General features: G+C 38.8%; 2 protein-coding genes and 1 long non-coding RNA gene across 4 annotated transcripts in view; 2 read left to right on the top strand and 1 right to left on the bottom strand.

Annotated features, from left to right (window-relative positions):
- The window catches only part of LOC118471245 (uncharacterized), a 3,919-nt gene extending 3,918 nt beyond the window's left edge, over position 1 (top strand). Inside the window, exon 3 of the long non-coding RNA XR_004848497.2 lies at position 1. This exon is cut by the window's left edge and continues 3,384 nt beyond it. This is a non-coding gene — a long non-coding RNA (uncharacterized LOC118471245).
- A 39,711-nt stretch (positions 2-39,712) lies between these two features.
- On the bottom strand, positions 39,713-123,166 carry tusc3 (tumor suppressor candidate 3). The gene is made up of 10 exons (XM_023284283.3): positions 123,041-123,166; positions 92,560-92,729; positions 87,287-87,404; positions 77,515-77,655; positions 74,300-74,440; positions 73,871-73,960; positions 58,500-58,563; positions 52,890-52,964; positions 42,293-42,383; positions 39,713-39,973 (listed from the first exon to the last, which is right to left on the bottom strand). The coding sequence occupies exons 1-10, from the start codon at positions 123,143-123,145 to the stop codon at positions 39,958-39,960; spliced, it is 1,011 nt and encodes a 336-aa protein (XP_023140051.1). The 5' UTR covers positions 123,146-123,166; the 3' UTR covers positions 39,713-39,957.
- Positions 123,167-128,856: 5,690 nt separating this feature from the next.
- The window catches only part of LOC111574999 (zeta-sarcoglycan), a 356,768-nt gene continuing 341,445 nt past the window's right edge, over positions 128,857-144,179 (top strand). For both annotated transcript variants that reach the window (XM_055010305.1, XM_055010306.1), the window contains exon 1: positions 128,857-129,599. In XM_055010305.1, the coding sequence (XP_054866280.1) occupies positions 129,561-129,599 (39 nt within the window). In that variant the 5' untranslated portion in view covers positions 128,857-129,560. The remainder of the gene's footprint in view (positions 129,600-144,179) is intronic.

Below are 144,179 nucleotides of genomic sequence, written 5' to 3'. Positions count from 1 at the left end.
GGTTCCCTCAAGGTTACAGGAGGAGCCCTACGAGGACGAGCTGGTCCACCTGATGGAGGCCAGTCGCTGCGGTTCAAAGCCAACACCGACTACGTGGACTTCTACTGGACCACATGGAGGCCTTCAAACCAGACCAACAAGTTCACTGACTCCCCGACTCGTGGGTCTGAGGACGCCGCCGAGCCTCGGTCCAGCCGGCCTCCTGTCTGTGGATGTTTGAGTGCTGAGAGGTTTGTGGATGCATGTGAACGTTCTGTGTGGAAACAGCAGCTTTGGACTCAGTAACGCCGGGAAAAACCAAGAGCTCCTTTATTTGTGACTTCCACTAAAAAAAAACTGATGAAAATAAGTTTGCCAGGGTTCTGACTGATACCAGATTAGTAAATAATGAAAATAACAGTTTAAATATTCCTTTAAACAATCCTTTCAGATCTACATTTCCTTTACACTGACTTTTTGGTATTTTGGGTGGAGTATACCATTAAGCCCGATGTTCAAGGGTTCTTCTGGGAATATACTATTAAACCAACCTTTTAGGTAAATGTTCCAGGATGTTGGGTAGAATATACCATCAGATAAACCTTTTAGGTCTACATTGGAAGATTTTAGAGTAGAATATTACTCCAAACCATCCTTTAGGTCTACATTTAAGGTGGAATACTCCTTCACACCAAGATTTTTTGGTCTACATTGAAAGATTTTAGGTGGAATATTTCTTTTAACGAACTTTTTAAGTTTATGTTCAAGGATGTTGGGTAGAATATACCATCAGACCAACCTCCGAGGTCTACAGCAGTGAATTTTAGGTGGAATATATCATTAAACTCACCTTTTAGGTCTACATTGGAGGATTGTCATTTTGTGTTTTTGTTTTTATTATTACAAAGCTTTTATATATATATTGTATTTTGCACTGTATGGCCTGCACCTTACCTTTCGTTGCACTTGTTGCAATGACAATAAAGTGAATCTGAATGTGAATTTTAGGTGGAATTTTCTTCCAAACCGTCTCTTAGTCTACATTTAAGGATGTTTAGGATGGTATATTCTTCCAAACCAACTTCTCAGGTCTACATTTCAGGTGGAATATTCCTCCATACTAACTTTTTTGGTCTACATTGAAGGATTTTTTCTAAGCCACCCTTTCGGGTCTATATTTGAGGTTTTAGGTGGAATATTCCTTTTAACCAGCCCCTCAGGTCTCTTTGAGGATTTTGGATGGAATACTCGGTTAAACCAACATTTTAGGTGCATGTCCAAGTATTTGTGGTGGGATGTTCCTTTAAGGTGGATGTTTGAGGTCCTTGTAGGAGGAATACTCCCTGAAACCAACCTTTTAGGTCAACATTCAAAGATTTAAGGTGGAATATTCTTTTAAATCAACCTAAATTTCATGTTTTGATCATTATCAAGTGCGAAACCTCAATCCAGACTCCTTATAATGACGTTTGAGATTTATGCTGCTGTCATTTGTTTAGTCCAGACTAAATGACAGAAATCCACAAATGCAATTTTATTTCCGGACTCGGTTATTAAATGTCAAAACAATCCATGTGACTCTAAAAACCCAACAGCTGTACAAACTCTAAGATTAAATTCTCCACAAGGATCCAAAATAAGTTGGACTTCTACATGAGAGCTTTAATTATTCTTCATCTACTTCCTGAAAAGTTTGGTCAATAAGTAGACAAAAACTAATATTTTCAGTTGAACTAAAGACAAACTTTGTGATTTTTCTGCTCACATGTGTTGTTGTAAACTTACTCTTTCAAATAAATAGCCGCCTAACCCCCTGGAAACCAGCGTTTGTCCTGTTTTTGTGTTGCTCCTCGGCGACCCCAGACAGTCGGGTCGTAATGTTTTTTGAGCAACACACCATACTATGACGTTTTTACAATGATGGTTCTACTATGGAACCAGTTTGACATGTTCAGGCGTTCTTTGTGTGAAAACTCAGAGATTTCAGGTATCAGAAGGTGGTTTTCAACTTTCTTTGTTAACTTTCTGCCTCAACTTTAAACTAAATTTCCTTCACTAACCCAGCCCTCTGGACTTCCAGTAAGCTGTGTTCCTATTGGCTGTCCAGGTGGCTGCTTGGTGTTATCAGGAACACCTGAGCAGCTCAGTGTCTTCCTGCTTTATTTGGCTGCAAACATTTCCTCTGCTTGTCTTCACCAATGAACCGGGTTTGACTCTTGCTTTAGTTTGTTCTTTAGGCGTTAGCTTGCAGCTTCCAGCAGTAAAATCGTCTTTAATGTGTTTCTTGGTGTGTTTTAGGGCTTTGTACTGCATAGTTGTCTTGGTAAATGTGGTTCTTTAGCCACAGTTAGCACATGGTGCTAATGTGTACATTGATTAGTGGGTTTGGTACAGCTGAGTTGTGTCTTTATCTTGGCTGTAGTGAGTCTTTAGAGGTTTTTGGTCAGACACATTCTGTATTCTTGTTTGTGAACCAACGTTGGTTGTCCAGAAGGTAAGAGTTCCTGTCCTGATTCTCTGTTCTCAGAGGTTCTCTGGTAGGCTGCAGGAGACTTTAGCGTTTGGGTTGTGCTAGTTTGGTTTTTGTATGGTTTCATTTGGACGACTATCTTGAAGCCCTTCCATGTGGTTTAGTGAGGTTTTCTGCAACAGTTCTACAAAGCAACCTGCAGCAGAAGAGACTTTGAGAGTTTTCAGGAAGTTCTGGAGACCAGACTTTAGAGCAGCAGAAACATTTGTCAGCAGTTTGAGCAGGAGAAGGTGAGCTTCAGAGTAGAAATGAGACAGAAACCTTCTTGACCCGTGTGGTGAGGTCCTGTACCAAGAGTTTGAGCAGGTTGTGAAAAGTCTGTAGTTCTTTGGTCTGAAAGCACAAGAAGAGTCGACTCATTAAAGGAGAAAACAGGAGATATTGTTGGTTCTTCTGTCACTCTGCAGTTTCCTTAGACTGAATATCAAGTTTATATTTTAAATGATTTACCATGTGAGCCCAAGAAGACTTCAATAAACTCCCTCCATCCCCTGGACACAACATATTTTATTACCATGTAAAATCTTTTTTTCTTTTTTTTTTTTAATGTTTTTGAGTTTTAATCATAGTTTTAGCATTTTTTTTTCTCTTTGCTTGTTTTGTCATCTATGTGAAAGGTGCTAAACAAATAAAGCTTGATAAAGTTAATAATTGACTAACTCATGATTGTGACAACAGAAGTATTTTCATTGTGATTTAAGGGTTTGTTTCATTTTTAAGGTTGGGGTTAAAATCTTGACAGAAAAAAAGATTAAAGAAATAAACTACAGTAAAAAAGCAATTAAATCAAAAGAAAAAAACATTTAATATAATAAAACTTTTAAAAAGAAAATTAAACATTAAATACAATTAAATTATATTAGACAAAATATTTAATTAGATAATTAAACAGAAGATACAAAACATGTAATTATGAAATTAAACAAAATTTTTTTTAACAAAAATATTAAACATTAAAGATGAAATATTTTAGATAATTAAACATTTAAAAAATACAATTAAACAAGAATATTACACATTTAGAAAAATATAAAACATTTAATTAAATTATTAAACCTTTAAAAGTCAAAACATTTAATTAAAAAATGTAATGTTTAATTAGAAAATTAAATCTTAAAGACAATAAAACTTTAAATAGGAATTAAACAGAAAATACAATGAAGCATTAAAAAAGAAAATTAAACATTAAATGGTGGTAAAACATTTAAAAAGAAAAACCTTAACAAAGATTTAATCAAAAAAATAAACATTGGGAAAGAAAAGGAAATTTTTCAAACAAGCCAATAAAACATTTGAAAAAACAACAATTAAACATTAAAAAGACAAATCATTTCGAAATCAGATCAGACATTGGAACAGAATAAAAGGTGAGAAAAGAGCAAAACTAAACATTTAAGAAGAATTCAACTAAAGATAAAACCTTTGAAAAGTTGTTTCTTCAAACATTTCCTCTTTCTATGTTCTTGGTTTGATTGTGGACAGATTTACTAATAACTCATTTCAGAAAACTGCTTTCCAGATAAAGTCTACTAGTAGTTGAAGGCATTGATCAAACTAATGTTACCTTCTGATCTCCACAAACTTTACTGTTCAGTGAAAAGAATCAAAGTTTGTTGAGGATTTCTAAAAAACCCACAGGTGAAGGTCTGAGAAGAACTCAGATGGATGGTCTAAATGTGAAATCAAGACTCATGGTCACAAGTTTTAAGGCTTCTGTTAACCATAAAGTTCAAACTAACAGAGAAGTACTGGGAAACTTTTACAATTTCAGTCCTCAGACTGTCTGAAGGTTCAAACTAACAGAGAAGTACTCAAGAACCTTTAGGTTTTCAGTCCTCAGACTGTCGAAAGGTTCAGACTAACAGAGAACTACTGAGGAACTTTTAAAATTTCAGCCCTCAGACTGTGGAAAGGTTCAAACTAACAGAGAAGTACTGAGAAACTTTTAAGATTTCAGTCCTCAGACTGTCTGAAGGTTCAAACTAACAGAGAACTACTCAAGAACTTTTCGGATTTCAGTCCTCAGACTGTCTGAAGGTTCAAACTAACAGAGAACTACTGAGGAACTTCGAAGATATCAGTCCTTGGACTGTGTGAAAGTTCAATCCAACAGAGAACTACTGTGGGACTTAGAAAATTTCAGCCCTCAGACTGTGTGAAAGCTCAGGTCCTGAGGACTCGGGAGGTGTGGAGGCTTTGGAAAGTCTTGGAACTGAAGGTTCAACCCTCCAGCAAGTCCAACCTCCTGAGAAAAACGGTCGAGTCGAGACTCGTTTAAAAAAAAAACTCGAAAACGACAAAAAATAGATGATAAATGCGCAAAAAAAAGAAGAATTAGTATCTGAGCAAGTAGCTCAGGGGGTTAGAAGAAGGACTACCAAGCAGAAGGTAGCCGGTTCAAGACCCACCACCGGCACTTTTCTTTCTTTGTCTTTGCCAGGATTTTGATAAAATTTAAGAAGTGTCTGGTCTTGAACCAGCGACCTGCAGCTCCATAGGCAAATCCTTAACTCACTGAGCTACAGATCAGATACAAAGACACAATTTCGTCGTCCCTTTGGCATCGTAGTTCCTCAAGTGACCACATGGGTGGAGCCAAGGCGGAGTCTGGGTGGAGTCAGGGCGGAGAATGGGTGGAGAGGTGGGTGGTGGCCTCCCCCCTCTACGCCCCCGCCTCCCCCCACCACCCACCACACCTTCCCCCGCCCCACGAGTTCTTCGAGTCGCCACGAGTTCTTCTAGTCGCCATGGGTTTTCCCCAGTTTCTGGAGTTTCCACCAGGTCCGAGGCACAACTTGTCATGAAGAGGTGTTGAAGTCGGCCAGGATGGACTGACTTTTTACAGCCACTGGAAGGAAGACCACTAGAAGAGCAGGTCTTTAACCACCATCCATAAAATCCATGGAGTCGCTTCAGAGAAATGAAGGGAGGTCAACTTTTATCAACCTCCATCCAGATGTTCAACTTGATATCTTTACTTTGACATTCTTAGCACCACAAACCTTTAGTATCACACTTTATTATCATTTATTAGGATTTTAATGGAATCCACCAGCAGATTTTGTTTTTGTTGAGAAACTTTATTCTTGTCGTCGTGGGAATGCAGTATTTAAAACTCTTCCTTCTATTTGACCTCATGTTTATTAGTTTTAGTGGAGAAAGTTTTGTCAATTAGTCTCTTAAAAACCAAATAATAAATTGGATTAGTCAAGAGGTTTAAATTTCTTACTTTGTCATATTTTAAATATAACAAAAAATATAAAAATAAAGCATCTTGAGACAATTTGACCTGTAATTGGTGTTATATAAATAAAATTGAATTAAAATTGTATGTATCTTGTAATGTTGGAGTAATTCAGGCATATATGTTGGAAAACACATTTTCTTTGACCATTAATCTGTTGATCGTTTTCTACAGTAATTCATTTCTTGTTTTGGTTTATAAAATGTCAAGCCCAAACATATTCAGTTTACTGTCATAAAAACCAAAAAGATTTCCATTCATGATGCAGGAATCAGGCAGTTTTTCACTTTTTATCTTAGTTTAGTCAGAAAGATAGTTGATAATGTGTGAATTGTTGCAGCTTGTGAGCAGTAAAAGGTTTTAATCTTTGGGGCCGAGTGTCAGAAAACATTTAGAAACCAACATCAACAAAACACTCAACAAAGATTTGAACATCATTAAAGGGAAATCCAACTTTTGCATGACAATGTCTAATTAAAGGACATTTATTTCCAATGTAAATGTGTGATATTCATCCTCTGGAGCTTTCTCTTCACATCGTCTTCCACCTGGACTGGTTTGGTCGGGAGCATGTGCAACAAACATTTGCAAAACTGCACTTTAACATCAATGAATGACACTGAAGTTTAATTTCTACATAAATGAGACTGAGTCTGGATGTGCTGCTCTGTCATTAACTCCTAAGTTTAGGGAAAGTTAAAACAAAAGAGGACAGTTCAGATAAGACTTGAGAACGAGCTTATTTTGAACAAACATCTCAGACTTTCTGAGCTTCAGCACCAACAGCAAGATATTTTAACAACAAGCAACTCAAGAGATCCAGAAGTTGGAGAGAGTTAGCTTTAGCTGAGCCAAAGAACATGTGGGACGCTAACCTAGCAAACATTTCAGACTTTCCTCTGTGAATTCTGAGAAATAATTTCCTATTTAATGACAGCTACACATCTTAACTCAGTCTCATGAAAACAGACTCTAATTCAGTGTCATCCATCCATATTAAAGTGCAGTTACCCAAAATGTTTGCTGCATGAGCTCCAACAAAACCTGTCCAGGTAGAAGGCCACTTTGACAAACAGGAAGTGGACGATTCCAAGCAGATTTATAGAAGGGGGAACCGGACTGTACTAAGTGTGGTTCAGTATAGAGGGGTGTTTTGTGGGTTTTTAAGGCTGATAATGATTATTACTGAGACATTTGGAGTCGATATTCATTTGCAGTAAATGAAAGTATTTAAAATCTTGGAGTTAAACTTTGAAGAACACAAATTCTAACAGGAAACTTTGTTGATACGTTCTTGTTTTGTTTACAGATGTTAAGTTAAACGAGTTTTATTTGTGACGTACAACCAATCAAATCACTCCGGAAGACAGAGCGACCACAGGTAGATAAAGGTTCAGAGCCAAAGTAGTGCCATTTTTAAATGTATTTATTACCGTAAATCAGTAAAAAATAAAATACTGACAATCAGTAAATCAGTCAGCCCACAATTACTACAATTCTACAATGTATGCCTCTTTCCTTCGACTTGTTTTTTGTACAATATACGATGTATATGATGGCATTTTTTCATACCAAAGGCTATACTATGATGTTTTCTAAGAGACATATGATGCTACTCTGCTTGTTCTGGCCCTGGGCTGCTGCACTCCTCCTCTGTTGTTTTCTGGATTGTACTCAGCTGCATGCCTTCGTCCACCCGGCCTCCGTTGACTCGTCCTGCCTGCCGTCTCTGGAGCTGAAGCTGGATTGGAACAGACCAAAGTACAGTCCAATCACGATGCCAGCTGCCTCTCAAAAGGCTCCTTCATGTGGTGGAACTTCTTCTGAGGGGAAGCTGAGCTGGACCGGCAGAACTTTGGAGATGTGTTCCAGTGGCTGGTGGATGTGTAGGGAGATAGAGAGGGACCTTTGACTTGTTCAGAAAGGAAAACAGGAAACCCATTGGTAGTTTTAGTTTAGGGTGCTACTGCGGTGTGTTTTTGGGCTTGAAGTGAGTTTTTTTTGTATTGATTATCTTTTACTTTGTTCCTGGTTGGAATGCCCATCAATGTCAACATGAAGTTCACTTCTAGTTCTGTTTATTTATTTTGATTTTACTAACACCCATTTGGTTTTAACTCCCTCACATGTCGTGTTGTTGTAAACGTACTCTTTCAAATAAATACTCGTCTAACCCTCTGGAAACCAGCGTTTGGACAGTTTTTGTGTTGGTCCTCACCTACTTCAGACAGCCGGGACATAACAACTTTTTGTGGACCAAAGGCTATACTATGACGTTTTTAGAGCGACATGCTATACTATGATGTTCTTTGGACGACATGCTAAATTATGACGTTTTTCAGAACAAAGGCTATACTATGACATTTTTAGAGCGACATGCTAAACTATAACGTTTTTTGAGCCGCATGCTATACTATGACGTTTTTTGCGCGACATGCTATACTATGATATTTTTTGAGCACAAGCTATACTATGACGTTTTTTGGGCGACATGCTATACTATGACGTTTTTTGGGCGACATGCTATACTATGACGTTATTTGAATGACATGTTATACTATGACGTTTTTAGAGCGACATGCTACACTATGACGTTTTAAGAGCGACAGGCTTTACTATGATGTTTTTAGAGCGACATGCTATACTATGACATTTTTAAAGCAACATGCTATACCATGACGATTTTAGAGCGACATGCTATGCTATGACGTGTTCAGAGCGACATACTATACTATGACGATTTTAGAGCGACATGCTATACTATGACGTGTTCAGAGCGACATACTATACTATGACGTTTTTAGAGCGACATGCTATACTATGACGTTTCAAGAGTGACATGCTATACTCTGACGGTTTTTGGACGACATGCTATAAAATGTCGTTTCAAGAGGGACACGCTATACTCTGACGTTTTAAGAGCGACATGCTATACAATGACATTTTTTGAGCAACATGCTATACTATGACGTTTTTTGGGCGACATGCTAAACTATGACGTTTTTTGGGCGACATGCTAAACTATGACGTTTTCTGGACGACATGACGTTTTTAGAGCTACATGCTATACTATGATGTTTTTAGAGCGACATGCTATACTATGACGTTTCAAGAGCGACATACTATACTATGACGCTTTTAGAGTGACATGCTATGCTATGATGTGTTTAGAGCGACATGCTATACTATGACGTTTTTAGAGTGACATGCCATACTATGACGTTTTAAGAGCGACATGCTATACTATGATGTTCTTTGGACGACATGCTAAATTATGATTTTCAGAACAAACGCTATACGATGACATTTTTAGAGCGACATGCTAAACTAAAACGTTTTTTGAGCCACATGCTATACGATGACGTTTTTTGGGCGACATGCTATACTATGATATTGTTGGAGCGACATGCTATACTATGACGTTTTTTGAGCGACATGCTACACTATGACGTTTTTAGAGCGACATGCTACACTATGACGTCTTAAGAGCGACATGCTATACTATTTTTAGAGCGACATGCTACACCATGACGTTGTGAGAGCGACATGCTATACTATGACGTTTTCAGAGCGACATGCTACACGATGACGTTTTTTGGATGACATGCTATACTATGAGGTTTGTTGAGCGACATTCTATACTATGACGTTTTTTGGGTGACATGCTATACTATGACATTTTTAGAGCGATATGCTACCCTAACACGTTTTTTGAGCCACAAGCTATACTATGATGTTTTTAGAGCGACATGCTATACTATGACGTTTCAAGAGCGACATGCTATACTATGACGTGTTCAGAGCGACATACTATACTATGACGTTTTTAGAGCAACATGCTATACTATGACGTTTTTAGAGCGACATGCTATCCTATGACGTTTTTTGGGTGACATGCTAAACTATGACGTTTGTTGAACCAAAGGCTATACTATGACATGTTTAGAGCGATATGCTATACTATGACGTTTTTAGAGCGACATGCTGTACTATCACGTTTTTAGAGCGACATGCTATACTATGCCGTTTCAAGAGCGACATGCTATACTATGATGTTTTAAGAGCGACATGCTATACTATGACGTTCTTTGGATGACATGCTAAATTATGACATTTTTCAGAACAAAGGCTATACTATGACATTTTTCAGAACAAAGGCTATACTATGACATTTTTAGAGTGACATGCTAAACAATGATGTTTTTTGAGCTACATGCTATACTATGACGTTTTTTGGGCGACATGCTATACTATGACGTTTTTTGGGCGACATGCTACACTATGACGTTTTAAGAGCGACAGGCTTTCTATGATGTTTTTAGAGCGACATGCTATACTATGACGTGTTCAGAGCGACATACTATACGATGACGATTTTAGAGCGACATGCTATACTATGACATTTCAAGAGTGACATGCTATACTCTGACGGTTTTTGGACGACATGCTATACAATGTCGATTCAAGAGGGACACTCTATACTCTTGACTTTTTAAGAGCGACATGCTATACGATGACATTTTTTGAGCAACATGCTATACTATGACGTTTTTTGGGCGACATGCTAAACTATGACGTTTTTTGGGCGATATGCTAAACTATGACGTTTTCTGGACGACATGCTATACGATGATGTTTTTAGAGCAACATGAAATACTATGACATTTTTGAGCGACATGCTATACTATTACGTTTTTAGAGCGCCATGCTATAATCTGACGTTGTTAGACCAAAGGCTATACTATGACGTTTTTAGAGTGAAATGCTATGGTATGACGTTTTTTGGGCGACATGCTATACTGTGTCGTTTTTAGAGCGACATGCTATACGATGACATTTTTTGAGCGACATACTATACTATGACATTTGTTGGACCAAAGACTATACTATGATGTTTTTAGAGCGATATGCTACACTATGACATCTTTTGAGCGACATGCTATGCTATTAAGTTCTTAGAGCGACATGCTATACTATGATGTTTGTTGAATGACATGCTATACTTTGGCATTTGTTGGGTGACATGCTATACTATGACATTTTGTTGAACAACATGCTATACTATGATGTTTTTAGAGCGACATGCTAAACTATGATGTTTTTAGAGCAACATGCTATACTATGACATTTTTTTAAGCGACATACTATACTATGATGTTTTTTGAGCGACATTCTTTACTATGACGTTTTTTTGGACCAAAAGCTATACTATGACATTTTTTGGGTGACATGCTACACTAACGACATGCTATAGTATGATGTTTGTTGGACCAAAGGCTATACTATGATGTTTTTTGAGCAACATGCTATACTATGACGTTTTTAAAGTGACATGCTATACTATGACGTTTGTTGGGCGACACTCTATACTATAGGCTTTTTAAATTGACATATTACTATGACGTTTTTTTTGTTGTTTTTTAGCAACATATTATAAGAATTTAAACTGTTTTAAAAATTACTATACTATTACATGTGCAATCAAATATTCTATGGCATTTTTTAGACAACATATTATACTCTGATGTTTTCTTGAATAACATACTATTTTGACAATATACTGCACTATGACATTTTTTGAACCACACATCATACATGACAATTTTAGGCAACATCCTATCATTTTGCACGTTTTGAACCACATAACAATCTATGTTTTTTTTTGGTTTTTTTTGCCAAGCTATACTATGAACTACAGGCTATACTATGTTATTCTTGAAAAGTATACTATACTTTGACATTTTCTGAACTACATCCTATAATATGGCATTATACACAGAGTGCTTTGGTTACATGTTGATTTATAATCGAGATTTTTTTCTGTTTTGTTTTTTGATGGGATTACCACAGACCTGACCGTGAACACCGTTGACACCCACCTGAGGGAGACGCTGCCTAAGATCTCAAGGCTGCTTTGTCGTGGTCTTTCTGGTCCTGCTCCAGAACGCCTTCATCAACTACGTCTTCTTTTGAAGAGACCCTCAGATGCTGCAATCTCTGACCTTAAGGAGGAACTGCTACTTTCACTCTGTAACGAGACGGCAGTTATTTTAAAGACCCAGCTCCTGGCAGCTTTGAGTGAAAGTTGAACACCCATCAAAACGGAACTACAGACAGTTAAATCTGAACTGTCGATCAGTATTTCAAACATCAAGTTCGACACGGCTGTCCTTAAGAACGCTGTAGATGAAACGGAAACTTCACTCTCCACATCACCGACGACATCATCACACTCCAAAGCAGAGCAACTGTCTGCTGAATTTTTAAAAGTGGACTATAAATGTGAAGAATGTGAGCAGCAGCAGACTGTGAGCAGCGGAACAGATATGATCAGAAAGAAGTCATTTTCTTTTTTCTTTTCTTTCTGGTTGACTTGATGCTGTCAGATGCAGATGTTGGAGCTGATTCTGATCTTTCAGGATAAAAAGCTGTTTTCCTTCACAGACTTTTCACGAAATTATTCTCTCAGGTTTTCTCTGCTATTTATATTTTTATTATCTGTGATTATTTCATTATTTCTTTATTGTAAAATAACGTTTGAGGCATAAAGACTCATTTAGTTATTTTATTCCTGAAATCTTTGACGTAGCAGAACTAAACTTCCATTTTCCTTCTTGTACTTCTGATACTAGAACTAAACGTATCTTCAACACGGATCATCTGCTTTTAATGAATCAGCAGCAACATCACAACAACAAATGAGACAATTTTCAACAAATTAATGAAACTGATGTCATTTAAAACTATCAGTTTGTTTTAGTGTCAAATTAAAGCTGACTACCGACAACTAGAACATTAATGTTACTGTTTTAATCACATTTAAGTTTCCTGAACGTTACATTAATGTCAACCAGCCACAGTTTTATGAACTTAATGAACCACATTACAGGAACACGACACACTTCAGCCGTTGACAGGAAACTCAACACATTAGCTTGATGCTACGTTAGCTTTAATCAGGCCACGACTGAGCAGTTAGCTTGGTTAGCATCGCTAACATTAAAGCTAATATTTACTATGCTAACTTTCTTCTCTGGTCAACACACACTGAAACAAACTCCACCAACATCTGGAGTGCATGACACACATTATATCTGACACTAAAGCTGCATATAAAGTGCATTAAAAGCGGCACCGATACGAAAATAAACATTTACTTACCGAACTATCAGTCCTTTCAGTGTCTGCTGGTAGAATCAGCCGAAGGCAGAAAACTGGTTAAAACAAGCCAACCACGTATAGCTCAACGCGTTAAGCGGGCGACCCATGTACAGGGGGCTGGCTCCCGACACGGCGGCCCGGTTCGATTCCTGCTCGCGGCCCTTTGCTGCATGTCTTCCCCCGACTCTTCTCCCCTGTTTCCTGTCTCTCTCTCACTGGCACCCTTCAAATAAAAGCCGAAAAAGGCTAAAAAACAAGCCAACAGGCAGGAAAACTGTTTGTGGAAAATGTTCTTCTGCTGCACCGATAAATAAACCAACAGTTATTATATCAGAATTAATCCAAACGAGGAGAGCAGAGTCTCTGCTGCCGCCTCCATAGGACCTGTCAATCATTCCAGACCGGACTGTCAATCAAGTAGTCCCGCCCCCTGGCTTTGCAAAACTTTAATGCTCTATAAAAAATTCAATATTGATTTATTTTAAGATCGGCCACCTGATCTCTCATTTTGACCATGAAAACTAACGAAAAAAATGTATATACAGTCTATGCACCGTACTGTGTTTGGCTCCACAATTGCTGATGACCACTTCCGGTCTCAGGAAATGAAAAAACGGACCTTTTTTCGTTTCTGTCTCTTATTGATTTTACTTTCTTGTTATTCTAAATATAAAACGAAAATAAAAGCATTTTTTAAAAAAATCGTATATCCCTTTTTGATCATGAAAAGGAAATACATCTTGTATTTCAATTTTAATTTTTGTATTTTAAAACAAAAATCAGATAACCACTCGTTTTTTGTTTTTCACTACCCGTTTCAGAACGGAAAATCAAATTACCAGATCCATACACGGACCAGTCGCCTAAGAGTTTTCATTTTGAAATTTTTCCACCTACACTTCCTTGAACCAAAACAAGATTTAGTTTTTCTTTCTTGTACAAACTTACTAAACTTAAAATATACCCACAGAAGTCGAGGGACATAGACAAGTATCTGAAGTCTGAATATAATTTGGATAATTGTCCTGTTTTAGAAGCTTCTTTTCAGCTTCATAGTCAAGATGGTGTGTCATTTCCATCTCCAGACATCTAGTGAAATTAAGTTTTGCTTCTGACTGTGTAATGTTTTCTCTGTCACTGGATTCCACACACCCCACAAGCAGAGTGTTGCCACCCCATCCAAAGCTCAGCTTAAACTTTCTTAAACAAATCGTGCTTCTCCAGATGTTGCATGACATACCTCAGGCAGGATTTTTTGTGATTAGGTCACAGGTAAGGTGACTCAGCCATGCAGACTCAGTTTGTGCATCGATGCTGTAAAGTGAAATGGGACACCACCACGTCTGTTAGCTAAACCTTACGACAGATCCTTTGCAGTCATGGACTTTCTGCCCAGCAGGCATGCAATCTCCTGTTCTTCCACAGTCCCTAATCCTAACCATTCCTTAAAATTGGAAACTTAAAGTTTGTTCTCTTTAGAGCTTTTCCCAGCTTTGCAATTAGCTACATTTTAGATCTTCAGTGAGTCCTGGGAGCTCATGATTGTTGAGAAGGTTACAAGAGTCAAAAGTACCCATGAAGCACTAGAACCGTCATTAGCTCTGTGTTTTTGATTGTTGACGCACACAAGCTGAGGACGTTTTAAATATGCATTTGAAAATTAGCATAATGATTTCATTGTCTGTCTTCTGCACCACTGGTTCAGAATGGGAAAACACTATTGTGCCTCAAAGCAATCAGTGGATTGACAAGTCAGTTTTATCGAGACAGTTTGTGTGGCGGCATGCAGTTATTTTGTCTGAGTCACTGCTGGTGGTGTAAGCTGACAACGCAAGGTAAATCCAGTTACAAGCTTATTTTCAGGTTGAGGTGCTGCGGCATACTGTAAGTGAATTAAGAATTAGAAAGCATTGGAAAGAAAACATCCACTTCTGCCTGCTTTCATTTTACCTCGAAAAAATAAAAATGAAAAATAAAAAAAAAGAAGCTGGATAACATTGAAAATGAAGAAAGTAAACTAAAACTTAAACAACGGTATTTCTAAAAGTTCTTGGAGTCACCCGGAAGCAAGGGGTGTAATTTTTTACTATAAAGTCTTATATCACTGACAACAAAAACTGAAATGTTTGACAACTGAAAGAAGCAATCCAAAAAAGAAGAGGAAAGCTTTGAGCTGGAGTGCTGTTGCTCCAGGATTATGCGTCCGTCCACACAGCGTCAGGTGGCAGAAGCAGCCGAATGTGGCTTTGAACTGTTGCCCCATGAACCTCACTCATCCGGCCTGCACCGTCTGACTTCTGCCTGTTTCTCAGACTGAAATCCCACTTATGTGGTCGTCGTTTTCAGAGTGATGATGACGTCATTCATGCTGTTGATTACTTGTGGGCACAAGATGTGGGGCTTGAACATCAGTCTTCCACAAAAGGGAAGTGGACCAAGTACAAAGACATTAAAGGAGACTGTTTAAATATAATACAAGAACAATCTTTCCCTTGTGATGTTTTCTGGTGAGGCTGAGAACATTTTGAAGTAACCTCATATGTATGTATAATTCAAGTGCACTTTAGCTGCACTTGAAAACAAAATGAACAGGAATCAGCAAATACACAGACTTCCACTGTAGCCTACATGTAATGGACAGAAAACACATTGTTCGTGGTGTTGATCTTTTTCACCGTAGGCATTTTAACTTGTCATAGCACAAGAGGAACATGTGCAACTGATAATTGTAATTGATTAGGTGAGCTTGTTCCAGAGTGTTTGTATTGTGCAGTTAGACTCACTGCCTGAGACACTTATTGTCACTGAGCTGTGGGGACAAAAGTTGTCTTACTGGTGCTTTTCCATTATAAAACAAGAAAGTCAAGGCTGGTGTGAAAATGGTCAACTGAAGATTAAGGACCACACCAGCATGTAGCTGAACTGAGGGGAATTTTTCAACTATATATATGTTCAAGTGCTACAGCTGAGTAGATATCCAGCTGATTTTTTGAAGCGCTCTTGATCTTCATGAGTTTTTTTTTGGCCAGTTATTCAGCAAAGGTGCAGGACAAAAAGCAAATGGGGTTTGTAGTTCAAAAGTCCTTTGTCTGCTGTATGAGACGGATGTGGCCATCAGCACGCCCGCAGATAAAAAGTCAATGTTAATGCTTTCTCCAAAAATTGTCTTTCTTGAAATCACGCCTTGATCAAGTAGATGGGGAACACTAACAGCGCTGTTCCATCAAATCAAAGGAAAAGTAGCCATATGCAAAATTTAAACACAGACAATTTTAATTTCCCTCCCTTTGATTTCTTTCATTTTTTTTCTTGAAGGACAACACAAGATGAGGGTAAGTAATTTCAGGAATACACAGACGCCTACACAGCTCGTTGTTTAATATTTGCCACACCTTTTTAATCTGATAGCAGTTTGACCACTGCTCTTTGTCCACATTTGTGCTGCTAATAATATGTACAGCTGCTGCCCTTCTATTAGAAGCATGGCTTTGATGTGCCATTTACTTTCACAACATCCAAGTGAGGATGCCAACCAGAAACCAATTCACAAAGAGCTATTACACGCAACATCATGAGTGCGTAATCTCAGTCAAAATGATATTAAGTTGCAATGACTCCTATCAACTAGCTGGTGGCAATTACACCTCGATGGAAGTGTTCACATGTGTGTGAGTTGTGTGTGATTACCCTCACCATGTCATATGTGACTGTGGTAATTAGCAAATTACACGGTAGTATCAAGATTGCTATTCGACACACACACACACACACACACACACACACACACACACACACACACACACACACACACACACACACACACACACACACACACGTGTAAACACAGACCAAGTGGAGGAGACGAGTTATTTATCAGAGCAAATGCCAATGTCCGTCTCTTAATCCTTCCATGAATATGAGGCAGTGGGATTTGAAGCATCCATACACGGTGTATAAATCAGTGCTTAACGATCCCTAACGAACCTTAATGAGTCTTAATGATGCTTTAAACCCTTGATAAGAGGTTGATTATCAGGATGGTAGGCCAATTCAAATGGCTGTTCACCACTGGCCTTTGGCTGTTTGTGTGAAATGGAGGTAGGAAGAAGCTGTGTTCCGGAGAGAGTACAGGGAATTTATTCCTTGTGTTTGTGTGTGTGTGTGTGTGTGTGTGTGTGTGTGTGTGTGTGTGTGTGTTTGTGTGTGTGTGTGTGTGTGCGTGGGTGTGTGGGTGTGTGGGTGTGTGGGTGTGTGTTTGCGTGTGAGCCATCAGGGATGAGGTGCAGACTTTGGGTGAAAATGTGTTTCCATTCCACCAGGCTTAGAGCAGGAAACAAAAGGAGAATGGCAGTCACCTGTGAAACACAACAGATACTTTCTTTCTCCATCTCTCTCAGTTTCTCCACCTTGCTGGCTATTTGTTAAATACAGCGATCCACTGCCTTGTCTGAGATTAGAGTGCTGGGGTTTGGTAAATGTTAATTCCCCTCCAGGAGAAACCAGTGGAAGCTGAATGTTTTTGTCACTGAAAGACAGTTTTGACTATTTTACTATCTACTGAGCAGACACTTCACAGAGGCATTCCATTTGTTTAATAAAAATAGAATAATATTCTGAAAATGGTAATTTACAGTTGTGCGCTTGAGCCTGAAAAAAAGAAAGACTCACATGAATAGCTGTCAAAAAAGACCTGCTAGTGGCTTTGTGAGACAGGCACAACACTCCTCTGAGCTACTTGTAAATATCAGCAGGCCAATGAAAATGCCAACATGCTGATGGTAGCTAACATAGTACTATATACAGTACCATGTTAACTATTGTTTCATTTGCTAATTAACCGCAAACACAAAGCACAGCTGATGAATTTCACTAGTAAAATCAGAAAATTGAAAAAATTAAAAGTTTGACTCAAAAATGAAAAGGTAATATATATTAACATGTGGTGTTTTCTATAAATGCTGAAATAAACATGACCTATGGTCAGTGTGACAGCTGAGTATTTCCACCTTTCAATGAAATAGATTCAAACTTCTGGAGTTTCATATGTAACAATCCTGTTGCAGTTTGGTGCTCTCTGTATCATCATTCTTCTTGAAAAATGGTTTCTGGTTTGAACATGTCTGGCTGAGTTTTTCCAATATCACAACGTATCACTGTGGAACACAGAGTAGTTTTACAGTGAGCAGAGTTGCAGTTGAGTTGGTGTGTGCTGGGGCTGCAGCAAGTCGGAAGGGCTGGGAGAGCTGGGACTTCATAGATCTCACACTATACAGGAAGTAACAGTGTAAAGATACATCTAGGCCATTTAAAGGCAGGAATGGATATTTTTTTTATGCAAAAAAACCCCCACTTAAAAACATGCAACCTCAATACGAAGGGATGAGTTTTTAGGGGTTTAATATATTACTGGAGGTGGACTTAAAGAAGAATGGATTCTCAAAGCCATCATACTTATTATTAAAGAGGTGGGATACAGGAAGGCTTGCAAAGATACACATGCACAGACACAATACAGACTTCCCTTCATCCTTTGGAATCATTTCAACCAGCAAAGGATTTTGTTTACTTGAAACTTGGATACTGCTGCCTTAAATTCATCTGAGCAGATTACCACGATAGAACTCTGAGGGGCTTCAGGCTGCTTTGTGCTGCTATCTTGCTCCTATTACTGGGTCACTGTGATGCCAATGCAACAACTTCAAATACCTACAGCTCATAAGGGGGCTGTGATGCTAACCAGCTGGCATTGCAGCCAGTGTTGGCAGAAATCTCTAAAACCCAAACGCTTAAAAGCTTATAGCTTTAGTGTAGTCATTAAGCTAGTTTTTCACAGTATTAAGTCTTGAAGCAACCCAATGTTTTCCCTGTTTGATTGTAATTGGCTAAATAAATTCATATCACAACCTTGTTTTCTTCAATTAGATACATGTTGTCCATGGACTTTCTGTAATTATCAACAGCTCTTGAACAACCCCAGTTAATTGACTGAGTCGACGTGGCATTTGTTATGGGAAGCAAGTGGAAATGTGTCTTAGCAAATAGAGGGTGTCTACCAAATAAAGTCCATCTGTAAGATTAATCCTGTAATCACAAATGTCCCACAGTAACAGTAATCAGAGCATAATTGCTCTACAGGGTGAGACTCCTCAGCTTATGGTACAATCTTTTAATTGAATTTGCAGTCCAATGTAGCAGCCTACGGGTAGTCGTATTTTACATTGTTCAAATGTCATAGTTTCATTCTATATGTGTATTTTTTTACTTATTTTTTGTAAAAGGCAGATGTGGTTATCGTTTTTGCGTTTGCACTCAAGGGCAAGTAGCCGAATAATTTCCCCCCCATATTTATGCCTCCAGCAATAAGAAATTAATGCGTAAACCAGTGATTTTTGCAGTACTGGGGAACTTTTACCTGGGGCATTTGGCAGAGGCATTTGGGACCCACACGTGTAACAAGGTGATACCCTGCCAAGCACAAACGTAAAAAAAACCAAAAAAAAAACCCACAAAAAACAAAAGCATGACGTGATTACATCCAGTGGATCTATCCGTCCACAAATTAAGCTACAGAAAATATACTGCATTCAAATCGAACCCGTCTTGCTATTGTATTAGTGCAGTGTGATAGAAGGTGGTCTGCAGGAAAACACACTTCTAATGATCCAATGAGAGAAGACAAACTGACAGCTAATTGTACTTCTAGCATGTACGCTACAAGTGCTTGCTTGTGTGGGTATACACAACACAGATACCTAGAAAGGGACACATAAAGAAACACACTTGGAATAGATGTGATTTAAAGAAACTGTGCACTAAATTAAAGCACTTTGAAAAATGTGATGAATAGCTTCTATTCATTAATTAAGTTTATACAAAGTGAAATGAGCAGGAAAAAAACTAAGTCAAATCAATACTTGGTTCAAGCACACTTTACCGACAAAGCAGCACCAGTTTTCCTCTCGGTACACGTGCATGCAGTTTTTTAGGTTACTTCACAGGTGGGTTATTCCAAACATTTGACAGAACCAGTCAAAGTTCTTGTGTGTCTTTAGGCTGTTTCAGTTGCCTTTGGTTCTTTATGTAATCTTAGACTGGCTTGATGATGTTCCCTATGACTGTATGTCCTTCTCATGCTCCAGAATGAATCTGGACTAATCAGATGCCTCCCTGATTGGACTGCAATGGTGTATAAAAGTCTAAACTTCCAAAGTGTATCAAACTTATTTTTACATTTGGTATGTGTGTTAAAGATAACATGCTGCTTCTTTTGTTTGTTGCGCAAACTGACAGACCTGACTTTCATACTGAGAGACAGTAGTTTTGGCCTCAAGGTTGAACAGTGTCCTGTAAAGCTTTCTCTAGAGGTCCTTGCCCATTGGCTATGGCTCATTTTTGGGTCACATCACAACCAGAATGGGGAATTTCATCCGACGTCTCAGTTTCACAATCCCCAGGACTGATCAAAAGGCATATGATTACACAATCTTAAAAGCAGCAAATCAAACACCCATGACACTCACAAGGTCCATATCTCAGAAAGTTCTTCAAATTATTTTTTCTTATCTACTGCCTCTAGTGTCAATACAATACTGTTTGTCAGACCCTTTCAAGTCACTGTATAAAAATAGATCAGTTTAATAATGAGAAAACACTATAGTTGTTGGTCAAAAGCAACAAGGTTTAGGGTAAGTCCATGGGCTCTTTATTAGATTGTGTGATATATTAGGTTATATGGGTTAAGTTACTCATAGATGATTTTGGTTAAAAAAATGGTAACAATGCTTCAAAGGTGACAACTCTTATTTTAGTGGATTGTACGGCCTTTGTACTGGTGCAACCCTAGACATACATTTTCAGGTCCACTATAGTAATAAAGGGTTGACAAATGTATGTGAAAACCAAATCATTTAGTAAGTTCTTTGACTTTTTCTAATGACCACTTACCAAGAGTATTGCCTGCTAATAGACCTTGTTGCATGACACACTACGGAAGAGTCTGAATCGTGGCCAGGAGATAATGCACCTGTTATGCACTTTTCACTGAGACCAGACTGATTTTGGTCTCAGGAAAATTTTTTTCTTACACCAGACAGGGTGGACTGCTATTTATTACCGACTCAGTTTAGCAAAAACGTCACTACACAAAAATAAACAACCAAATTTGTTTTCTTCAATCACCCAGTTGTGTGTCAATTTATTGATCTTAGCTCAAAAATACAGACTTTGCTATTGCTGTATCCCATTTCCTCAATGTCTGGTTTGGTTGTGCTAAATACTGTTGCATTAAGCTGTTGTTTGCACACTTGTTAACCACTTTTTCACTTACACATAACCTCTGCTACCAATGCATTTTTGGCCTCCATCCTGTTTCTGTGCAAAACTGTTTTCTTTTTAAACCCCAGACACTGATGTCCTATCTACGGTGCTAAAATGGTTCTGGCTGCCTCCACTGATCCGATAGTTTATAAACTGGATCAGTGTGTTTAAGGATGATGCACCTTTTTTTAAGAGGATACACAGGAGGTGAAAGCAGGTGGAGGAGAGGAAGTGACAGGTAGACAAGAGGAAGATAGACAGAGATGTAGACAGATTAATAGCCCAATAAAGGCTAGGGGCAGAATGCTGTCAGCATGAAGAACCCAAACAGGCTTCCCAACAGGGGAAATCATGACAGTCACAACGCAAATGAATGATCTGAAATTCCACAGAGATGCGAGACTAATTCATATGTGTGCACTCGCACACTGTACATACACACAAACACAAAGAAAGCCCTAATATTGCAGTGTTATAATTGGTAATGACACTTCAGTAATGTGACCATCATAAGAATAATGCTGCCTCACCTGAAATAAACACATACACAATGGAGAAGACATTAAAATGACATGACATTCTTGCTAACAGAGCTGACAGCAATGGCTCTGTAGTTAAGTTGTAAAAGCAGTTCTTGGAAGATATATGCTGTGTATGTGTGAATATGACTGCCTGCATGTCTATCTAAGTGTCTGTGACACTGTGTGTGTCTGTGACACTGTGTGTGTGTGTGCGTGCGTGCGTGCGTGCGTGCGTGCGTGCGTGCATGTGTGAACAATCAATGCCTCCCATAGTTTCAGAAACCAGAAGTGGAAAAGTTGGAGACAGAAAGAAAAACAAGCTGTATAAAAGTTATTATGCTTCACTTGGCCGTCCCCTCCTCCTTCATTCTTCCACCCCTCCTTCCATTTTATCTTTTGTTTTTAGCCGTTAGATTGTTCTCTCATCTCCTCCCCCTCCATCTTCCCACTTCAGAAAATAAATGAGAGAAAACAAGCACATTTAGTGGTTATTGTCTTTCTCCCTCCCCAGTTCTAGCAATTCAAAGGTCTAGTGGTGATACACACACACACACACACACACACACACACACACACACACACACACGCACACACGCACACACACGCACACACGCGCACTTCAGCACATACATTTTCACTTACACACATCAGTCTGTACGCATTCACACACACAGGCTCGCACACACACAATCTGCAACTTTGATGGTGCTATAAACACATTGATAAAACCATTTCTATAATAAGCAGTGTTTGTCAAAATGTCATCCCTCGGCCCCACAGCCATTATCACGGCTTCAACATTTATAGTGGCTCTTTAAATAAACGGCCCAGGCCTTCATGGCCTACAGTGATACCCATCTCGACGCCCACGTACACACACAGACACAGACACGGACACAGACGCACACACTGGCTTTTCCCACTACATTGCCGACCGTTACCCTGCAGACTTAATGAGAATATCCTCTTTGCTCTAACTGAAGCTCTGGCTGTTTTTCTTTTTGACTTATGGTTTTCTTTTTCAACTAAAAAACCATAATTGACTGCAGCAAGAAAACCTGTTAAAACAGAGATAGTGTATATATATATGTGTGTGTGTGTGTGTGTGTGCGTGTGTGTGTGTAATTCATATCTGTTCCCTTGCAGCTGTGCTATTTAAAATCTTTTGTATTAACAGTTCAAAATACTGTCATGTATCATGTCAATTTTGTGACTCATTCAATGTGCTGTCATCCAGGTCTGGTGTTTCTATCAGCCCTACAGTTGTAGCTTCTTTCAGCTCACTGTTACGGTTTTACAATACACAGCTTTACTGCTTTGGGTCTACAAGTATTAACCGTATGAATTATTGAACAACAACTTTGCAGTATTTTAGGGGTTTAGGGGATGATAATGGCCATAAAAAAGGAAACCAGTGGCTGTCTCCCATGTTGTAGTCAATTATTTTGTTGACCCATGTGGACAACTCTTCAATTTCTCGAGTGCACATTATAATTACTATGCCACTGTAGGTCATTTTAGGACAGACTTTTATTCAAGAGTCAGTGAAAACCAAAACTCAGCTAAAAAGCTGGTAATTATTTCATTCATCTCCTATTTTTTTGTATTTTTGTTATTTCCTGTTTCCAATTTATTATACTGACACACTCAGTTTAGTTGTCTTTTCTTCATGAGAAATATTAAATAGGTAAGTAAATAAATTACCAAAATACCCACAAACTATGTCTTTATGTAGCACTAGACAATCAGTACAGCAAACTGTGAGAGCTTTTGAGCCTGTTTCTGGCCAAAAAATTGCATTGTGTTGTTGGGAAAGTTCAGTTATTATAAAGACTGCAGAGATGATGGATTAAAAACATTCCCTCATGCTCAATTTGGAAATTATGAAGCATCCAGGCTAAAATGTTTGGCTTAGTAACTTGGCAACACCACAATTTAATAATGGAGACCTGTCAAAAATGATAATGATTACCCAGGCTGGTAATTTCTTGCAACACCTCGCAACACCAGCATCCACCCACATGCTCACATTACATCACAGACACATACTGAGAAGCACACACGCATCATAATTGATTGTAACAGCCCTTACGTTAATTTCCAGATTGTACAAATCCATTTGCAAAGGTCTTAAGTCAATAATCCATCCATTTTTTTCAACAGCAAATTACACAAATAGGATTTTTTTTAAAGGTATATACTGAATGTTATGTTTAGAGAGGAAATCAAATGCCCTAATGTTAAAATTTGTATGCAGAAATTGAGGCCATTTACGAAAGCAGTAACAAAAGGAAGTGGGAGGGAAACATTTATCTTGTTTGGAGTTATTATTTTTCATTCCCCATGAGGGCCAAACCAAGAGAGCATGAAACAGTCATGTGTGATGCTCGAACTTTCTTATAAATTACCCTTTGGGATATTGTTTGCATTTTTTGTATGATATTGATCGTGTCAAGTCCCAGCAGCCATTCACCAAATAAAACACTCACATTATTGTGTTTGATTTTACTGTGATTTACCATATTCATTCACACACTCAGGCTCAAGTGGTTGAAAGTGTGATGTATGAATATGTGTAATTGATATGCAAACATGTCTTGCTTGTATTGTATGTGCTGCATGTGTGTGGTGTTTGCTTGTGCTAGTGTTTCATTTCTGCCACTGGTTTACAACTTTATGAAGGCATTATTGGTAGCTTCCAGTCAAAATGAGATCTTTGCAGAGGGTTGCCCTGAGGTCAAACCTGATGGGATCCTCAGAATATTAACAAAGACAGACTACAGTGAGGGGCCACCGGAGCTGGGCGAGAGGAGAGGAAGACCAAACGAAAGAAAGAAAAAATTAATACTTGAGAATGTTTGAGAAAAAGGAATGGAAAGAGAAATAAGTTGAATGAAAAAACGTGACACTTAAAAAAATAGGAAGGCCTTTATTATTTGAGCCCAGAGGTGGTGGGTGAGCAGGGTTAGCTAAGTCAAACTGAGTTCAGTGGAAAGTAAATATCATAATAGTCAGTGATAAATAAATAAATAAATAAATAAATAAATAAAAATCTCAAATTCACGAATAGTAATCCAAAATCATAAAAAACCTAAATAGTAAATTACAACCATAAGGTTCAAGCACATATATTTTAATAACATTACTAAACAAAACAAATATTTAATTGATCAAATCAGTGTTTATTTATGAGTGAAGCTGATAACGCGGAGCTATACTGGGTCATCTGTTAGTTAATGTGAGCTTATATCTACCACTTCTATCTTACTTCAAAATAAAAAGCAGCTCAGGTCTGACAACAGATTTGTTCAGTATTATATTTTTAATAGAATAAGAAATCTGCACTTTTTTTTCATAAAATGTATTAATGGGTTCATCTTCATAACTTGGACATCACATTTACAGACATCATTTTCGTTGTCTTTCATGGTATGACTTTTCTGTATCCATTCCAGTCATGCGTTAGGTATACCTGGTTATATCCTGTAGAGGGTCAAAGGGTGGGCAAGAATAAGAATCTGAACCACTTTGAGGAGGCCAAATTGAGACGACTGGACAGATTATCTCCAAAGTGGCAGGTTAAAGGTGTTTTTCCTGTATGGAGTGGTTAGTTTGTACCAAACGCACCCCGAAGAAGGACAGAAGGGTGAACTATTGACAAAGTGGTGGGTGCCCAAGACTCACTGATTCATGTGAGCATCAGAAATGGGTGATGCATGGAGCAATGGATAAACATGGCTGGTCTGATGGGTTTCATTTTCTTTTACATCATGTGGATGTGGGTACGTGTGCTCATTCAGTTGGAGAAGAGACCCTGCCACACTACAGAAATTGCTCAGGGACAGCTTGAGGAACATGGCAAAGAGTTCAAGGTGCTGACTTGCTATCTAAATTTCCCAGCTCCAGAAAGGTTTCTGCTGGATGTGCTAGAAAATCTAGTTCAATTTATGGAACCCCCAATTTGCAACTTGGACTTAAAGGACTTGCTGCCGTCATCGTGGGACCTTATACCACCAGACACGTTCAGAGGTATTGTGGAGTTCATGTCCTAATTGATCAAAGCTGTTTTAAATATGCTTGCTGTATTTTTTTTTTTTTTTTGGAGATAGCTGGCTTATGTTTAGCAATGGAACAAACTTTTCTCCTATCTTGCCCAAGAGTAAAGCTGTCAACAGGTGCTAAATCACCAGCCGGGGCCATTTTCTCCCCCTCGTCTCCCCTCTCAAGGCCCCTTCACCCTTTACTTTCTTTCCTCATTCTCACTTGCCGCTCATCTGACATTCGCCTCCTTGCTCAATCCTCCATTACCATTCTGTTCACTGCGCTGATATTTGAACTAATGAGAACGATATAAAGTCAGAAGATGAGGCAGTATTCACTCTGTAATGAGTCTGCATGTATATATAACAGTGTGTATATGTGTGTGAGAAACTTGTGCAGTGTGGGTTTGCACATGTTGTCCTCCCGAGTGTACATGTGTGTCTCATTTGTGGGCCCTTGTCAAGATTATATTGATATTTGGTTCTATTTTTTTTATTCAATTTGCATCTCTTGTTTATTAGCTGACCTGTGTGTGTGTGTGTGTGTGTGTGTGCGTGTGTGTGTGTGTGTGTGTGTGGGTGGGTAGATGATCATGTTATTGAGGAAATGCATTAATGCAGAGCAGTGCTGAGATGCTATGCCTGTGGGTTCTAGTTACTTTTATGTTTTCATGTTTCATTTGTTTTTGGCTACCTTGGCAGCTTCTGTATGCAAAAGAAACACAGAGAGATATGCCTGACCAGTCCTATGTGACTTAAAATGTATGAATGTGTTGATCTTCACCTCAGTTATTCCCCTCAAGTATGCATTATGCACCATTAATGCTTAATACACTCCATAAAACTTGACTACAATTTACCAGGAGCTTTGAACAAAATGTCTGGTTTTCTCTACTGCACTCTGTTCCTTTCCGTGCACTTTCTTTTTTTAAAAGTGATGGTAATTTACTTGAGTGACAGTTGCCATGGTGAGACTGTTTGTCAAACACATTCACATAAACATAGATGCACATTCAGAGGCTAATGCATCATTAAGACATGTCTTAAGCTTGAATCCAGAAAATCAAACAGTCCAAGACCGTTTCTTGTACCTGAGTACCAAGCAGTTCATGGCCTTGCGTGAGCAGTATTTATCAAATTAAATCTCACAATCATCACCAAGACTTGTGCTACAGTCATTTTTGTGAGCAGCACATATTGCACATCTGCTATACAATGATGAATGCCACATTTGAGCAGAGTCAGTATAAAATACTGTGTCAATCTCAAGAAGACCCTTGAAACAGACCCTAATAGAAAGCCTAAGGAGATGAAGCATTGTGTTGGGTGAGATGTTTAAAGTAGTATGTCTGTCAGGATCCTCAGACCATCAGGAAAATAGCAGACATGATGAACATATCATTTAGAAAAAGTTGTGGGTATTCTCAGATCCACTCTGAATGTGCACTACGACTCCCAAATTAGACTTACAAACAGAAGTGGCACCACGCAGCGAAACTGAGGAGTTTGAATGGGTTTTTATTAGAGTGCTCCACTTTCCTCCCGCAGTCCACAGACATGTTGGTTAGGTTAATTAGTGACTCTTATTTGCCCATAGGTGGGAGTGTGAATGGTTGTCAGTAATGTGATTGACTGGCTAATGGCTGAATTGTGTGTCGTGCTGAAGAACTGACACACACTCAAATGACACACATTTAGGTGACGTGATACGCAGTTTTAACAATGTGGTCATGATCTCCAGGCTTCAGCATGTAGTCCACACAGGCCAAAATATCCTGCAATGCAACAGCAAAGGCAGGGAGGAAGAAGACAGAAAGCTGGTTTATTTAAAAAATAAAAATAAAAAACTCCCTATGAATGTTGTCGGATAAAGATTTTACTAAGTTTCCAGAGATATCTTCCTATATAAACATTAATGTATGCTTGTTGGAAGGTAACAATAAATCAAACACTTGGACTGAACATGCTGATACATTTAATGGAATTAATTCAAATAATGCAGCTTGTGGAAGAGATTATGTTTTTCATTGTAATGGTCTTTCTCTCACAAACACAGCAGTTTCATTCACAAATTAGCTACTTTCTCTGCATGTGTTTAGCACTGTTTGTTTACTTGTTTGTGTATTTGCACATATGGGTGGTTTCATTCTGTGTCTCTACATGAAATAGCCTGTTTTTTGTATGCTTGTGCATTTTTGTGTTTGCGCTTGTGTTAGTCATGTTGTGTGAATCGTGTACACAGTCACCCAATTCTGGAAAACATCAAATCCCAATAATATCTCATGTTGTTTATGTTTAGGATTAGTGGTTACAGTTAGGGTAAGAATATTTTGTAAGTCAGTGCAATGCCCGCTTAAATGAAGAGATTGTATATGACTGTGTATGCCAAGTAGCATAAAATGATAACGGTAGGTTGTGTATTACAATCAAGTAAATGAGGCCCAACATTTTACGCAGAATTTCCTGTAACTCTGGCAACGTAGGAGAAAACAGCTTTTTTTGAAGCTCTGATCACTCATTACCTCACTCCAGGTGTTTGTGTGGGTGCATGGCCCCAACCAGATTTGACTTTCTTGGCATAGTAGCTATTTTTACTCTCTCTTCACTGTATGCATGGCGACTGTCCCTGCAGTGTCTCGACAGCTGTCTTGGTTACCAGGGCCTCAGGGGGTTGTTAAGGAAGTGTCTCGAGGGGAAACTGAGGGTGGGACTGGAAAGAGGGGAAGGCAGGGTCTCTAAGAGTTCAGATGTGTTTTCTAAAAGTGGAATAGAAAAGAAGAAGAGCCAGGGACAACAAGCAGAAGGAAGACTTGTTGTTCTTTATGGTTACTGGAGAGTGAGAAAAATGTACGAAAGGTATGCTGAAAATGTGATCAAACATTACAGTATATGTGTCAATAAATGACAACCCAGCACTACAAGTAGAACTCCTTGTTCCTGCTTAATACCATAAATAAACTGCAATATGTGCTACATTTGTTTTGTCCCATTATATACCAATATTGTACTGGCCAGGACTAAAAGCAGTGACTACATGAACAGAATGTTTAATGTTAATAATCATGGTTGTGTATACACTACCGTTCAAAAGTTTGGGGTTGCTTAGAAATGCCCTTATTTTTCTGAAAGAAAAGCAGTTTTTTTCACTGAAGACAACATTAAATTAATCAGAAATACAGTCAGGCCATTGTGTATGTGGTAAATGACTATTTAAGTTGGAAATGGTTGATTTTAATGGAATATCTACATTGTGTTAGCTAATCGCGTTGAAAGGCTAGTTGATGATTAGAAAACCCTTGTGCAATTATCTTAGAACATGGATAAAGTGTGAGTTTTGTAGAAAACATGAAATTGCCTGGGTGACCCCAAACTTTTGAACGGTAGTGTATATAAGCGTGTTTGTTTTGCTATAATAATAATTTGGGGGGAAACCTAATATTTTCTTTGATGACAGATGTGTCTGAGCCAGTAAATATATACTATAACTATGTAAGCAAACCAACAATCACAAATATGGATGTCCTGATCAAGTTGTTTTTTGGGTTTTTTTTGCCCTTGATCCAGTCTGAGTCATTTAATATTCAATATCTGCACAAACTTGATACTTGTTTTCTAGATAATACACACTCCAAGTGTTACAGATAAACTGGAGTATCTGGCTGTGATACAAGGTGGAGATTCATAATGTTTAATAACATAGAGACCAGAGGAGGTGGGCACTTTCATGCTGGCAAGCAGAGAGAGTTGTAGGAATTTAGTTAGTAAAAGGTCACCATGACAAAGTCTTCTATGTTACTTAATGACCTCGGGCCAGCATGTGTTAAATAAAGTCAGGATCAACTACGATAATGTTCCTCTATCCTAGCGGCAAATGTAACAACCACCTTTATACATTAATCAATTACTGATTAATAATGTTGTATTTGTTCAGAACATTTTTGAAATTTGTGACACCTGCGTGACATCGGATGTGAACAAAGTATAGTGCCAATACTGTTCAGGAAAACGTTACCTTGATCGGCTCTGATCTAGATCTTATCATCGTGATATGACACATGACATGGTGAAAGGTTAAAGTAAGATGAAACAGCATATGCAAAAAAAATTAGTAAAAACATGTCTTCTCACAATACCCTTGTATATGTATGTGGTGACACATTCAAAAAGTTCCTATATTGTTTCTACCTTTTTTGTTGAATTTTACAAGTGTAGAAGAAGGAGGTGGCGGTGGCTGACAAGAGATACAGAGTATTGATATAATTAAAAACTAATTTCGAGGGTTATTACTCTTTCACCTGATTTTATCTAAATGTGGCAGGTTGTAGCTGAGGAGAGACTGGAAAATATATAAAGAGAAAAAGAGAGAGGGAGAGTAAAAACAGAGAGATGACAACAGAGACTGAGAGTCTCCATGTAATAATTAAAACTCCCTTTGAAGGCTGTCCTTTGAAGGGTTCTTTTTCTCAACTCCCAGCCACTGCGCAGCTAAAAAGGCACTTCTCTTTAAAGTCCTAATGCTGATGATCTCGGACCCCTCCGGTCGTCTTATGAAACGTGTGTTTTGACAGTTTGTTTGTGAAAGAAAATTAGCCGGCTGCTCCCTCGTAGGACGGCCACCAACTTATCTAATTCCTCCCTTTGATGTCATGGAGGGTGGCGTTTGTTTGTGTTGGGGTTGGGGTGGGAGGCGTCACTGCTGTAAGCCCTCTGGGAGATGAAGGGTGGGGCCTGTTTGGTTCCTGCCTTGGCACTTCAATCAATTTATTCATTATCCACAATTACACTGTTAATTAGGAGCTGATGGTGATTTGATGAGTTGTGACTGTTGTTGCATTTGGCATCCTCAGAGAGAGAGACAGACTGAGACAGTGATAATATAGTGCGAATGGGCAAGTCGGTGAGTCGGGAAGAGGAGTGACAATTACTGTGTATTACCTATTTTCTGTACGACAAGTGCACTTCGCAGAAAATGAATCGGGTCTGTCAAGAGTCAACCTTGAAACCCAACTTTCCTGCAACAGCAGGGTATCACTGTGGTTGTGTGTGCGTGACACTGCATTTCTGGGCAATACAGTAAAACTACTTGAGATGTTAGAACAAATGGCAACCTGACAGGTCCAAAGACCATCACTGTAATAGCATGTAATTACAGTCTGGAAGGTACAGTGTGTATGTGAATATAACTGTGTAGATGTCTGTACGTGTGCATGTCTTTTTTTATGTGTGTTAAAAAGTGCGATTATGACCTCACAGCTAGAGAAAAAAATGAGCTCAACAAATCCTCTCAAGTATGTAAGCGCAAAGAAAATTAGCCATTTTTAAAGAGGAAAGTAAAAAAAAACAAAACATGTTAAGAGATCCTGTTTAAGCATAGCATAATTAAAAGCAGTAAAAGTTACATTTAGTGGACATTTAGTGTCTCTTTCACATCACTTAAATGATACACTGGCACATTCCCTCTCATCCTTCCTCACAATGATGTAAGTAATCCCTCTAGGCTTTCGAGCATTAGTTACCATGGCGATGTATTGTGGTATACACTACCGTTCAAAAGTTTGGGGTCACTTAGAAATGTCCTTATTTTTGAAAGAAAAGCCATTTATTTCAGTGAAGATAACATTAAATTAATCAGAAATTCAGTCCAGACATTGTTAATGTGGTGAATGATTATTCTAGCTGGAAACAGCAGATTTTTAATGGAATATCTACATAGGGGTAGAGAGGAACATTTCCAGCAACCATCACTCCTGTATTCTAATGGTACATTGTATTAGCTAATGGTGTTGAAAGGCTAATTGATGCTTGGTAAACTTTTGTGCAATTATGTGAGTACATGAATGAAAGTGTGAGTTTTTGTGGAAAACATGAAATTGCCTGGGTGACCCTGAACTTTTGCACAGTCGTGTATATGATGGAAGGTTTGACAACAGCTCTTCGGGGGAGACTTTCAGAATTGTTGAGGAAGTTGATTGATGTTTCTTGAGAGCTTCAGGTTGATGCTGTAATGAAGATGTGAAGATAAAAGCTGGTTTAAATACAGGATTCATGCTGTGTGTTATCTTCTATCTCATGATGCACCAAACTCTGTCTGAAACATGCACATAGGAAAAAAAAACTAAACAAAAACCCCCCCCAAAAAAACAATGCTATTTTTTACTGTGAAGTCTTGCAGGTAGTAGTGTTACAGAAAAAAACACCATACACCATTGTAAGCAATCATGCTAGAAGAGCTATTACTTCCATTTACTTGATTCTGCCCAAAACTATTGCTCATGTAGCTAAAGCCTAATACACCATTCTTCCTTTCAATAGGCCTTGAGAGTTACTAGAAGTTTAACAGTTTGCATAGCATCCTTCTATTCACAACCAGCTCCAAGGGCTCCAGAGAAGTCCCCAGTACAGCCAGCCTTCTGATCTGTTTGTTAATGTCACTGGCTCTGATGCTGCAGCAGTTTACAAAAAGGAATACTGCACTGGCTGCAACAGACAGAACATTTACCGTCTTGCTGCATGTCTTGAATGACCTAAGCTTCTACAAGAAGTAGTCTGACAGTCTGAGTGTCCAGTGCAGTCTGCTGTCCAGAGGTATGTACTCTGAAGCAAGATTTATAGTTTAGCGAAGTACTTGAGCATAAAGCCATAGTTTTTCTGGTCACATTCAAGAGTTCTTCTCCTGATGAGATTCTCTTTGAGTGGTACAGATTCTCAGCTAAGGGATTAGCTGAGAATCTGTTGCATTACATCTGCAACCTTGCTGAGCCGCACATTAGTAACCTTACTGAACGAAGCTGTGCAGCACAAACTGTATGACTTACGTTGCAACAGAAACCTAAATGTATACAGTTGGTGATGTAGGAAAAGACATAACTGTGTTTATATTAGTGGGGGGACGTGATTTAAAAAAAAATAAATCTAATTAATTACAGGGTTTGTAATTAATTAATCACGATTAATCACATTTTTGTCAAATAGCAATATTTGACACAATAAGCAAAATTTTTCAATTCAAATGAATTTTGGTTGACGACTGAATCAATGAACATATACGTGAACTTAAACAACAAAAATGTTTGTTTCATTTATATTTATCTGTGCATTTTTCATCTGTCTACTACATTCACAGATTACTGAAAACTCAAACTCCAATTATAGCTATCATATTCAACATTTGAAGACTTTTTGTAAACTAGTTTTAATGTCTTGAAAAGTGGTCTATTGTGGGATGGCTACACCGTTTGCCTGTACCAGCACCGTTGTAGCTAACGTTAGCTCTGGTGCTCGCAGCAACATGTTTTGCATTGAGGTGATGCTGTCGGCATGAAGGGCTGCGGTGATAAGAAAAGTCTTTGTCGCACAATTTGCACACAACCACAGTTTTATCCAAGCTGCCACCGGGAGGTTTTTTAAAAGACAAATTTCCACCCAACAATGCGGTTGTCTTCCATCACCGTTCACCAAACTTTATTGTGCGCTGATTCATTCGGTGCGTCCTGTGCATCTTCTTCGTGGCTGGCATACATACTTTAGGTACATTACCGCCACCTACCAGACTGGAGTGTGTGCATCAGTGTTACTGGAAATTAGGGAACTGAGAAAGGTGCGATTAAATGCTTTTTTTTGGACGTGTTATTTTTTTTGATGCATTGTTTTTTCTATAATTAATGAATCAAAATTAACACGTTAAAGTCCCAGCCCTAGTTTATATGCATGGTTCTGATTTGCTGCCAAGTCTGTTATTCACTGCTGGTACTGCAGCTAATAGAACACAGATTAGACACTTAATTAGCCTTTTTTGGAATTTGTAATAAAGAAATTTCAAGCAATAACATGAGTTTCATTTGATTTGGCCCAAGACTATAGCAATTTGATGGTCTTTATTATGGGGCAGTGCCAGAACTAAATGCACTTCTTCATGTTTAAATGCATGAAATATAAGAGCTCCAATGTGCAGCTGTCATGTTAGAAATAAGTGGCGGCTTTGAGAGTGCACTGGGCCATAAAATAAATATATTAACTTATACGATTAGCAGTTTTCCACCAGCATTCCTCTATAATACATTTTAAAGTCCTTTACAGCTCTCCATTATAACCTGTTCTTCTTACTGAAGTAGGTGGCACATGATTGGTCTATTCTACTATCTCGTCTTGGGGTTTTGTTAAGCCAGCTCATACAAAGAAAACCTGGCTGTGTCACTAAGGATATGTTGTTCCTCTACCACCTCATGTCCCCTCAAAGAATAGAAATGATGTTAATTTTGGTCCTGGTCTGCACCCATCTTCTTGGTCTTGGCCACTTTCAAGAGAAAATATTCCTATACAGTGGCGCAAATTGGTCCACCAAGTCTGTACCTTCTCTCATTGCTGACAAACACCACAACTGCGTCTGAAAACTTCTACAGATGACAAGACAGAGCTGTAATCAAAGTATGAGTTATACAGGGTGAGGATGAAAGGTTAGAGAATGGCCCCCTGTGGTGCTTCCGTGCTGCTAACCTCCTGCACAGACAAACATCCCTGTAACAACACAAACTTTGATGTGTTGTGTCGTCGAGGAGGCTGTGGAAGTGTCTACCTGTATCTTGTACAGTATTTGAGCTTAATGCTGATGTCAGAATGTGATTAGTAAATAAAACAAATTACTGAGGAGGCTGTAGAGACTGTAGTTGCACAAGTGTCTGATCATAATCCAAAGAATTGGACAAATTTAATAAAAAAGAAAAACACATTTGCCTGATGAATGTAGAACACAAGTTGGAAGAACTTCTGTGAAAAAGAAAGTTTTAATGCAAGGTGGAGATGTTTTTCAAAAAAAGAGAATGAAAGTTGCACAAAATAGATGAAATTACATCTCCTCTTCTTGATTTCACATACACACCCACTCACTTTCTTTCTAAAGATTTTTTTCCCCCTTGCTGTTTGTGATCAGCCTGTTTTGTTTTTTTTTTTGTTTGTTTTTAATCAGAAAAATAGATGAAATCTCTTCTCAAAATGACTTTCCCTGCAAATAAAGTGGTAATATCATATGTGGAAGATGGTACTTCTGGATCTAACAACTCACAAGTTGTCACGCAGGGTCTGGTGTTATCTCCAAACACATCATGTGCTTTTTTTCCATTCCCTTAACAGACTCTGGAGTTCTTGGTGTATGGGGTTTGGAATTGAGTCTCAGCAACACTTTGCTAACTTACTATCATTCCTGCGATGAGTTTCCTGAAGTATCGTTTCTCATCAGTGGTGTGATTAATGTAAGAATTTGTAGAGGGTGTTCACAGGCTCTCTAGGATATTGCAGAGATTGAGAGAAAATAAAATGTGTTTTCATAAACATTAAGGAGTGCATGGAAGCATGTTGATGCTTGAGTTAATGCAAAGCAAAAAATGTGATTTGAAACAAGTCCATGGCTCTTGAGGGCTTTCCAGTGTGTACATTGTTTATGTAGCAAACCAAAAAGGGAGAGAGAAAATGGAATCTCTATATTTTAACTTCATTGAATTACACATGAATTTAATTTCCTACTTATAATTCACTCAAACAAGAAACGTCAGCTGAGATTTTAATATTTTCATTTCAGAAATCATGATTTATTTCTGAAAAGCTTTTGAAGAATGTTTTTATTTTTTCATTTTTTTGCAATGCAAATCCAAACTTTTTTTTTTATAGCAATGTTTTGAAAAACCATACAAACTCATTTCATGGAAAGTTCATCAAACTTTCTGAGATGAGACACAGAGAGAAGATGTAGCCATATGGTTCTGTTCTATTGAATCTAGTGCAACTGCTTCCTTTAAAATCACAACAAAAAAAAACCCCAAACATACACACACTCTCAGACACACTTGCATCCATACACACAAAAACACAGATACAACCTACAAATGCACACTCACACTCACACTCACTCACACTCACGGACACTGATGCAACAAAACAGCAACAACTGAAGCAGTGCTCTGATGATAATTATCGTAGCTGTGCTGGGGATGCCTGGAGAAAGTGTTTGTGGACGATGATAGGAGAGGTTGGTCCACAGTGAGGTGGCATCATGCCCCGAACAGACAGGCAGCAGAAGAGTTGCTTCAAAGTTCACCATGATACAGCGGTGGGCCGACATCGAGGTCAGATAAGACGGGAACATCAGACACCGGAGTGGAATCAGACCTGATAGCAGGTTGCAACGTCACATCTGAGGAAACCACGCACCAGTGGCTGTGAAGTTGTTTAAAATTACATCTAATGTATCAAGTTGGAGACACTGAATTGAAACTGGAAAGTTCAATAAAACTGATAAAGACTTTTTCAAACTTTTACAAAGCAGAAAATGCTTTAGAAAAAGTTACGCAAGGCTGTTCAGTGTTCCAGTGAATAGAACAACGTTGCTCAGCAGCAGATAAATGGAAGCGGTAAAGTAAAGCTTTGTAGCCCCGTACTTGTTAAAGTTGCAATCTGACATATTCCACATTCACATACCGATGTATAATGCAGATGCTACAATGAAGTGGCAATGACTAGATGCTGTGGCAGTGAAAAGCAGCCACAGCAGGAGCATCTGTTCAAAAATCCAAACTAGGATGAAGGAACACGAGTAAAGAAAATGACAGAGCAAAAACTCTAATAGACAGTAAGAGATGAAGAATGACAAGCAACCTGCAGTCACCTCTTGATCTTACCAGGGGATAGCAAGAAGAGTTTGTTGGTTTCATGTAATTCACACTGTAAACAAACTGTTTTTGAACATCACAAATGAAAAAGATTCTCCTGAAAACACTGTATACCCAAATTGCTCTCTGTGCAGCACAACCAACATGACTCAGAAACATCAAATCTTCTGTCACCAGTAAATGCCAGTTTTGTTTCTTTGATTTTGTCATCAAATGGATGCATGGGAATAAATATTAACTGCTACAAAAGAACAATAATGGCTAGCCCCACAGTCTTTCTTTTATTTATTTATTTTGTAAATGTGTTTTTCTGTTGTTCGGAGAAAGCCTATTTAATTTTAGTTAACCCAGCCGATTTAATTTTGAACCAGCTGGCTACTCATGCTGGGGAAAAGGTAATGCCTTTGATCTGTACGACGGATTTCCATTAAATTTATGAATGTTCTCTATTCACAGGGGCAGAAGCCTGTACCAGCATGCACTGGACTGAAAGCATCTGGAATACACTGTTGCAACATCACAGGGAAAGAGACCAACAATCACACACATTCAAACATGGTGACAAATCCTGCTCACGACATGTTGCTTTATGATCTATTTCCTGAAAAGTGCCACCAAAATGTCATTTCTTTGTCGATAATTACACTTATAGGCTGATTTAATTAATAAAATACCATCATATGTATGCAGTGACGCCAAACACCCTTTTGTTCTTGGACATTGTGGGCCCTTTTCAACCACAGCAAACATACATTTTACACATTCACTGTTCATGAAGATTGATATATAAAGATCTATAGGTCCAAAATGAGCAAAAAGCTGCAAGTGAAACTGAGGCTGGCTATAGACTGTGACGGCACCCACCTGCTACGCAAAGTGGCTACACCCTTAATTACACATAACTTTACATCTGAATACAAGCCAAATGGGTGAGTTTTTTATTTTATTTTATTTTTTTAAATTCATCCTGTGGAGTTAGGATGCCAGTTTTTTTATTCAGGCTGAAAATGTGTATTTCTGGTGTGAAGTTGGGCATTTTAACATGGCACTCTATGGGGACTGGCTCACTTCTGGATCCAGCCTCACGTGGCCATTTGAGGAACTACACTTTGGCACTTCTGCGTTGGTGACATTTTTCAGCCCCAGATGTTGCCACTTGAGTTTGCAATGTTTAATCAGCTTGGCATTCTTTTCCAAATTTCTTGACAATTGCATTTGAGTATGATTTTGAATCAGTGGTATGAGAATCAAATGTCCACTATAGAAAAAGAAAACCTTACTTCTGACTCCAGCTGTGAAACCAAATAAAATGCAATTGATTTTTTGTTTTCTGCTCTCTGATAAGTGTTAATGGTGGTTTTCACACAGCACGGCAGCTCCAAAATCCCTAGCAACTCTGTTTGAATCTTCATGGGAGATCATAAAAAGCTGTAAAGCCCTGGAAGCTGTTCTGAGTTTCAACTGACTTACGTGATGTGTTCTACAGCGGTCCTCCAATATCTACTGATTTCTATCCATTTGGAAATAGGTGACATTTGTTCTGCCTTCTTCCTCCACGCATAAAGGCCAGTGGTTGAGGGAAAACAGATGGGGAATTCTGCTTAGTGCTGACAATCAGAATTATTCTGCTGCTGCATTCAAATATAATACAGCACTGGAACTTTTAGCCTGAGACACCCCTCACACATCCCCGCAACAAAACAACCTTATTCTGGGACCATCAATAAGTTGAATGTGACATAGTTAAAGTTGGATATTACAGTGATTATTCTGCTTACTCTCAGTAAGAAAGTTATCATTTTCGTACGAACACAAAGAGGGCAGGTGCTACTAGAAGTATGCCACCACTCTTACAACACGGCTATGCTTGCAACATTCTTGCTAAATGCAGTGATTCTATTTATACAATCTCGCTGCAGTAAAGAGTAAGCAGCTCCCAGTAATCTTTGATTTAGCCGAGTTTCCAGCATATTTGTGTTTTTCTAAGATCAGCTTGCACAAATACAGACAATGGTTCACGCTTCCAATGATTCAAAACAAAAATAGACAAGAATGGGAATATTTTTATGACATTTTTCTATGTACAGTACCATTCCTCTGCCGGCCCACACACAGCAGGTTACATAAATGGTTTCAACGCTCAGCCCACTCAGTGTTTTAGTGGGCAGTCCACAAGTGAAAGAACTGTATGTATTCACCAAATGACCTGAATGCTTCTCACATTCTCCAAGAAATGATACACCACTCATATCCTGCCCCCTGTGAACTCAGGTCGTGTGCTGCTGTTGTGCATCAGCGGTTTGAGTTCACTGTCGATGCAAGGAGGAGTGACTGTTCATTAGCAAAAAATGCAGATGGAACAAAGTTAAAAGCATTTTCTTCAACACTTGCATCTTGAGCTTTTTGTCCTGTTGAATATTAATTAATTCTGATGCTTATTTCTGTTATTTCTATTATATTCAGTGCTGTGAGTTTGTTTGGCTGACAGCAAGACAACGCAAAAATGACCAGGCTGAATTTCATGGTACTTGGTGGAGAAGGGAAGCATGGGCAAAGGAATAAACCTTTTTAATTTTGGTTTGTATCAGGGCATTGGCTTGTGATCTCTGAATGCCCTTCTAGTTTTTTGCTATTAAACTATAATAACAATCTGACCACTAACCTCCTCCAAGAGGTTTGAATTGCCTTGGATTAATTTAGCTGTCAGGAAAATATATATTATATGCCCAACTAAAAGACTTTGCCAGTCAACATTGTGCAGATACATATACATATTACTAATATAAATGTTCCGTGAGACTGCAGTAAAAAAGGAAAGAAAAGAACATGTCATCCTGATCCAAGAAAATGTATAGCGACTATACAGTGGCACCAGTAAATGAAAACTTGGGCTGAGTAAGGCCTGTCTCAGCTCAACTCTTAGATGCTTGCTTTACCATCTCAGTTATAAATGGTTGGATTTATGCATTTAGCCCAACACTGTAAAGAGCAGGTTGACACTAAAGATGGTGCAGGAATTTACCAGCTACAAGCTCAAACATTTATCATCAAATTGACATTAGTTTTGCACAGTTATTGAGCTTCGCTGCAAACTCATGATTAAGCTTAACTTTTCAACTTTACCTATAACAGTTTTAATAAACAGGCTGCAATCCATGTATTAAAAAGAAGTCAAAAATGCCTTACCACAGTTACTGCTCAGTGCATCTACCTGCACAGAATATTCAACCACAAGAAAGAATCACAAAGAAATGACAAAGATAGAGACATGCCAAACACCTTTATTTTCCAGTGTGTGAAGGAGCAATTCATTTCTTAAATTTCAGCTCAAAGATTCAATGATAGCAATTAATAATAATAAAAAAAATAACAACACACAAAAAGAAACCCCACCATGCACTTTAGACTCAGTAGTGACACTGCCGCCTCTTCAAGTATGTTCTCGACTCCTCCTCACCAACTGCCTCCTCGCCATCCTCTGACCTTCTCTGTCCTCTTTTTCTGTCTTTTACTTAATAAGGAAGCTACGAGGCAAAGGAGGATACAAAGTGAGTACATAGGAGGAAAATAAGCAAAAGAGGAGCGCAGGAAAAGAAGGAAAGAACATGAATTAGGATTGCTGCCAATCGAAGACTCTCGGTGAACAAGTCATTTGTTAAAGCTATTAGTCATTAATAGTTGTTACATTTTTAATATATTAACTGAATTATTTAAATATAGATGCTTTAGAAGAATTACAAAGGGGTCTGAGTCCCTGGTTTGAGAGACAATATTGTCTGCAGACACATTTTGTTAATGTATTTCCTCAAACTTAGTGCATATTTATCTATTTATCATTCTTGACAAATGATAGATGAATGTGTTGTCCCCTTATTGGGGTTTTTAACCTTCTCAAAATGATCCTAAACTTTAAAAAACAAACACAGAGACCAACAAACCAATCAAAAGCCCTCATCAGCTAGCATTTGGCCGACTATTAGGGGACCTTAATATAAATAAATGCTCATTTTGTGTATAGTTGGTGTTGCAGAACAACACATTTCTGCAGAGGCCAAAAAACATGAAAAACCTGTGGCCGCTGGTGATCATTTGTTTAGAAAGTACTTATTGCAAGTTCACACAGTTTCCCCGAAGCATGTAATCAGGCAAAATTGCTCAACTGCTTGCTGGAGATGCGTTTGTGTTTACCAAACAGGAAGGGAACTGAGGAGTAGCAGACCTGCCCCTAAATACTTCTATATGCCGTTCTAAATTCAAAACATGCACTTTCTTAATACATAGAAGGTCACAGTTTAATATAAACGACGACGATTTTAAAATGCCGCTTCTTGGAGCTCATCATAGGCAGCAGTAAAGTGTACCATCTATTCATATGAAATACACATTTGCTTCACAGTTATTTTACCCCTTCAGAGATGATTCTTCATTTTACAGTTTATTATTATTGCTAAACAGTTCAAATGTTTCTGTGTTTATTATAAAATAATAAGTATACAGTATATATTAAAAATCAGTATGCTGACCTATTTTTTAGGAATTGAAAAATGCATCTTCAAGCAGTCCTTCTTAGGCTGTATATTAATCTCAAGACCCAGCCACAATTTTATTGCTCTGCAAATCATATTTCACATAAATATTGCTCTTATCTCGCTTTTGTATAGGTGAATTGGTTAATGAGTAGGAGGAATAGAGTTCACTTTGACAAAGGATCCACATGGAAAATACTGTAATCCTTATTTTACAGGTTTCCTGGACAGAAGTCTGTGATCTGATCAATATTACAGGGAATAGAGTCTTTAATAGATACACTGTAAGTCAGGGTGCAACAGGTTAGCTTCAACTTGTCAACAAATTAATAAATTTAACATGTATGACGGACAAAACAATAAATGAGTGATTAATTCACGATGGTGTCTTCTAAAAGATGCCTGTTTTCTAAACAATAATTAAAATTACAAATTACACAAAACTTCAGCAAATCAGCAAGTTACCAGTTGCAGACCACAAGTAATCGTTCCATCAATGCCTTTAACACTCTAAAAAACAATTATTGGATTTTAAACCCCTCCACTGAACTGGAACACTACAATTTGGTCCTATTTCATCTACAGGCCACAACAGGGCTCAAGCCCCCATGATGATAAATTATCTGAACTGGTGAAGTGCCCTCGACATCCGGAGTCTTTTTCAGCTCCACAGATGTGCTTCTGCAGCTGAGCTTTCGGGAGCTGTACACAAAATATCCTACTGCTGTTCAAGTGGCAATGAACTGGACCCAGACTCTCCAGACTTGTGGGATGTTTCCTGTCACACATTAAATCTTTTTTTATGTAGTGGTGACCTTTAGTTCAAAGTGGGACAAAATTGCTGCTGTTCAGGCTCACTGAGCTAAAGAGCTTCAGTGTCCAAGCACATTTACTGCATGAAACCCTTTAGAATAGATCCATGACGGCCTCCATGATTTCTAATGACGAGGGCTGCACTGGGAAAATAAGGGAGCGTACACTGAATATACTGCAAAACACTATGAGCCCACAAAGACAGGCTGCAAGTAGCTGCACGACTATTCTCTGGAGAAAGGACTTTGGCTCTGTGTCTTGTACATTTTGGAGGGAGTGTTTCCAATCGAGCAGCTGTCATTAAATCAAAGGAGGAATGGGAATGGATGGGTCCTGTTTTGGCCTGGATTTTTGCACTGTGTTTGCAATAACTCTGCAGTGATTTTACGTCAACTTCAGTGATTTTAAGATTCTCCGTGCGCCTGTATATTGTATTTGAATAGTTGTCGAGTATTCTGGGATGACAGAATCTGTACAGTGGTAATAGATGGTTGCTATAATTACCTGTAGGGGTATCCGTGGTACTTGGACCTGAAGATGGAGAGGAGGAAACTGAAGAAAAACACCACCAGGCCAAGGCCAACCAGGCAGATGACTGCAAAGAGACACACAGATACACACAAAGAATGCTATTATGCAACATTGCTGGTTAGAAGGACAACAAAACAACAAAAAACAGTACACAGAAACACTGTAAGACTATCTCTAAACCTCAAGTTAGTATAATTCCATTTGATGCTTTTGGGTTTACATATTTTTCCAACTCTCATGGGCCTGCAGACACGCTGATATACGCATAATAATTAGTAGACAACGGCCTGTAAGAATATTTGATTCCTGACGAAAGGCATCCATTTCAATCATTCCATGCACATCATAACCACTGACGCAACTCTGTGTTTCATCTCTGTTCAAATTGAATGTGCTTGCGAGGTTTAGACATTGAAAGCATCCACTTCACTTCCTCTACACACAAAAACACACATATGCAAGCACATACAAAGGCCTACATACACACACCTGAATGATGACAAAACAATACTGCATTGCAGCATTTGCTAAAACGCTCAAAGAACGGACACCTAAAACACTGCCTGGTGCTTGTCATGAAAAACGCCTTTAATATTCACCTTTATTTACACAATACCTCAATGTATGTGCTGCTGCCTCTTTCTCATTATCAGCCTTGCTGTGTTGCAGAAAAATATGTTTAAAGCTATTATCATCTTATTTCCTCAGTGGCTATTCTAAAGTAAAATATACATAAGTGTGATCTTTAATCTGCATGGGAATTGTGTGTGTGTGTGTGTGTGTGTGTGTGTGTGTGTGTGTGTGTGTGTGTGTGTGTGTGTGTGTGTGTGTGTGTGTGTGTGTGCGTGTATGCACACCCTCATGTAGTGGCTAATCCTTGAGAAGCACTGTGTTAAATTAAACTGTCACCACCGACTGATACTGTTAATCAGGGATTAGGATGAGTACCTCTCCTGGAGACTAAATAGTGAGATATCTTCTTGTTCTCACTCTGTGTGTGTGAAGAGAGAGAGAGAGGGATGATATCAGAACAGAAGATTTGGCTGGGAAAATGCAAGATGGATTCTTAGTGTCAATTTGTGTATATGCGCCGGGCTCCGGTGGTTCGTGTGTGGCTATGGATGTGTGGTCTGTAATGTATGCGTGCGTAAGACTACACTCACTGTCATTCCTCAGTGTCAGCTACTACACAACTGTTCCCCTTTCATTCTTTCACTTTCCATGCATATCAGACACTCACAATTCAGCAAAAGTATCTCAGTGTTTGTGCTGTGACAAAGCTGTGTTCGTGTGTGTAAATGTGTGCATAAAAGAGAGAAACAGCAATTGATATGACATTCAAGTCCTAATCCATTTACCACAGACGCTCTTACATACACAAACACACCCTCCCAATGTGCAGCGTGCATATGTGTGGCTTCTGAACACTGTCGCAAACACCAAAGGGCATTTAGATAGTTTAAAACACTTTGTCAGTCTTTACTATAAAGGCATTGCCCTCGAGAGGTGAGAGGCCAGAATTGGGGTTAAATAAAGGCTATGCTGATAACTAATTCCAGACAATGTCCTGACAAGTACTGTAACACAAACCTGTGTTACTCTGAGTGGTTTAATAGAGGATGATGCATATTTGAAAGCATGTCTCCACAGACGGCCCTTATGCCCCCTGTGTTTCTTGGTTTGCCACATCTACATATGTGCCTACTGAGTGTGTGAGCATTAGACAGCCATGTATCTTCATTAAATATAGAGGGGGAGGGGGAGGGGGGGGTATTTCCCTTAGCTCATCAATTATGACTGAGAAATCTTAGTATGCATCTGTGGATAATGACACTCCCATGCGCACACGCACTAAGCATGCTAATATGCTAAGTGATTTATGACCTTGGCAAAATGACAAGTTGTTTAAGCTGAATGATTTCCCTCAGTGACAAAGGTGGTAATCCCTCTTTTGACTGTAAGACTTGGCTCAATTCATATCACAATATATTGGCATGGTAAAAATACATTTACATTTCCAAAGCAGGCGAAAGCCAATAAACATATTAAGTTAAGCCTATCTCATTAGGAGGACAAATATGAACAGATTGTGATGCTAAATGGTTCTTTGCGGTTTATTCCTTAATTAGCAGTCGACTGCAGATGACATGAAGTGACTCAATCTGCGGGTAAAATCGCCCACAAGTCATTGTTTTCACAACAAACCGAGACAAAGAAGCATGCCTTTTTTTCTTTCAGCTTGACAAAGTTACCACAGTGAAAAAATGTGAACAGCCTTGAATATAATAACTTCTTGATTTTTTATGTATTGTATACATATGATTTGCATACATCGACATATGTAATCACATTAAAAGATCTTTAGGAGGATACGCATGCATAATGTACTGTATGTACAAATGAGAACATGGGTGCACTGCGTATTGTTGTGGAGTCAAAAAATCTGAGGCCACATTTTTATTTACTGATGTATCCAAGTTAGAGATTACTGACAGTAATAGAGGAGTAAATGCAAGGAGACGAGTAGATGAGAGAATGACACAAGTCTATCGAACCAACAGTGAAACATAGTGGTAGGAATATTCTAGTCTTGGGATCTTTTGCGACTCTGGAGCTGGACACCTGTACTGAATCGACACCACCCTGACCCAGGAGAACTGGCATTTATTTCCTCAGAGACACGTTAAATCTGCTGCATCTTGAGGAGAAGGATTCATTTTGTAGCAAGATAATGAGCCCAAACACACCTCAAACCTTTGCAAGAACACAGAAGATCAAGAAGTTCTGATTGTCATGGACTTCCCTCACCTGACCATGAACATTTATGGGGACACTGTCATTAAAAGAAGTTCCTCTAAACATTGTAAAATCGTGCTTGGATAACATGGATCTATGGGTTCTATGACAGTCTGCATAAATTTATTAAGTCTATGCAGCTCAAGAACGTCCGTCATTCAAGCAAAAGGGGGGCATAACATATAGATAAGACATTCAGAATTTCCCGTACTATTTCTTTCTGTATTCAATTTTTTGCTCAAGCTGCTGATTAGATATTTTCATTAGTAATGAAAAAAGTATGTCATCCCAAAGGAACAGAAAATACAAGTGTCTTCACTAGTGCTCTCAGGCTGAAGAACCCCTTGCATGCGTGTTTTTTAATATGATATCTGAACCTGTGTATGCGGTGAAAATTAATTTTCCCTTCATGACATTAATGCACGGCCTGTTAGCTAACAATGATTCAGCATAATGAACGACAGACCCTTAGAACTAGTTCAATGTCTAAATCACGTTCAGACATTGAGCTAATATATTACATTAAAAATAAAAGAAATAACACATCATCAGTAGCAAACTGCATTTTTTTTGTGAATTATTTTATGACCATTTCATTGTGACTTGGTTCAGTGTGATGGACACACTGTGCTTTTCATTAAAGTCCCTCTTTGGTCATTCACTAAACTTCCAAACCCTCCTTTCTGTGTACAAAAATGACAAATTTAGAAGTTTTTTTTTCCACATGAAAATGATCCCTTTATGCCTTCCTTTAGTGTGTGCGAATAATTGGAGTTCTTCCAGCTCACCTACACTATATTGCCAAAAGTATTCACTCATCCATCCAAATAATCAGAATCAGGTGTTCCAATCACTTCTATGGCTACAGGTGTATAAAATCAAGCACCTAGGCATGCAGACTGCTTTTACAAACATTTGTGAAAGAATGGGTCGCTCTCAGGAGCTCAGTGAATTCCAGCATGGAACTGTGATAGGATGCCACCTGTGCAACAAATCCAGTTGTGACATTTCCTTGCTCCTAAATATTCCACAGTCAACTGTCAGCTGTATTATAAGAAAGTGGAAGTGTGTGGGAACGACAGCAACTCAGCCACCAAGTGGTAGGTCATGTAAACTGATGGAGCGGGGTCAACGGATGCTGAGGCTCATAGTGCCAAGAGGTCACCAACTTTCTGCAGAGTCAATCGCTACAGACCTTCAAACTTCATGTGGCCTTCAGATTAGCTCAAGAACAGTGCTTCAGCAGAGAGCTTCATGGAATGGGTTTCCATGGCTGAGCAGCTGCATCCAAGCCATACATCACCAAGTGCAATGCAAAGTGTGGGATGCAGTGGTGTAAAGCAGCCACCACTGGACTCTAGAGCAGTGGAGACGCCTTCTCTGGAGTGACCAATCACGCTTCTCCATCTGGCAATCTGATGGACGAGTCTGGGTTTGGCGGTTGCCAGGAGAATGATACTTGTCGGACTGCATTGTGCCAAGTGTAAAGTTTGGTGGAGGGGGGATTATGGTGTGGGGTTGTTTTTCAGGAGCTGGGCTTGGCCCCTTAGTTCCAGTGAAAGGAACTCTGAATGCTTCAGCATACCAAGACATTTTGGACAATTCCATGCTCCCAACTTTGTGGGAACAGTTTGGAGCTGGCCCCTTCCTCTTCCAACATGACTGTGCACCAGTGCACAAAGCAAGGTCCATAAAGACATGGATGACAGAGTCTGGTGTGGATGAACTTGACTGGCCTGCACAGAGTCCTGACCTCAACCCGATAGAACACCTTTGGGATGAATTAGAGTGGAGACTGAGAGCCAGACCTTCTGGTCCAACATCAGTGTGTGACCTCACAAATGTGCTTCTGGAAGAATGGTCAAAAATTCCCATAAACACACTCCTAAACCTTGTGGACAGCCTTCCCAGAAGAGTTGAAGCTGTTATAGCTGCAAAGGGTGGACCAACGTCATATTGAACCCTATGGATTAGGAATGGGATGTCACTTACGTTCATATGCGAGTCAAGGCAGGTGAGCGAATACTTTTGGCAATATAACGTATGACTCTGCTCAAATGCTATAGAACTACTTACAGCTACACAATGGCAAAATGACAAACTGTATATATACCTTTAAAGGGCTTTGTGGAGATTTTTGTTTACATTTGTTGCAACAAAATGCCAAATGTCTCCTTGTGACCTCACAAAGACACCAAGCTTTACAGTGCTGAAAAGTAGAGACGAGTGCCTTATATTTAGACAAATTTGAACAAATGAACCAACGTACCGTCAAATGTGGCTAAGCATATTTTTTAGCTTTCCTTTTCAATCCTTTCCAAAGTTGAACAATCAGTGTTCACTGTCTTGACATTTGGTACCTTGTAGCACATCACCAGCAATGTGGAAATTTTGGGGTTGTGACCGTGATTTGAAGTTGTCTCTACTTTATTTTCTTCCACTGACCACTTTTGCACAAATCCCCGTACACTGATATTATATATGTAGTGAGTTTCTAACTCATTTACATAATTAGTAACTTCATTTTGAAATAAAGTGTGTGCTGCTGTGATTTCAGATGCCCATGGCAGCAGCAGATAACTTCCTGTAGTTGCACTCAGCAGTATGGAGGCTATATGCCAGGGATTTAACGCCCACATCCAGTGATTACACTACCATCCAGCCTAATCCTCTCTCTATTACTGACAGACGACCATTCTCTATGCTTCTTTATATTGCACTTATTTAATATGTGTGTACATATGCGTATGTGTCGTGCAGTATATAAAATGGTTTATGTTTTCTGGGCTAGAATGGGTTGACATTGTGCATGTGTTATATTGTAGGTGTGTGTAAGTATCAACATGTCCGTGCTGTGGTACAATGCAGTCTGCATGATGTTACCTTTAATTTGTTGAAATTAGCAAGAAGTAATTTTACAAAGAAGGCTGAACAGAAGTAGTAGCCGATATACTAAAAAGTAAAAGTTTCTGCATATAATTAGTTGAAGACAGGAAAGAGTAAGATGAAGAAAGACAGGATAAAAACAAGCAGAAATAGGATGAGAGAGACCCGCTTCAAATTACGAAACATGGAGAGTCTTTGGCGCTATGCATGATATGTCAGCATTAAACAGGTGATAATTATGTGTGCACATCTGCATATGTGATTTTGCACGTATGTAGGTGTGCGTGAGCTCGTTTGGTCTGATTCTGAGAAACAGGTCTTGTAGTTAGACAGTCATTATCATTTTAATTGCCAAGCTTCAACATCTCAAGGAGAACTCACGGGTGATAATCTTGCCTTAAGATTTTTCAGAGAGATGCTGTAAAGTGTGTGGCCTAATGAAAGCAAGCGAAACTCTTTTTGAGTTGCTTTTTCATCCCACAGAGTCTAATTAAATTCCACTTGTGGCTGTAACTGTGTTTGAGGTAATTACCAGTACAGGTCATCTAATATCCATCACCCTTCTGTGATAATCTAGAGACTGAGCTGAAACTCTGATATAACATTAAGGACTGTTTGGAGGCTTGCGCTGATCAGCCAGCAATTCAATATGCACAATTCACCAAATATCTGTCATTTTTGACAACCCAGATTAAAAGATAACCCCATTTCTCCAACATGTATTTTTGACAAAAAGATGTTTTGAGAAAAGGAAACAATTTTGGACCAGTCCTGTGTAAAATGTTTCCCTGAGGTATCATAAATTCAAGGAGAAACAAATCCTCAGCATGAAAGCTTTTCTTTTGTAAAACTGAAACATAAGATACAGTATATTTGTGCATTCATCACAAGGCACATTGACAAGACACACCATTACCATACACTATTTGGAAGGCAAGAGCCACCACTGCCTCTTCTAGGGAACAATTTATGTCCAAATGCTCTCTCCCATCTCCCAAGCACAATGGAATAGAGTGCTATAAATGTGAAGTTAAAGAAATCTGATTATACCGGAAGGACAACACACTCCAGTCATTTATAAATACACGTATCAGTATAGGTTTAAAGTACATCAATGGTTCTTGGTCTCAATATATTTGCAGGGACATCAGACATCCATAATTAGAATCCAGTTGCTAGAAATGGTAACAGGAAAAAGGGACTCTCTGACGGCTTCTCATCAGGGATTTGAATGTGAAAGCGTCCAGAACTAGCACACTCATTCCCATGGTGAAAAGATTTCCTCTTTGCCAAGGTGCTCAGTAAAATAAAGAAACCTCTCCCTGTGTAAAACCCTGAATGGATCTTGGACTTTGTTTGTTGACCACCACAAAGTTCTCCACTCTGTTCACCAGCTCCCCAGCGAACATCAGCAGGCCCAACCTCCAATTTCCTGTGGGAACAGGCCTGTGCGACTGTACAGTATATTTTCAGACTGACAACTCCAAGGACATGCTAGTTATAATCTTGCTTTAAACTGGCTTTATCTGCAAATTGCAGATGACTACTGCTATAACCAGCTGCCTTCAGGCAATGGTCAGTTTTTTGAAATTTGGAATAATATTCTATACATTTTTGTCACTAGTGACACAGTTCATTATCCATTATGTTCATTATTACTTGACTTTGTTTAGTGGGTTTTGGGTTATGATAGTAATTCTTCAAAATCTGGCAAGCATGTATGCATGTATGTATGCATGTATGTATGTATATATATATATATATATACACACATTACATAATTCTAGTTTCTTTCTGTTTGTTATTTTTTTTGGACTCACATCTTAGGTCCTAACTTTATACTGATACTTGGCTACCCAGCCTATTAACTCAATTTACCCCATTTATAGTAACTCCTCAGTGAGAAGCTCTTGAGGAACTTTTTTTAATGCCACCATGCTCACTCTTTGAAGATGTTTTGGTAGACAAATGGTTAAACTGGGTATGGGAAACAATTTGAATGAATATTTCCAAAATATATAAACACACTGTTTTCATCATATTTTATTGGCTTATAAAGACCGTCCATGTTTGGGTGGTCTTAGTTTCAATCTGAACTTACAGACATACTGTCCCAGAGGTTTGATTGTTATCAAACAAGGCTAACATTTAGATTTTACCGTTTGTGCAGTTGATTATGCTTTGTGCTAGGTTTTCAAGAGGGTCTGTTTTGTGTGGACAATTCTCCTCCTCTCCACAGCAGTAAATTTGTAGAGCTTCATTAGTAGGCACAAGAAATGTGATCAACCTCTGCTGGATTACAATGAAACAAAAGAGTGAGTATGTTTAATTTAGAATTTAAATAATAAATTGGATTAACTGCATATTCATATAGATGAATCGTACAAAGTTTGCTGTTCTTTTACAAACTGCATGTTGAATGAGTCAGTTCCCCATTTGACGAGAAGATATGGAGAATTCACAGCTGGAGATGTTGATAGCACTTGTTCCAAAGTTAGTAAAACAGCAACCAATTAGGCTGCTCTCAGTTACTTGTTAAATTACAACCATAGTAGTAGTATAATGTTTTCATTATTATGTAAGGACACAATTACAACTTAATATAGCATGTATTTAAGACAGCAAGTTTCATCATGAATGGATTCAATCTTCAAACTACAAAAAAGGTCTTTTTGTTGAGTGAAATTTTAGACGTAAATTTAGAACAACTCATATTTCTGAAGCGGTCTGAAAATAGAACAATAATAATAATAAAAAAAGATTGAATTTACTTGTGTTAACAATAAAAGTTTAGTTGATTCTACTAAATTTGTGTATAATAGTTTTTACATCATTTTGGACAAAGAAAATGTGCAGGGACTAAATTTATGTATACTTCTTTTAAAGAAAAGGAGCTAAAACAATGATGAGAGGACACACATGAATGAATATAAATATGCCAACAGAGCTGTAGCTGCGCCATTGGAACTTTACCTGTGTGACGGGAGTTTTAATAATATACATTCAGCAATAAGGACTTTGGGAATCGAGAGCGATATCCATCATATTTATTATTTCTTCCACCTGCTCTGGTATTGCTCATGCTCTCCATGGTTATGGTCCATTGCTGGTTGTAATGATTTATACTTTTGATTTCTTCTGAACACGATTTTACGTGATTTCAATTTATTTATTATAGTTAAATTAATTTTCCTGAATAATTAAATTTTAACATAAGATTTCAATATAATATTCCCCCACAGCATTCATTTTAAAAGTCCTTGAGTTCAGATTTTCTGAGCTTGCTGGTCATAACTGAACTGTGCCATGACATTCTCTTTCCCTTGCAAATTGTGTAGTTGGTGGCTGCATAATTATTTGCTGCTGTAGTAAATCAGATGTTAATTTCAAGCAGCTTGTGACTGCAAATTGAGTAATCATCATTATTCTTTGCCTTCGCATTTTTTGCTGTTTATTGGACAGAAAGTACACAGACCCAGCTGGATTCCATTTGCAGTTTCTGTGCATGTAGTGTTTATGGATAAGTACAATTTTGGTTCAATCAGGTTCATTCTGAAGAAGCCACATAATTCTACCTTTTAAAGTTTATTAGCAACAGCTCAAGTACAGTTAGGTAAAGGTGTATCATAGAGGAAATAAAGAAAAGAGGTAGCATGCTGAAGTTAATCAAGTTTTCCTCAGGCATATCTAAGTACTGTGGTTGTGCATTCAGTGGCAGTTATGGGGCAGGTGAGGGGTCATTTCAGTGATTATCTTGAGAGTAAAATAAGCACTTCCCACTTTCATAGCTGCTTCAGCTAATTGACAGTTATGCAAATATATGTCACACTAATGACAGTATAGAGATAATTGTTCATTTTTGAACTGTGTGCATGTGTATGTGTGGAACAACTTCCCAAGGTTTATTTTCCATTTCACTTCAAAAAACACAATGTGCATTTTTATTAGGGTAGTTTTGCTTTCTTGCTTGTGCACATTCAAGAGATCACAACTGAAAAAAAGTGTAATTTCTCAATAAGTTTGCATACCCACACAGAAACTGCATATTTTAAAGTGCGACTAAGTGTTCTTAAACTGAACCATACCCCAAAGTGCCTACTGTTGCAATGCCATGTTGTAAACTAGAGCATAGACAAGTAATAGCACATGTACTCCGACAAAACATAGCCGCAATTAAGCATAACAGATGTTTACAAAAGGCATTTGTCCTAAACAGTGTAGCCCGGAGTGTCTGGGAAGCCAAGCAATGAAATGCTGTTTTCCAGTGATAGAGGGGAAGAAGGACCCCTCACAAACAAATAAGAGCTTACACAGTTGATGAGTGTAAGTCCAATTTTAAGAAAAGGAGAATCATCACGCACTCTTTCAGTCTGACAGTCAAAATAATTTATTGTTAATGCCTGAATCTGTGGCATGCCTTTGACCACAAGACATTTTAATTAGTTGACATATTTCCAGCCAAACGATATCGGTCTACATTGTTTACCTCATTACAATGTTTAATTTTTTACCGCTGCTTTGTTTTTTCCTTTGTTACAATTACAACACATCTTATTATTCTGTGCATCTGTAAGAATTAATGGTTGAGAGGATATGTTGTTTCTGCGACAAGAATTATAAATTCTTTAGTACAAATGCTACCTTAAAACAGATTTGAATGCATGCAAGGTGTGGCAAGAATAAATCACTCACCTGCAACTTACATCGTGTTTCCAACAACTACACTATTGCACTCAAACACACATCTTGCTCACATTTCTGACAAATACTTCAATTAGAATGCTACAAAATGAGGTAATGGGGCTACAGAAATAAAAAATAAATAAATAAAGGTCAACATAAAGAAAAGAAGCTGCAAAAAAAAAAAAATAATAAAATCACCACTTACTTCTCCTTTTGCCAACATCTCCCTTAGAGGTGGCAGCTTCATTGAGCAGCACCATCCCCATGGTAATTGCAGCATCTGGGACAAGGTTGTCAAGGAAACTGCACACTTGCATACAAGAGATGAGTACACACTGACCCAGGAAAAACTAGACACGATTTTGCACTTACATATAAGCATGAACACATACATGTGCATAGCAACACTCAAAAAGATTAGCAACGGTAAAGGATGTGGATAAATCACAAGAATGCATGTAAATATAAAGCAATCTAGTACAATTACCATAAAATAAGTTTGATAAAAATGCATAGCCTTCAGATTTTCTTGAGATTGTGTCAGAAGTTAATAAAAATGGTAATTCTGTGGACCGTAGGTGATGGTGTATTGCAATGTTCCATTCCCCAAGGAGGTTATACTTTCAGTGTCATTTTTTTGTGACTGTGTTTGTCTGTCCTCATGCTTAGGGAAAAACTACCAGGTTGACTTCAATGAAGAGTTGGTGCATGTGCACAAGAAGAAACCAACATTTCCATGCAGATCTGAACTGTTTAGAAGAGTGGACTATTGGCCTCGGTGGTGGTCTCTGTTTTTTCATGCTCTTGTAGTGTTATATATTCTAGGGAAAAACTAAAAGATAAAAAGGGAGTTTACTCTTCCCTGAGATTTCTAAAAGGAGAAAGGTTGTTTTGAATGTGACAGAAAATAGGCTATTTTTTGTTCAAGGGCAAGAGATCATGTGGCTTTACATTGTAACTGAAAACTTCCAACATTTTTATTTAAACTACTGAATCAAATCTGCAGAGGTTTTGGACCCTCAGTAAAAAAATCTTCAGATGTCACATTCAATCATTCTTTTTTTCAAAAGCTTACACAGTGATGTGATTCCAGGTCCACTTTGCAAACATCACAAACTAACAGTAGCATACGCATCATAACCACACAAACACATGCCATGCAAAGCTGGCACATCCTTGCTTTTAAATGCAAAATAAACACACACATTCTCACATTTTCAGTAAGCTAAAAAAACTGAAATTTAGTTATTTATTTAATTTTTTTCCCCTGTTGCCAGCACCGATTAATATTCCAGGGACATCAGAAGGAACTGCTATTTCTTGGTCCATTATACACAGAAAACCTCGAGTAAATAAAAAAAAGTTTTTATTTTATTACTTTGCTTTGCATACAACAATGTGATATGGTTTGAATATTGATATGTAATCGTTAACATTAAAGGAAATTTTATATTTTTAGCTTTTTGGAGTTAATTTCGTTAAGTAAATGTGTTATGAATAGTCAATAGTTGGAACATATGTTATGTGGCTGTTCACCCTCCATTATGTTTGCCTAATGTCTCCCTGGTATACAAGTCCTGACTGTATTTTCTTTATGCCTGAAGCTATGTGGCCATGAAAACCCTGCCTGGGAAAAAGAAATATGCATAAGCAATTTCCAAAAAGCAAAAACAGAACTGTATTAACGATTCTTACAAAGAATCAAATAACCAAAAGTTAAAATCTGTTCAGAAAAGACACATAGTATTTGTTACTGAATGGTCAAAGGCTGGGCTTCGGTAGAAAATTATGCACAAACCATGATACACGACAATAGAAAACAGTTTCAGAAAGATAAAACAACTTAATCCTGAATGAGCTAATGCAGTATCTTGTTGACGAGATTAAAAAGTAATTGCCACAAAGATGAAAATGATACTAACAATCAGCCAAGATTTTGTTGTTCTGATTATCTGCTCATACTTATTCCATGTGCTTATTTGATTACCGTTTTTAGGTAAGACTTGTTGAGATACTAAATATTTAATTGTGAACAAGCATACAATAATGCAAACATCTATATCTTACAGAATATTCAACACCTGAGCTGTTCTGAAATCACTGCCTCACATAGCTTAGTGTCTAATTACCGATTCCTCTCTTCAGCATGCTCTGCATACAAATTCACATAACTGAACAAAACCTGATGGGGTGCACAAACAAAGCCTGCCACATGGGAGGATATGGAACATCCTCTTGATGATATGGTAAAACACATGATACGCTGGTGTGACACTAACACAAGAAATATATTCACATACAGCAATGGAAGTGAACCATGGAGGGTGGCAATTTGGGTGGTTGCTGCAGTGTGATACTCGTTATGATTACAATTTCACCTATTAGCGTAGGTGGGAGAACAGCTGCTATACTCACTGAAATTTAAAGGATAGACACATTGACCTTGGAGCATTTTTATAGTATAATGCTGTAACGTTCACCTGTCAGCAACAATCTATAGCAGGGCAAACCTCTGCCTACTATTTCAATGTTTGAGTTCTCTGAATTTCTGCCTTGTATTCGCACTGGATATGAAGGTTTAGTATGAATTGGTAATTTTCATATACATATTGGTAATGAAGACATATAACAAAGTCAAGGACTTTGTTATTAGAGTATATGGAATGTAAACAGCATGTTAATTAAACCAACTCTCAATCTAGGTCACACTTGGGACTTTGTCATTTCAAATGGGCTGAACATGAATGTTCTTACTTTGCTGATTTGCCATTTATGGCCACAACTGTGCATGTATTGATTGATTTTTCTTTTTTGCATTGCACACACCAATTTCTTTAGAAAAGAATAGTATAAAAGTAAAGTTATACCCCCGAGGTTACCTCAAATTTTCTTAGGCAGAAATCAGATTATTTCTACTCTGTACAATACAGTGCTGTATTTTTTGTCTAGCATTATTTTTATTTTGAAATGTACAGTCAGGCACTGCAATGGCCCCCTCTGAGTCATTGATAGGATGCATTTGTGTTTAAGTTGTCATTTTTGAGGACTGTATCTTTTTTTAATACTTCTTGTGAAAACACAGTGAAAGAAGAGTGTTTTGTATTTCGCAGTGCAGTGTCCTACTTTTGCTTGGTGTGTCTTAATTTTGAAAACAAAGCTCACATTTTGATAATAAAGTGAGCTTTTGACACAAGTGTGCAGTGCTTTGTGAATTGTGTTCAAATAAAGAAAATAGTGTGCAGTGTGTTGGGAAATGTGTGCTAATTTTCAGGAACTGTGTCTTATCAATAGAGAAAAACTGTAACAATACACTGATTTCAACCCTTAATGCTGTTGTACAGCTTAAAAAAGGTAAAAAATTACAAAGTCATGAAACACTAACATAAAGAGAAACTGTTGTATAGCAGAATGCAAATAGCACAAATTTTACATGTCGATTAAAACATTCTATCAATTAAAAAAATGAAAAACCTAAATATATATTAGTAAAAAGTGTTAATAATAAAGCAGTTTGGGCCAAGGAGAATTTTTAATTTTCTAACTTAAAAATGTACATAAGCAAACTCAGAGTGCCTTTAATCACTTCTGGTCATTTCATTAGCCCCATTACAGATTATAGCAACCATCTCAGTGCCTCTAAACGTGATTTGTGCACTACTTCAAAGAGAAGACAGCCAACATCAGGTCTAGTATCTATCAACCCCACAATGCCCTCAGAGCTGAAACACCCAGCACATACTGTGAGGCACTACTGGACAGTGTTAGACTGGCTCATGCCAAAATGCTCACAGAAGTGATAATAATACTGAAGTCCTCCACTTGCACCCTTGACCGAAACCTTACCTCTTTAAAAAAAAGAAGTTTTTAATTCTGTGAGCAACTATAAATTTTAATCCCTCGATGCAACAAGGAGTATTCTGCAGTTTGTAAATCGGCACTTGTGAAGCCTTTTGTTAAAAAAAGGTAGTCTTGATAACCACCCAACTACAGACTCTCTTCAATCTTCCATTTTTTTCAAAATAAAATTTTACAAAAACTAGTGTTCAATCAGTTAACTATTTGCAACTAACTTGCAAATGACAATAACTGCTTATAAACCTCCAAAATAGCCACTGGGGTTCCCTGTATACTGCTTTTAGCATCACTTCTTTTTAATCTATACATGTTACCCCACTGAGACATCATCAGGTGACACAGCATCGCTTTCTATAGTTATGCTGATGACACACAACTTTAAATTATTATGCTTTACAATTATAAAGGACCATCAGGTTCAATGTTTTAATGCATTTTAGATATAAATGTTTGGAATTTTGAAATCTGCCTTTTACTATCTGAAAAAATGTTACCAAACTGCAACCATTTCTTTCTCAGAGTGACACAGAGAAACTGATGCACACTTTTCTATCATGCAGGACTTGACTACTGAAATTCTCTGCTATCTGTTCAACCCAAAAGTGTTATGAATCACCCACGGCAGATTCAGACCTTTGCCACCAGAGTGCCAACCAAGAACAAAAAAGTTGAAAACATTACACTTTCTTTCAAGTTCTTACATTGGCAGCCCATCATTGTACTAATTGGAAATTCTTTTTTCTTGTTTTTACAGACCTTCATAGTCTTAGGATACAATGGAAGTCTCAAATGCTCACAATGTATGAACCATTACGGCCCCACACGTGCTGTATTGTTGTTCCTAAGTTCTGGGCTGAAACCTTCAGTGAGGCAGTTTTTTAGCTTTTCTGCTCCAAGCTGCTAGAACAGTCTGTTTGAGGACATGAGAGCAGTTTTAAGTGTTTAAATCTCAAATCTTAAACCTTTCAGTCTGGCTTTTGTTTGAGTGTGGTTTATAGACATCGCTTACATTCAATTTTTAACTGGTCTTTATTATTCTATGTACATGTTTCAATTGTTTTATCTAGTTTTTATTTTCATTAGGAACATGTGAAGCAGACTACCTCAAACACACCATAGTTCAATAAAAGCTCTGCATGTGTGTGTTTCTGTTAAATTCTATTTTAGTTTTTGCAAGTGCATGTAATACCTGTGATGTGCATGTCCACGCATTAGGAATTAAACAAGGTTGCATCTATGCAGAAACTGCCTGGATGATGCGCATAAAATGTGTTTACACCACCTGCAAAGACAACAGGGGTAGAACATTTCAGCAGGTGTGTGTGTTTCATTTAGATGTAATCAGATGGGCAATAAAAAAAACTAAACAGTGTGAGCATGGACAAACAAATATTGCTCTACAGCAGGTGCGACCTTGGACCCCCTATTTCCTATGGGGATGAATACAGCAGCTAGGAATGAACAGTATCATTACCCACACACATACAAAGGCACCAGTGCAAGTACACATGGGGTATACAAGCAGACACAGAAGTAGACAAATACAAACAGAAAAATCTAGCCTGCCAAAGAAGTCCACAAACAAACACACACATAGGCAGAACCCATCATGAGGGGTTGAATTTGGCACAAATCAGGCAAGGAGGAGAAGTTAAAAGAGGACAATCTCTTCTGTTTGTATTGTCTATTTGTTCAGTCCAGCAGGCAGCCTTCTTATCCAGAATGCACACGGATGACAACGCCTTCGTGCTGGGGAAATAATGTAGAATAAAAGCAAAACTGGATGCTGTTCTAGACATAATAAAGGTGGACTTCAATGTGCTGTGTGTCAGGCAAACGGTGAATTAAAGGAATTTGTTGCCAAGATGAGCAGGTTGGACACTTCATAGTGAGCTAAATTGCTCTGGATGATTAGTATTTTGCACCACATAAAAACACAAACAAGTTGATGGAAGGATACTCAGAAGGAGGATGATGTGAGACTCAGCCACAAACTGAGCCTGGCTGCTGCCATGAATATAACTCTGTGGGGAAGAGAAAGAAGAGAGAAAGAAACAGGCACATTAGTTTGGCATTGTTCTTTTCAACTGACAACTCAGTCAGTTATATACTCTGTGAAATTACTAAAACGGAGAAGCAAAGGGTCAGAGTGGGACTATTTTTGTGTTATGCAATACTTTTTGTATTTTCTCAGCATTTCATAGAGAAAGGCTGAACTGTATTATGATGCTGTATCAGATTATGTAATAGACCGTCACTGGTAGGGACTAAAGTCACAGTCAGTTCACCCTCAGCTGGAGTTGCTCGGGCAGAAGTCTGTACATTTAGATTTTTTGAAAGAAAATGGTTCACCGGGTCTCTCACCACTGCTGTCAAGACAGACTGGCTCCGATTATGACATGAGCCTTGGGATGATGCAGCTGTAACTGTGATTTCAGCTGCAGCCATGACTGTACTTTGGCTGTCACAACTACAGCTGTGACACATTTATTTTAAAAAGATGCACTGACTTCACGCAACGGTTGTGCATGTGCGGTCAGGGCTGTGCTGGCCGAGCGCTGTAGTGACGTCACTGTGCTGCAAAAACTCCTGTAGTGTGTTGGTCGTATTCACAGGAGCAGCTGCAGTCAGAACAAAATGAACACAGCTTCACCCATTCACCCACAGAACAGTTGCAGCTGTTTGCTGTCGCAGTCCTGCACCACAAAATGCATCACGTAAAAGGCCATTTCTTCTTTCTGTAGTATCTGCAGCATGTTCAACTCGGCTGACACTGACATTATAACTGGACTCGATGGACACCTACAGATAAACCAGAGGTTATTTCAAGATACCCCAAATCTCACTGTGAGGTAATGCAAAAGCAGTCAACAAAAAAAATATTCTCCACTGTGACCTTTTGGCGGCTTCGTAGTACAGACAGAGGGTTAACTTGAAAATGATGAAGAAGGGGAAAAGTTGGGAAAATGAATGAAGAACTGGGCTATGAAGATCTTACCCTTTTGTGACCAAGGTCTGTATTGTTCATAAAGTTACAGAGAAAGGAAATATAAGGAAAAGATAAAAATGAAACAAAACAAACTTTTTTGACCTCTTTAACTTTTACCTCCATTGGCTACCATGCGAAGAAAGAAGCTTTATATGGTTTATGAACCTAAATGATACCACAAAGCTCTTTATCTTGTGAGTACAATAACTGTTCCTATGACATAAGAAAATCTGGACTCAGTTAAAGATGAAATGACATCGATTTTCTGACTTATCATTCACTTCATCATAATGAACACAGAAGAATCAGAACAGAATGCGCAGTAAATGTCTCTCCAAGGTCTACGCGGCAATATGGATGCTGGAAGATGCTTTTGTCTGCATGTCTGACACGACCATGACATTTAAACACGTCTTCAGACCAGCTTAGGTCTGAATGAATGTTTGTGCATGTGTGTTGTAAGTCATGAAGAATTATCTCATGGAGGTAAGCTTCCAATTTTTCACTCAGTGGGCAGGAAGGTCAACCGACAGAATACTAACACACACGGAAGACGGTATTAACACTTTCACAGCTTAACCTCCAATGTAGACTGTCATCGGTAAACTTCCCAATTCTGCACGGCCTTCTGTAAAAACTAGATGAATGCTACTTACAAATCTTTCCAAATGCAAAAATAGTACACAAAGTCAGTAAAATAAAGAATCTCAGAATTTTATTTGTGCAGTCACATTTACTCAACATCAACTTGGTATTGTTGCAGTCACACTCTGTCGATTGTCATTTTTGGTTGGTAGCCAATTCCCAAAAGCTGGTCTGAGAGCAGACACCAGGGAAATGCCAGCGGTGAAAGAAGAAGGAAGAGGCTCCTGCTGAAGGTGCAACCTTTTTTTCTTTTTGTTATTCTGTGATGTGCAATGGGCCTGATTTAAAGAAAAAATCACTAAAATGAACAGATTTACTTATCAGTACCATGTACAAGTCAAATTCATGAGTGGTCAAGGGCTGTCATGACGTGTATATACAGTCTGGCTTTCTCTACACTGATAAAAGAAAACACTAATTAAATAATGACATTAAACAAATCAGCAGATCTCATCATAGTGTACCTTCTCATGAACAGATGGTATTCATCAGCTGTAACTAGCAATTCATCAACTCTGTGCACTCAAGTGTTCGGTAAATCGGACTTTGAACATTCATAGCTGACAGAAAGAGGCAAAAAAGATTTAGGGTAAGAATACAAAAAAATGTCTCTGCATGATGCCAGGAATGATAACTCATCCTGAGGTATTAGTTGTTATCAGTGTGTATTTGTTTGGCTAAATGAACAAAAAACTATGTCAAGCTCATTCTACAGTTGTTGACATGAGGCGAGGTTCGAAGGAATGAGTAGAGAGACGGCAGCGACTAGTCAGTCTTATCGGGGTTCCTGGTGAGGCTGCATTTAATTTTGTTCTCAACCAAAGTCATTTAGCATATTGCCTGTCTATAGCTGGCACAGCCATGAATGTTAGTACAGTAGTACAGTTAGTAAAACAAAACTCCCTTCTCCTAGAACAACTATCTTTAGGAGAACTACAAGACAGCAAGGTAAGAAAAGCATGATGAGAATCATTGACACAGAATAAATACATTCCTTGATAATACATTCCTTGAAGATTCTCAACCACTTGATGTTTTTTTTTTTTTTTTGGAGGGACTCATGATGCAACTAGAGAGCATACTCTGTTGATATTCTCTAAAGACAATCTTCCAAATACTAGAATGCTTAAGACTCAAACTCTGCACAAGCAAGTTCCTCTGGTAAGATGTCAGAGGCCAAACATGACTGACATCTGTCTGTAAGCGATGAGGAGAGGCAGAGAGCCGGACAAAGTGAAAGTCTTGTGGAAGTTAGACAAACAAAAGAAGAGTGGTAGGAAGAAGTCTTTCAATGTGCTTCACATTGTTGAATGCTTGCAGATTATTAGCATCTTGGTTTACGGCACATCTAGCGTCTGCCTTTCTACTTGACTGGCATAGTGTTCATTTCTTTCAGTATCATACAAGGATAAGCATGGAAAGATGAATAGAAGTTGACAAAGGAGGTGGAGTTAAGGGTGGACAGCTTTTCTTGCTTCAGTGGAGAGAAATGAAGAATTTTTGCACTTGAAAGCAGACTAAAAGACGACAAAGGCTCAAGGCTGAAACCAATCCTTTTGTTTTCAACAAAAAACTCTTATTCTGCATTAGCTGGGGTTTTTAAAATTGTTATCAAGATGCTTTCATTATTGATGAACACACCAAAGCTCCTTTTTGAGCACAATGGAAAAGGTTTGTTTTGGCTGTGCTTTATTTAGAAATCAATGAGAGCTTGTTGCTTGCATTCCTAATCACTACATGAGAAATGGCAAGAGCAACTCTGTAGTGTCAAGGAATTTCTCTTCAAATCATAAACAGGACCATTTACATGATAAAATGAGAATAGTGCTAATATAATAAAATGATAGTTTAATTCCAATTTAAGTAAAATATTTAAAAAATAAGGGTATTTGCTGGTACAACACCGATAAACAAATGCTTCAGTTTCTTGACACAAAATTCTTAATGGTATTAGGTTTCCAGCAGAGTTACCAAATTTGTAAAAGGACACTGACCATGCCCAACACACTCCAATACAACTGTTCTGTAATTAATCATATCACTATGTAGCTCTATGAAAGTGGACAAAATTTAGAAACAACACAATGTATGAGTCAGCAGCAGCAAAAACAACAGTCATTTATAACATGCATAGTGCAACATTGGTAACATGCAACCCAAAGATTATAGCTGAATAGATTCTGAACTGAATGTGGCAAGGTTTATAAATAGACTGAAATAAAGTAGATCTACAATATCAATGAGGGCCTAATATATACAATGGCATATATACTAGCAGCCTTGTGGTATTCTACCTATAATTTTTGGCAGAACACACCAATACCCCTATTGTAGAGGTTTAGTAGAAAACAAGTGTTAATATTCTAAAATGAACACGTAAGTGGGCTGCAGCTGAGCTGAGATGTTCAATGTCCTCACTGCACTTGATCCAAATTCAAAGACCAGATTCTTTATAACTATATAATTGTAAAGGAGAAAATAATATAAATACAGGGCAAAGAGAGAAAGGGACTCTGAGAAAATGGCTGCCCAGCTGTGTCATGTTATAAAAGGCTAAATAAGTAGCCCGTATGCAAGCTCTTAAATGAATGAGACAAGCACGTGTCTTTTTATGAGACTGTTTGAAATGACTGGTAAATCAAGTATACTAAGAGTAGATGAGGCAGGTTAAAGGAAACAAGATAGAGGGCAAAAAATAAATGACCAAGAAAACTCCTGAAAAGCTTGACAGGCTGCGCGTTAGTGAGCGGCAAATGCATAAATATTCATTTTTTTCTTTAATTACTAGGACCTAACAAACATTCCTTCATACTAGTTTTCAACATGCTGCTCTCTGCATGCTACCTTGGCAGCATAAAAAGAAATTGCAGATAGTGGCTATGAGCAAGAGCCGTGCTTGGGGGATGAAACATTCCTCAATCCATGGCCGAGCACTTCCAATTAATCTGATGGATTAGAATGCAGAAGTTTCATTCATTAGTGTGCAGAGCTTAGAGTGTGGGTGTTTCAGTGCATCTAGCTAAGCATATGTATACTGAAAACCTGCAAGTAAATGTGTGTTTGCGAATGAAACTGTTTAGGGAGAATTTGTCTGTGTGGGCGTGTGTTCATTAGAAAGATGTACATTGAGGTAGTCTAGTTGTAGAAGCAACTGCTGCTTGCTGAGCAAACATGGGTGATGAATGAAAGAGCTAACTTAAAAGTCACACTCTATAACTTGCTCTTACTTACCCCTTAGTTACCCACATAAATCAATGTATCCACTAGTGGATAAGCCTATATAGACTTTAAAATACATTTATGTGGCTAAAATAGCAAGATTTTACACAACAAAGGTCTACTTTCCATTTGTTTTAAATGACAATGGGTTGAGATAGATGAATCTGTATGCCAAAAATATAACATACAAAGACAGCTTTTAGGTTTAGCTGTGGAATAAGGAGAGGATTCACTTACAGCATATTAACAAAAAGCATATGCAGGATTGGACACTTCTAATCCATATTGCTATGTGTTTAAATCAATTCTGTAAGTACCTGACCCTTGCATGTCTTGCACGCATGGTTGCTTACTGTCACCTCCCAGCAAGACGGCCCAGGGTTTTTCAATGTGAAGTTAGCACGTTTTGAGTTTGGGAGAACATACATTTCTCCAGAATGCCACTGACCAAGTCGCTAGGTTAGAGCTGGAGTTGTGCCCCATATACACATACAGACACAAAAAAGATTTTTAGTTAAATAAAAAAGAAATAAATAAAAAAGTGCTGGGCATTGTAGTTTTCAGCAAACTTTACTAAAACGGGCATGAACATACTTTCGGCAGAAATGTATGTATATTTGGTGCAGAAGTGAGAATTTACAGCAATAGGATGGTGGATCGACCTATGTGCATGATAATGAAGAAACTTTTCAGTCTGAGCAACTGTCTGATTTAGTGGTGTATTCCATTGCTGGGTAAGGTCTTTATGTTTTTTTTTTTTTGCAAAAACAGAAACAGAAAACAATCAGTACACTTACTCTTTTGAGTCAGTCTTATAGACAATAAAAAGCCTTGTTTGCATTTTTTTTTGTAACCCAACTATTATACAATCACTGATATAATTTTACTGCTCAGCATGCTGACACACACATTTTCTCAATTTTAAATAGGCTCACCATAGCTCACCTCTGTAATTTTTGGGCAGGTTCATGCTGGGGAGCTGTCTGGTACAACTGCAGTCCACTACTGCTCCAATTATTCTGATGGATTAGTTTTTTTTAAGATTGCAATGTCTGCAAATGAGGTTGAAATATCAAGTTTGTTTCTCTTTTAATAACACATAAATAATGTATGTGTAAAAGAATTAAAGTGACTGGGGAATAAAGAAAACTGTCTTTTGTAGTTGGGGATGAGATGACGATTCAACCTTGTCAAAGACAGTCTGCCCAACACTATGTTCGCAACATAAATTTGACATTAATTATTGTGTTATGAATTTAGGAAAACACATCTTGTGCAAAAACAAAACAAACAAAAAAACCCCCACTGCATCCCAAAGGTTAAAAACAGAAGACTTTGCTGTGGGCTGTCTGAGGCAACTGTGAATATACGAAACATTCTAAAAGGTTAGATCAATCAAAAATATAAACATCAGTATAAGAACTCTAACAACAATCACCTCCCTTCAGGATAATATACTATAATGTGTTTTCATTAGGAGTAAGATCTTGGGGATTTATGTGCTTACATTCCTTCTACTACAGGAGCAAAGATGTTAACAGCACCATACGTGTCTGTGTTCATGCACTCATTTGAATATGTTGACATTAAAACCTTGTTTATATAAGAACACCGTAAAACAGCCCATTTGTCGGATTTTGACGCAAATTAGGTGTCTGCACCACTACAGGAAGATCCTATGTATCCACAGACTCGCATGGATAAAGCCTATAGGCATCTCACATCTCATAAATCTTGACAACAGGCTTTGATAAGTGGCTGTCAGTGATTTCCACATTGTGTCAGATTCAAGCTTGCCACATTTCACAGAATATATTCATGGACGGTAACATCAGTACCAATAAATGGAGGGTCATGTTGGCATCAATGGAAAGCTATTTAAGCACTGTCAACTCAAAGCACATGAGCAATGAGCATACTTTAACCCCTTCCCCCCTCAATTCTTGACTTAACCATCCCCTCCCTCAAACAAAACCATCGTAGTGTTAGCTATTAATAGCCGCGGGCAAGATAACCTTTACAAAAAACTATACTCATCCCTTTCCCATCCTGTGTCATGTATTTGTGCACATAGTGCGTGTGAATGTGTGTTGTTGTGTGTTTTGCTCAGTAAAGGTCAGGAGGCACTCAGACAGGAAGAGGGATAAATGAAAAGTCAACAAAGCAGAAAGAACAGTGAGGAGAAAGAGTAAGTAATGGAGAAGCAGAGAGGCGGAGTGGAAATATGTACTTCTGTTATACAAACAAAATGGTGGTTTGGAATGTGTGTGACGTTGCAAATGGGTATAATGATGGTAGGTGATCTAGAGAAGTGAACCTTGTAAGTCACTCTGGGTTAAGTGTGTTGGCTAAATACCTACAACATAAAATGAGAACATGAGTGTGTCAGAAAAGTGGCATTTGCAGGATGATACAGCCTAAATATGGAAAAGGTAAAAATAATATATCTTTTGACTGACAGCTACAATGACAGAATTTAAATACGTCTTAATTAATAGAGAAACATGTTTCAACACATTAATAATTTAGGGTGTAACCAAGCAGATTTGAAAGCATATGGGGAGTGCTTTATCTAGAACAGTAGAGGGACTATGGGCAGGTTCGCTGAACCCTTCATCTGAACAAATATGGCAGTCTATTTTAGGGATTCAGGTGATACTTTAAAATCTCATTATCTACTCACTGTTTATGCAGTTCAATGTTTACACACTCCATGCGGAGTTCAGTTTAATTACCCAAGAGTCAATTACAGTCATTTAAAGCCTGTTTTCTTTTTTTGGAAAAGCATGTCAGTCAGTAAAATGAGGTGACTTCTCATTTCCTCAATAGAGAGTTTTATTTATTTTGTTTACTGGGATATAAGGAGGATTTCCTCTGCTGGCAAAGAACATTAAAAAAAATGAATAAAGAGAATATGAAAGCAACCTTGTGACTTAATGAATTGCTGGTTTATTCTAGGGTTTGTTCAAATAAATCTGGGCAGGATTGAAGGGAAAATAGCTAAAACTTGCCACTTCTTTATCATCAATGTGAAGGTGGCCTTTCGCAGGTAAACTAACCTAAAGCTACTTTAATAACCTTCTCAATGCCAAACAGCTCAAGTGTAATTTAAAAATGCAAGAACTTGTAGCAAAGTCTATTTAATTGAGTTTGGCACAATCATTGGATTCTAGTGTGGTGGTAAATGATATCTCTTCCACTTTGACCCATTTGAAGCAGAAACCCATTAGAAAATGTGTAGAGTGCGCTCAACAAAGAGCCACATTGTCTAACTCGGTGGAAGCTTTTGGTGCTAATTTGCTGTATTCAATAAAATCACTATCACAGTAAAAACTATTCCACATAAGAGGATTTTTTTGCAGACAGTTGGGAAACAGAAGTGAATCATACAAAAATGTTTTGGTGTAAATGCATCATCTTATTGTCACATCATGAACTGAGCTAACAAGCTTCCTAGCTGACAGTCAGCACCTCTATAATGAATCAAATGTTACATTTTAACATTTTTTATCTTGTTTCTACATTTCAGTACCAATATTGGTCCATAAATGATAAACATGGAGCAAAAAAGACACAGTTTGTGTGATTTTACAAGATGGAGACATGCACATATAGACAAATATAGTTTTAACTTGTTCACTAACCTACAACTTCACATACATGTATTACAGATGAAAACATGTGTTCATGCCAATATTAAGACAGAGGCTCTACTCATTCAGATTACTGAAGCTTTTGAAATAATTTTGCAAAAAATGTTATTAGGAACTGAGGTTTTTCTTGTTTCTTACTGCTGTTTCAAGAACACTTTTCTTTGATTTTATTAAACACCTGTATCTATTATAGGGTGACGGAATCCATATGCGTTCCCCAGGTGACACAGTTGCTGTATGCTTTCACATGCATGGCAAATTAGACTGTTGCAATGCCATTAACAAGTGATTACATAATATTTATTATCTTATCCCTGACACAGAGACAGGGTCAATCTAGATCTAATAGCAAATGATTTTCTGTACTCAACACTTCAGGCAGATGAGCTGCCACCTCAGATTCAAAGTTCATCGGCTGCAGTCAAATAACTTCCAACATAGACCACCTGAGCTCCTTCAGAGCTGTTTCAAGTTCATGTTTTTTCAACACAAGTAGAAGTCCTATCCAGTTAGTGAGGAAACTCTTAATATTGAAATAATTGTCCGTCTTGTCATGGTTTTTCAACTTGGCTACTTAAGTGTAAAGTGTCAGTGTTTTTGTGGAAGTAACATTTTGTAGGTAGGCAGACGAAGGCACAGAATTTTTTTTATATATATATATATATATATATATATATATATATATATATATATATATATATATATATATATATATATATATATATATATATATATATATATATATATACATACATACATACATACACACACACACTACCAGTCAGAAGTTTGGACACATCTTCTCATTTAATGATTTTTCTTTATTTTCATAATTACTTACATTATAGATTCTCACTGAAGGCATCAAAACTATGAATGAACACATATGGAATTATGTAATAAACCAAAAAGTGTGAAATTAGTAAAAAGATGTTTTATATTTTAGATTCTTCAAAATAGCCACCCTTGTGTTGCTTTAATTACTGCTTTGCACAATCTTGACATTCTCTCGATAAGTTTCATGAGTTAGTCACCTGAAATGATTTCCACTTCACAGCTCCGCCTTGTCATGGTTCATTTGTGGAATTTCTTGCCGTCTTAATGGGGTTGGGACCATCAGTTGTGTTGTGCAGAAGTCAGGTTGGTACACAGTTGACAGCCCTATTTAACAACTGTTAGAATTCACAATATGGCAAGAACCAATCAGCAAAGTAAAGAGAAACGACAGTCCATCATTACTTTAAGAACTGAAAGTCAGTCAGTCCAAAAAATTGCAAAAACTTTTAATGTATTCCAAAGTGCAGCCACAAAAATCATCAAGTGCTACATCGAAACTGGCTCACATGAGGACCGCCCCAGGAAAGAAAGACCAAGAATCACCTTTGCTGCTGAGGATAAGTTCTTCAGAGTCACCAGCCTCAGAAGTTGCAAGTTAACAGCACCTCAGATTAGAGCCCAGATAAATGCCACACACAGTTCTAGTAGCAGACACATCTCTACATCAACTGTTCAGAGGAGACTGAACCAATCAGGCCTTTATGGTCAAATAGCTGCTAAGAAACCACTACTAAGGAAAATCAACAAGCAGAAGAGATTTGTTTGGGCCAATAAACACAAGGAATGGACATTAGACCAGTGGAAATCTGTGCTTTGTTCTGATGAGTCCAAATTTGAGATCTTTGGTTCCACCTGCCGTGTCTTTGTGCGATGCAGAAAAGGTGAACGGATGGTTTCTTCATGATGGTTCCCACCGTGAAGCATGGAGAAGGAGATGTGATGGTGTGGGCTTTGCTGGTGACACTGTTGGGGATTTATTCCAAATTGAAGGCATACTGAACCAGCATGGTTCTACCACAGCATCCTGCAGTGACATGCCATCTATCTGGTTTTTGTTTAGTTGGACCATCATTTATTTTTCAACAGGACAATGACCTCAAACACACCTCCAGGCTGTGTAGGGGCTATTTGACCAAGAAGGAGAGTCATGGAGTGCTGCGTCAGATGACTTGGCCTTCATAGTCACCTGATCTAAACCCAGTCAAGACGGTTTGGGATGAGATGGACCACAGAGTGAAGGCAAAAGAGCCAACAAGTGCTCAGCATCTCTGGGAACTCCTTTAATTCTTTCAGGTGACTATCTCATGAAGCTCAGTGAGAGAATGCCAAGAGTGTGCAAAGCAGTAATCAAAGCAAAGAGTGGCTATTTTGAAGAATAAGAAAGAAAGAAAAAACATTAAATGAGAAGGTGTGTCCAAACTTTTGTGTATATATATATATATATATATATATATATATATATATATATATATATATATATATATATATATATATATATATATATATATATATATATATATATATATATATAATTAAATTATTAACAATTAAAATTCTACATCTCATTTTAGAATCAGTGACAAATCCAATGAAGTCACATTATAATCCACAGCATTACCCATCTGACATTTTCGTGTGAATACTTTCTATATATTGCACTTAAACACTCTATATGAAACTGCCCACAGTAAGTCTTGTTGTACTCAGTTGTTCCTTCATTCTGTCTGTCTTTCTTTCTTACAGGGTACATGCGTTTAATATATGACTCTTAATTACAGTTTTCTGATAAAACAATGGTTCTGTTCACTTTTGGCTGTGAGCGGTTGAGCATAGAAACTGAGAGGGACGCTTGGTGTCTACTGGTTTGAACAAATGTTCAGCCTGAAGGACAACTTATTTCACAGTGTCACTGGACTGGTCACTCCATATTGGCTCAAAACACAGATAAACACACACGTTGCGTTGTATTCTCTCCCTCTGTGTCGAGGTACAAACCAATAAAGTGGTATTCATACTGGTTAACACACACCACACACTGATGTCCTCTGCAAGCCAGAAGTCAGCCATTTGCAGAAAGCCAATAAAAGTGACAGCAGTGTCTTTGTAAAATATGAAAGGTTAGCAGTACTGCAGAAAGGGCCGCTGCCAAAAGCTGCCAAAAGCCATCAACCAATCATGTGAAATCAGCTGGAAATATGGAAATGTCATCAGCCAACAGTGTAGAAATAAGGCAGTGATTGGTCATAGTAAAACTATGAGAAACACTGACTGAAGGGTACTCCCCAGAAGCTAATGTTAGAATTTATGTGTTGTGTTTCCCTGAGTCCCTCTCACTTCCAGGCAGAAACAGGTTGCAATCAGGCTTGAACCTTAAAATTAATTTTGGTAGATGGATACGATTCGATGTATACATTTTATTTCAAAGAACTAACCTAAAAAGCAATTTACTTTATTGCTCTGTATTGCATGGTTTTCTCTTTAAACTTCTCATTTCCCTACTCATATGACTTAAAAGCTGTAGAGCTTCTTGTGTGACTTTTGTTTGGCTTTCTTTTTTTGTGTTCATGATTGTGTTTGTAGTATTCTGATTATGTTTGTCATATTAGAGCAAGTGTGACTGGATGATTTGTGTGTGCATATGTGTTACAATACATGTGTATGTGGGTTTGCTTATAGTCCTTGGATGTGCCTGCACAACTGTGTCTATATCCTACCTTGTATGAGTGTGTGGCTGAGCAAAAATGAGCAAGCAGTATTTTCTTCGCTGCACAGTGAGACGCACACTACAATTTCATCTGCTTCGTTGTGCCATTCATCAGTTGACGAATCCTTTCAATATAGTCTACCTGGCCTCGCTCGCTCATCATTTTAAAGGAATTACACTGTCTGGGGAAAGGAGGAGATTAGAGAAGGAGGTGAGAGGAAGTAACATGGAAAGCGGTGGGAAGGAAAACAGGCTGGATAAGATAGGAATCTTTTCAATATCATCTGCCCAGTTGAAGCTATTCACTATCAGAGGGTAGTGACAGAGAGGGATTTAAAGAGCGCAAAGGGAGAGGTTGTGGGTTAGCAAAATGGAAGAGAGTGAAGAAATAAAGAGATGAGGGTCATTTACACAGGATCTGGTTGAGTGCCTCCAAATCAGCAATCTGGCCTTCAGGTTCAAGCAAATATGGAGAAGTGAAAGTATGCACTGTATATCACTACAAAGTATGTCAAGAAACCCACTGCTGTTAAAGAGGAATTATACATGTAAGGCCATGAAGCCCAGAAGGCCTACACTATGAAGCCAACCCTCAACAGTTTCAAATCTGTTTGTATAAAAGATTTACATACACTCAGAGATCCCTTTATTAATACACCTGAACAATTTAATGTGGTCCATTGTTAAACACAAGTGCTGTGCTGGAGTAGTATGACATAATATGACTCGGACAGTAAATTTCATGGCAGGCACTTAGCCATAGGTTTTATAACATGTAGGCAGCCAGTCACTAAGATAACAAAATCCATTTAATTGAAAACACAATATGCAGTTAAGAAGGGATTCTACACAGATAAGATTTTATTTATTAAAGAAAGAGTATGTAAAGTTATTGTAAATTGGAATCCTTTCCAACTTCAGTAGGGCACACAATAGTCCTCCCACCAGCTTGTCAGCCTTGCTGCATCTAACTGGCATAATTCAGTTTCTGCATGCTCAGTAATAAATCTTTTATGACCCGCTCACCTTCGCATTTGAATCAGATGCCTATGGCTATTGCTTCCTAAAACCATTGAATTAATTTCTGCCTTTATTTAAAATGCTGTTTCAACACTTGACTTAGTCAAAGCTTTAATGCTGCCCTCATCGCTCAACTCAGTTCGTGCAAAGGCAAGAGCAAGAGAGGAAGGAAGGACAGAAGTGGCAAGTAGGTAGAAATGTTTAAAATTAGCTGACTGCACTTCTTCAGAAGGCTATAATATGGTATGAGAACAGACAGAGATACAAAGAAGGAGTGAGGAGGGAAGACACCGAAAAGAGAGGAAGGCAGAAAGATGAAAAATTTGGAAATGATTTAACTGATAAATGAGACAATAAGGACAGAGTCTGGGCAGATGCAAGCAACAGAGGAAATGGAAGAGGAAGTCATTATGTATACAAGAATATGGCAGGTCTCACATCGGGAGTTACCAGCAAATATATCAGCAATGCCAGCAGGATATTGTCAGATACATTGTGAAGTATCTATGCAATTTTTATCTAATTGTACAATGTGATAATATTCAGAAACTAAACAAAAATACCTCTTGTGATTTGTGCAACACCACGCGCTATACAAATGAATCATAAGTCAGTCACCATTTCTATTTCCAACAATATCATCATCTGCAGCTGTAGATGCTACACTGGGCAAGAATAAAAGTGGTTCAGGAGCACATAGCAAAAACCGGGGACTGGAGAGATGTGGAAATGACAGGGACAGAGAAACAAAGGGTGAAGGCTACATTAGAGAGCTACACTGTATGTGGATGTAACCTATTTGTTGTCAAACAGACTGAAAAATGACAGTGAGAGCCTACAGTGCCTGGCAAATGGAGTGTTTTTTACATAGAACAAGACAGAGGGACTGTGCAATAAGGAATAAAAGAAAGGAAGGGTCAAGAGGGAAGCTGTGATGCAGCTTTCAGCCATTTTCTTTGTTCTTGTGACTCTATCGTAGTCTGTATGTGTATAGTTTGTGCAGTTCCCTCCTCTGTGTGTTTGTGTGTATTCTGTTCAGTACTGGCTACTTGGAATACTAGTTTAAAGTCTCTGCCTGAGCTGAACTGACTTGCCCAACAACTCTCTGCTCTACATACTTGCATCTGTGACCCCATGCATCACTGACCGTGGAAGAGATTGAGTGCATTCGCGTTTGCAAATGCACACATGGCACAGACAACAAAATTCTCCAGACACATCACCACGTTTTAAGGTTAATTTTCTTCCTTGATCCTGTTCCTCACTTCCTCCTGTGTCCACTGCTCTCTCATTCTTCCTCTCCCTACTCTATCGTTTCCTCAACTTTCCCCCAATATTATTTTAATTTCACACGTGAGTGAACAAACTTGAATGATGACCAGCAAAACTATATCTGCACACCCTGAGGGTGTGTTTGCACACACATTGGTAATAAGTGGCAATTGTCCAAAAACAGAGTAAATGCATACAACAGAGGAGGCAGGTTGGACAAAAGAAAGAAAGAAAGAAAGAAAGAAAGAAAGAAAGAAAGAAAGAAAGAAAGAAAGAAAGAAAGAAAGAAAGAAAGAAAGAAAGAAAGAAAGAAAGAAAGAAAGAAAGAAAGAAAGAAAGAAAGAAAGAAAGAAAGAAAGAAAGAAAGAAAGAAAGAAAGAAAGAAAGAAAGAAAGAAAGAAAGAAAGAAAGAAAGAAAATATTTTCTCCACCCATTCTGTCTGTTTCTCTCTCTCTCTCTGCTTGGTCCTGGACAACTGTGAATGTCTCTAGGGTGATATTAACACACAGTGACTGCTCCCAGCTGTCCAGTAACACACACACACACACATACACACATTGTCCCAGCACTGACCTGTTAGCAGGTGGCAGTGGTACAGACTGCATTTTACTTGAGGCCAACAGCCTTACAGATGTTCTATCACTGATCTAATACAGCCTCACTTACAACACCGTAAAACAGATTCATCTTAACCCCTATAATATAGTTGTTTTTTTTTAATACTGAAAACACATCTTCCAGCTGTAAAGAAGATAAAGAAAACAGGAACAAGAAAAGAGAAGGAGAAGAAGATAAAAGAAGGGTAATAAAGACACTGAGAGAATATATATATATATATATATATATATATATATATATATATATATATATATATATATATATATATACATACATATATAAATAAATTAATATATAATATAAAAACACCACAAGACAGAATGCATAAACAGATGGGCTATATACAAACACACAAAAAATGTATAATTCATACCACTTGTCCATTCTGTGGGTTTTTGTGGGCGTAGGGAGGACCTCTGATGTGATTCCACATCTGACCAGATGTCATTGCAAAAACCACGCACTGTTACAGACAGATGGACAGTGACAGAGGGACAAGCAAAGACAGAAGAGAAAGAGGATAAATTATCATGAGTGGAAAAATAATGAGCATTGAGTCAGTGTGTGAAATTTATCCATTTCATACAACATGAAACTTTATTTTTTTGATAAAACAGGCGGATGTTTTACTAATGAGGTGAAATTGCACCACTCATCTTGTTTCCGGTGCAGTTTCACTTGACTTCTATCCCTGGCTTGTGAAAGTGGATATTTTTGGCAGAGGATATATTTGACTTTTCCCAGTAAATTAAAAGGCTCCTAACTTAAAGGTTGTGTGTGTGTGTGTGTGTGTGTGTCATACCAGTGCAGCCATTGCCCATCCAGTCTTGTTGTAAATGAATTCCAAGTTGTTCCTCCTTAGATACAGCAGACCTCCAACCAGAGACACTAACAGAGCCAAAGCAATAGTCCCTGAATAATTAGGAGGACGGAAGACACGGATCTGAGGAGATAAAAAGTGAGAGTGACACACCGCTAAAAAAAACATTATAACATATACTGTATATAGAACATTTATGTATTTCAGTTACAGTATAGATCACTCAACTGTTAAACATTATCACAGTATCAAGTGTGTATTATTGTATTGGAAAATTTTTCAAACAGAACAAATAACTGTAGTACAGTCTGAATGCAGAAAGAGATATGGAGGAGAAATACCCTTTGATTCTTATACAGTCAAGACCCAAAAATACAGTAATTGGATTAAATTTACATGGTACATTTTATATTCAGTATTTTTGACAAAATTGTTCATTTCTTTGTTATTGGAGAAGCACACAAACCAGGTTTAAAGTGTCAAATCTGTTTGCAAAATTAAAATTCACAAATATATGTAGTCGACAATGGGTCTAACGTTAAATGTATGGAACGATTTCTGAAATAACTTACAGTACTTACATATGAATGCATCTCAATGTATGAACACATAAATAAATAAAGAAAAGAACGCCAACAAATTAGGATGAACTGCACCAAGATGCAAAACTGTGTTAAAAAAGACACATTTCAATCTTTATATCATATAAAATTAGGGTTTATAGGAATCATTGGAAACTCAAGACTGCCTGCTGTGCTAGTACATACATCTTTACAAGCGTATGTAAACTTTTATTAACAACTGTATGTGTGTGAGAGAGACCATAAAGCCCAACTGACAATGTGATTTGCTTACTATTAACAGATGTAAGAGTAAAACATTCCAAATAACACGTGTCACAATAGTGATTACGTCACCACTGAAAATCTGTTCACCATCTGCTACAACTAAGTGTTATTGGATTAAAACTTCCATTTACAACTCATCCATGCATAACTTCGGGTCAAATAGAGAAAGAAAAAGGAAACTAGTCCAAAATTCTGCCATGTGCTATGTGAGTTGGCAGCCTACCCTACAAACTAGTATCTGTGTGTATGAGGAGAAAAACATATATGTAGGCACGCAGAGACATGTAAAGCTCTCTTGGAGGAGCTCTTCTAAAAATATAAAGGATACACAAATAAACATATAAAGGATACACAAAGGCCACAATGTTTTAATTGATAAAACAATTTTCAACATATATCTGTCTCATCTTTCCCCCGTTCTGTTCAGTTCTTATTTCATGTGGTACAGTCACATTCAAGCCAGCCTGAAAGCCAACATTTAGTCTAAGTGCTCACCATCACCTTACTCTGAAAGGCAGCCTTTTGAAAATAGATCCATCAACAGCATGTCAGCAGGAATCTTCTCCTTCAGTGCTGTGAAAAAGTATTTGCTAAATGATGATTTCATCAATTGAAGGAAAAAATGCTGTCCAGGCCTACCCTGCTCTATGTGAGAAAGTCATTGTGCCTTGAGCTACCAATCTACCAAAGGATCAAATTCATTTGGCAATTTATCGATGATTTCATCCGTACTACAACACACTGGACCATACCAGCACTCTTGCAGCACTCTTGCGTACACCGCACTTTAGTTGAAAATCCACCTCATTATTTATGACGTGACATTCTTCTAATTTTATATTGTTTTTTTAAAGTTTATTCTTTATAATGTCCAATTGTTTTTGCATAGCCTTTAGAAACAGTCACTCTGCATTTTTCTGCACACACTGTATGAGCATGTGACTAATAAAAACTCTTGAATGTTCAGTTAATTGGGTTCAGTTTCACCAGTCACATCCACATACGATTACTGCCAGGCTTGCTGAATCTAAACATGAGAAGTAGCTAAAGGGTTTCTGAAAGCAGCACATGATGCCACGTCCTAAAGAGCTTCAAGAACAGATGTGAAACAAAGTCATTGACATTTATCAGTCTGGAAAGGGTTTCAAAGCCATTGCTAAGGACCTGGGACTCCAGAGAACCATAGCGAGAGAAATGATCCACAAATGGAGAAAATATGGAACAGTAGTGGACCTTCAAAGGAGTGGCCGGCCTACCAACATTTCTGCAAGAGTGCGCCAATATCTAATCCAGGAGGTCACAAAAGAACCCAGAAGAACATCAAAAGATATGCAGGCCTCATTTGCCTCAGTTAAGGTCAGTGTACATGATTCCACAATAACAGAGACACTGGGCAAAAATGCCATCCATGGGAGAGCTGCAAGGCCCAAACCACTACTAAACAAAAAGAACATTTGAAAAAATATCTAGATGAGCACCAAGACTTGTGGTGATTGCTGAAGATTCAAAGGTGGAACTTTTTGGAAGACATGGGTCCCATTACATTTGGCATGACGTTAATACTGCATTCCACAAGAAGAACATCCACCTGTCAGTTCATGACCTAAAGTTCAAGCACAAATGGTTTATGCAGCACAACAAAGACCCAAAGCATACAAGCAAGTCCACCTCTGAATGACTCAAAAAGAAAAAAATTAAGGTTTTCAAGTAGTCGAGGCAAAGTCCGTACTTGAATCCAATTGAGATGCTGTGGCAAGACCTGAAAAGGGCAGTTCATGCATGAAAACTATCTAATATGGTTTCTTTCTAAAAGAAAGAAGACAGTAGTAAAAACAAATACAACACATTTTCTTATGCCATAAATCCTTCTTTTGGTGCCAACTTTTGGTGCCCACATAACTCATATTGCAGGGTCTTTGATTATGTATAAAGCATACTCATGCTCTTTGTATATGTTGTTAAAGCAACGTAACCAACCATAGGGTTTTCTAATTTGAGTGAAATGATTTTAGTGTTAAGAAACATTTTATTCCAAAAGCCAAACTGCTGACAAATCCATCTGCTGGTAAGTTATCATCATAGAATCAGCAAAATTTGTCAAGCACGCAATAATTAAAAGTCCACAACTTTCTCTTCTTGATTTCTGAGGTGGTGTTTATAAAAACCCTGACTGCAATTAAAAGGCAACAATGTAAAGTACAGTAAACAGGAATCCAGTGGCTCTACGATGACTCAAACCAAGACCCATACTTGGGTTGTGTATACCAAATTCTCTTCAACATTTCTGACAAATGTGGGGATGTTTCTTGCAAATGTGCATGTGTGAATATGAATTGTTTGATTATTTACCTGAACATCTGTGCGGTCTGCAATCCACTTGGCCAGCTGCTCTGAGGCAAAGCCAATCCTTTGCAGGTCAAACGTATCAGCTCTCTTTGGCTTTCCCTTAGCTGGGAAATGCATGAAAGTTGGTGCACTATTCATGTTCAACTAGAAAAAGGAGAAAGAGACAAAAAAGAGAAACAGACGGAGAAAGAAAACAAGAATGAGAGGTTCAAGCTAATGACTTGTCAAAAAAGCTGGACAATACATCATTGATACATCATCATAACTTAACGTATTGATAACAGGGGCTAGTATTTAGTATGTTTTTTTTAATCCAAATATCAGTTATTTTACTTCTCTTCTACACATCAAAGGAAGGATGCCAAAAAACATCCTTTGGGATTCTTATTTTATATTGGTGTATGTTGACACTTTAAACAGCACAGGAAAATTGCCCCTTTAGTATCTATGTAATGGGAAAATTATCTTTTTGCCTGAAACATCTTTAATTTGTGTTATGATACGCAGCAGCCTGCAGCAAATAAAGGCATATAATTGTTGTGCCATGAATGTTGATGCAGTGTGTATTCCGATGGCATGCTTTGATTAGGAACCTTTTTCCAGTATGCAGCTTTAGTAGTGAGTGTTCACCAAAGTGGCACAAAAAATGCAATATCAGCCATCAATAGCATTTTGCAGATCCCTAATAAAGTGCTGCTCTCAGCTGAAACCGCATCTGAACTTCAATACTTATTCACTCAAGAGAGGCTGTCCATATCCTGTCCACATCTTCTAGTTCCAACATGTGAAGATTTAAATCACATAAGACACAATGGAAATCACAGAATAGCACAAAAAACTAAAAGAGCTGTCATATTGATTCTATTTTATTATGGAGAGCAATTCAGCTGAGAAACTTATCAACCAAATTTGACCAACTTGATAGTTACACAATGAAATTGAACTTGGCAAATATAAAAATCAGGTGAGGACACTCAGCAGGAGCAATGACAAAAAACATCCATCAAAGTCAATCTGATATAACAAACTACATCAGTGTACTGGGGTGTTCAAATGCTCTGCTGTTTTCCTGCAACTTTTATCAAGGGATAAAATTGAATGAAGGAGGAAAAAATGAATAACAATACAGTAAAGGACAAGTGCACATACAATATATATATATATACATATATATATATACATATATATATATATATATATATATATATATATATATATATATATATATATATATATATATATATGCACTTAGTACAGCTCATATATGCAGCAAGTGTATTACAACGTATATGTGTGTGTGTGTGTGTGTGTGTGTGTGTATGTGTGTGTGTGTGTGTGTGTGTGTGTGTGTGTGTGTGAACACGAATACAAAAACATGCATTTAAGTGTGAAAGACCGACAAACATGGCACATACGTAACTCTCATTTAACCTTCAGCAGAAAATCTTTACATGACAAGAAAGAATGTGGATAGCCACAGAAAGCAAACAGATTCCAGGAACCACATTATGAGAAAGCCAGAGGACAAGACGTAACCATTAAAGCATTAAATGGAATGACAAACAAGGGCATGAAACATAGTGTTGTGAAGCACGGAGATATGGGATCCCAGAATCAGTCATTTATAAGGGCTGACTGTGATCTCATAGTAGGGGGTGTTGAGAAACATGGAGGTATGAGATCCCAGAATCAGCCACAAGGGGAAGACTCTGGCAGAATAACAGCTAAATAAGGGAACATTGTGATGTTATAACCTGTGATTTGTAACTGATTCATGCTATAACCTAATAAGTGTGTTAAAGCTAACACAAATACCTATTTTTATAATCTTTGTTTAAGAAGTAACTAAGTCAGAACAGCAACTCACTGTGAAAAGTGATGTTTTGGTTACCAGGGAAACTGATGTTTTTGATATGACAAATATGAGGAACTAATGCTTTATTGAATGGAAATGCTTTTAAGAGTTTGATTACTATGAAACTGAGATGTTTTATAAAGAGTTTTGATTACTGTTAAACTAAGGTTTTTAACTTAGTAATGAAGTGAGAAGTCAAGAGCTGAGGTGAACTGGGGTCAAGTGTTCACAGTAAAGGTTATTAAGCTCAAAATAAATGTCAGGGATTTTTGTGAGTCTGACATCTCACATGTGAATTCCTAAGGCCAGTAACCTCCTAAATCAATCAAATAAATTAATTAACTATCAGAGAATTACTGGACCAGCTCTCCATCTAACGGGTCCGGTTCCCGTAGCCCATATGGGTCAACCCAGATGAGATCTGAGGAACGTTTTTAAGCTGGTAAGCGAGAAAATTCGCCTAGCTTCTAACTGCCTCCATCCAGACGCCTATCCTGCTTCCTCTGATAACTAACTCAACTGAGTAGCCACTTTCGAATGGTCAAATTAATTACCAGTCACGTCTGTTAACGGCAGCTTTTCTCTCATCGGATTCTGCACTTGGTAAGTTGCTAGGTTTAAATTTAGAGGTTAAGGCACGGATAACCCCAAGGATAAGTTTAAAAAAGGCCACCCTCGGCCCCAACGACTAGGTAATCTGACAGAACCAGTTTTAGATGTAATGCACACAGTAACCTGACTTTTTACAAACTGAGAAGATATATGTGATTAATTCATTATCATGATAAAAATAAATAGAATTTCCAGTCTGTTAACTTTAATTGCAGGATAAATGTTTTATTATAATCTCAGCAGGGAAATAGCAATAGCCCATAAATCATCAGACAACCAATTAAACATTAATTTCTATAACAATCCTCTAATATGACCCCTAACTGGAACTATGCTTTTATCTAAGAAGAGCAATAATCACCCAAATTATGTAATTTGGAGGGGGAGAGCAGACGGTGTGGCCTCACCGGCTGCTCACCTGAAGACCGATGCCCCGCTGGGGCTCTGCTCCAGGGAGGAGGTGGAGAGGGTTCGGTCCAGATTTAGATCTGCTTGTATCCATTTTTGTTCTTTGGGCCAGTAAAAACTTTGTTAATCCATTCTGGTGTTAATCCTTTGGAAATAGTAGAGTTCAGTTATATTCCTTCAGTCAGCGTTATTTTTAGATCACAGTCTTTCGTAATCCTCAAACAGTGCAGAAAGAGCACTCCTTCAGTCCATAATTCCCATAGAACAGATATTCCTTTGCAGATCATGTTGAATCCCCCGTCCGAGTTACGTGGTAAAATCCCCTTTGCTCAGAGCATTTCTACCCTGGCTTGCAACGAGTGACCACCTCGCAACGACTCCCAACTCGTGTCTCGATCCACTGCAATTTATACAACAACTGAACCTTTTGCATATGCAAGAACTGCACCCTTAATTAACATACGTGATGACAGCATTCATCCCCCTCCTCACTCGTGCACTGCTTCCATCCACTGACCTCGTGGCCTCTGAGTGCCCTGGAGGAACTAAAACCATCCACTCTGGACTGTCTCGCCAGCTCCCCCCAACTCCTCCTAAGACCCCTCCATGTTTGAGGAACTGAAACTAACTGTTTGGACTGTTTGGACCCTTCCACTCAGTCTCACTTCTCTATTAATGTATCTGTTCCACCTGCAGCTCAGAGCAGGCCTCCGGTCAGGAAACAGATGTCAGACTCACAAAAATCCCTGACATTTATTTTGAGCTTAATAACCTTTACTGTGAACACTTGACCCCAGTTCACCTCAGCTCTTGACTTCTCACTTCATTACTAAGTTAAAAACCTTAGTTTAACAGTAATCAAAACTCTTTATAAAACATCTCAGTTTCATAGTAATCAAACTCTTAAAAGCATTTCCATTCAATAAAGCATTAGTTCCTCATATTTGTCATATCAAAAACATCAGTTTCCCTGGTAACCAAAACATCACTTTTCACAGTGAGTTGCTGTTCTGACTTAGTTACTTCTTAAACAAAGATTATAAAAATAGGTATTTGTGTTAGCTTTAACACACTTATTAGGTTATAGCATGAATCAGTTACAAATCACAGGTTATAACATCACAATGTTCCCTTATTTAGCTGTTATTCTGCCAGAGTCTTCCCCTTGTGGCTGATTCTGGGATCTCATACCTCCATGTTTCTCAACACCCCCTACTATGAGATCACAGTCAGCCCTTATAAATGACTGATTCTGGGATCCCATATCTCCGTGCTTCACAACACCCCCTTCTTGGGATCCAGAAACAGACATTTCTTTCCTTTTCTTCTGTCATACGAAGAGATCCTCATTTTCATCAGTTGGAGTCACCACAACCAGACCATCTGGTAGACACCAGCATCCCAGCTCATTACCTGTGGCGTCGAGTGATGACACCTCCCAGCTCTGCTGCAACTTGTGAGAGAGGTCTCCTACCCCTCTCCCCGATCTGCTCAGCTGTTGGTGGGTCTTCTACTCACTCCTCCATCTTCTTCATCAGATGAGATGTTCTCTGGTATTCCACTACCAGGTGGTTTCACATCCTCTGCACCGTAGTACGTCCTCTCGCAGTTCGTCGGGCAGCTTGGTAGGACACATGTCAGCTCCTTCAGGAAACATTTGTAATCCCAACGCCACGAACTTTCAGCTCCAAACTGCGTCCTCCAGGATGCAGCTTTCTGATCTATACTTTCCATCTTTCTGATAAAACAACCCAAAACTTCGGGATAACACAGTGGTTGATTATTAGTTTGATTAAATGTTCAGCAGTTAGCAAGCATAGATCAGCCTGTTATTCTAGGCCTCTGTATTTCTTCTTGGGCAGTCCAGATAAATCCTTCAGTTGGGAACCTTCAAAAAAGGTCTCCCAGTCCATCATGGTTGCCCAGGTACAGCTCTCTGATAGTCAGACAGCTCCTCAGCTCTACCTGGTTTCAACCACAGCACATAATGCAGCAACACAGGAGTGTGGTCATCCTCCCTGCTGAATCATAATCCATGATCATAGAAAAAGTCTGTCCCGGGGTCCTTAGAACCCCTCCTACCTTCTGTAGTGACTTTTTAATCCACTCTTTGAATGCAGGTTTCTGCTTCACTGCTTTTCTCTTGGATACATCCAATAGTGAAAAAACCTGTACATCCTTCTTCGCCCCTTTTCTGGAGCCCACTCTCAGTTCTTTCACCCTACTTGGTGTAGTATAATCCATGGAGTCAGCGGTGTCCTCCTCGCTGATCTCACTCTGCACGGCCATGTTGTCCTCCTCAGGCTCTGCTGGATCCTCTGCTGCCGTTCTGGAGGCTCCGGCCGGGTGCTCTGCTTCTTTATACTCTCACTTTCAGACTCAGTCTGTTTGACAAAAGTCCATTTTCAGAATATTCCAACTTTTTAAGAGCTCTGCCTGCCCAGAGCTCTGGTTGTGCATCTTCTCAAGTTAACCACCCCTTTAATAGTGGCCACTCTAACGAAGGGTGGCAGGTTCTGTGTGCTCGTGACCATGTCTATGTTCCTAATTGTCTCAGTCGCGAACTGGTTTCAGCTGCCCCACGCCCTGGATTCCTCCTTTCTTCAACAGTACTGTATTACTGTCTCAACGTGAAAATGTCCCATTATCAGTCCCAAGCTCTTTAGGTAATCCCAACCACTGCACACTTGCTCTAGCATAGAGATTACACTATTTCCATTAGCTTTTCTCACTGGACTGATAACCACATGTCCTGACACAAAGTCTACAAGCACCAAAAGGTATCTCTCACCTTTCTTCTTTTCCCAGTCTCTTGGGACGGTGCTTCTTATAGTGAGCCCATCTACCCGCTGTCCTCTGCGACCAGTGTTGTACCATCCCCACAGTTCTGCAGGACACGGCGTATTCTGCTCCCCAAAATCCAAAGACGCTGCTTCTCCAGCTCTCTCCGCGTTGGAATGATGCCAGCATGCCCGTTACTCTCATGAACGGCCTGCACCACCTCCTCCACGTACTCTTCCAGGACCTCCCTTTCTCTGGGATTTCTGGCCCCAATCCTCGATCCACAAAAGACGACTTTCTCTCACCTGGACAGAACGATCCACTTTATCATTCCTAGTAGGAGAGCCCCCCGATCCTGTGTGGGCTCTCTGGTGCTTCAATCACTGAGTCAGTGACAGCTGCCATGCTCTGCAGCCAGGGTGCCTGCAGCTGGAGTGGCCTACTCTATTTTTGGCCTTACTTCCTCATCTGCATCTGAGCTCTCCCCCTGCAATGCAGCATGCCCAGTAACTGTCATTTCCTCATCTGTGTTTCTCGCTGACAGTCGTCAGTAACAGCCTGCTTCCCCCCATAACTCTCCGTCTGGGGGATCGCTGCCCCAACAAACTGTCTCACAACCGGGTCCCAAGAATTCCACCCATCCCCATGAATAACTACCTGAAAGTCTTGCTCAGGTAATACCCCAGGTGGAACTCTCGGCGACTGGGACACGGCTGTATTCCCAAATTCCCCCCCTTCTGCCGCTGTCTCAGTCGCTGCTTCCTCTGCAGTCGTGCTGAGTAGCGGCGGGAGTCCTCCTGGAACGATTGTAGGAATTCTAATCCCTGATTGTTGTCCATTTTCGACTTTGTCCATCTTGTTGTCTCGAGTCGTCTGCTCCTTCAAAGCCGCTCGTAGCGCATAGAGTCAGGATGAGGGCAGACTAGGTTCGACTACTCCGCTAAGTCGTCCTGGGCTACCTGATTGCCCTCACGACTTTCACGTATCTCCCCTGCGGTGCTTCCTACACCCTTCTGCAGGTCTAGTGACCCTGAATTATTTTCTCTCAGCCGGTCACCACACTTTTCCTTCCATGGAAATACACAATCCTCACGTCAGGTTACAATCCATCGTTATAATCCTGAGTAGGAAACAAAAAAACAGAAGTCCTCTCTCTGACTTCCAGTGATTCAGAGTCCCGTCTGCTCAGACCTCAGACCATCACTTCTCTCTCTCTGCCAAAGCGGATATCTACAATCCCAACTTCAGCTTTTAACCTTCGGATCACAGGGTATCCACCTCTCTAACTGGGGATTTATTATTTGTTCGGGCGCCACATGTGAATTCCTAAGTTTACGGCAGTGAGAGCGCTGAATCCTAACCAGTAAACCACCAGAGAAAAGTTTAAAAAAGGTCGCACAAAGACCCCAGACTAGGTAATCTGACAGAACCAGTTTTAGATGTAATGCACACAGTAACCTGACTTTTTACAAACTGAGAAGATATATGTGATTAATTCATTATCATGATAAAAATAAATAGAATTTCCAGTCTGTTAACTTTAATTGCAGGATAAATGTTTTATTATAATCTCAGCAGGGAAATAGCAATAGCCCATAAATCATCAGACAACCAATTAAACATTAATTTCTATAACAATCCTCTAATATGACCCCTAACTGGAACTATGCTTTTATCTAAGAAGAGCAATAATCACCCAAATTATGTAATTTGGAGGGGGAGAGCAGACGGTGTGGCCTCACCGGCTGCTCACCTGAAGACCGATGCCCCGCTGGGGCTCTGCTCCAGGGAGGAGGTGGAGAGGGTTCGGTCCAGATTTAGATCTGCTTGTATCCATTTTTGTTCTTTGGGCCAGTAAAAACTTTGTTAATCCATTCTGGTGTTAATCCTTTGGAAATAGTAGAGTTCAGTTATATTCCTTCAGTCAGCGTTATTTTTAGATCACAGTCTTTCGTAATCCTCAAACAGTGCAGAAAGAGCACTCCTTCAGTCCATAATTCCCATAGAACAGATATTCCTTTGCAGATCATGTTGAATCCCCCGTCCGAGTTACGTGGTAAAATCCCCTTTGCTCAGAGCATTTCTACCCTGGCTTGCAACGAGTGACCACCTCGCAACGACTCCCAACTCGTGTCTCGATCCACTGCAATTTATACAACAACTGAACCTTTTGCATATGCAAGAACTGCACCCTTAATTAACATACGTGATGACAGCATTCATCCCCCTCCTCACTCGTGCACTGCTTCCATCCACTGACCTCGTGGCCTCTGAGTGCCCTGGAGGAACTAAAACCATCCACTCTGGACTGTCTCGCCAGCTCCCCCCAACTCCTCCTAAGACCCCTCCATGTTTGAGGAACTGAAACTAACTGTTTGGACTGTTTGGACCCTTCCACTCAGTCTCACTTCTCTATTAATGTATCTGTTCCACCTGCAGCTCAGAGCAGGCCTCCGGTCAGGAAACAGATGTCAGACTCACAAAAATCCCTGACATTTATTTTGAGCTTAATAACCTTTACTGTGAACACTTGACCCCAGTTCACCTCAGCTCTTGACTTCTCACTTCATTACTAAGTTAAAAACCTTAGTTTAACAGTAATCAAAACTCTTTATAAAACATCTCAGTTTCATAGTAATCAAACTCTTAAAAGCATTTCCATTCAATAAAGCATTAGTTCCTCATATTTGTCATATCAAAAACATCAGTTTCCCTGGTAACCAAAACATCACTTTTCACAGTGAGTTGCTGTTCTGACTTAGTTACTTCTTAAACAAAGATTATAAAAATAGGTATTTGTGTTAGCTTTAACACACTTATTAGGTTATAGCATGAATCAGTTACAAATCACAGGTTATAACATCACAATGTTCCCTTATTTAGCTGTTATTCTGCCAGAGTCTTCCCCTTGTGGCTGATTCTGGGATCTCATACCTCCATGTTTCTCAACAATAGCAAGCACAAAAGAAGAAGAAAATACGCAATATTAAAGATTTAGGACTTCAATTAATCTGAATCTAAATCAAGATGAAGAAAAAAGGAACAAAAACAGGCTATTTATAAATAAGCATAGCTGTTTAAGGTTCAAAAGTATGAAGAATAAAAAAAGAAAGGGCTTACTAGTAGAATGCAATCTAAATGTGCATGTATCCACAGTGGCAAAATGACAACTGCTGTTGCTTTCCTGTCAAAACCACACATATACTGTCAACATTATTGCACAGCACATGATTTGTGCCTGATGGTATATCCTTTGAAGTCAATCAGTAGATTATATACAGCTAACAACCAAAATGCTGTTTTTTAATGACATGCGAAGTGGCAGTCTCAAATATTTTAGTCCTTGTTGATGTTGTGATAACTGTAATTGTTGGTTATAAAGCCAAATATAGTTTAATACTACAGGTTACAGAATTCTGGGAGGAGAAAAACACTCAATTGTCATTTAAACAATAAGTCTGGCTACAATTTTCACTTTTCCGTCATTCTGTGATCAACCTTAATCTGATTTCAAACAACAAGCGGCATGAGTCTGCGAACAGTAAGACACAGTGAAAGTGAAAATTGGTTACCTGGATGAGACGGTGTGTAGCCTCGTCTGTAGTTCTGCATCTAGCAGCTCATTGTAACTATTGCTTTGTAGGTACATTTTTGATGATCGATGATTGTGGTAAGTGCTAAGTTCACTGACAAACACACTGCAATCCCTGTAACTACTTCATAGTAATGGTCAACTTGTGTTTCATGAATAAAATGCGTTCAATGACAAACTGCAGCAGCCGTAACTTAATACAGCCTTTTTCCCAAGCATTGCAATACTTTCATCAGTAATCCCTAAGCTCAACAATCAATCATAATTGAGGTATATAGTGACTTTACAGACATTTATTTAATAGAAAATCTTCGACTGTCATTTAAAGACTGTTTAATGGAACAGTTGTGTATTAAACCTATTCGGTAGGCATGTTTCACTTCACCCTTTCATTGTTTTCATTATGGTGAATCACATATAAAAAAAAAAAGGGAAAGTCAAATATGAACCGAACATGAAGATACTAAACTTGTAGTAGGTTCAGATGAACATATTTGCAACTGATCATATGCTAATTACGCAGTTACCTGTTGGAAAACATCAGCTCCCTCATCGTAGTCCACTACAGTGAAGAAAAGCTTGTTGGAAAATGCAGATGAGTAACGCCACGAGTTTGCCAGCACTTGGTACTCCTCATTCGCCTGCCTATAAAACATGAAAAAGACAAGAAGAAGGAAAGAGAAAAAGTCAAACTATAATATTTCAGACACATTCTATGTATGCAAAAAAGGGACTGCTTTACAATCACTTTGTCTCAGACATGTTCGTATTCAAGATTTAAGCTCTTCTGTAGCAAGTAACATAAAACCCATAATTGCCACAGTTGTGCAAAAGATGACTGACTGGCAACACAATCACCCTAAACACATTATAGTAATTTGGCAGGCTTATTTGCAGCTCTATGAACACTCACGACTTAACAGGTTTCTCTTACCTCATCATATTCAAAATCTTTGCATTTCAAACGGAGCAGCTCATGAAATGTGGATTTTCAAGCTCTGTAGAACCGACGCTGTAGTATAAATTGTGGCTAACAGTAATGATGAGCATGCCAAGGCAAGAAATTAAGATTTGAACAATCCCTGCTTGTAAAACTCGAGGTATGTGGTACAAGTGTTTCGTTTTACTCTGTTATTTTACCCAACAGAGGTGTTATTTTAATTCTGACAAGACATAGGTACAGATACTGCACCAAGGATGAAATGAATGCATTTGTTCATGAAGAGAAACAGGGACATAAAAAAGGAGGACACTGTGAAAATTGCAACTAGTGATTTCAAAACAGGTAATGAGGTAGACAGCAATAGGGTAAAATGAGAAGAAGTGAGGTTTGAGATGAGAAACTGCACCAGAATCACAAAGGATGGAGAGTGAGAAAATAGGGAGATGAAACAGAGAAGATGACAGGAGTGAGAAAATGTAAAAAAAAACCAAAAAAACTGTGCTCTAGATCCTTGTCAATGTCTAACTGTTTATTTGGCCTTCACTGCATGTAAAGGTATTATATCTTCCTCTTAATCCTCTCATTTGTCATTTTAATTTCCATTTCCTTTCAACAAAGCCTAATAAAGATGTCATTTTAACAAGTCACGGTGAAGACGCTCGATTTACACAGTAAAATTCCAAAAATCTGTTTCCCTTTTCTATCATCTCCCTCATATGTCTCTGACTTCAGCTACATGTTTGCCTTCGCTTTGGCATTGTGTCTTATGTCAACTTACGTCTCCTGAGTTGGCTTTAATTAGTGGGGAATCGTCTGTCAGGATGTGTTATGTGTGGTGATGTTACATTGTTATCTTTGCAGCTAATATTAGGATGATCCCTTTGAAGCGTCTACCAGTTTAAAAAAAGTAAACGTAGATGAAGTTGAAACTCAGGCCAGCACACTCCCAGGGATTACAGGAGCACTCATCTGTCTGTGAACACCACCATGCAGAAGTTGTCAAGGCGTTACTGAGATCTAGCTTTTACTCTGCTAATAATCTATGTTATTTATTTATTGTTTATTTAGCTACTTTGCAACTGTCATAATGAGAAAAGATTATCAAGAATGATACCACTGAAGGAGGGTTTTCTTTTGTCAACAAATACACATCATATATGCAAATCATACTCCAAAAAATAAAACAAAAAACAGATAAAACAAACTTTAAAACAATTAGTTAAACCAGTCTTATTCACTATATTTCAGTCTCATATTCTTCTGGTTAGCAGTAAATTATGCTGTCTGAATTGTAGTACTTTAATTGAACATTATAAGATTAGTCAAAGAACTTAAATAATAATGGTAAACATTTAGTTATTAATTTTCGAAGTATAGATACACATGAACATTCATGCTAAATACAGATAAACGGTATACATGTGTTATGAGACACTTACTACATTTATACAGTCCACATAAACAGGTTTTTGTTATAAAATAATTCTGGTGGTTGTCAACAATAACAGCAGACAGTGAAAATGTGTGTGTGATTTACCTATTACTTAGATTAAGACTACATTGAAGTACCTTTCATCATTTAACACTTGCAGACAACACTCAGCAGCAAAAATACACAAAAGATTTTTGATGGAAAAAGAAAAATGAAGTTAATGTAACAGCAAAATCAGCCAACAGAATAATTACTTGGAGGTAAAAATGATCGCTGGTCAAAAGCAATAAATCCCAGCAAGACTTGTCCAAGAAATTGCTATTACACAGCACTTTAGGCAATATCAATGAATATGTACTGGAAAAATGTGAATGAATAAATAAAATAATAAACGATAAAACTGTCAGACTTCAGAAACATCAAACCTAACCCTTCCAAAGGGAGACAACTGACACAAGCAAAGGGAGAAGGATGGAGTGCTCTGTTTTTGCATGCATTAAAATATATATGCCTCATTTTTTAAAATTGCACTTTGTGTTGTAGATTTGATTTACAATTGATGCAATTAATTTTTTGCCATCAAACTACATTTAATTAGCACCAATATCCCCATAAGAGCTAGCTTGCAGCCTTACATCTTCAGGGTCTTTCTGGCTCTTCCATCTTCGAAGGTTTTAGATTTAGAATTGGAGATAAGCCTCACTGAACCAGTGACGTATTTTCAATTACTTCTGAAAACACATTTTTATAGAGTTGCTTTTATGTAATGTTGTTTTATTGATTTTCAAGTTACTTTTAAAAGTTTCTTTTTGTTATTTTGCTTTCTGGGTATCCTGCTTTAGCTTTACCTGTCAAAGCAGTTTGTAAATTCTCCTTTTTATATGTACTATATTTTTTTTAAAAAGTTATTATTACTATTATTTTTTCATTATTGAAATTATTATAATTATTATTAGTAGTAGTTGTCTTAGTATTCTCTCACATCCAGATGTATTCAGACTCTTTGGTGTGGCATTCCAAGTTGCGGTCAGGTGTACAGAGTTTTTGCATTATCCTTAAAATGTGTCTCGAACATGACAGGATTCCACCATTAACTGACTGAATGTAGTTCAGAAAGGCTCACTCCTGCCCAACTTCATGCCTCACACAGCACGTCAAAACAAAAACCAAGCAATGAAGTTTAGAAAATTTTCTGTTGACCTCTATAGTAAAGTCGTGGCACGACATAGATCTGGGCAACATCATAAAACAGTTTCTAAAAATCTCAGAGGAATAACTAGATATGCATGAAGTTTGAAACCATCAATGGCAATTGCTATGTTTTAACTTCAAGCCTGTGATCATATTTAAATGGCTCAACTTAACCCAACTTAGCCGACAAACCCCACAGAACATCTGGGAAGAGACATTAGGATATGAGTTCAAATGTTTCCCGTCCAATCTGAGTTTGATGGTAAAGACAATCTGGCTCAAATAAAGGGATAATACAGGTGAGCAAAGCTTAAGATTAACCGAAGAAGACTCAAATCTGTAATCTCTGCCAAAGATGCTTCTACAAAGTCCTGACGTCAGGGGCAGAATGAATGTGAGATTTCAGTATTTGCTTTTTATTTGATCTATCCAAAAAAAGTACAGACAAACTGTGACTGTGTGGAAAATATTGTCCATCAGAGTCAGGATTAAAACTACACCTGAATCTGATCATCTTCGACTGCACTTACATTAATCTCATTTCTAGGGCAAAAGCAATTCTTAGTGAAAAGCCTAGTTAGAATTAATATGTAGTCTAGAACTGGGACAGAGCTTAAGAGTGATGTGGGAGCGAGGACCCCAGTGATCAGCTACCTTTTTCAATGCCTGGTAGTCCTCTTAAGGCAGAGTCTCAGGTCACCATCTACCATCCATCTCATCCTCTCTCTTGCTCTCTTTTTCTAATGATGTGACAGCAATGTTAATAAGAGAATGCTTGGGGCAAAGAAAGCGAGGGAGAGAAGAGATGGGGAGAGACAAAGGGGCTGACAGTAACAAATACATATATCAGTTATATAGAAATAAATTGTTTCTTGTTGGGAGAGAGAAATTTCTGAGGTAGAAATGGATAAAAGTGTTTTTGTTTAAGAGAGCAGCTCACTGTTAATAGTATGTATGAGTAAAAATATAAACCTTCTACAACTTGCTTTTGCAATGATTTATTTAATTATAGCCGTGCTAAGAAAGCAACTCTGAATGTATATCCTCGCAATCAAAGCCAAATAAAAAGACACCAAGTGTGTCTGTGCTGTTACTCCAGTGCTGCCTGTCTGGATGCTGTGTGGCACTGACACAGATAATGAATAACTTATCTAATCAAGTGACTGATGAAGTAGAAGAGTGGCTGATTAGAGTGACAAGCCAGGTTAGGATGAAGAAAATTCAGTGTTGATTTCATCAACTAGCTGGGCATCCCCCATGGACATCAAAACATGGTCAAATACCTGGTACAGACACAAGATGGGAGCCAGGCCTAATCTACATTGTGAAACAGTCAAGGATCAGACACATTTTTTACAAACTAGAATGTAAAAAAGTACACCATGTACTTTAAGGGATTTCCATGAAGCAACTTGACAATGTTGAGCAACTTCCCATGCCACAAAAAGGCAGAAGTTTGGTTCTTACATTGTAGGAGTTAAACAAACTATAGGCTCCAGCAAATAGTGCCTTTCAGGTTAAGGGTGAGAGTGATTTATGTGAGGAAGACAGAAATCAGTAATTCCTAAACTCAAGTCAGCTATTGCATTTAGTAGGATTCAGCACCACGGACAGCTCCAGCATTATCTCTACTATAAAATACAGAGCCGTGTGTAGAACTGTCCATAGTGCTGAAATACACTTAACTGCTTCTGAATCTGTATTAGCATTTTGAAATTGTGCATGACTTCATATTATTTCAAATGCATTAAATGACTTAAGCATAAAAGAGGGTAAGTAGTCCTTGTTAACCTTTTTATGTGGAACTCATCTATCCCTCTTTGGTAGTATTGCTCGGCCGAATATCTTTTGACACAAATGTCAAAGTGAACCACAGATTCTTGTTAGATAAGACTGTTATCTGAGGTTTCCATGACATGCAAGTCTATGTGTGTGTGTGTGTGTGTGTGTGTGTGTGTGTGTGTGTGTGTGTGTGTGTGTGTGTGTGTGTGTGTGTGGAAGGAGGATATTTGAAATAGCAGCAGGATTCAAGAACATATCTGTTTGTGTTTGGTCATTTCTGGCTCAAGAGTTTACACATGAGAAAAGATGCAGGAGGACCTGATATCTCAAGCGATGGAAAGACGTACAAAGGAATGGATGTTGCAATATATAGTACACTCTGTCAGACTGTGACCTATAGTAGGAGCAGTGACCTTATGTGGGTGTGGGTATGTGTGTGTGCATGTACAGACCTGCAGACTGAACACTGCCTCTGAGGCTGCAGGGCAGTGAACATGACGATGACAGAGTAGTTCCTGGGTGGGGCCTTGACGAAACGACGGAACTTGTCCCCGTTCATCCGGACGACCGAACGCCGAGAGGACCACTCCATCATCTGGTCAACCTTCTCTGACAGCAGGTTCTGAACACAAAGACAAAGAAGAAAGGGGCAGAAAGAACAATGCATCCTATTAGAACTTTCCGATTCAAGCAGTTGAGATATTCCTGTGTTCCCAAATGCCAAGAAGAAGTGAACAACAAACATAGGTGTTTTAATTATTGAGGATATGAAAAATCCTCCTAAGAAAAATAACATTCATTGTCAAGTGACTGCACAGAAAAGTGACAAAGACAACCCAATATAACCCTGCTTCCCCTTAGAATATCTAAACACTAGGCACTGTCTCTTCAATTCTGTGATGTTCCAACTTTTTCCTATCTAACACGAACCTTGCTGTATATACTGGCTGCTTTGAAAGTCCGAGGTTGACACAAAGGAAAGTGTTGCCGGATGCAAGTTGCTAAATCTAAATGCAATAAGTTTGACTCCTGGCCTCTATTTACTAATAAGGTACAAACAAAGAATCTGGAGTACAACAAACTGAGCCATTGTTTACAGAAAAAGAGACCTGACTTGGCAGTCTAGCTTTGTGTGTATGCAAAGAAAAAAGCCTCAGTTCTCAGTTGTATTTGTGGGTGAATTCCAAGAGTCTGCTGATGATTAAATCCAGTCCGGTTAAACTATGAGGTCACAGCACTGGCATCAAAACACAATGCTAAAGGTAAACAATGCACAGCTTGTCCACTAAAACACCTAGTGCCTTTGCAAACAGAAATGCTTGTAATAGAAAAGTCATGTTGGGTATGTGTGGCATAAGGGTCTTTGTGTGTCTGGTATGTGGGTCTGTAAATTCACTGCATGACTTTGTCAGTGCAAGTTCTCAGAAGGACACTGCTTAGTTCTCAACAGCAACATCTTTGCCCAACTTCAGCTCTGAGCTGATGAGTGATGAAATAGTGAGACTGCTGATGAAACACTTGTTTTCCAACCGCTGCTGATCAAACTGTACAGCACAAAATCTGTACGAGAAGCATATTTCAGTTTAGACCTCAATAATTTTTTGTGAACTAGACTGTGTTTTTCCTTTTTCCCCCCCCAACTGCACAGTGCTAAATCTGAGCTGAGAGTTTCTCATGCATTTTTCATTAAAGATTTTTGTCTGCCATTGCTGCATTTGTAACACATACATTAGCACAGAAAAATGCTTTATTCGTCCCATTTATTAACTTATTTCTTTAAAACCACTAACATGTTGTTTGACGTAGCTATATTCTGTGATTTGTAACAATAAAATAATTCCCTTTATAGTTTACAATTGGCAGTAATATAATTGATATTGGTGTAAAAGCTCTGTTTTAAGCAGCTTTCCTACCCAACAAAAGAGCAAATCATCTTGGACACCCTTATGAATACAGAATGAATGAGTGAATGCGTGCAAGTCTCATTCAGGCAGAGGGGCATTTGATGCAGGTCTTAAGTGTAGCAGACAGGAGTGGTAGGGTTTTTGTGGTTGCACTCTTTCAAATCTGCAACCAGTTTTAAGATGAGGTTTAAGCTCTATGTACTGTAACTTTCCATCTCCCTCTCTCCATCCCTCTTTCTGCCCCGAAGTTTGCTAGTATTGGATCAAGTAGACAGTAGCTAAATAATTTAACACTGCGTCTCACTCCTATTGCTAATCGGGCACAAAATCTCTTTCTCTTGTTCTCCCTCTCTCTCACGTACACACATCAGGTCATAGACTTGGCTGCACTGAGCAGAGCTGTAGACTAAATCTCTCCAGTAAACTGCCTGGGGACAACATCGACAGAGACAAACAAAAACTAAAAGCCGGACGAGGATAAGGAGGAGAGTGGGACCGAAAGACAAAGAAACATAATAGTATGACGTGTTTTTGCTTGTGCGTCTAAGACAACACACGCTCCTAATGGGCCATGTATAATGAGGGAAGATTCACTAAGAAACACAGCACAAAGGAATACAACACACGAGCACAAACACAATGGTGTGTTTGTCCAGAGGAGGTACAAAGTGCTTTCTGTACACCTTTGCTTTTCTGTCTTTTATTCATCTACCTCGTTCTGGCCCGCGTGCATTCAGCCCCAAAAGGAGAGCTGTCAGTCCTAGATGCCAGTCATACTAGCAGTAATGATGCACTGTCTCACTCATGTCACACGCACGCACTCACGCACTCTCACACACACACACACACACACACACACACACACACACACACACACACACACACACACACACACACACACACACACACACACACACACACACACACACACACACACACACACACACACACACACACACACACACACCGAAATGCTGAAAACATCCAGACGTGCTATGTGAAGGGTGAAGAAATGACAAAGATTGTGAAAAACAACGGAGCCCTGAGCAGTTGCAAAGAAAGGATACTTGCCATCATATAATGCATGTTTTGAAGTATAAGCAGTCTTTTGGCAGCTTAAAGTGGCCAAGTCAGTATGTCGAGAAATGTAAAACTTATTGAGACAATGAAGAGACTAATTTAAATTTGGCATTATACTGCATCACTTTATATATCTTATGCTAAAACCGCAGAGGACTTTTTTTTTTAACTGATTGAAACGATGGCTCTACTGGAAATAAAAATGATTAGCCCCACTGATGCACTATTTAACAGAAGCGGTACTCCCTATATTAAACTAGTCGGAAGGTTGAAGGCACTTCAAAAATTTGTCATGTCTGCCAGTAAAAAAAAACATAACATTTGTAAGTCAAAGGAGAGAATCATGAAGCTACTATATGTTGGACGGTATTCAATTATCTGTTTTTCATTTAATTTCATTCATCCTCTTTTTCCAAGGTTTGTAGGTTTTCACGGTAGAAACCTTGAAAACCTACAAACTCATGCAATTCTCATGCAATTCTGAGTTTAATAGCTGTCTATATACAAATATACAAATATATAAATGTGTGTGTGTGTGTGTGTGTGTGTGTGTGTGTGTGTGTGCGTGTGCGTGTGCGTGTGCGTGTGCGTGTGCGTGTGTGTGTATATATGTTTATACAGACCTGATCAAAATCTTAAGACCAGCTGAAAAATAGCTAGAATTTACCTTTTGCACATCTGGATCTTAATGAGGTTTTAAGTAGAGCTACAATATGCAAAAGCAAGAAGGAGGAGTGAGAGAAAAAGTACTTTGAAAAAGTAATTTATTGAAAACAAGTAAACTGAAATAGGCTGTTTATCAGCTGATCAAAAGTTTAAGACCACAGGCTATAAAAGCCCAAATCTGCTCAAAATTCTCATCTTCTGTCAGGCATTCACATGGTCATGCCCTCCTGATGGCTAAAGCTAAGAAGCTTTCTCTTCTTGAACGTGGTCGGATCATCGAGCTGCATAAGCAAGGCCTCTCGCAGCGTGTCATTGCTGCTGAGGTTGGACGCAGTAAGACAGTCATTCTAAATTTTTGGAAAGATCCTGAGCATTATGGAACAAAAAAGTCAAGTGGTAGACCCAAAAAAATTACACCTGCGCTGAGCCGGAGGATCCGATTGGCTGTCCGTCAAGACACAGGGCGGTCCTCGACCCAAATTAAGGCCCTTACTGGTGCCAACTGCAGCGCAATAACCATCAGACGGCATCTGCGTGAAAAGGTTTTCAAAAACAAAAAACGAATTCAAAGACCTCGTCTCCTACAACGCCACAAAACTGCGCGTTTAGACTTTGCCAGGGAGCATCAAACATGGGACACTGAAAGGTGGAAAAAAGTTTTATTCTCTGATGAGAAAAAATTTAACCTTGACGGTCCAGATGGCTTCCTACGTTACTGGCATGACAAGGAAATCCCACCTGAGATGTTTTCTACCCGGCACAGTGGAGGGGGGTCCATCATGATCTGGGTGCTTTTTTATTCAGTGGAACACTGGAGCTTCAGGTGGTGCAGGTCGTCAAACGGCGGCTGGTTACATGCAGATGTTGCAGCAGGCATCCCTCATGACTGAGGGCCCTCGTCTGTGTGGTAACAGCTGGGTTTTTCAACAGGACAACGCTGCAGTTCACAATGCTCGCTTGACCAAGGACTTCTTCAGGGAGAATATCATCACTCTTTTGGACCATCCCACATGTTCCCCTGATTTAAATCCCATAGAGAACATTTGGGGATGGATGGCAAGGGAAGTTTATAAAAATGGCCATCAGTTCCAGACAGTTGATGCCCTTCGTGAAGCCATCTTCACCATTTGGAGCAATGTTCCCACCAGCCTCCTGGAAACACTCGCATCAAGCATGCCCAAACGAATTTGTGAAGTGATTAACAAGAACGGTGGAGCTACTCATTACTGAGTCCTACTAAGAACATTTTTTGCTCTGGTTTGGAGAGTTTTTTGTAATTTTTTGAGCGATGGTCTCAAACTTTTGATCAGCTGATAAACAGCCTAGTTCAGTTTACTTGTTGTTTTCAATAAATTACTTTTTCAAAGTGCTTTTTCTCTCACTCCTCCTTCTTGCTTTTGCATATTGTAGCTCTACTTAAAACCTCATTAAGATCCAAATGTGCAAAAGGTAAATTCTAGCTATTTTTCAACTGGTCTTAAGATTTTGATCAGGTCTGTATATACTGATGCAGGAATAAAAGCCTATTACTACAATCTGACCTTGCAAAACAGGGGGGATTTGAAATAAAATACTCCCCCTACTAGTAATAGACTGTCTGGGACAAAAGGCCTGGCTCTTTCTTCAGCTGTGGTAAATAAGGCCATTATTTGAGAGTTCACAGTAATTAAAATAAATTATGCGTGTAAACTACAAAGTACTTAAAACTCATCCAAGGAGCAATTCATGCACAGAGACATTTAAATACCTTATGTTGGACCTTGAAGTGACTCCCACACATCGGTGTTATGGCTCCCTATTTACCTGACCCACACACAAACATGTAAAATACATAAGCACTCCAAGCAGCCTTGGACCATTAAAACATTTATTTTCTACCTCAGTGAGCACAGAGGGCACTAAAATGAATCACATCTGGGGATGTGTGTGTGTGTGTGTGTGTGTGTGTGTGTGTGTGTGTGTGTGTGTGTCTGTTTGTTTGTGTATGACTGAATAAGATGCACAAACAGTCTGCAGATATCCTGTTTCAGCCATCTGATTTTGTGTTACTCACTCTATGAATGTCAGAACTTCTCTGTAATACACAAATACACACACATTATAGGTCAAGCAGCAAACTGTATATGTAGCACTGAACCATGATCTGAATCCCTCTCTAGCTTCCCATTTCCTGTGTCATTCTCATCCTCTTTTTCTCAATATATCCATTTTTTCTACTTAATTTTCAAATGACTCTTTCCCCTACTTTACTTTACTTTCTTATTGTACTATCATTGTCTTTTCAGAAACTAATTTTCACATTTTATTTATTTATTTACCTATTTTTTGTAATACAAAGTCATCAAGGTGAGCCGAGAACCTGCAATCACAGCTGAACAAAGAACAACGGGTGAATAATAAACAAACTAAACTATTTCAAACACAATTAATACTCACTGGCGGAGCATGTAATACAATTGGAAAGACATATGAAGAGATGTAACACTCAAAGAACTAAAGAACACTCCAAACAGGAAGTGGGGGTGGTTGTTAAACTGATAGGGAGAAAGGACACAAACAGAAGGGGGCAGGGGTGGGGGATTAAGGGAAAGAAATAAGAAACATCAGAAACTGGGGTAGAATGATAAATGAAGTGAAGATAGTGAGTTTGTCCGCTATCCAGTTACACCATCTTACTGACGCTCTACCAGCCAGTCAACTAGCCCAGGAACTGTGAGCGGATAATTTCGAAGGAAAACCAACCATATGGTAAACTGGTAAGTTTTTTTTTATATATATATATATATATATATATATATATATATATATATATATATATATATATATACACACACACACACACACACACATATATATATATGCACACACACACACACACACACACACACACACACACACACACATATATATATATATGCACACACACACACACATATATTTTAAAAAATGTAATAAAATTGCCATATGCACTGGGGACTAGGGAGCAAAGTCATTCCCCCCCCACATCTTTAAGAGTAATCTGAGAAGTTGCTAACAAGTAATGTTTTATGGCTTGGTGGCGAGCTGCATTTGTTGTTCTCTCCAGTGATGAACACAGTGAGGGGAAGTTCATGCTATCCACCATGAAAAGGAAATAATTTTCTTTACATGTTCACATATATGCTTCCTGTAACACTCCTCGACATAGCCTTTAGTGTTAATTTCTCCCATGGGGTTCTGTGAAGTGCTTTGTAGGTAATGGATAGGGTGGCCAGCCAGGGGATTGATTTGCAGAGCTTCCACATGAAAAGCTAACAAAATGTCATCTATAAACAATCTTTTGCTTTGGGTGGTCTAAACCGAGGTCTATTGTAAGTGAATGTGTTTGGCCATCAGCCTCATATACAGTTTACTGTAATTCTCCCATTGAAAGGGGGATTACTAGAAATTGGCTTCATATAACACGAAACAAAGACTCATCTCTCTCCAACTCGCTCATACAAACATATGCACACGCATGCACGCACACGCATGCACGCACACTGACCTTTGTAAAAACCAACAAAAAATTACTGCAAGTCAATTTCTCATAAATAGTGGCCTTATGATGATTTAGGACTTTCTGTGTAGTGTCACACCAAAAATACATAAAGCACACACAAACGAACGCACAAAGGAGACTCAGAAGAGCAGATCGAAGGAGGAGTGGATAGAAACAGCAATATTAGTCAGAGGTTCATATTTCTGATTTCTTTAAATAGGCACAGAAAGGGAGGATTAAAGTAGAAAGAGGGCAAGAAGGTGACTGAGAGGTTAAATCAAATATGAGGTTTAAATATGTACAGTAGTAGGACTAAAAAAGGTTATTTATATTGCAATAAGTTCAGGGAAGAGGAAATACAAAAAAATAAATAAATAAAGGAAAAGGACTGAAAAGCAAGGAGGACAAGAGCTGGAGGGGGCATGTAGATGACGGAGATGGACAAGATGGACAAATGAGCACAGGAGCAGAATGAGTAGCAGAGTTATTTCCAAAGGGACAACCACATTGTAAACATATTTCTTTGTCTTCAAGCTGATCACAGACACAAACAAGCAAGCACATACCCCACCGCAGGCAATCAGTGAAATCCCATGAACGTGTGCTCTGCATTTATATAAAGAGGGCAAAGAACAGTCGGTGTGGTGAGATACAAACACATATACTATCACACATATTGACAGTCTGCCTGTGTGAGTCAGTTTGTCTGTCGGTGTCAGTTATTGTTTAAATCTCTCATCTTCACCGAATCAAACCAAGAAGCTTTCATATTGCCAACTCCACATCTGTCAGCCCATAATCTACGATTCCCAGAAATATCATGACTTGTCACTGGAGGGGTTGGGGGTGGGGATTTGTCAGCTTATCTGCCTAATAACAATTATTTGAAATAAATGCATTTTCCTCCTGCCTTTGTCCGTACGTTTTCCCGTCTGTCACCCTCTGGTGATTTTGTTTTATTTTATATCTTTGCCCTACTGGCAGCAGTGGTTGTGTCTCTTTGTTATGTCTATAGAATATCTAAAGATTTGTCTGTGTTTTTTTTGGGTTTTTTGCTTCCAGATTACAGCTTCTCACTAAACCTCACAGGCATATGGTATGACATTTTAAATCTTCTGTCATTTCCTTTCCCTGGGGCACCTGTCTAAGTCTTTTGTGTTTGCTGGTTTAGGGTGTCTGTGAGTTTCATCAAGTTAACTTTTAAAGTTTTTTTTCCATGATGGTTTAAATGCCAGTTAGGAGGAGATATAAGTCCAATTTTGAGGCTGAAATAAAATGTGAAACTAATGAAGCATGTCATGCACTGGGTATGAGTGACTAAGTGGAATGCTCACGGGAAGAGCATTACAAAATAACACAACTCAATTAAAACCACAAACCAAATTGAGACTTTAAAAAATGACTGCACCAAATTGCATTTAAAGCTGAGAGTTAGGATGATAAGTTTAAATGTCACAGAGCTTATGTTTCCAGGGTTGTTCCCAGGTTTCTTTTAGTCTGGAATTCCCAGTTTGGCTTTTATTAGTTATTTGAAAGGCACATTACTCATTCATTATGCTCAGCCACACTTACTCTGTTCAAACATATGGAAGAATATTTTAACAGTGCACTGTACAATGTGGCCAGACTGCACCCACACCAGTTGTCACTAATCACCAACAAACTGGCAAATTGTGTAATTTATTCTAGTCGCATTTTATCAGCCAAAAGAGCAGAATGCAGAAGCCAATTGTTTAGTCACTGTGCCTGACATTTATTCACCCCTTCTTCCTCCTTTATTTTTCTTTTCCTTGTCTTTAGAAATGTTGTTTATCCAGTGATAGCACAGAGTTTCAATTGAGTTTATGGAGCATCAGCGGGGTTTGATTTAGTTATAAGGAGATCCCAATATATACTGGACACACACACACACACACACACACACACACACACACACAGACACAGACACAGACACAGACACACACACACACACACACACACACAGACACACACACACACACACACACACACACACACACACACACACACACACACACACACACACACACACACACACACACACACACACACACACACACACACACACACACACACACACACACACACACACAGGACAAGGGGTAAGTCCAACCATAAAAACAATAGGGAGCAGTCAGGGAGCATATGGTCACTGTACTGCAATAAACTCAAGAGATAGAAGGAGGAAAAAAAGTGAGTGAAAAAAATAGGAGGATAACAGCGTGCAAGATGGAATGAAGAGATGAGAAAAAAAATCACCCAGGCAAGTTAAAAGTAGAGGGAAAGAAAAACGGAAAGTAACAAAGAACAATTAAGACCAGAGGAGAACAGTCGTTATATATCAAATAAAGTCATTGTCTGTCATGCACCTAATGTTATATTTTCAGGTTGGGGATCATTAGTTATAATAATATTTGATTCTAATTATACCATGCACATGATTAGAACTGTGTATTGGTCTTATAATTGACAATTCATGTAAAAAAAAAAAAAAAAAAATAGTTGATGCTGAGCAAAACTGACTTGAATTTTCCTAATTCCATTCAACTTCCAAATCAGTCCATACCATATGACTATTCAAAATATGTTTTACAGTACACAACTTTGAAGAAGTCCTCATGCCTGCTGCAGAGAGCAATAAAAGCTGTGCTTTCCCTCGCACAAATAACTGCGAAAGTATCACTATTACACCAAAAGACGAAGTGATTCCTTTATTTCCTTTTAGTCGTCAAAGGCATGTTACAAGGGGAGTACATAATTTGCTAAATAAATGCAATGCATAACAAATTCCTGTGTCAATAGATTTCCTCAGAGGTTTAATTTTTTTGTGGGGTTTGTATGCAAGCTTACAACAGTCAACATCAAGTGAAAATGTAAGAGAAAAACTGCATCACAGAATTTAAAAAAAAAAAAAAAAAGCTATTTCAATTCCTTGAGGGGCTAGGCAGGAAAATTTATACATAGCCATGAAAGAAGAGTAGCTGCTTCTGTGTTGCACAGCATCACCTGTGGTACCCACAAGCTAAACGCCAAGGACGTAGGTTGATGCAAGAGATACGCATTAATCCTTAGCTGAATTAACTTTAAACCCAGAGAAGAACATGTTATGGAATGTCCCATTGTGTGGCAAGCTTGTTGACTATATCGACTGATAGCAGTACTGACTATTAGAAATCAAGGAGACCAGTAACCAGTTTTATATGTTTTAATAAAAAAATAACTTGTCAGCATTTATCCTTCAGTGTTAAATAGGCTATTTGTTCAAATAGTGCTGAGGGTGAGACTTTGCTGAAGACCAAAGAGTGGCAACTACAGATAGCTGCATCGGAAAATCGAATCCAATGATCGGCCAGATCAGTAGTCGTTTCATTCCTACTATAAAGAGTAACCTCTGTAATTCAGGTTACGCTGTTCAACAAATAATTTTATATATGTATATGCATAGGAGCATTTTGAAAATCCACTCTAAATCTTAAAAACTGAAAAAAGACATAAATGGAGCCCTAGAGAAGTGTAATTTGCTGCAACGAGTCATTCTCTTGAACTTGAAAGGAACACAAGGCGAATATGAGAGTGTGAGAGCTCCTTTATCTCCCCGACACATGGCTAATTTATCATGATGTAGGGGACATGTTACCGTCAAGTCTTTCTGTTCCTTATTATCTTTGTCACTCTCCCTTACAATCTGAAGTAGGCTAAAGAAAAAAAAAAGAAAAAGTTTCATCAATTTGCCACTCCAGGCCAAACAGCTTGATTTTAGTCAGACTTCATTGTATTTAGTATTCCTGTATTTAGTGTTAATGTGTGTGTAATGGATAAAAAAAAATCCAAAAGTCGATCCAAAAACTTTTTTAGCAATGTGTTCACTTTTGTGATTTCAGAGGCATAGGTTAGCTGTTTAATTAAGCACAGCAGATAAATGAGAAACAGAGGCGAAGCCTGATGTACAGCCACATCTTAATCCTTTTTGCAGAAATAATAATAATAAAAAAACACTCAAGCACTTCAGTCAAAGGATGTCAGAGGCCGATATGCTGTGTGCAACTGTCTAAAGGTGAGTCGGTGACTTTGAAAGGGTGTTGAGTTATGAAAGGATATCATTAGCATTTGACCTTGTAAAAGTGCACAAGAGACAAAGACAGACAAGATGCAGAAACTGATACAGGTCTGTGAGAAAAATGTGGCAAAAAGGTGAGGAAAAAAGTTAAAAATGCCACGACACAGACACACATAAAGATCAAACTGACCGGAATCCAAAGCTAAGAGATGTAAATGGAAAAGATACACGCACACACAAAAAGCCGATTTTTCTCCCGCTTATGTTGGTTTTCTTAACTATATTTACTATAAATCCATTTTGTCACAAGGTACAGTCCCTCCTGAACATGAGAATAGAACTAACAAAAGTTTTCCTCATAATCTGCTGTACAATCGACTTTGATTTAACAGTTAGCTACTGACTGAGAAGTACCAAACTAAAGACAAAGAGCTTGAGATGAGAAAGGGACCTTGACAAATGTCAGCTCAAACAATACACATCCTAACCTTCTGCAGATAATCAACACTTTTTTGAAAAACACTCAAACTAGGCCCACGACAAGGACTCTAATCAGTTTCTCACATTAATATATGTCACAGGTATCTACATGTAAGAAAAGTTCACATATTTGGGGCTCAAATTTCAATAACACAAAAGACATTTCCAAGTCTCCCACTTCTCAGTTCCAAAAACAAACACCTTTACTGTCATAGTGTTGGTACAAAAGGAGGACTGACTTGAATTCATTTCTGCTGCCTGCAGTACTGTAACAATAATTGGTGCTTTCAGAAACAATGTTTTAAGATAAGAGGACAAAGAAAGACACAAAAGCAGCATCTACTGGCTTGTGTGTAAAGCAGGAAACATTGAAATGAGAGCTGTGGACACACTAAAGGTCAAGAAGTTGCAAGCCTGTCTGACAACCAGATCAGTTGTCTTTCTCTTTTCTGCTTCCCAGGTGTACTGTGTGACCTTTACAGTACCTCTAAGCTGCCATTTAGTCCTCTCTCTCCATCTTTTAGCTTTATGCACCTGGCCAACATGCAGACTGTGCCAATCGTCTTGCAGTAATCATTTTTAATAGTCAAAGCCAGGGCCAAGCACACAATGCACATATAAGCATATTAGAATTACAAGTGTAATTGGCCTGGTATATGCTACCTCATTAGCCTTTAGAAGGTAACACTAGTATTAGTGCCTAATAACTTTGAGCCTAATGTGCTCCTAATTAGCCTCATAAGCCATTCACATTTGTTATTTGCTTCTGCTGAGGTGAGCACTCTCACTCAGTCTCACTAGACCTATCTTCTATGAAGAAATAGTAGCATTTAAGAACACCTCTGAGAGCAACCTCTGAAAATATCAAACGTATACCTATTGTGCAAAGTAAAAACTAACTGCGCACATTTTCAGGAAGGCTTGATTAGGCTTAAAATAAATATTTGCCCCAGGAAAATCTGCTGCAAAACTATGAACAGAGGGAAACTTATGGAATTATCCGATATCAAGACAGAGGTCCGTATTTATGAAAAAGCAAACTTAAATAAAGCATCAGAAATTGTGCTTTTTGTCAAGACCCATAACAATGTTATTATGAAGTTTCTATGCATATATTTGCATTGTGTCTGGTCTGCTTTCATTTCTTTTTCTGTCCCTCTAAAGTTTTTTTTCCAAAAACAGAAACAAAATTAACTTACTTAAAAATATTTATTTTATTGCCATGCAAACCATTAGCAGTGAAGTCTTAAGTTTTTGGTCTGACTCAATGTGTTGTATTACATGAACTGCTCATAGAGCTGAGTTTTCAGTCCTCCACAGAGAGAAAATATGAAAAAGGTAAGTGTCCAAAGAAAACACTGATTACTCATGGCTACATATAGATATATATAAAAACAGATATGTTATTAAAATGGAGTACTTGAGGCAGACGGGCTATTTAACTCAATAAGTGGATGAGCAATAGAGGACAGAGGACAGATTTTGACAGGGTAATATGAGGACTGATGCTATGAAGACTGGTTCTATTGATTTACCTTTTCTTTTGTTAAAGAGCCCCTCTGGTAAGCATCTGTTTTTTTTTTTTTGTTTGTTTGTTTTTTTACCTTGTTAACTTGTTCAAGTCAGTTTTTTTTTTTAATATGCTAGAAGACACACTGTATGTGAAATAAGCAGTCAGCACCACAGCTGAGCACCTTGAAACAGAAGTATGCCGAAAACATCTCAAAAATTTAGACCTCCACGGTTTCATATGTAAAAAAAAAAGAACAACAACAAAAAAGACCCCAAGAAACTACATAAGAAACACTGTACTATTTGCAGGGTAGTGTTATCATGATGCCAAATTTTGACTTCAGTGTGATATCTGCTTAAATATATTGATACAGATACTGAAACAATACCACAGCAAAAACCTGAAACATCAAGAAAAGTAATATCATAACCTATGATTGAACATTATTTCTATTTTTTTTTAATTATGCGAAAGCAAGAAAATATATTTTTTAACGGTTATATTTGGTTACCTGCTGCTCTATTAAGCATTTGAACAAATCAACATGTCTGTCAGTGACAAAATTTGGATGTGCTGGCACTTTGGTCTGGGTTTAAAACATCTTTTAGAAAGAAAGAAGAAGAAAGAAGAAAAAAGCACTTAGCAAGGTACCACACTAAAACCCTGCTGCCACACATCAAGGCACGTCATAGAAAATGCAGCATAAAGGATTGTTAGTAATAAAATGGGGAATAGTTCCATTTCTTACAACAGGGTTCTGCAATACATTTCGAGTATTGGTATACTGTGCAACACTACTGCAGAGTGGGCCTCTGCATATAATTTTTCTTCTTCAGAATCGGTTTCCGGTTTGAACATGTGTAGCTGAATTACTTCAATATTACAACTTGCATATTGTGCAGCATACAGCAGTTTTACAGTGTTTGAGCGGTGTATACTTGTATGCAAATCATTTTCAGGCAGGAGATTATTTTCATAGAGGGGGGGTTGGTTCTGGAGTGTATCCCAGCTGACTTAGGGTAAAGGCAGGGGACAGGACGCCAGTCTAATGATAAACAGGCACACTCACATTCACACCTACGGACAATTTAGAGTCACCAGTTAACCTTAGTATGTCGTTGGACTGTGGAAAACCCACACATGCACAGGGAGAACATTGCAGAAAGATCCCAGGCTCAGGCTGGGATGAGAACCTGGATCCTGTAGCTGCAAGGCAACAGTGCTAACCACTGAGTCACGGTGCAGCCCATCCACAACTTAATTATCATTTTTTGATTTCAACCTTGGTTTGATGAAACTGATGGACCTGAAAGGGCTCGTGTGCTGACTGAAGAGCTCATTTCTGAATGAGCCAGCAATAAACCCACAAGTGAAAAGCTGCTGTCCAGAACCATTCTTGTTTTATTGCCTGGAAAAAAAAATGCATGCATTAAAGTTTTACTTCCTGCTCAACTGCTCTGAATGCAGAATCCTAGCTATTGAGGTAATGATACTCCTTAGAACCAAGCGAGCAAGCTACAGCTGTCTTACAGCCAACTGCAAAGTGGTGTCAGTCTCACAAGGGAAATGTTGAGCTAGATGCACTAAACAGATCATACTCCAGGCTCAGTTGCTGGGACTAATTGGCTGGTCAATAATTTGAACAGCTTGTAAGAGGACTGATCACCAATTGCTCACTTGAAACAAGAGCTGCAGGAATCATCACAAATCAAGCTCCTCATTAAACATGAAACTTTACCATTAAATTCACAGACCTTTCAAAATTGTTCAGACTGTTTTTGCTGACTATTTATGTCCCGTATATCCAATAGCTGTATTGTTTCCTTCTCCAATAAGACACTGCTGTTCATCAAGTTTTACAATAAATTAGGTCCATTTGACTTCAGTGATGGGTAATGAGTTCACTTGGATTTTACCAAGCAAGTAATTGTCTTGTATAAAAGCTCTCACAGTAAACCATGAAGAATAAAAGGTTGCTAAATAGAGTGGGAGTGAAAGTGAAAAATTGAGAGGGAAAAAGACTAGGTCTGACACAAATGGCATTTAGCATTTATCCTGACTACAGCTTTATGCTAAACTGCTTCAGTTCATCACGTATCACGGTATTCCTCTGTGTGTGTGTGTGTGTGTGTGTGTGTGTGTGTGTGTGTGTGTGTGTGTGTGTGTGTGTGTGTGTGTGTGTTTAATAACTTATTTTGGGGCCATAAATAACCTGACAGACAGGCAAGCTTAGACAGAACTGCATTCCTAATAAATCTCAATGCATCTGGGTGGGGAAGATGAGCACTTTTCTAACTTTTTCTCTCATGACTTTCACTTTCAGATAAATTTTTTCTACGTTGATAATCACTGAAGTCAGAACCCAAGCCCCCAACCACACCCTCCACTAGCTGCTTGTATAATACTGACTCCAAAGTGTCCCGGGTGTGACTGTGTTTGACTTGGCGAATACGAAGCAGCAGAAGAGCCAGAAAAACCATGTTGGTGACTTGACATTCCCTAGGAAAACAAATGCTTCCAAAAGGCTAAGTTAACATAATTCAATAATTCATAACCAATTCGATCATTTCTAGGTGTAGCTTTACTTAACAAGGATTCACTATGTGGCTATAAGAATAAGGTCTGTGGGTCAAAAAACAGCAGGACAGAACTGAGAAAATGAAATCTGCCTCTCGTCTGTACTTAGCCTCTCAGGATAAGTGCCTTCAATATAGCAGTCTCATGACATTTTCTCTGCCATGTAGAGCATCACAAAAGCGGAGACACACTTACATACACAGTCTTCAGTGCCGTGTTGACAGGCTTTCTACCAGTGAAGCACAAAGACTAAGAGTTTAATAAGAGAGAATAATCAGATATCTCTGACAAGCAACAAGTACATGCACAGAGACACACGCACACAGCATTACAGGCATTTTATGTGACAACCCAGTACATAGTCAAGACTGTGTGTAGGTAAGTGCATATGTGTTAAGAGTGTATAGTCGTGTGTTTGAATTTGTTTCTGAGTGTGTATATTCGGTCTGCGAATTGTCATGGCGACACAGGGCTGCCAGGGAGGATAAGAGTGTGACGTCTTATCAGTCACAAGCCAGACAGACACACAAATGCACATTCTCAGACACAGACATACACACATACATGTTGGTATAATATGCCACCCAATATCGGCTATATAGCGAGGCCTGTCACCATGAGGGGGCTGGAGAGGAGGGGCAGCGGGAGAGTAGGGAGAGGGAGGGGAGCACAAGCAAGGGAGGTAGAGGGGGAGAAAGTTGAGGGATAAAATAGAAAACGAAAAATCAAATGAGAAGAGAGGTGACAGGGAAGATAAAGATGAAGAGGAGGTAGGTGGGAGGGTACTGTTATAACATTTCCCAGTGGAGATCACAAGTGATGAAGAAACGGGATAACTGATTAGAGGAGAGGCATATCAGCCATTAACTGTTAGAAACACTGCTAACCACAAAGTGTTGCTATCTATTTCAGGATTAGTTTTCCTGATGGAATAGTTAGCAAATACAGAAAGTATTTAAAGTATTAAAAATATACTGTCGTCAAATGCTGGTGAATTTGCTGGTGCATCCTTATTCTTGCAGCAGCTCCTCTTCTCTGCTACTGCTTAACCCATCACCCTGTCATAAAAAAAGACAATGGCAAGCTTTCCCTCATCAGGCAAGACATCCCTGGACTTGAAGGTTATGTCTACACAACGTTCGCACTTCAGCACAACACTATTGCATGTATTTGTCCTAAGGGTCGCATTAGGTGTACTAATGCATTATCATGTTCTATTTAATGGACTATAGAATAAAATTCCAATGTGTATAATGTGCAGATGCTCCTTGTACAGCTATGCTTCCATTATAATAAGTGAAGTTGCAACACCAGAGCAGTAATCTATAGAAAATGGATAAATGGAAATACTGTGCACTGAAAAAATGACATCATAATTATAGTTGGATATAAATACCCAGAAGATTGCGGCTAAGATGAGGCATCCATGTTGGTTTTTCCATATGATTTGGTGCAAGGAGTTTTAAGAAAAATGATATAACTTCCCTCGTGGTGCATACAAAGTCAGCCCATGCTATTAACGACACAAGAACTTGAAAGGACTAGCAGGATGGTTTAACTAAGGCAGTAACGGAGAGATGAGGATGGGCAAGTTATTGAGTGCAGCTGACTTATGGAAATCTCCTTGAAATCAAGATCTCTTCTGCAAGACCTGAGAATAGATTATAAATGCATAAGATCACAACAATGTTTGTCTCTCAGGCTCTCAGAGGAATGAGGATCTCTTTCTTCAAGCTGTGTCACAGCTCATTAATAGTAAGGAGCACGTAGTACTGGGAGAAAAGTAGTCACACATTTTTGTTTTTGAAAGAGCAAAAGCGTTGTTTGACGATAAGAATTCAATGTCAGAATCATGTTCAACACAGGTTTTGTACGACAGTCAACAAATTTTAAAACAAAAACACTGAGGCTATAACCTAGAGAAAGCCTCCTTTGCACTGGACCCAATGGCAACTAAGATGGTATCATTAACATAAAAATGTGCCCAACAATGTGGAATTGTGTATTGATTCAAAAATACATTTTAAAAATACATGTATTGTGGGCTCAACACAATCCTCGAGGAACACCTTTTTAAAACCTTTTGAAAACTTGAAGTCATCTGCAATAACAGTATGAAGTTTGTGGAGGAGATATGATTTAACCTAGGTGCAAACATAGAAACCCACAGAAACCAGCTTATTTAATAAAATGCTAATGTGTTCGCCAGTACATCAAGTGAGCTGACCATGTCTAGAATACTACCCATCTGGCCTGTCTTGCCCAAACTGTCTGTCCTTGACTCCAGTTCAGGCAAATCAATCAAGTCTGTCACAACCCTAAAAATACCTGCCTTTGAGGCCATACACGAAATAATTAAAGTATTACTAACAAGTGACCACCGGCACACTTATCAAGAGGAGACAATTTAGTGAATTACATAATAATATTGGGGGAAAAACATTTCATGAATAAAGGTTAGTGCTTTTTGTATGGTAGTTTATTTGAGCCAGAGATTTTTGGGTATCAAGGTTCTGGAGACCCCACTTAAGTGTTGCACTGTACCCTGAGTTCCACCTTTCTCACAATGGCAACATAATAGTGTACATTTTTGACATGTATTGATAGGTTCAAAATTAATTTTAGTTTAAAAAACAGCAGAGACAAGGAAAATGTCAGGAAAGAGACCAGGAATGACATGCAGTGAGGACTTTTTCTGGCCAGGGATCAAACTGGGGACATGTAGTGTACACAATAACCACCTGGCTAGTGAACAAGTCTGTCTGAGTGACTGAATGAAAGACTTTTGTCATCTGAAAAAATATTTATTATTTGCTGATGTTAACATGTGACTCAGACACTGTGCACAACTAAGTATCCTTGAGGGTATAAGTCAAAGTAAATGAGTGACTTACTGAACAGTGTTTTACTGAGTGAATGACTGCTTAAATTCTGTGTGATTTATTGAGTAAATAACCAACTTAGAATTAGTAAATGACTAAATGTCTAAGCAAAAAAAGAGAAACATTTCAGAAGGTGCCTATACCAATGATTAATGACACTGAGAAATTAATGCTTACAACATCAGATGACTGACCAAGAAATTAGCCTCAGAAATGTCAGAGAAATTACAAGAGTTAGGAACCAGGGGAAAAAGGAGAAAAGTGGAAAACCCCAAGAACAAGGGAAGAACCCACTGGAGGAGAAAAGCAGGGAAAGAGGGGAAAGAAAAAAGAGAAATCACTCCATGACACCACATAATTATTAAAATGTGAGGGGTGCAGCATGGAAGGGTAGCTGATGAAAAAAAATATTAGGGAAGTGACATGGGAGGGGAAATGGGTGGATAAGGGGAATAGAGAGCGGGAGATGGAAATCTTTTTGTCACTAAGAAAATTAGTTATAGATGTGTTGAAAGGGGGAAGAAAAAGGGAGGATGAAGGGGGAGGAATAACAGGGGGAAAATGACGTAGGAACACAGACCATAAGTCACTGGGAAAGCAGGCCTGACACTAGTGCATCAATAATTCAGATAAGTATGGCTAATGAGCAAGATCCAAACAAATCACCCTTGAATTCACTTGGAGAAGTGAAACATATCACTGCGCAAAATATGACACCATTATGTTTTTTTTTTAACTGCAGCTGGGGTTGTTTTGGTAACACACAAGGAAAGGGGGGAGGTTGGGGGGAGACTGGATGCAATATTCATCTCTCTTGACCCCTTGATACACATACATTTTTTTTTATGTGAGAGAAGACAAAGAGAGATCAACTGAGACTGAGCACTGGATTGCATATCTGCATAAGAGAGCAGAGAGAGAGAGAAAAACCAGAGCAGAAGACCCATTTCACAAAATGCACAGATAAAGACAGAAGGAAACATGATAAAGTACGAAGGAAAGAAAAGCGTAAAAGCTCAAGAGGCAAAGAAAGAAGAACTATGTGTCTCTGAGAGTGTGAAAACGGAAACAGTTGGAATATAGCAGATATTCAGTAATACAAAAACAAACCTAGATGGGGCTATATGATAGCACTAGGCCTCATTACACTTGGTAGTGTTAGGGATTGGACAGATGACTGAACCAAGCACAAATTAATGCTGAAAACTCATTGACATTATTATTTTTAACCAATGTAGGTTTTCAGCTGTTTTTTTTTTTTTTTTTTTTTTAGAACAAATCTTTTACTTCAGCATCACTATGAAATTGTTATGGTCACTGCTACAGTTTTAGACAATGGCAACAGCAGGAAAGGATGTTTTAGTTTAGTGTAAAAGTTTCCAAAGAGCCAGGGCTTCCAAAGTATTGGAGTACTTCACATTATCACAAGACAAAATGGTGATTTGTATGCTGAGCAGAGTTTAGATGGTAAAATACAGCAGCACAGCACAATGCACAAACAACTGCAGAGAAATAACACAGGTGACTTTCTGGCTAAAGGCATTAACATCCGTTTGTTTTTCTCTTGCCTCTGTGCTCACATATACTGTATTTTATAGACAGAAATTACCAAAAATGCTGTTCTCATCTGCATTGCTCGTTTCTCTTCTCTGATAACACACCAAGTGTGAAATAGTTATTAAACACCCAAACCCTACAATACAGAGGAAAAGAGCTGTTTTAGCTGGTCTGTACTTACAATACTACTAAAATATCCTCAATGTCCATGTTCTAGTTTGCTAAATACAAACACTGAACCTTTTCACTTTGTTAAGGGACTTAATAGAAACTTGAATTCCTATTGGAGCTGTACTGCCAATGTAAGTCTGCCTCCTTGTTGAATTATTTTATCACGTTGGAATTTCCGGCTTAACCCTATAGTTTTGCATTTTATTTTTGCAAACCTTTTACATTTTGCACTGCGCTGCATTATAAAACTTTCACACAGTTTGTCAAAATAATATTAACCCAAATGTAATTATCATTTTGCTTTTTTTGGAGGAAAATGAATCATTTACATCAGTCAACTAATCTGCAAAATAGTCGATAGATTAATCCATAGAAAAATAGTCATTAATGGCAGCCCTAAAACCTGGATCTTCACACACACCAATGATAATTTAAAGAGTGCAGTTGATAAATAGGAAATTTAGACATGGATATCATTATAAGCTATATGGCACACTAAACTATGTCTAAACTTCACCAGTCAATAGTAGTATGGCATAAGAGAGGAGTTGTTGATTGTAATTTATTTGAATTATTGCAAGCTACAATAATCAAAATAAGAGGTGCCACTCCCTGAAGCCTGAGTACTTGTGTAAGAAGACCATATTCCAGTACTCCTGTAATAAAAGACAAAGGTATAGATATGAAGGGAGTCATCTGTGGAATTACCTTTCTCACACAGAGACAAAAGGACAATCACTGAATCACCCAGTCTTCATTTTGGAAAAAATAAACAAAGAAACAAACGTTTTTAAGGAGATAGATGGGTCAGTTCTGAAAGAGATGAAGTAGCTGTGGTTGAAGCATCATCTCGACTGCATTCCCAATAAAGAGATTAGTTGTGTCTTCCTGAATTCTATCTTCTCTTTATTTATTTCAATTAGGGGAATAAAATTAGCTTCAAATACAGACATGTACTTCAGAGTAATCAAAATTCCTAAGTAAGTAAACATCCATAATGTCATTTTAAATGGTAATTGCTTAAACTCTTCTTGGAAAGGAATTAGTTTATGCTTCCCCAATTAATCTTACATCCCAAAAGTCTGGCAAATCAATATATTGTGTCCAACTAAATTAGTTTAGTCAGCAGCTAGTTTGTGATGGTAAAAGCTGCTCCAATCTGGACTTTCCAACATTAGGACTCGTAGTTTGTTTTTGTTTTTTTTGCTGTCAAAGTAAATTAAAAACATTTTAGTACTTCACTAGCTTTAATGGAAATTGATAAACAGACAGATTTTGGATGTAAAGAAATTGCATACAAATCCATTGAAAAGATGTGAACAACTTTTTGTAAAAATAAAGAGACAGCGAAACAATTAGAGAGGCTGGATGGAAATAAAAAGAAGAGCCTGTAACTGAATTCTGACATCAGAGGCTAAGCTGCCAAGCACAAAGACAATGTAATGGACAATGGTAATTAAGAGTATGCTTTATTTTTGACACTTTCCATTTATAATGCTTATTTTGCTTTTATTGTATTTTATCCTTTTATTACATGCTTTCAAATTTATGCACATAAACATGTCAAAATGTAATTTACATTAATGGAGAGAATAGTTGGGGAAAAACTCTGTTTTCTCAGACAGTACCTGCTGGTACTATAAAATCCATTGGCTGAAAGACAGAGCAGAATGTATAAACGGTGTACTAAGGTTTATTTTCCAATGAACAGGTCAAACAGAAAACCAAGAGTCAATACTGCTTACACAGTGTTTAGCTTCATAAGCCCCAGTCTAAACTCTGCAAGTGGCTTGGGTTATACCCTGAAGGGCCCACCCGGTAGTTTATTGGGCCTCTGTGTGCAGAGGTTGCAGACTCTTATTATTCCGAAGCACTTATTAGACCGGTCCCCCGGTGTGGTAGCAAGCCCACTACTTTGCAATCTCTATCTCTCTGTAGATATATAACTCTCCAGATATATAATTCTCCTTGCTTCAGACTCGCTGCCCTGGACTGTTTTTTTCTCTCCTTACCTCCCCTGACTCCACATGCCTAGGTATAGGAAGTGCTTACTCCGGTTCTTTCTTTGTGCTGTGGTCAGCCTTAAGACAGAAACACAACACAAGCTATAATATCTAGTAGAGCTGGGGTGATGAACGAGGGCGTATTGAAAGGATATAAATATTCTTTTTCTCTCCATGACTATTTCTTCCTCTGCCTGAGGGGCATATAGCAGGATTTTAAAAAGCAGGGGTCCAACACTACTGTCCTCATTTGTTTTGTTTTTTTAATGCATTTTAATTTCTTTATTTCTTACCATCAGTCTTCTTAATTTTATACACAATTTCTTGTTTCACCATTCATACTGATTTATCTTTGAACAGGATTTTCTGTCTACAGAACAGCTTTCATTCAGGATACCTTTTCAACATCACATAGTATTTGTATTTATGCAAAACTGATGACGCAACAATCACACCCACTTTGCATTCTGCCTGGCGAATTGTGTGGAGGTGACAAAGGAACCAGGCATTGACAGGCACTTTTCTTTCTAGCTCTCTTTTTAATAATTTTTTACTCAACTATTTATGACACTTTTAATGCTTCTGCCCCAATGTGACACTCATTGTGACCGTGGAGAGACTGTCAGAAAATGCAACTTCTTATCTCCCTCTCTCTCCCCTCTTCCAGTACACCTCAACAAGTAGTACTAAGCGATGACCCAATAACCCAATACCCCATGACCCAATGTGGACTATCCACCCAGCAAGCGCATCAAATATACATCTGCCAGAAATATATGGCATGAATTTTGTACTATGTTCCACAGACCACATGCTAAAGTTTTCTCAACAGATGTCCTAAGCAGATGTAAAAGATTGGGGTTGAGACATTTTTAGCTAGCTAAACCCCCACAATGCTCTCTGCTTTGATGCTTTTGCTGCAACCTGTTTATTTATTAACACATAAGCTGTTGGGTGTACAGTTGTGCTCAAAATAATAGTCAGTCCAACATCACTAACCAGATCAATCACTGTTTTTGGGAGAAATTATATATCTACATGGAAAATTACTTACTAGTAGGTGTCATAGAGTAATAGAAAACCAACAGATCCAACAGTCATGACATGCATGCTGCTGATTCTGTGTAATTGAATCATTAATTGAAAGGGGTGTGTACAAAATAATAGCAGTGTGGAGTTCAATTAGTGGGGTCATTCATTCTGTGAAAAACAGATGTCAAACAGGTGGCCCTCATTTAAGGATGAAGGCAGCAAATGTAGTACATGCTGGTTACAGTGCATTTCTCTCTGAAAATCTGAGCAAAATGGGTTGTTCCTTGGTTGTTCAGAAGAACAGCATATTTTGAATTTAAAAGTTGATTGGAGAGGGGAAACCATATAAAGAAGTGCACAAAATGATAGGCTGCTCAGCCAAAATTATCTCAAATGCTTTAAAATGGTAACTAACACATGAAAGATGTGGGAAAAAATGGAAACCTACCATTCAAATGGATTGAAAAATACCCAAACTGGCAAAAATTCAGCCAATGATCAGCTTCAGGGAGCTCAAAGATGGTCTAAAGTTACCTATCAGTACCGTATCAATTAGAAGACAACTATGTGAGGCCAATTTATAGGCAAGAAGCCCCCAATGTTGCAAAACGACGTGCTGAAGAGGTTACAGTTTGCCAAAGCACACATTGATTGGCCAAAAGACAAATGCAGCAACATTTTGTGGACTGAAAGTAAGATTGTTCTATTCGGGTCTAGAAGATGCAGATAGTTTGTCAGACGACCCCCAAACACTGAATTCAAGCCACAGTACACTGTGAGGACAGTGAAGCATGGTGTGTTTAAAAAAAATAAAAAGGTTTTACGTTTTGTTTTATTTCCTAACCCTGTTTTATTTTTAAAAGTGTCTTGATCGTCTTCCCATCACTTCTGTCTGTGCTTGTTTCCCACGCTTGACTTTTCATGCCCAGCCATTAAATGGAGCCGTCAATCTAACCCCTGCCAAAATTAATGAAAAACAAACATCTCTGCTGAGCTTCTTTGAAAAGAGGAAGAGGCTGAGACAGAAGAAAAAATAAAAACATATTAAGCAAAAAAACAATCAAAAGTAATTGTATTCGTTCAGGACACACTTTTTAATAATAATAATTTTTTAAAAAAAGAAAGATTATCATTTCTTATGCGTGCGTTGACTTGTCCGTAGAAAATTGTCTTGCTTGAAACTGGTACATGGTGCTACAAAGGTTATAGACCGCTGCACTAAAGTATCAAACAGTAGGAGACTACACCTGGTGGGACAACTGGGTACTACAGCTGATCTACAATACATTTTCTGACATGCATCTAGAGAATACAGCTTTTCATCATTTTTAGAGCTTAAGGAGCCACCATAAACCCTATTCTCGCCATACTAGATTTCAGACAGTGCTCTATGAGTGCTTTACAACACAGTTCATGGCTAGCTACATAACATTAGGGAGCAGCTTTTTTTGTTGTTTACCAGTAAAACACAATAAACAATGTCATTCGTCTTCTTGCTATTAGGAGATTGCTGTGGGTTTTTTTTAATACACATGTGGACTGTCTGTGTACACATTCGTCCAATTGCAGTATTTATAGAGGTGTGTGCAAGTCTTGTTTATGCCTTTCAACACAAACTCCTGAAAATCATCAAAAACAATTCTAAGCGATTGCTACAATACATAACCAAGAAAATGTTGTGCAAGCATTTGTGAACGTTGTATGTGAAGCATTGCTATAAAGATGCTAGCTGCTGCAATTCACAAACCCTAACAGGATAAGATATAAATATTTAGACTATGTGTTGTTAATGTAAAGCAGCAACAAACAACCAAAACCCACTCACTCATGAATACATACCCATATGCCTGTTTTTAAGGTGGTTTACTAGTTGTTCTTTGTTGGTTTGTGTACATTTGCACTTGCCACCATCACTCCAGTTTCTCTACTATCTATAGCCTCTATGGTGCCTTCAGTAGTTGAGGCACCATAAACAAACAAGTGATGTGACTTTTTCAGTATTTCTACAACTTTGCACGAAAGTTTCAGGTTTCACAATATCGCTACCCTTCAATGAACTCAACCCCTGGAAGTGAACTGATTTGTCAAAGATGTGATTTCATGCAGACCAGAAAAGGGCACATATAAAAGACCAACTGGGCATATCCATAGTAACAGAATAGCTGCTGAGTTTCATTCCTTTCTTCCACTTATAGCATTGTGAATGTTTATGATCCAGAATTATAATTAATCCATTCCTTTCTTGCACTGGTAATACAAACTCAACTCATTCTACTGCATGCTCATTTAAAACACTTAAAGTTGTGCCCCTTAATTTTATAACTTGGCTAGATTTCATTAGATTGGTGTATAACAAAGAAAACGTGAACGAACAATGCAGTCAATTCATATTTCAGAAATTAAAAACGGTTTGTAAAAGCCAACTGTAACTGATGAATAACTTCTAGCATTTCATAATGAAGCAGACAGTGCAATGTAAAATTAGCAACCATGAGCAAATTATTTGATTGAAGCTGGCATTAAATTTTGCTTCAAGAAGGTCTATGACAAATAGGAGAACATAAAAACCGTAGGGGTCTTACGTTTTAGATGCTCACTACCACAAAAAACTCAACAGTAAATCCAAACACCACACAATAGCAATTCCTAGACAACCAAACCAGTCAAATGTGAAGCCTGATGCTTTGATTTCACATGTCTTTTATGCTCTCCCACATCCTGAACAAAATCTAAAAATGCATTTAGGACACATAATTGACATAAATTCATGCTGTTATCTGCCGTACAGCTGTAGTTCTACACATAATGACAAAGTGACCCTGAGATAAGAAGAAACAAACAGATATGCAAACCAGTGTATACTTATTTACCAAACATTTCCATATTCTAAAGTTTAAGGGCAGCCTTACACATAACTTCTGGCACGTTACCCATCCCTACAGTTTAGAGTTAAAGCATACAGTGACCAGGTCCAGACGAAAGGCCAGTGAGGGAGAGCTGAAAGTGGTGACATGAATTCAAAGTGCTGCCTCACCATTTTGGCCATTTCCAGCTAAATAAGATCTTCCTCCACCCTCTCTGCCTCCTCCACCTCCTCTGCCATGGCCCCAGGCAGGCAACTGGGAAAGTACATTTCTCACATTATAACCCCTCAATATCTCTCCTGTGGCTCATTGAAAGTACGGCTGTATTATTGTGTGGGTGTGTGGGTGTGTGTGTGCGTGTGGCTACCTCTGTCTGCTATTTGGTACAAAGTCACACTCAGATCTTTAAGACAGGATAGATCAAAGTTAAATGTTGGCAGACAAAATATTTAATATAAAAGTTTTAAAGACAGCTGCTTCAATGTCAGAGACACAAACTAACAATAGCTGGATAAATTTCAGCTAAGTAATTGAAAAGTGCTCTTTCTGTCAGTCATTAGATAATGTGGGGGTGTCCTTGAGATGGTCAATGCCTAACAGCAGACTGTGGCTATAATGGGCAGCCCCCCCGTGCACTTTTGTGAATGTGAAACAAGGCATTGCTGAAAATAAGCACTGATGTAGAGATGCAGAGCACCCCTGGGGAAAATTGTCAGAACTTAAAATTCAAGAGTGATATATTATTTTTATCTCGTCATCACAACTTTTAGAAATATTGCAGATTTTACAAGTTAGTTCAGCTACAGACTGCATTTTTTCCCACAGAATTCTGATAAACACTATCGAGGAAGCTGCTCAATATATCAAACAGATTTTGCATCAACAAAATGTACACATGTGCACCAATCAGTCACAACAATACAAAAACCATATTAACATTGTGTAGATCACCCTTATGCCCCCAAAACAGCCCTGACCCATCAGTTATGGACATGGGACCATTCCTGGGCAGTGAGCATTGTCCTGCTGAGGAAGATCTGGAAATGTTTTACCACTGTTGGGACTGCTTAGTCTGCAACAATGTTTAGATAAGTGATATGTGTCAAAGCAACACGCACATGAATGGAATGACCCAAAGTTTACAGGCACTGCATTGCAGCAAAATGATCGATGTGATTCACTTCAACTGTTAGTAGTTTTAATGTTGCGGCTAGTTGTGCATATGTAAAAATATTATTATTTAAGATCTCCTTGTGGTCGGTAAGAGAATAAACATACTAAATGTATTACTAATGAAAGTCAGCTAAATGTAATGTAACACATTAATTGCACGTCTCACAAGCCATCAGACTTAATGACAAAAAAAAAATACATATTTACATGAACTGCATGGCAAATATGTCATTTTCAATTATTCATTCATTCATTCACTAAAAAGCTTCCCTCGGTGGTTAATCTGAATATTTATTCATCATTTATTCCTCCACTCAGTCAGCCCTTTGTTGATATAGTCGGTTCATTCGCTCAAATATTTGTTCACCTGTTAAATATGTGTTCACCAATTACACTGCTCAGTTAATTTTCTATTTATTTGCAAAGTAGGGCTGAGCGATACGGCCTAAAAAAAAAAAAATCTCAGATTTTTTCCCAAAAAACCAGATTCACTATTTATCCTATTTTTTTTTACCCCCTACCTAATCTCCTCATGCCGGAGTCCAGTCTACTTTATGCAAATGAGCTGCAGCCCTCTCCAGGTAAACACACTGGATCTCAGCTGGAAATGCGCTGCATGTGGCATGCTGGTCCGGTTGCAGTGCGTTTCCAGCTGTGATCCGGTGTGTTTACCCGGAGAAGGTTGCAGCTCATTTGCATAAAGTAGACTGGACTTCTACTTTATGCAAATTGAGTGATGCGTGCTGAGATTCCACGCATCGTGAAACTGTCCTCAAACTTCTAAAATAGGCGTCGGTGACCTAAAACGAGGACAGATTCAGCTGCTGCAGATTATTTCTCACTTCAAATGCTTTCAGAAATATTTTTCGCTGACGTGTTTTTTGAAATAAAAGGGAAAGTTTGCGGCCGAGCCGCTGTGTTTATCCGACTTGTCTGCAGGACTGTCCAGCTGAAAGCTCGGTGACGTCACCACGTAGCATCCTGCTGTTGCTCAGTGCTGTCATGTGACCATGTTGTGGTCCGCTAGTGACCGTCCGCCGTCCGTGCCATTTTCAGATGTGGTGCGTTGCCGTGCGGGAAAATCGCATCTAGTGGACACGAGCCTTTAGATCTGCACCACTCGCCGCCATGTTGTTTGTGTATCATGTGCGCGAGGGGAAGGGGGGTGCACACTCTGAACTACGGGAGCCCAGCAGGCAGGCGCTGGTGGCGGACGTTGATGAGAAAATCGATTTTCATTAAAACAAATCGACATTAAGTACAAACTCGAATTAATCGATAAAATCGATTTATCGTCCAGCCCTATTGCAAAGTCAGCATTCTGACTCAGTCTAAACCCATAAGTCCACAGACAGGTATTAACACCCAAATGCACTGTGGTAAAAGCTCAAAACCCCAGATCAAACAGCATTTGACAGCTCAAGCATCAAGCAAAAGACTCTCTTTTGTTGTGTCATAGTGCACAGATTAATAGTACAGCAGGTCTAGCTATGAAAATGCAAAAATGTAAAGAGTCACAATCATCTACCTGCAAACCAAAAGAGAGAAGAGTGATAGAAAAGGAGAGCCTTACACACACTTTACTTCTTTAAACTTTTTTTCTGCAAAATGTGACACTCTCAGCTCCAGTGTGGAATGCTGACGAGTTCAGTGAGACTACTCCTGAACCTGACCAGATGCTGACACCACTTTCTGCACCACCATTCAATATGATCACAATTTCGGCTGACAGTGCTATCAGAAGTCATTCAGGAGAGGTGCTCAGTGTTCAGGATTTTATAGCCAAGCAATGATGAGGACACACTACTTTAGATTTGTTTGGACTTCTACGTTGCAGATAATGATGATGTCCGATGCCAACAAAACACTAAAACACACACAGAAAATGTGAGACATGACACGCAACGTAACATGACAAAGCAAATTGTTGCATAAAATGTCATTTTTTTTCTTTTAAAGACCACAATATGACCACATGAAAAAAATCGGAGTAATTATCAGAAATAATACACTGTTCAACTATCACACATTGCACCTGTCAAATTGTCCCCTGTCAACAGGTCAAACTTGGTCTACTTGCAACTGCAATTTCAACTGCACATCAGTTAAATAGTTTACAATCGGAACTGACATTTGACAAGTCCAAAAGCAAAAATAGTTAGTTAAAATGTTCAAGATAACAGATGTTAAGTGTAAGGCCTACTGCAAACATGACGCAGAATATCTGTCTTGCATAAGCTCAAACATGGTGCACTAGTTAGTGCACAGGTGGCAACCATCAAGTTCCTCCAGTCACATTAAATCATCAGATACAAATATTTAAGTAGGTAAAATTAAGGTAGATCTACGGACTAACTGTGAAGCTTTATTCAAAGCATCGCCATGTCCATCACAAAATGCTTTCCACACAAAACTAAGTGTTCCCTTGGGCTCCAGTGGTTGCTGCCCCTGTTATGAGACATCCAGTATATGGCTTCACAACTTTCAGGCAAAATAATGACAAGTTAAAGAGAAAACACAAACAAACATTACATTTCCTGCATGTCTGGCCACTGTCTGGTTTGTTTTCAGCACATTGGTGTACTGAGTAATCCAGATGTAAATAAATAGCCAGGTACCCCAGTATTTCATACAAAATTATTTGCACCTATGCTGCTGTAATATTGAACAATGTGTGTGCCGTTACTATCATTACGAAGCATTAAGACACCTGTGAGAGCAAAGAGACCTTTTGACCCAGTGGCAAATAGTCAAAGCAAATGAGCCACAACAACTTCCTCTTCATGTCCTTTAAAAAGAAACTGACCTCCTTTCACTTTAGCAGAATAACCACACGACAGTCTTTGATACTAAATCTAAAGTACACTGCCACAAAAACCTAAATGAAGACAGCATGCAGCTTCCTGTTGTGGATGTTGTGGGATTCTCAACAGCATCGCCCACAGCACGTCTTGCACTTTGGTTTAATTTTTCGTTTTTTTTTTTCATATAAAGTCCTTCCAGGCGACAGGGCACTACCGCAATGCTAACGTCAAAACATTGTGAAAGTGTCACTGTTAACACGTCGGTTTACTTTAGTATTACTTCCGTACAATGCCGAGAGTGGCGTGCTGTGACTGTTCATGCATGTCCATGTGTGAAGTACACAAAGCTAGCAGAGCGTACAGGAAGGAGTCCGACAAAAAAAAAAAAAAAAAAACGTAAAAAACACAGCTTTTAACTAGTGCTACTCTAATTTACAGCACGCAAGTGGAAAGCATTGTTCCCCAAAGATTGGACAACCAGGTCTTCTCTTCGACACACTTCTGATCCAGCCTGACCAAACACCAACCCTCGCTAGCTTAACAAACGCCGGCAATTTAACCTGAGCAGCCTTTTCTTTCAAGAGAATGAAAGTATTTGCTTTAAAAACACATTCTCGTGGGTGACGTGTTACCTCTTTCTTCTTTTGTCCTCCCCCGGACGGCAAACATATCAGTAAGAAGAAGAAAACAGCCAGGATATGCAGGTTAACAGCGGATTTAGCCCAAACAGACGCCATGACGGAAGGATGCTCTGACAGTGAGACACGTCTCCGCCAATTGATTGGATTCTGAATTGACCAATCAGCGAAGAGGGAATTAAATGCGGAAGCATCTGGGATTCGTAGTTTTTAAGGTGGACAGAGCTGTAACGCTCATGCAGCTCCTTGACTTTTATATTTTCCACATCACTTTTGGGGGAGGAATCGCCAAAATGCTAAGTTATTGTTATACACCGAATTTAGGCCTGATCGAAAAAGTGCATTCTAGCTGTAATTTAGATTTATGCTCTGCTGACATTATAAAAGATTCAAGATTCAAGACCTTCATTTATCACAAACACAATTATGCACAGTATAATGCGCAGTGAAATGTGTTGAGCACCTATTCCAGACCGAAACAATAAGAGTAATATGAATAATAAGAATAAAGAATAAAAACACACAATATATAAATGCATATATATATATATATATATATATATATATATATATATATATATATATATATATATATATATATATATATATATATATATATATGAACATCTAACAAAAATAGGGATCAATGACAAGAATATCATCATTAATTAAACTTATTTAAAAGCATAAAAAGAAAAAGAAATTAATAAAACTTGTCATGCCTTTACAGTCTCAACCTTTTTTTGTTTCCTGAAAATACTGTGATTTTCAGGTTGCATTAAACTTAATCTGAGCTCACAACACTGGGTTAAGATTTCCTGTTTCTAAAGCATTTTTTGGGCTTTCCAACCATAGCATCTGCCAGTAAGAGAATTACATTGTATGTGAATGTTTGTCAGAAATCACAAGTCACAGAGCAGAATAGTAAATATAACATATTTGTTCAATTTAATCGAATTTTATCTTTTGCTTTCCGAGAAGGAATTCTCTGAACATTTTAAACGACTTAGTCTGAGTGAAACAGTGAAATTTTCTTCCTGATTGAGCTATCTGTCTGTGACTGAGCTTGCTATTTGCCAAAAGCATGAAAGAATATGAAGTCTGAACCAAAGACTGCAGTGTGTGTCTCTCTGCTTCTTCCTCTCCCCTATGTTTTAGGATGGGGACTGAGCTTGTACTAGACTCTTTAGACACTTGATAAAGGTAACTGAGAGGGAAAAATGACTTGTGTGAAATCAGTGGGGGTGACATGTCTCCCGGTCTCCTGATGAAATTCCGCCTAAGCACTCTGTGACTAATGTAATGCAGTACATTAGTGTTGCAATAAATAATACATCTGTGAAAATGTGAACATTTTTACAGGTACAGCAGGAGGGCCTCTGTGGCCTTTTTGGGATGCTGTAGTTGACATGTGTATGAGACATTAAAAACCTTTGGGTTTAAAGTAGTGCAGTGCAACTTTGCAAAAATACTAAAGGGCCATTACTCTAACACATTCCCAGCATTAGACCATTAGGCATGTAAGTATTACAAAAAATATTGTAAGGGATTGCATTACACTAGACATGGGCCTTTACTTTTCTGGCCACTTGATATAATACCTGAGTTCTAAGCCAGAGGCAAGGTAGAAACTGTGGCAGATATTCTTTCCTTCATTGCATTCACTTTCTAAAGTGCAAAATTGTTTTCGATCTCTCTTAGATTGTAAGCTTACTCAGGTGGTATATTGACAGTTCCACAGTTAAGCTCTGCCATGCATGTGGTAAATAGTTCTGAAAATGCACTCATAGATCTACTAGTGTAATGTATAACCTAATCAGCAGGTAAAAAAACAAACACTTATTGCCAAATCTATATAAAATTGAGGTGTATATATACATACATCATGGCAAATGGTAAGATGTGTGCTTTCCAACCCCTCCATCAAGGGGTGGGGGGCGTTCAAATCCGAGTGGCTTGTGCAAGATTAAATGATCTGTTGAAAGAAACGTAAAGAAAATGGCATGCTCTAGAATATAAATTGTGGAGCGAGTAATACTTTTCAAGTTAAACTGAATGGAATATGAAGACGCACACAATAAAAACCAAAAATATATGATTTTACTGATTATGTATTACATTAGGATGTCTATTTCTACTAAACTCTCCCCATTTGGTTCTCTCTCATTCTCTCTTTCACACAGACACTGATGAAATGAAACGCATGTTGGAATATTAAAGCCAATGCACCGTGAAACAATCAGTACGTGTTGCAGCCTTGTTAAACCACACTTCATTCACTCTGTAGCAGCTCAGTCATGGAAACATTCCCAGACTTGCTGGGCTTGGCTGCAAAATCATTCCCTTGGAATTGCCTTATTGTTTAGAGTCGAAGTTTCTGAACTTTCTATGGTCATATAAGCTATACTGTGGATTGCGTCTGCAAAAGGTTTTTTAGTTTTCTAGAATTTTGCTGTTATGGGGAGACAGCAACAAGATTTTCATGATTTTTTTTCCTGAAACAGAGATGCAGAGAAGCAGCTCGATTCAATTCTGAAATTAATATTTGTGTTATGTCGTTCAAAAGATCACCATGATCAAATACATGTGGCACATCAATTTTAAAGTGTTCATGTTAAAGAACTACAGGTGGGGAGAGCTGTAATCCCGACAGTATCACAAATGCAGTAACACCACTAACTTAAGTGAACAAAGTTTAGTTTAACTGTGGAAAACTGGATCTCTCCTAGTTTCCCCTACTTTTTCTGAGACTGCTAGCAAAGACCGCATGCCTTCATCGTCTCGGTTTTCATGACCATCTCCCTATGTTATCCCAGAGTAGCGAAGGCTAACCAGTGACCTGCAAGTTGCTGTCGAACTTTGTGCTGCATGGCACAAACAAGAATAATGTCACCCCCTTTTGAGCTCTGCAACTAGAAAACCAAACAACTGTGCTTTGCATTTGAGCAGAAGACTAAAGCTCCTATCTGATCCAACCTAGAGTATTGCACTGTGAGACAGAGAGAGCACAGGGACAGAGAGGGAGAGAGAGAGCTAGATAGAGAAGCATTAAAGACAGTTGCTGCCACTGCACATCTGCATCATTGACTACAGACTATACATACTTTGGATGGAGATTTTGGAATACTGTCTTTAGACATTAAAAAGTGACACAAAGAACAAGGACTGAAATGTCAAAAAAAATTGCCTAAGTGAAAAAAATTATATGGGAAAATTTACATGTAATAAATTAGAATACAGTTTTTAATGAAAATGGCATTCACCTACCTTATACCTATCTTTACTTTCAAATATAAAAACATCCTTGAGATAAGTGAGTGGGATTCTGTATAGACAGCACATATATAAAGCTACTAAAGCTACTGAGATACAGTGTGGAGGAAGAGAAAAGCTGTATACTGTGTTTTAAAATGCAAGGAGAAGACAAGGCAAGTCAGGACGCAAAGAGAGCGAGAGAAAGAGGGGAAGGATGGGTGATGTCATTTCAAGCTGGCACAGCACTCTGTGCCCATATCTGAGGTCAGACACTCGCTTATAAAACATACCGGGTCCAAAGAAAGATGATTAATTGCCCGACAGCACAAACTTTATAGAAAATGAAGAGAGATGGTGGTGGGGAGCTGGAGGTGTCAGGGGGGTCTCTGAGTTACAGAGGAGCAGGATAGAGGAGAAAGAGTAGCAGGTAACAGAGAGGTTGAGACAGAGCAACATCAAAAGAGAGGCAAGGAAAAAGTGGGAAAACTTGGACTAGAGAGGGACTGAAGGCAGAGAGAAAAAGGGAGTAAGAGCAGCAAGAGAGCAGAGAAAGAAAAGTGTCAGACAAACAGAGGAAGGAACTGAGACAGTGACCGAGGCTTTCACTAATACGATGTTCGTTATCTCTGACCGACTCCCTCAGCAAACGTTCCTGTGTTCTCTAGTGTGCCCTTCAACAGGCCTATAGCTCTGTGTGTGTGTCTGACAGAGTGAGAGTTTGTGTGTGTGTGTTCATCCAGTGTCTGTACAGCACAAATGCATCATTGCATGTTTGGGCCTCACTCTCATGTGGCATATTCATTAAAGTGTAAACAAGCGTGTTGCACTTCAAACCTATAAGACGCCACAATTAAAAGAGGACATGGTAGAGTACAGGTCCTCAATATACTACAGAGGGTTTGAAGTTGCAGCAGAAATCTACTCAACCTGAGTCACAATTACAAGCAGATATTGACATTAATGAAGAACATGTACATTTGTTCTGGTTTTGCCAAATGAACTTTAACCCCACTCTTTTTTCTTTTTTTTTTTTGCTTGTGAACTCAAAGACAATGAAGCATAACCATAGTCTGAATTTGATGCAGTGAGTGTGTGAAGTTATATCCCTTCTAGTAACAGCATGGCAATGTGTTCTGCTTGGCTAGCAGAGTATGAGTCTATGATTATTCAGCACAGCATAGCCTGCCTTGCCTGGCCTGCAGTCATCATGTGTAACACTATAGGTTAGCGTTAGAGAGACAATAAAGTTAGTAGTAAAACTTTCTGAAGACGGCAGACGTCTGCAGATTTGTGCTCTGGAATCAGGAATCCAGCTCAAACAAGTAATTAAATATGACATTGTGTCTTAAGCGGTAAGCGCTCAATGATCCAACAACAATAAAAATGCAAAGACCCGACCTATTGCAGTCTTTTTCACAGAACATTCAGCATTTTTGACATTTTAGCACACAATTTGGTACCAGTGATCTTGAAGAGAACAGTCTGCCATAATCAAAGGCAGTAATAGATTGCTCTTCAGGGCTTGTCACAGAGGATGATACTGTAAAGATGGACTCGAATATGATTCTCTCCTCTTTTTCCACCTTACCTGTCTCTCCTCCTCCTCTTCTATGCTCTCCTCTTCTTTTTCTTTTATCCCCACATCCCTGTTCCCCTTTCTCTCTACTCTCCACTCGTTTTCTTCTGTCATTCCATCTAATTTCAACTTCCCCTCTCCATTGCTCTCCTCTCCCATTTATTTTTCCTCACCATACTTGCTCTGCTCTTTCTCTCATCCTCTCTCCTCTCGCTTCCCTCTTCTGTCTCTCTCTCTCTCTCTCTCTCTCTCTTTTCTACCCCCTACACCTCCTAACACACATTATTCAAAAGGTGTGCTACAGATAATGAAAAGCTGTGGTGGTCGGCAGGCGGCGACACGTTATTATGCAGGAGAGGGATTGGGACAGTTTACACCATAACAAAAAAATGTTAAAAAGGGAAGAAAGAAAGAATTTTTGTTATCCAACAAATGTGATCAATCCATCTTGTCTAGTTTTCTGCTCCCAAATAGTGTGATTAGAGTTCTGTAACATTCATAGAGGATCAGTTCAGTGGCTCTATACTGTATTTCTGGACACACAAACCTGTCTCTTTCTCTCTCACGCACACACACGCATACATCTGGACCACACGCGTGCACGCTGACAAACGCAAGCAGCGTAGCAATGCTGGACTTTATGCAACAGCCCTCCACCAACAGCCTCTGCATTTAAATCTCTTTCTTGACTTCAGTGGCAAAAGCAGCATTGTCGATTCATCTACTTGATTAGAACGCAACCCCCTCTCGTCACACACACACACGCACGCACGCACACACACACTGGTGCGTCAGTCATTGAAATAATATACAGCAACCTTCCTTCCTTCTCTCCTCTCGTCTCAACTCTCGCAGCTCTCCTCATCTCCTCTCTTCAGCATTTCTCCCGTCCTCTCTCTCTCTCTCTCTCTCTCTCTCTCTCTCTCTCTCTCTCTCTCTCTCTCTCTCTCTCTCTCTCTCTCTCTCTCTCTCTCTCTCTCTCACCCTTTTCTTTCGGGGAGAGCTGACATCTCTGGCGGTTTGCCGCATGGAAGTCGCCCAGGCAAGGCAGACTATCATCTCTCTGATCCGGACGCCTTCTCTCCACTTGCCTACCGCTGCGAGAGCAGACACAACATCACATTTCACATTTACCGGGGGATTCAACGGCATTTATCCGCTGACCGACTATCGGGGCAGTCTAAATCCCGGCTTCATTCCAGCAGAAGGAGGAAATATTTCTTTCTCAGATGTAACAACACACTAAAAAAAAAAAAAAAAAAAAAAAAAAGACGTATCGGGATCGTCAAGTGCACAAAAGCTGCAGCTTTGAAACATTACGCACGGCTAATTATTTTTCAACACATTTTTACATCCCCTCCGTTCCCTGCACGGACTAAACCGGGGACCGGAGGTAAGAGGGGGAGACTTCCATGGTATGGAGTCTTGATTTTTACCAAGCGACCCGGGAGGCTTGAAACTGAGAAAATCCATCGTCGTACTGGAATATTAATAAACTAATCCTAACAGTAATCCGGGAGATGTTGCAGCAGAGTTTGGGACTCTAGAGAGCATCCCAACTTTTTTCTTTTTTTTTCTTCTTTTCTTTCTTTTTTTGGTTTCCATTTTAATCTCTTTCCCTCTCATCTTGTCCGCCTGTGGGACTTCTATATTCGTGACTGATTTGCAGTACTTCACTCTGTAATGGACCGTTCGACGTCTTTGGATATAGAGGCGCTCAAGGTAAGACGCTCACAGCCGGGAGACGCACACTTGTTCCCGCAGACAGAGAGAGAGAGAGAGAGAGAGAGAGAGAGAGTTGCGGTGCCCCTCTGGATGGACGGATGGATGGATGACTGGGTGGCATGTTGGGTGACTGGGGTTGATGGGTGCCTGGTCGGATGACTGCTACCAGTGGGTGGCTGCTCCGATTAATCCCCAACTGATGGTGAATGGTGCAGCTGGTAGCCTGTGCTGCGGGTTTGTCCTGGGTGGCTGGATGGGGGACATAGTGGCTGTTTTGGGGGTAGTTGGCTGAGAAAGTGGATGCTGGGAGAGCAACTGGGTGCTGGCATTCTTGAGGTACCATGCACGACTGGGGTTTGGCACTGTCAGAGGAGCCAGCTCTGGCTGCAACACTATCCAAGAGCATCTCACTGTGCGCTTCTGTCCCTCCCGCACATGTACAAACCCACACTCTCGAGGACAGTAAATTCGACTCTGTTTCGCTTGCATTGAGAGCTGTTGCTCTTGGCTATTATGGGCGTCGGTGGGACACCATTGACGGGCTGGATGCGCCCTACAGTGCAGAGGGTCTCAGAGGAAACACGGAGAAAGAAGGGGGAGATGACGATGTTGCCCTGTTATAAAATCTCTCATGTTTCCCCCCTTCTCTCTGGGATTATCCGCGTTAATTTCCACTTTCAGCACAATCTCTTACCAGCTTTAACGTGATGTCCATAAGAAAAATAAACATTCTACCTGTGTGCACTTGTGACCGGCGATGTGTGCACCGGCTACGTGCCTGCGCGCATATTCCTGAGTCTGTGTGGATGGTGGGGGATCTGGGTCGCTGCCTAAACAGCTCCTTTCTCTATGTGTTTCCGGGATAGAACTTTACCCCCACCTTCCCACCCTTCAAGTGTGTGCCCATTTGGCCAACAACATGTGGATGAGAGAGACTAAATTAAAGTGCAGGCGAAGAACTGTTTGAAGGATGAGTAGAGACCAAAATAAATAAACACTGCAAAAATCTATCCATCTTTCGAGGGATGCATTCAACACTGACTTCTTCTGCACCAGTATTTTGGAAATGCATACTACTCATGTATCGTCTAAGCATTTATTCATTATTTCATTTTAGCTGTTTGAGTTTTTTTTTAAAGCTATTTTAGTGTGTGCTTGTATGTTTAACAGAGATATGTGTCCGAGTGACATCATGAAAACAGCTTATCTCAGCAAAACTAGCTCCTTGTTAAGAATCAGGAATTGCAGCAGTATTTGAATGGCACCATTAGTAATCGTAAATCAGACATACTACACACATGAAATGCCACATGCGTGCTGGTCATACTGAGTTTTCGACAGAGACTCAAGTGTAGATTGCAATTGTGGTTGGAAATGTCCATTTCCTGTGTGCCGCTGCTGTTACTGATAACCAGTGATTGGATAAATCAGCAGATCGATGAGACTCCCCAGAGGTTTGACATTTCAAGCAACATTTCATGCGATCACATTTCTAACAAGAGGACCTTGATACTGTGAGGCAGAGTTCCAAATTGACTTTGACTTGGCTTGCTGGTTGCAGATTCAAGAGATGGAAATTGACATTCGAATTTAAAAGTGACCTTAACTGTTGGCCAGTGAACCCAACCTGCAGAACTGTGTGGGGATTGAGGTAAATCTCAATTTTTTTCCCTGTCTGCTCTTTCTTCTGAGGTCTTGTGCTACCTGCTTGTCTAAGTCATTGGAAGTCCTGGCTCACAAAGCATAACAGAAATATGATGAGCTACAAGAGAATACAGACAATTGCTTAAAGCCTCCTAAATGAGATCCTATGACCAAAAGTAAGCATAGAAATTCTCCTCTTGGATTGGCTATTGTTGTTCACCGCAGAAGAACCTATTTTCACAGTGGAGGGGACAACAGAACAGCCAAGAATTTTCCTTTAACATTAAATCACGTAGCTTACACTTTGACAAATGACTCGATATGAACTGTTGGTGGTCCCAGGGTTATTCCAAAATCAAAGAATAATGTCATTACCACTCCTTAAATATTACGATTGCTATCCCTTTAACCCGGCACCTCCCCATATTCCTCTTTTGTTGTTGTCACCAATCTAATCCCAAAGTCAAAAAGTTCTTTTTGATCCTCTTTCTTTTTTTTTTTTTGGGGGGGGGGGGGGGGGGGGGATTCTTGCAAGAATGTATAATATATTTTTTTGAACGCATATAATGAAGTTTTTGTACTATAATTTTGTAACCGAAATAAAACCATTCATTCATTCATTCAATGATTATGGTGTTAGTGCATCACTCCATCCGTCTGCTGGTGGTTTTCTGCGGGGTTGGTGTCATATCCTTGGCAATGCTGACAATCCCTAAGTTCGAGTGCATTGGTAGTTGGCACTCAAAAGTACCCACACACACACACACACACACACACACACACACACACACACACACACACACACACACACACACTCCTGCGGTGTGCTTTATTTGGAGTGAAGGTCGGGAGCGTGTGTGTGTTGTGTTGTTTGTGTGGGTGTGGACATGTTTATCTATACTAGTGAGGACCAATTCTTCAAAACCCAGCACTTGTGTGTGCGTGTGTGTGTGTGAGTGTGTACAAGTTCGCTGGCCAGCTGGCCTTTCATACTTTGAAAATAAACTGGAGACAAACCGATATATATATATATATATATATATATATATATATATATATATATATATATATATATATATATATATATATATATATATATATATATATATATATATATATATATACACACACAAAACAATCCAATCTAATGAAAAGCCATTTTTTATTCTCCCTGAGTTAGTCAAGTGCATGTTTGTTGTCTGAGTGTGTGCCTCAAAGAGCAATCACAGGAAATGAACAGAGTGCATGGACAACATTGGGACGTTGGAAAGACACTGCATTATTTCAAATATACAAGTGGTATGTGTGTGTTTGTGCGTGCATGTGCATGTGTTCGTGTCTGGAATGGACCAAAGACCTATGTGCTTGTAAATCAGTGCAGGTTTCAATATCAATGGAGCAGTTTAAGTGCTATTGATCTTTAGTAATAGCTGCGCCATAAATTATATGCAGTATAATAAAGGCAGTCAGATTGAATTTGACCCTCTAGTTTAGAGGCTCCTGACTTGTTACAGGAATAGGAGCATTGGGAAAGCCAAGAGGGGTTTGACTTTGGTAGTGCTGTAGATAATTGATAAACCATGATACAACTAGGCAAGATTGATTAGAACTAATTCATATTTTGGCATCATCAGATCATGGCAAGTTTCAAACGACTGTGTTCACTAGTTGCTCTAGCAATCAGACATCTTGCAAACAGCAGGGAACATTTACGATTAGTCTAGCCAACTAAAATTAAATCTATACAACAGAGTATGACCTCTAAATTACGGTCAGCCAGCAGACAATGGCGAGTCTAGACATATTTATCAAATACTTGCACCATTTTACTGGCCAACTGGTTTTTTTCATAATAGAGTGAACTTTTAAATGATGGTTAGTTACCTGCCAAAGTGGCTGGCAAAATAAACCAACTTATGGTGCAAGCTGCAGCCAGAATGAACCAGCAATTTCACGATGGCTGTTTTCCCACCCTGGTTGCACTCTTTCACTCAACCCCATTTGGTAAGCACCCAGTGCAGCCACAGTTTTGCATTTCTGGCCACTGAGCAGCTCAATTGGAGCAGTTGGGGGTTCAGTGCCTCTTCCAAGGGCACTTCAACAGTAGCTGCTGAGGGATGGGAGAACATTACTCATTCATTTAAGTCAGCTAGCCCCAAGCCCGCCTCTCTAATCTTCAGGCAAGCACAATCCCTCATCTGTGCATCATCGTATCAGTTTAACTATGTTACAAGCGCAAAAACACACGCAAACTGATGACTTAATGTGCTCCAGTGTGAAATAGATTATATTGCAGTGACAGTCATGTTTATTGAAGCTGCCAGTGTGACAGCTGCACAATCTGAAAAGTGGGTGCCTTACTCCGAGCCAAACAGACTCCATTCCTGGTATAGTGGAGACTTCCCAAACATTTGCATGTTTGCTCGCTTGCTTTTTGAATCCATAACTGATAGGCTGTGATGCATTAAGAGTACTGTAGTGTGTCATCACATTAAAAACAAAGTCTTTACGGAGTGCCACACAATTCTGCAGCTGTGCACTGATGGGAAGCTACACATGAATTCAACTACCTGGTAGTTACTCAACCTTTGGGATCGGACTCCTTGTGGAATTATCTACTGTATAAACACATGAATTGTAGAAAATATTTCAGACTCACATTTTGATATCTGCATAATTTACGTAATATTCATTGATTTAGATTAAATTATTACAATTTAGAGAAAAAATTGACAGGATCAACCCGGTTCATAAGATACCTTAAACTAACAGTTCTTTTTTCTGTCTTTCACTGACTAATTCAACAATAATAATATTGCAGACTGACATGATGATCAATGTTAACCAGTGTATAAGATTCAGCCATGTTTTAATTGCAAATGGCAACACAAGAATCTACATATTACACTGCAGCTTCAATTGTAACAGTGGAGAAGCTGTTAATAGCCAGCTAGTGTTATTAGCTGCTGAAATTGTATTATAAAATAGCATGCAATGTACAATTTCATTCCTTTAACACACACAAACACACACTTGCACACAGCCTGCAGTCAGTATACTGTGTTCAAAGTAAGTTGCCAAGTCCAGAAGTCAGTTATCTTTCTTCTTTTCCACATCAGTCCATTTTACAGTCAATTACCTGTTCTTACACAAAGGTTACTTCCATTACACACTATGTGTGTGTTTGTGTCTCTGTGTATTAGGTGCAAAAAGAAGGAATGACATTTCTACTTGGGAACACTTATTGTTCCCACTTACTGTATTTATATGTGTGCATGTTTGTGCATTTGCTATATGTGTGTCCTGCTCAAGTAGCACTTTTTAAAGGTCCAATAGCTATGGGGCTACTGTTGGCCCTTCTAAAGGTTAACTTACAGTATTTAGACTATGTGTGTCGACGTCTGTGTGCATGCATACATATTCATGTTTGCGTGGGCAGTTTTGTCACATTTCCTGAGCAACAGAGTAAAGGAAATCACACTGTGGAACCCTCAGTCCTTCACATTCTTTGCAGTTGTGCCTTACCATCAGTATGTGAGCTCCCCATCACTGCACACAACAAAGTGGTTTAAGACAAAATTAACTAGCTGTTCTGGATAGCATTTTAAAAAATACACCTCAATATTTTTGAAAATACACTTGTTTGGTTTCTTCCTAGAATTTAGTTGAGTTTTTTGAGATCAGTTTCATGTCTCTGAGATGCTTTTGTTGGGTACAAGGGTTACGAACAAGTGAATTAATCAGCTATTTTATGTATGTGTGTTAGTGAGTCTATCACAAAAAGAAAAAAGAGAGACATATTGCCTGGATGAGCAGTTTCTGTAAGTACACTCAATGTATTTGCTGAAGAACATTGGTCCGGTAACCTGACACAGCATCTCAGAAGTCATGTTGTGAAATTGCCAGCTTCGCAAAATTATTCTTGCATGTAGTATTTGCTAGCAAGCTGTATCATGTAAAAAAGACAACTTTGAATCCATGTCAAAGTGAGATAGTGAGATATATGAAAAAAAATCAATGCAGCACTGAGACTACTTTATTCAAGATCAACAATGCCATATGTGTTATAGGTGATTCTATTGAATTTCTCTCCGGGTCAGTCTAAGTTCAGCTTGGGCTCTATTTTATTTCTCCTTGACCTCTGCTCAGCTTGTGAATGCAGTGGGTCATAATGTCATACCTATGAGAATTCTGTTGGTGTCTGTGATGTGGCTCAGTACAGGATAATTTCTTATCTATTGAACAGATCATTCTACACAGTGTTTGGAGTTGCATCCTCCTCTTGTGATCCTCTATTTCGTGGGGTCCCCCAGGGGTCTGTTTTGGGTCCACTTTCATTCACCATAAACATGTTACATATGTTCAAATTATGCATAGCCATGACTCTAATTTCTGTTGCTATGTAAACCACACCCATGTTGTGTTCAAGTAAAGGCTAGTTATTTTTACCCATTTGTGTGCAGGTGACTTAAGGCTGGGTTATGCTTTCCACACGAACGAGCCGCACGGAAATGAGCCACGCAGAAATCCGTGCGAGAGACCGTGTGTGACTTTATACTCCATGTGGCATCTGCTCCCAAACTGCAGGGGACAGTGTATCACAAACACACGTCTACCTAGTCTACTCTAGTACTAATGTAGAGTAGAAAAGTTTGCCATTGTTTGCGCAACTTACAATGTGGCATTTTACCGAATAGTTGCATTGCAGCAATTAGTTTTAATTTCAAACTATGAAATGTTCATAACCCGGTTGTCACAGTGATCTCTGTGTGATGAATCGTATAAGTGCCCTTATTTCTGGACTTCAGCTACGAGTAGGTCCTGGTCCTTTGCCAATGTTTTCCATGCGTCTCCGTCTGCGTAGTTAGAAAAATGTGGAGGTGCACGACGTGGAAATTTTCCGAGTAAGAAGGGCCGTTCAAGCGAGCGTGGCTGCTAAAATGACGTAATTTATCCGCACGGACCTCGCAGATGTGATAAGCATAAAACAGGCTTAAGTCTCCTCCTGCTTTCTTTAACTGAGACAGCTAACAAAGATAAGGTTCTTTCTTTCTAGTGAATGCTTAGAAAAAGGCTGTCCATGGTATTTTCTTCCAGACTTGACTATTGCAATAGTCTTGCAAAAGACTACAGCTAATACAAAATTCTGCTGCCAGGCTTTTAACTCATACTAAGAATCACATTTCACCACTCCTTGCTGACGTTCACTGGCTACCTTTTTTAGAGCTGAGTTTAAGATTTTACTGCTTGCTTTGAAAGCCTTGAACAGTCTGGCTCCTGCCTGTATCTGCAGTCTGCTAACTTCATATGTGCCAAACTGTATATCATTTTTAAAACATTTCATTTAAACAATTTTTTTTTATTGTTTGGCTTCTTCATAATGCATAGTAATTGTATATATTTAAATTCATTTATCATATTTATATCTTAAATACAGGTTATTTACTTTTATTAAATAAATTATTGGAAAGCAATTTGTAACTGTGTTTAAAATATGCTATATAAGTACAACAGGCCACATATTATATATACTATAAAATTTACTATTATTATTGTTATTATTATTATGAAAGTCGTGTGTCCACATTTGGCAAAGACCTTCCTTGTTTCCAAAACTGAGCAAAAAAATGCCTAAGCATTGCTTTGATGTATTCTTTATCCACTGAGGTTCCTTTTTCTTCTTGCAGTTTGTGGAGAACAAACATGCATACATATGGTTGCACTCAAAATTATTCAACCCCCATTGCAAATCAAGTTTATTGGCAAAATTTACAAACTTACTTGATAAACAACTCAAAGAAGAATAATTTCAATAGCTCAACACAACCAGTATTACAAGGGGTTTCTCCAAATTCAAGACAATATTCCACTTTTAATGACTACTGCTGTCTCAACATTATTCAACCCCTTCTTTAATACTTAGCAGAGCACCCTTCTGCTGCTATGACCTGCTGCAAACATGATGCATAGCCAGACACCAGGTTTTGACAACATTCCTGAGGAATCTTAGCCCATTCCTCACGAATTCTCACCAAAGATTTTCGATGTGATTCAAGTCAGGCAACTGTGAAGGCCACTCTAGTATCTCTCAGGACTTTTTCTGAAGTCAGGTCTTGGTGCACTTTGAGGTTTGCTTGGGATCATTCTCCAGGTGGAAAATCCAATGATGCTAAAGTTTCAGCTTCCTCACAGACGGCATGACATTTTCTCCTAGGATTTGCTGTAACTGGACTGAATCCATCTTGCCTTTCAAACGCAGCAGGTTTCCAGTGCCAGAAGATGTAAAGCAGCCCCAGAGCATCACTGAGCCACCACCATGCTTCACATGTTCCAGTTTTGTTTCATCCATCATTCTCCACAGAACAGAATCCCAAAACTTCTGTGTCTCTCTAAACTTTTGAGACAATTCTCTTGACTAAACCATATTTCTAACATGGAATCAAACATCACTGTGAACTAACCATAGCCAGTCCAGGTATTTGTGTTCTATCTCAAGCACATCTAATGCCACTAATGAAGCCCTTGATTAGTGATGTGAGGTATGCTTGAAACAACTGATTTGCAAATGAGTGCTCTTATGTGAGATTCTATTCAGAGGGTTGAATGATTTTGAGACAGCAGTAGTCATTAAACGTGGCATTTTGTCTTGAAATTGGAGAAAGCCCTTGTAATACTGGTTGTGTTGAGCGATTTAAATTGTTCTTGTTTGAGTTGTTTATCAAAAACAGCTAAGTGTTTTTTACATTTTGCCAATAAACCTGATTTTTAATGCGGATTGACTAATTTCAAGTGCAACTGTACGTGAACAAAACACAGAAACAACAGCTCTCTTCTCCACACATGCATACAAATAACAGAGGCAAACCAGAAGACAATCCAAAATAGAGTAAAATTTACAACAGGACTGGTGTATAAACTTCCTACTATCTGTGAGTTAATACATTGCGAACAATTAGTGTTACCTCACAGAGCTCACTTCTAACTAATTATTTATGTTCTCAAGGTCTATACATACATGATATTCATGTCTTCAACATTGCCTTAGACCGCATTAAATATGACTCTGAGCGTACGTGTATTGCACCGAATGTTTTATTTGTGGTTTATCTGTGTTTCATAGAGCAACTGTGATTGTTTTTAATTAGCTTAGCTAGAAAAGGACCGTAGATTTAGGGGGCTTAAAATACAGCCTGATGTCTTTTGCAAAGGATAAGTATAACATTGAATTATATTTCGATTGTGTATGTTGAAAACATACACTGGCTTTTGCAGAGGGGCTAAGAGGCACTCAACGCCTACATATTGTATAGCCTGTGGAGGCCCCCAGGTCCTTGAAGATCTAGATGGGTAAACATGTAGTTGCTGGAGGCTAGATAGGCCCACACACTAAATAACTAATCTGGGATTAGTTAAGTCATTATAACACTACAATATGTGTTCTATCATACTGTGTGCATTTAGTAGTCTTTAAATTATGACAGACAAAATGTGTTGAAGTGTGATTATGACTGGCAGAGAGTACAAACTGCCGTTTAACAGGAGGGCTTGGTACAGGGGGCTATGGATATATAGATACTGTGAAAATCCTGTAGGTCCAGGCAAGTGGTGCATCAAGCAACAGGCACAGGTGGATGGGATGCTGAAAAAAACAAGCCTGTGAAGACCACTAACCTACATGCAATCTATTACCATTATTAGTATAACTTAATAGATTTTCAGGGTCAAACTAAAGGTTAATGAGCTGCTGGCTGAATAGGGCAAATTGAATTGTTATTTCAAGAAATAGTGGCACTGCCAAGCCAGTGTTTCACAGAAACCAGTGAGTGGTGCCAGTTAAGCTGTGTGCTCTGCATGTAAATGGTGTTGGAAGCTAGACACGCTCTGCATGAAATTACACGGTGAACACTGACTACATTCAAGTAGAATTTACTCAAGCAACCAAGATGTTTCAGGGACACTTGCGGCATCCTCTGAGTCACAATTACTGATATAGAAGTCTTTTCAAGCCCACAGGGAAGAAATTATAGACAAGGAAGACGTGTGTGTGGGAATGCACTAGTCCACGGTAGGTACCTGGGAACCAAAGGTGGAGTGGACAGCAGATGTATTTTATAAGCAGAGAGAGAACATGATGGTGTTGAACTTGGCCCAGGGGAGGCTCCAGGGTCCACATCACTGTCCAGTGGGAATAATTATGCCCACAAACACACACACAGCCCTGTAGATCATCACTTACTGCTAATAATAGCTTGTAGGGAAAAGTGTGCACAGATGCATCAACATATAACCCTCTGTGTTCACATACAGATCCACAAATGGACATAAACACATGCATGCCTCGGGTGTATTAACTGTGTACCTTGGCTCCAGATCACCACTCATGGCCGTAATCACACATACACACACACACACACACACACACATACACACAGCAAACACACACGTCCCCACATCTCCATCGAGCCGAAAACTCCCAAACGAGCGATCAGTCTTAACTGTGACTGATGCTTCACCTTGCAACCTGCCACTCAACCTTTCCACTGTAAGCCTCAGGGTGTGTGTGACAGTATGTGTGTGCATGTTCGTGTGTTCTGTTTACTTCCTATGTTAGCCAGCGCTTTGAGGGAATACTGCACTCCATGTTGTGTTGCAGCTACATTGGCCCTCTGTGTAGAGATGATGTACAAATGTGTCTTTGCATACAGCGCAGGACTAATTCAAATGCAAATCTTATGGCTCTGTCTGTTTTTGCAGCAACCTTATAGCCTACATAGTTCATCCAGTGTTACAGATTGTGTTCCATGTGCCATATTTTCACGATTGTTTTTCTCCTCGTTATCTGCACCAAAGTACTGTTTTGACTTTCTCTGCTGTCACACGCTATGCTGGCTTTTCCAGTCCAGCCAGTGTTTGTGTTCATGTGGGTGGACTCATAGCATCAGCCTTTTAAGTGGTGTCTCTATACTCTGTCCCCGCAAGAGCAAAATAACTGCAGCAATATTAAAGCAGTTTACAAACTTGGACACGATCTGAGTTTCCTTTCATTCTCTGGGTGAAATATCTGCTGAAGTCCCTGCTGGAGGTATATTTATTATAGCTTTAGTAAACAAGTTGCCCAAATCTGTCATTTTAGCTTTGCAATTTAAGGAAATGTGGATGAAGTTGGCCTATAGTTACAGCTGCAGTAAGCAAGATTTTGATGTACAACTACAGCCATCTTGCCCGCCTAAATCACAACGTAGCACTGCAACAGAGAATAGCTGAATGAATAAAAACTTGAGAGTAAAATACAAGCTGTCACTGTGCTCACAGCAGAGAATGAGCGCTCCAAACAGAGAGAGAGTGAGGCTTAGCAATAGTAGATCTGGTAATTCTTATTTATTTGGTATTCTGGGTTTGTTGCAGTTTACTGAGATGATATAGCATTCCTGGGTAGTTTCAAGTAGTTACATAAGCCTCAAAGCCATTTGAAACATCAGACAAGAAGCTGAAATTTGAAATCCAGATACAGTATATGTGCAGTATTACTAATCTGTTGCTATTAGCACACATCACTTTATCATGTTGCCAAAAATGTGTTAATTAGGTATTCGGTCAAAACATGCTGGACAAATTGAAATCTTGACCTCATTGTGGTGAAACTGCTATAAGGGGATTGTCAAAGTTACCTTCAAAGAATTCCTCCTAAGAGTCATATTTAGTTTCTTGGCAATCCATCTAGTAGATGTTTGGGCATTTGACTTAAAATCACAAATGTCTACGTAAACCTGGTTCTAAGAGAAAGGTCTTCGGATTACCAAAGTCATTGGGATACCTGATTCGGAAACTATGTCCAAAATTTTGTATCAGTCTGTGACGTAACTTTGTTTCAATATTTCCATGAATAAGTGAAAACTCCAACTGACTGGTAAAGAGGAAAATTGTCGAAGTCCTTGGGATTTATCCTCTGGGGAGAATAAATGTCTGTATAAACATTAGTTTCAGTCCATCCAGGAGTTGTTGGTATATTTCAGCCTTGACCAGAGCCAACTGACTGACACTGCAATGTTATTAGCATGGCTGAAATTGTTTTACATATTATAACTGTGTAAATAGTTAATACAAGTGTAGATGTCGTAATATAACACTGCAGACATTACAAACACCATTAACAAAAACTATCGCAAAAACAATTCTAGCTGTGTGAAGCTGTTTCATCTGTACTTCCTGTGAATTGTCCCACAAGAAAAATGACATTTAAATATTAGCATGGTGATCATGGCTCATGGCAGAAGTCATCTTTAATATGTCAACTCACTCAACTGCTCGGCCTTGAGATCTATTGTGATCTACTGCTCTGATTCTACCCGCAAAACTCAAATGCTTATGTCATCTAGCTTGCCACTGACATCTGCATAAATTATTGTTAATATTATATCTTGCTGAAAACGACAGACAGGGGTTGTGCATTTGTCCTGCTGGGTTTCATATACATTTCCCTCCGTCCTTCTGAGACATGGTGATAATTTTATCTCCATCCAAAGGACAGAAATAATTTGGTGCCATCTCATCTGCAGTGCAAATGTCTGTCCCTGCCATAAGCCTGTTCACTACAAATGGAATATTAAACTTTAATATGAGGTGTATCCCACCATGAAAGGACTTTTACATTTGTCATCATGTGCACTGCTGCATGCTATGTACCCCTGTCCAGCAATGACAAGTTAATAGACTGCTTTGCACAGTGGAGCTAAACAGGGACTCACATCTCCATTACTAATCTCAGTCAATTTAATTCTCCTCAAATTGTTGTGATTATTTGGAGATTATTGCAGTATGGCTCAATTTGTCAACAACATTTTAATTCAAAATTGAATTATGCTACAATGGAAAGGTAATCACGATCAGGTAATTACAAACTGATTCAGCTATGACAGACTAATGATGACCTGTATTTTTGTCATTGGGACTGTAGTGCAGAGGAAGATTATGCAGTTTTTAACACTGATTGTAAATGAAACTGAATGTAACATTTGGATTCATGTTCTTTAATGTACACTGGCCATATAATAGCTACAGCACAGTGCTTCACTAATGTCCATCTAAGGATTGTGCAGTACATGTTCACAGTACATGTGTTGTCGCACCATTTTCCCCTTCCTGCATCCTCAGCCTCCAACTCACACATGTGACATAACCTTTATTCCCTTATAATATTTAGTTTGTCATTTCCCTGCAGCAAGTCAGCTATCATGCGCCCCAGCCTGGATATCATTTATAGAGACTGTGGAAGTGACACTGGAATGACAGGCTAATATTCATCTTCTCAGACGCCATCTTGTCCTGTCTGTCACCTCCCAAAGCACAGACTCTGCTGCGACTCGTGACATGAACTTAGCTCAAGATTGCAGCCAAAGGTAATATTAGGGCGGGATGATTCTGAGCCTGGATGATAATCACCAGTGTTTGCGCTGTCAACAAACAAGACAAGCCAGTCCAATTCATTATAGTTTAGTCAAACCAGTTCAGTTCTGTTAAATTTCTTTTCAAGTGCAGCCCAAATTCAGTTTGACCCTATCTATTCAACACTTTCTCCACCGAACTTATTTTATTATGATTTGATCTTGATTTGCAAAATTCTTTGTCGTCAGTTTATAAATTTCAAAACCAGTAATTAAAAGAGGTTAAGTGTGGATGAACAGAGAGTTTCCCAAGGTTGTGCCTTCTTATTCCTTTTCTCCTCAATAGATTTCCTAGGAAAGTGCACTTTTAAAATTGGGCCTGTGAAACTGTTTGTGTTTATAGTAGTGGGGTCAGGCCAGTTCATGTAGCAATGCGAAATTCTCTCTTTGCAGTCCTAACTTCCTTTGAAGCTGCTATTTGAATGTTATCTTGACCATTGGCCTTTTCAAGGCCTTGGATCGCTCTTGAAACCCTGTAAAAAGTATGCTTTTTATAATTTTTGACCTGAACATTGATAAAGCCAAATAGTCTGAGGAGTACTGGAAGCTGAATTTGAATAAAAGGCTAGAACTAGTCAGGGTATGGTTTCAGGTTACCCAAGAGTCAAGGTTGTGTTATACCACATGATGAAAGTATGCCTCTCCAGCTCTCTGTACAGTACAGCAAGATGTATTGGAGAGATGGGGTGACATGATATAAATCACAGCCTGTAACAAATGTGACTTTATCAGGGAAACAGCGTGTGCCCTGGCTCACTTTGCATCAATGTTCCTTCAAGCTGCACTGTACATGTCCCAGATGTATAGCCTAGCATCCTTACATTATCCCACCAGCACCACAGTACATTTATCTGCTGGCTGTATCTGCCTTCCTGTCCCTCAGCCCCCTGACAAGTAAATCATCTCTTCTCCTGCTGTGACAGCACAAGTCTGATGTCTGTCACTTCTGCAGGTCAGCCTGGGCCACACACACACACACACACACACACACACGCGCGCACACACACACTGAACGTATAAGCACACATGTACAGCAGCACACGGGGGGGAAGAAAGCAATCACATTACACACATGCCAGCATCTATGCGCACAAACACTTTTTTTGTCAGAGGGGATTCTCGCCCACTCAAGGACAGAGCAGTGACACCTCATCATGAGCCAAATGAAGCAAGAGTGGCACGGAGAAGAGGAGGAAAAGTGGAGAGATGGAGGGATGGATGGAGCGGAACGACACGGCAATATGAAGGAGGATGAGTGGAGCTATATGCCAGCGAGGCGACCGGCACCAGGCGCCAGATTTCAGGGGCATGAAATAGGCTCTGGGAAACGTGAAGGGACAGACAGGGAGAGAGAAAGTGACGGTGGTGGGGGCGCATTAAAAAGTGGAGAATGAAGAGAGACACTTGTCTTTGTAAATTGTAAGAGACAGATTGGAAATTACACTAGGAGTGTGAGTATGTTATGCATTACTGTGTTCCACACTTGTCACAA

This window comes from Amphiprion ocellaris, chromosome 4 (assembly GCF_022539595.1).
Source record: "Amphiprion ocellaris isolate individual 3 ecotype Okinawa chromosome 4, ASM2253959v1, whole genome shotgun sequence".
Classification (NCBI taxonomy): Eukaryota; Metazoa; Chordata; class Actinopteri; family Pomacentridae; genus Amphiprion; species Amphiprion ocellaris.
Note: the sequence above shows the minus strand (reverse complement) of the source record. Positions and strands in the feature narration are given on the sequence as shown.

Coding starts and splice junctions, on each gene's coding strand:
- tusc3 (XM_023284283.3), bottom strand. CDS start 123,145: ATGGCGTCTGTTTGGGCTAAATCCGCTGTTAACCTGCATATCCTGGCT. Junction 92,730..123,040: donor GAGGACAAAAGAAGAAAGAG/GTAACACGTCAC, acceptor CTTTGTGTTCAG/AACCTGCTGTCAGAGAAGGT. Junction 74,441..77,514: donor CAGACCGCACAGATGTTCAG/GTAAATAATCAA, acceptor TTATCTCCTCAG/ATCCGTGTCTTCCGTCCTCC.